General features: G+C 45.2%; 5 protein-coding genes across 5 annotated transcripts; 3 read left to right on the forward strand and 2 right to left on the reverse strand.

Annotated features, from left to right (window-relative positions):
• Nucleotides 1-673: 673 nt before the first annotated feature.
• Nucleotides 674-10527, forward strand: LOC125374383 (salivary glue protein Sgs-3-like). Its single transcript, XM_048385231.1, has 2 exons — nt 674-679; nt 9568-10527. The coding sequence occupies exons 1-2, from the start codon at nt 674-676 to the stop codon at nt 10525-10527; spliced, it is 966 nt and encodes a 321-aa protein (XP_048241188.1).
• A 3081-nt stretch (nt 10528-13608) lies between these two features.
• On the reverse strand, nt 13609-23197 carry LOC124124575 (glutathione hydrolase 1 proenzyme-like). Its single transcript, XM_046487775.2, has 4 exons — nt 22958-23197; nt 16257-16397; nt 14803-14905; nt 13609-13824 (listed from the first exon to the last, which is right to left on the reverse strand). Exons 1-4 carry the CDS (start codon nt 23131-23133, stop codon nt 13612-13614), a joined length of 633 nt encoding a protein of 210 aa, XP_046343731.2. The 5' UTR covers nt 23134-23197; the 3' UTR covers nt 13609-13611.
• Nucleotides 23198-34991: 11794 nt separating this feature from the next.
• On the forward strand, nt 34992-55253 carry LOC124124583 (glutathione hydrolase 1 proenzyme-like). The gene is made up of 12 exons (XM_048385268.1): nt 34992-35086; nt 40275-40502; nt 41922-42047; nt 42349-42449; nt 42843-43032; nt 43809-43969; nt 44954-45103; nt 45406-45542; nt 47755-47942; nt 51182-51425; nt 52784-52897; nt 54341-55253. Exons 1-12 carry the CDS (start codon nt 35052-35054, stop codon nt 54482-54484), a joined length of 1818 nt encoding a protein of 605 aa, XP_048241225.1. The 5' UTR covers nt 34992-35051; the 3' UTR covers nt 54485-55253.
• A 5350-nt stretch (nt 55254-60603) lies between these two features.
• Nucleotides 60604-61633, reverse strand: LOC125374400. The gene has a single exon (XM_048385267.1). The coding sequence runs from the start codon at nt 61551-61553 to the stop codon at nt 60690-60692; it is 864 nt and encodes a 287-aa protein (XP_048241224.1). The 5' UTR covers nt 61554-61633; the 3' UTR covers nt 60604-60689.
• A 29251-nt stretch (nt 61634-90884) lies between these two features.
• LOC124124580 (short-chain collagen C4-like) lies at nt 90885-103200 on the forward strand. The gene is made up of 3 exons (XM_048385254.1): nt 90885-91062; nt 95794-95859; nt 102709-103200. Exons 2-3 carry the CDS (start codon nt 95802-95804, stop codon nt 103179-103181), a joined length of 531 nt encoding a protein of 176 aa, XP_048241211.1. The 5' UTR covers nt 90885-91062; nt 95794-95801; the 3' UTR covers nt 103182-103200.
• The last annotated feature ends 4303 nt before the right edge of the window (nt 103201-107503 follow it).

Here is a 107503-nt window from a genome sequence, read left to right on the forward strand (position 1 = left end):
ACCCATGTCTTATGCCAATGTTGGATTTAAAGGATTGTGAAATGTCCTCGTAAATTTTCACTTTATAAGAGCTATTTCCTGACTTTTTATTTGAAATAGATGTTTTAGGGGTAGTGCTCTGTCAACTGAATCAAAGGCCTTTTGAAAGTCTACAAAGCAAGTGTATACTTTTTTCTTTTTACTTTTTGTTGAAACTATTAAATAAATATTTTATGAACAAATACATTACTTGATGTTCGGTAGCCCTTTCTTAATCCAGAATGAATATCTTCATTTTACATGATACTTTCTGTGGCAAGTTCCAGATCCTAGAGGAGTTTCCAGGGAGTTAGAGATGTCACAGCAATAACTGGATGACACATTAAGTGCTTCTGTGAGATCCTAAAAGATAAGCACATTTCTTGCATTTGACCTGGTACTATACTACCTGAAACCCGGAATGGGGCCAGCAGTTGACATTATGTAAGACTGAAGTTCCTGGAGTTGACAGGGCTAACTGATAAACAAGGAGCATCCTGCTGCATGATAAGAGTGCTAACACCAGCTAGCTACAGATGTTGGAAACTTAGACCATGGTCAGCCTTTAACAGAACAGAACATATATTTATTCATGAAAATGACTTGGATTTCAGCCCCTCGTCTAACAGATACAAAATATATATATATATTGATAATGGAGGTAGGACACGATTCATATTTACTGTAAGAAGGATTTAATATATTTAGAAATGTATAACAGTTGTGTTTTACAACTTGTTTGTAGCAGGCAAACTAGTTTTAATTCAGATGGCCTTTCCCAATAGTATTTATGTATATATTTAACTCTGATATCTTTATATTTGGGACATATTAATAGAAAATGATACTCATCTTCAAGTACATTAACACTTCTAGCTTGACAATAATCACAGAATCTAAGAGCTTTGATAATGTTGTGATATCGTCCAACTTCTACATACTCAGGGCATCTCACAACAGACTCTCAATAAGACTCTGGTATTTACAGAGCGCTGTGAACTCACAAACAGGGCTATGTAACTTTCAAGACTGGATTATGTCAAAAAAAATATTTCTTGCAAGGTACGTACTATTTTTTTTATTTTCGTGCAAAGTTGAAAGGAAGCAGGATTTGCTTTCAAAATGCCACTTTGGGAAACATGAACATTGTCACGTGTTAGTTTGTAGTTATTTATTGAAATAGAGGCGTTTCTTTTCGTTATGTTCGAGGGTATAATGTGTCCAGGGTTTTGTTTAAAATGGGTTTCAAATGGTTTTCGATTAGTATGTGCTCAGATGGGAAACGGAAAATATTAAAATATCATAAAGAAGAGTACTCCACGTGTCGGGGACAATACGTACTGAATGACGGTGGGGTGAAGGGCGTTTCGGTTTAGTCTTTATCATATGCGCAGTGGAAATGGGTATCTATTGTTCTTTGTATGTAAAATACATCATTGTAGGTTAAGATAAGTTATAAATAATAATTTGAATTTGAATATTACATTTTCTCATGTTGTGTTATGTTATGTTATCTGATGTCATTAAATTATCTTATGGAAGGAAGGAGATAATGATGTTCATACCCGTATTTTAAACTCTTTCCATGCTCCCAGATGTGCCACTAAGTTTTCAGGCTATTTCCATAGGGACGTTTGTATAGATAACCCCCCGTGTTAAAGGGAAGCTGTATAGTTCTCCAAACGGGGCATTGAGCGACTCATTTTACCTCATTTTATACCTAAATAGTTAGGAAGGTGAACATAGTATTTCAAACCCGTATTTTAAAGTATTTGGATGCGAAAAATGCGAGGCTCCAAGATGTGCCACAAAGTTTTCAGGCTATTTCAATAGGGACGTTTGCGTAGACAGCCCCCAGTCTTAAAGGGAACCTATATAGTGTTACAAAGGAGGTATAGAGCGACTGCTTTACGTTATGTTATATCTAATTAGTAAAGGATGAAGAAAACAGTATTTCAATTCCGTATTTTAAAGTATTTTGATGCAAAAAATGCGAGGCTCCCGGGTGTGCCACTAAGTTTTCAAGCTATTGCCAGAGGGACGCTTGTATAGATCCGCGTGTTAAAGGGAAGCTGTATAGTGTTCAAACGGGGGTATAGAGCGATTCCTTTTCCGTTATGTTACACATAAACAGTTAAGAAGGAGAAAATAATATTTCAAATCCGTATTTTAAAGTAATTTGATGCGAAAATGCGAGGCTCCCAGATGTGCAACTACGTTTTTCAGGCTATTTCAATAGGGACGTTTGCATAGACAGCCCCCAGTGTTAGAGGGAAGCTGTATAGTTCTCCAAAGGGGGTACTGAGCGATACCTCTTACCTCATTTTATACCCAAATAGTTTTGGAAGGAGAAAATAGTATTTCAAATCCGTATTTTAAAGTATTTTGATGCGAAAAATGCGAGGCTCCCAGATGTGCCACAATTTTTTTAGGCTATTTTAATAGGGACGTATGCATAGACAGCCACTGGTGTGTAAGGGAAGCTATATAGTTTTCTAAACGGGTTACAGAACGATTCCGTTTACGTTTCGATTTACCGAAATAGTCGCGGAAGGAGAAAATAGTATTTCAAACCCGTATTTTAAACTATTTCCATGCGAAAAGTGCCAGGCTCACAGATGTGCCACTAAGTTTTCAGGCTATTTCCATAGATACGTTTGCATAGACAGCTCCCCGTCTTAAAGGGAAGCTATATAGTTATCCAAACGGGGTACAGAGCGATTCCTTTTATGTTATTTTATGCCTAAATAGTTATGGAAGGTGAACATATTTTTTTCAAATCAGTTTATAAGTGCACTTAATACACGTGTATGGTGTTATACGCTTCAACGGCTATATCACGGCGTCGGGAATGGGCTTCATTCGAAACATTACCCTGATGAAAGGAATCGAGCTCGGCAGTTTCGGCGTGACGTGCCAAAACTTGATTGAGACACTGATCTACCTTATCGCTAATATGGACATATTTTCTTCACACATATTACATTTACAAATATTACCGCGCACACTGTCGAGACAGGACTTTAACTCATCAGCAACAAGGCGATATCGATTGTGCCGAATGTACTACGATGAATAATAACACTTCTTTGAACTTTGTTTCCATTTACATGTGTTATCATTTGTTATAATATTCCTAATACGGACCCGGCCCTCTGTCTAAATCAGACTAACCTTTGACCTCACAAAAAGTAAAACGTTCATTTCGCCTGGATGTCAAAACAATGACTTAATGAAGTCTAAAGCAGATATTCCACTGCACTACACAATACACATTGAACGCCAAGAGCCCCTTGCATTAATGCGCAATGCGGATGCGATAGGGTAATTCTCTCAAATGTTGGAGGCAAAATGAATTTCAAAGCTTTGTACTTATAGATTGCGGTGTTCTCAGCATTCCAGAGAATTCTGCGCTCGTCCTCACGGTAGACTACACCAAATGCATGGTGATAAATGATGATTGGAGATCTACATTTGTTTGTTTGTTGTTTAACGCCAGACTCACCAGTATTCTAGCTATATGACGGCGTCTGTAAATAATCGAACCTGCAACAGACAATCCAGTGATTGACATCATGAGAATCGATCTACACAATTGGGATACGATGACATACATCAACTAAGTCAGCGAGCCTGACCACCCGATCCCGTTAGTCGCCTTTTACGACATGCATGGGTTGCTGACGACCAATTCTAACACGGCGCTTCATGGGTTAATATTGTTAGTAGACAGACAGACAGACGATAGTTTATTAACGTCTCACTCCTGTACATACATAAAACAGCTTTATACAACTTGACATAGATAAAATGTACAGAACCATTAAATGGAATTATGAGAGACGAATTATCACAGAATTTATACATAAATGATATAAAGATGATATAGTAAAAAGTTATCCATATAAAAGATGTTTTCTACGATTAAGAATTAAAAAGCAGACTTTGGCAAGTATAAAACACACACTGGAGTCACTGAAAATAAAACAAAGTTTGTCGATATCAGGCATATCTAAAACATTATAAGATTTAGCAATACATTCATTAAAAAGATTTGCCCTGATATCATCATATAATGCGCAGTGAAACAAAACATGGACCTCGTCTTCTACGCTGTCATTACAGTGAAAACATTTTCTATTACTGACAGGTACACCTTCGTATCGACCGGTTTCCACTCGAATAGAAGCCACTCCACATCTAAACTTGGCTAGTGCCGATCTATAGTTTCTGGGCATCTTATTTGAAACATAGTATTCTGTCCCATATACTTGTTTGTAACATCGGTACATTCTCAATTTATTAAGCCCATTTCGCCCCTCTTCCTTTCTTAACATATCACTCCAACGGGTAACATATTCATTTTTACACCATTGTCCACCTGTGTACAAACAGAAAATTTATCAATAAAACCTGTAGCGTTTAATAGATGTCCTAAATCCATATTAGTAAACTTCTTTCTTACCCTACCATTCCAATTTTTACAACCATTTACAGCGTATCTATCAGCCCAGTTAAACACGTGTTTGTTTAACCTACTAGACATATTCTTAAGGCGACACCATTGTCTTGCTACACTTTTACACTGTCTGACAACAGCGGGTGACCACGCCTGTATGAACACCACCAAGCCAATAGTCCTTCATTTCCCAATGATCCTCCGTATGCCGGGTGATTGCGTTATCAATTCGAATTACGAATTCCCCGATGTCTAACAATAACATCAAAGAGGGTCGGAATTTGCTCAGTTGAGAAGGCACTGTCTTCATCTGACAGCCTACCTACCCATAAACCTACAAATGTAGGTTTAAAAAAAACATAGCTTAGAAATCATTTTTACGAAATAGGGTTGTTAAAAATACTTAAACAAAAACATCATTAAAATTTCCACTTAAAAAACGATTTTTGTAAATTCTGTTATTGTGATACTGTTGAAGATGACGTTCATTTTCAATCTTACTCTGGTCTTAGATTTTGGGAAAGATGTAGCTTCCCTAGATCTAAATTTGTATACGTAGTAGTTGAAAAGCTTGTACATTAATTTAATGTCAAGTTCTACTTTTCTTAACCCCCTCGCCGCACTTCGATCTGAACTGCATAATTGGCGTCTCAACGACTATAGGAGGTATTTACAGGTTGTTACAATTAGCAATCCCCGTCATTTGAATCGGCCAGATGTTGTATTTTTAGTAATGTATTGGGTATTGTTCGTCATACATGATGTGACACACTAATGCAATATTTTCGCCTTCGTTAACGGTACAAAAGAACTAGAGATGTAATGATGATTTCCACCGATATTGTGCAGTCTTGATCAATTAGAATTGAACTAAAGGGTTTGGCAATGACACTAAGGTCATGTAATTTCGTCTACCGTAAACAACCATTTAATCGACTCAGAATTGATTAAGTATGTAAGTAACTCTTCTGACAAACACTAAATGTATTTTGATATTAAAAAGTACAGAACATTGAAAACATCTCAAGAAGTCGGCGTGAGAGTTCTGGAGACAGATGGTGAGCTGGGGGCGTCCCGTATTTCCACAGCCCTGTAATACGGGATCTGGCGGGGGAGACTTGCCGACAGTCTATGTAACCCAACTCTCCCCTGGGTTCACGATTACTGGCACTTCTTTGTGGCTCCCGGCACACGGCACATTAGTCTGTCTTACAGACCCTGATACAAATATATATCAACTACAGCCCATGCAAGTCTGAAGAGAGTCACTGGGCTCCTTTTTATTATATTTTTATTAAGATAACTGAACAACTGTTTTTTTATGTACGATATGTTCATTTCAGAGACTAGATGTTAGTCTAACCAGAGACCATATAATCTATTATATGGTCTCTGGTCTAACGGCACATAGGAGCCTTCCCCGACTCCCAGCCGGGTCAAGGACACCCCTGTACTGATGTAATATAACGTCTGTCTGGAGTAGTCACGTGGGCAGCCGGGTCAAGGACACCCCTGTACTGATGTAATATAACGTCTGTCTGGAGTAGTCACGTGGGCAGCCGGGTCAAGGACACCCCTGTACTGATGTAATATAACGTCTGTCTGGAGTAGTCACGTGGGCAGCCGGGTCACAGTAATTCCCGAACCGCCTGGCGAGAGAAGAATGTGGTTACGTTAATGAAATAGCTCCTTACTGGATCTGGAGGTCGGGCTGATTGTAAGTCCGCGTGACCCGACAGCGTGCATCGTGGTTTATAATATTTGGATTTATTTCATGGGCGTTTTTTACAGATGAGTGAGTGAGTGAGTGAGTGAGTGAGTTGGGTTTAACGCCGCATTGATGCGCCTAGTTTCAGTACCAAGTTGAGGACAGGATCAATGTTTTCCTTTGTGGTGGTGGGTCGACCCGAGCCGGGCATGTCCCAAACTCTCACACCGGTAAATACGGCACTGTGTCATAACGATTGTGTTCATTCGCCATTGTTTGTTATGTGGTAGATCGTACGTGTACGGGTGACGGAATAAACTGTTAGACCTCAGCATGAGATTAGGTCGATGATTCGACTTGGTTTTTCTGCAATTCAAAACAAGACGCGAACTGCTTGTAGTATGTTCGTTCGGTACACTTTATATAGTAAACAATATGGCTCCTTGTTTCAATCTGTGTGATTTCAAAAGAAATCGCGATATCCTGTGTTTTATAAACGTGCACGAAACATTAAACGCATTTCTCGCACATCAAGCTGACACGCCGTAATATAACTAACATTGCTGTTTAAAGCGGCGTTAAATGTTGTATTTGTGTGTACATGTACACTATATTGTCCATGGCTCACTCACTCCAAGTAGCATGAATGTTTCAATAAATAAAGTATGTACGAGAGAGGAAGAGAGAGAGAGAGAGAGAGAGAGAGAAAGAGAGATAGAGAGGAGAGAGAGACATTGGGAGAGAGAGAGACACAGAGAGAGAGAGGGAGAGAGAGAGGGAGAGAGAGAGAGACAGAGAGAGAGAGAGGGAGAGAGAGAGAGGGAGAGAAACTAGTCATTAATCAGTCTTGCTTTGCTCTGCCAAGTCGCCCACAGCCTTTCATTGCCCCAATAAATCCATCACTCCACACTCAGCGTTCTGGACGTTTCAAGGACCCTTCGCTTTTCAATCGGGGTATATATGTATTCCACGTGATCAAATGACGATATTTCATTAGACCAAAGACGAAAAGACGTCTTTGATAGGAAAATAGACGTATCTTGTTCTTAAAATCGTATTACGGCTGTGGATGATTATCGGTTTAGCGACGCTTTTGTCAAATAGTTATTATTTAAAGCAGGTTTGTATAGTGACAGGTCAACGGCGATTGTGAACGCCTACAGGGATTAAGACTTATGACCTTCACCCACCTGTGGGGACAAGGCAGACCTCTTGGTCAATAACAACGGCATTCCCGATGAATTACCGTTGAATAGATCTTGTCCTGAAACATGTCGAGGCACTGCAGCACGTGGCTATTAGAATATATTTAATATACAGGCGTACTTCCAATTAAAACAAAATGGTACTAATTATGAACAATATTATTTATCATCTACTTCTATTATGATTTGTTATCATACATATAGCTTTCATTGTCATCATAGTAATAACGTAACTTCCCAGGGTAAACTCGAGGTGCAATGTATAGTGTCATAACTGCGTGACAGTGTGACAGATGTGTTACAAGAATGGAAGCAAGCGTGTGGATAGTATATGAAATATTGCAAGCAGTGAACTTTGTCGTGCACCTGTTGACATCACGAGTTGTAAAGCTTTGTTTTCTACTGTTTTCCTGCCTCAAGTCGTGTCCTGTTAATAGGTGACCTTTTCTCACACTTTCACGTAACGACGGGTTAATCCTTCCCTTAACGAACTGTCCGGATACAATATGTTTGTCAGGACAGAAAGGAAAGTTTTCAGATGTAACGATTCAATATAGAGAAACTATTTCTACGCTGAAGTGAATACTTTAGTTTTCAGTACATACCTTCCCCGTCAGCTGTCAAACTTACTGTCGCACCCTGAGGACTCCAAACACCGTCAACTGACACACAACGAGAGAGCACGTACTCGGAGTGTGCCTCGTATAATCTCGTCACAGAATGAGAGTAAACAAGGGTCGTAACCTTTCGAGGTCAGACCAGCAGGGCAAGACTTATGGGCGGGGCGGGTGTGTGTGTGTGTGTGTGTGTGTGTGTGTGTGTGTGTGTGTGTGTGTGTGTGTGTGTGTGTGTGTGTGTGTGTGTGTGTGTGTGTGTGTGTGTGTGTGTGTGTGTGTGTGTGTGTGTGTGTGAGAGAGAGAGAGAGAGAGTGAGTGTATGTGTATGTATGTGGGTGTGAATGTGTGTGTGAATGTATGTGTGAGTGGTTGTATGTGTATGTATGTGTGTGAGTGTATGTGTGACTGTGTGTGTGTGGGTGTGTATGTGTGGGTGTGAATGTGGGTGTGAATGTATGTGTGTGTGAGTGAGTGTATGTGTATGTATATGTGTGTGTGAATGTGTGTGTGAACGTATGTGTGAGTGGGTGTATGTGTATGTATGTGTGACTGTGTGTGTGTATGTGTGTGTATGTGAGTGTATGTGTGACTGTGTGTGTGGGTGTGTATGTGTGGGTGTGAATGTGGATGTGAATGTATGTGTGTGTTAGTGAGTGTATGTGTATGTATATGTGTGTGTGAATGTGTGTGTGAACGTATGTGTGAGTGGGTGTATGTGTATGTATGTGTGACTGTGTGTTTATGTGAGTGTATGTGTGACTGTGTGTGTAATATGTATGTGTGTGTATGTAAGTGTATGTGTATGTCTGTATGTAAGCATGTGTGCGTGTGTGTGTGCATGTATGTATGTATGTGTATGTATTTATGTGTATGTGTGCATGTGTATGTATGTGTGTTTTGTATGCATATGTGTGTATGCATATGTGTGTATGCATGTGTGGATGCATGTTTGTGTATGTATTTGTGTGTTTTGTATGCATGTGTGTGTATGCATGTGTGTATGACCTCTACCTTCTGTTACACATAACCTCAAACATCCGTCAAACGTCACCTCATTCTCTGTCACCCATGAACTCAAACCTCCGTCAAACGTCACCTCAATCCTCTATCACACATGACCGCAAACCTCCGTCAAACGTCACCTCAATCCACTGTCAAACATAACCTCAAACCTCCGTCAAACGTCACTTCAATTCTCTGTCACACATGACCTCAAACCTCCGTCAAACGTCACCTCAATCCTCTATCAAACATGACCTCAAACCTCCGTCAACCGTCACCTTAATCCTCTGTCACACATGACCTCAAACCTTCCCTATAACGTAACCTCCATCCCCTCTTACACCATGACCTCAAACCTCCGTCAAACGTCACACAAACTTCAACATTTTTATAAGGGAATGACAAGGATTCAAACAACTGTTCGGGAACCAAGACACTCTGAACCTCCAGAGTGTCAAGTGACTTTATAAAAATTAAACTTGAGGTGAAATTATATTTATTCAACAATTTCGGAACCGGGTTATATGTGCAAACAAATCTCACCCACATGTAACACAGTCCCACCTGCACGGACAGAGCACCAACTGCACGGACAGAGCGCCACCTACACGGACAGAGCACCAACTGTACGGACAGAGCACCAACCAAACGGACAGAGCACCAACCACACGGACAGAGCACCAACTATACGGACACGGCACCAACTACACGGACAGAGCACCAACTACACGGACAGAGCACCAACTACACGGACAGAGCACCAACTATACGGACAGAGCACCAACTGCACGGACAGAGCACCAACCAAACGGACAGAGCACCAACCACACGGACAGAGCACCAACTATACGGACACGGCACCAACTACACGGACAGAGCACCAACTACACGGACAGAGCACCAACTACACGGACAGAGCACCAACTACATGGACAGAGCACCAACTACGAGGGGCAGAGGGCCAACTACACGGACAGAGCACCAACTACACGGACAGAGCACCAACCACACGGACAGAGCACCAACTATACGCACAGAGCACCAACTACACTGACAGAGCACCAACTTCACGGACAGAGCACCAACTACGGGGACAGAGCACCAACTACGAGGGGCAGAGGGCCAACTACACGGACAGAGCCCCAACTACACGGACAGAGCCCCAACTACACGGACAGAGCGCCAACTATACGGACAGAGCCCCAACTATACGCACAGAGCACCAACTACACTGACAGAGCACCAACTTCACGGACAGAGCACCAACTACGAGGGGCAGAGCACCAACTACACGAACAGAGCACCAACTACACGGACAGAGCGCCAACTACACGGACAGAGCGCCAACTACACGGACAGGGCACCAACTACACGGACAGAGCGCCAACTACACGGACAGAGCGTCGAATGGCTGGGCAGTTGGCTGAAAGTGCCTCGAGCCACCTTCACCAGCCCAATGGCGGCCAATGTGGCCGATCGTGTAATGCCACTGTTGACAGGCCATATCCGGCAGTGTGACCGTGTAATGCCACTGTTGACAAGCCATGTCCGGCAGTGTGACCGTGTAATGCCACTGTTGTCAAGCCATGTCCGGCAGTGTGACCGTGTAATGCCACTGTTGACAGACCATGTCCGGCAGTGTGACCGTGTAATGCCACTGTTGACAGGCCATGTCCGCAGTGTGATCGTGTAATGCCACTGTTGACAGGCCATGTCCGGCAGTGTGACCGTGTAATGCCACTGTTGACAGGCCATGTCCGCAGTGTGACCGTGTAATGCCACTGTTGACAGGCCATGTCCGGCAGTGTGACCGTGTACTGCCACTGTTGACAGGCCATGTCCGGCAGTGTGACCGTGTAATGCCACTGTTAACAGGCCATGTCCGGCAGTGTGACCGTGTACTGCCAGTGTTGACAGGCCATGTCCGGCAGTGTGACCGTGTAATGCCACTGTTGACAGGCCATGTCCGGCAGTGTGACAGTGTAATGCCAGTGTTGACAGGCCATGTCCGGCAGTGTGACCGTGTAATGCCACTGTTGACAGGCCATGTCCGGCAGTGTGATCGTGTAATGCCACTGTTGACAGGCCATGTCCGGCAGTGTGACCGTGTAATGCCACTGTTGACAGGCCATGTCCGGCAGTGTGACCGTGTAATGCCACTGTTGTCAGGCCATGTCCGGCAGTGTGACCGTGTAATGCCACTGTTGACAGGCCATGTCCGGCAGTGTGACCGTGTAATGCCACTGTTGACAGGCCATGTCCGGCAGTGTGACCGTGTAATGCCACTGTTGACAGGCCATGTCCGGCAGTGTGACCGTGTAATGCCACTGTTGTCAGGCCATGTCCGGCAGTGTGACAGTGTAATGCCACTGTTGACAGGCCATGTCCGGCAGTGTGACCGTGTAATGCCACTGTTGACAGGTCATGTCCGGCAGTGTGACCGTGTAATGCCACTGTTGACAGGCCATGTCCGGCAGTGTGACCGTGTAATGCCACTGTTGACAGGCCATGTCCGGCAGTGTGACCGTGTAATGCCACTGTTGTCAGGCCATGTCCGGCAGTGTGACAGTGTAATGCCACTGTTGACAGGTCATGTCCGGCAGTGTGACCGTGTAATGCCACTGTTGACAGGTCATGTCCGGCAGTGTGACCGTGTAATGCCACTGTTGTCAGGCCATGTCCGGCAGTGTGACAGTGTAATGCCACTGTTGACAGGCCATGTCCGGCAGTGTGACAGTGTAATGCCCCTGTTGTCAGGTCATGTCCGGCAGTGTGACCGTGTAATAACACTGTTGACAGGCCATGTCCGGCAGTGTACCATCCTCGCTGCTGTGTTGACATAAACTTCTACCTGGTACTACCCCCGGTGCTGTGTTGACATAAACTCCTACCTGGTACCGCTTCGTCGCTGTGCTAACATAGGCACCTATCTTCTACCACCCTCGCTGCTGTGTTAACATAAACTCCTACCTTGTACCACCCCGCTGCTGCTCAGTTCAGTCTCATCTGAGAAGCATTGAGACACGATAACCCGCGAACAGCTGTATCACAGAATCACACAGCCTACCATCGGTTCAGTCTCATCTGAGAAGCATTGAGACACGATAACCCGCGAACAGCTGTATCACAGAATCACACAGCCTACCATCGGTTCAGTCTCATCTGAGAAGCATTGAGACACGATAACCCACAGACAGCTGTATCACAAAATCACACAGCCTACCATCGGTTCAGTCTTATCTGAGAAGCATTGAGACATGATAACCCGCAAACAGCTGTATCACAGAATCACACAGCCTGCCATCAGTACAGTCTTTTCTGAGAAGCATTGAGACACGATAACCCGCAAACAGCTGTATCACAGAATCACATAGCCTACCATCAGTACAGTCTTATCTGAGAATCATTGAGACACGATAACCCGCAAACAGCTGTATCACAGAATCACATAGCCTACCATCAGTACAGTCTTATCTGAGTAGCATTGAGACACGATAACCCGATTTATCGATTTAATAATTTACTCTGTGGTTTGTTGTTTTATAGTGAAGGATCGGCATTAATAGTCGCGTAGTAGAACTGTGGATGAATGTCACCAACATGCACGTCTCCAACAACGATGTCACCAACATGCACGTCTCAAACAACGATGTCACCAACATGCACGTCTCCAACAACGATGTCACCAACATGCACGTCTCCAACAACGATGTCACCAACATGCACGTCTCCAACAACGATGTCACCAACATGCACGTCTCCAACAACAATGTCACCAACATGCACGTCCAAATGACGATGTCACCAATATGAACGTCTCAATGGCGATGTCGCCAACATGAATGTCTCCAACAACGATGTCGCCAACATGCACGTTTCCAATGACGATGCCGTTAATACCCTGCTGGTTCTCCCCCTTTCCTGACGTCGGCGACGGCATGAAGCAGTCCCCCGGTCACGTGGATCGCCGACACTACTGACGCAGCCGTGTTCATGTCTATGTCTATTTCACGACCTTTGGCCTTTAACCCGTCTATGATATCCTGAAAGAAGGCAGGTATATAATGTATTAGTCAGATATATTTTCCTTACACAAAACAACAACACAAATAATTGGTAGCTAATTCATGAACGTTCACGGTTTAAACCTAACATGTTAAACCAAATGGCAGGACTGTGTTCTTTACTATAGAAGGGTTAGGAGCGTCTAGACAAGGTCAAATGTATTTATATAAGATAGCTACGCGATAAATCCCAAAGAACAATGAAGAACGAAGCATGGTCTATTTAAGAAATGCACGAGTTGGGAGTTGTCTATCGTACAATAAAACACTGCAGTGTTTTATCATGAAATGACGTCACATATTGGACGACGTTATTTTTGAGGGGGGAAGTGACCGGTAAGTTGTTCCCTACAGATGTATCTTGGCTACGCAGATAAACGCAATGGCCGAATAATCGCATCCAAAGGTGGGAGAGATATGACAATCGGTATTAGGTGAAAAAATACAGTTATAGACGGAGGATTGTGAGAAAATGCGGGAAATACCAAACCTAACCAACCTGTTGGTAAAATGGACTTGTCCGACATTTCTTCTAATCCTAGCCCTGGGAGGACAGCAAACTAAAACGGTCTGATATCTCAGAGACGTGACACTGACAAGCAAAGTTGCCCAACTTTGCGGCAATTGACCTATTTACATGAGAAAAACCTCTCTCAATACGTATTTGCTTCGGCAATGACTGGTGATGTAGACGCTTGTGATCAACTGCATCTGCTATCGGCACCCCCATCCTCAAGGCAAACATCGCCACCTGGCGGCGAGACAAGCAAACAGACTCTTTTAGTGATATCTGACAGGAACTGAGACAGAATGTTCGGCCATGTTTGACTTAAGCGTGGGGATGTCCGCCGGGCTGGATTAAGAGTATTGAACTTTGAACTCCGAGATAGGAATTTAGATAACCTGTCATGTGTTTTAACTGTCCAAGAGTTAGGGTTAAGTGTGCATTTTATTGCGCCAGGCACACTTATTACTCCGGCGCCAGATTCACACTTTGTATACCGGCATTGAGAAAAAATCTATAATTATATTATTCAAATAAATATATAATTCATAGTATTTACTTGTATATGAACATTTTACCACATATGGATGAGACGTCAAAACATCATTATGTTAGGCTTCCATTCGTCTTGGAAATACCTATCGTAGATAAATTTGAACATGTTTAATACCAGAGGACATCCTGAATACATACACACGGTCTCGCGAAATGTCCACCAAAAAAGGTTCAAAGTTGATTAGTGTCATCGTGAGAATGTCTAGACTATGAAGTGCGTCTAACAATAAAAATAATTATGTTTAACAACTGTCTGTGTTCACACCCATAATAATTCCTTAAAAATACCTTCAACATCTTGTGTGGATTTCGTTCAATTGTTTATGCAAACAGTTATAAAAATACTTTCAACATTTGGCGCGGATTTCGTTCAATTGTTTGTACATACAATTATAAAAATACCTTCAACGTTTTGTGTGGATTTCGTTCCATTGTTTATGCAAACAGTTGCAAAATTTGTTTGTATGTACAATTATAGAAATATTTTCAACATTTTGTATGGATTTAGTTCACCTGCCCGTGTAAACAATGATATAAATACCTTCAACATTTTGTGTGGATTTCGTGCAATTGTCTTTCTATACAATTTAAATATAGACATTCAACATTTGGAGTTGATTTAATGCTATTGTTTGTCTGCGTGGATTAAGTTCAATTGTTTATACTAACTAAAGCCACTGATGTGGTGATTCTGGTCCCACCGGAAGCACCTATCGTCATGACAACATCACCGGAAGTCTGGTTGACGATGATTGACGGGCACATAGAGGACATAAACTTAAATTTAAACTGGGCCATCAAATCGTTGAGGTAGTGGACTCCTACTCCTATCTTGGAGTAGTACTAATGAGGACTGGATCTTTTAAGGCCGCTGTCAATACACTGAGAGGAAAGGCCATGCGAGCATGGTATAAGATAAAAAGTTCACTGAAATCAACTTCTCATCTCCCAGCAGACATTCTCATTCGCTTGTATAATGTCTTAATTGTACCCATTGCGTCCTATGGAACCGACGTATGGGGCTGCAGTCTTCTAAGACCCTCACATGAAATGTATCAAAATTGGTCAAAACAACTATGTAATGAGATCACTATCAAAATAGCAAAACAGATTCTAGGAGTACCAAAAAAGTCGAGTAATATTGGATGCCTCAGTGAATTAGGAATGTACCCTCTTACTTTACAAATATATATGTCCATGTATAGATATTACCAGCGCCTGAGACGCTTGGAAGGTGACAGGCTCTTATTCGATGCGTACCAGGAGGATATTCTCTTGGCCTCACAAAAAATGTCCTGGACATCCTCGATCAAATATATGATGGCACACCTACTTCCCCAATCCAACAGTGAAAATGCCCCTTGCTCAAAATTCTATGAAGCTCTTCAAACAAAATTTAGAAATATATTTCTCATTGAAAGTGACCAAGTAAACACTGATAACTCCCACAAACTTAGGCATCTAGGACTTATTAAAGATAAATTTGAACTTAAGAAGTATGTTTCAGCTGTAAAATGTAAAGATCATAGATTAGCTTTAACCAAATTAAGACTCAGTTGCCATAATCTGGAGATTGAAAGAGGCCGATACACTAACACGCCTGTCGACCAGAGAATATGTAAATTATGTAACCTAAATAAGATAGAAGATGAGAAACACTTCCTTTTGTACTGTCCAAATTAACAGAACGAAAGGCAGATACTTCTTCGAACACTAGACCTCCAAATCTGCCAAAATGATAATAAAATCCTAGCAAATATCCTGAACCCCTGTCCAGAAAGAGCAAAATATGTTTCACAAACTATCTCCGACATGTTTATTAAAAGAACCTCTCTTATAGACAACATCAAGTCATGACCTTATGATTATTATTATGTCTTATCCGTACAGTATCAGCATCATTAAAGTACACGCTGCCAGCCACCTCATGATATATATATATAAATGTTTATACACTATGAATGAAATAATATGTAATATTTATATATATAATGTACATTATGTATATATACCTCTCATGTTGATAGTTATATTTATTCCATATGTAGATAGTTTGTACCCTGCCCTACGAGGGTGTTCCGTACAATAAAATTCTTGATTCTTGATTCTTGATTCTAGAGGACTGGGGGCGTTTCCTGGGTTTGATGAAGTTGGCTTCAGAGGCAGGGACGCCGAATTGATTGATGATGCCTGGTGTTGAGAAGTCGTCCATTTCATTATTGAAGGTAATCCCGGTTCTACGTCCGCGAATTTTGGAACCAAAACTGCGTGAAATTACAAAATACTGTTAAAATACAAAACCAAATGAATGCTGTCTGATTTCACACTTAAGGTCATCTGTTTGTTTGTTTGTTGTTTAACACCGCACTCAGCAACATTCCAGCTATATGATGGCGGTCTGTAAAATAATCGAGTCTGGACCAGACAATCTAGTGATTGACATCATGAGCATCGATCCACCCAATTGGGATCGACCAAGTCAGTGAGCCTGACCACCCTGTCCAGTTAGTCCCCTTTTACAGCAGGTATGGGTTGCTGAAGACCTATTCTAGCCCGGAATCTTCACGGGTCGTAAGGCGAGATTGTCGGTGTCGGTGTGAGGTTAGTTGATCTCAATGTGTTGCGTGTAACGTGTAGGGCTGACGTTGTTTACAGTTATGAGATAGTCGTCTTCAACCCATTTCTCTACGATTTTGTCGTATTTGCACGAATCGTTCCTGTCTTCCCATAAAGGACTGTGGGCATCAAAGTCACCAAGGATTATCCCATTTTTGACTACAACACTGAACAACAAAAGTTCCTGTGACATTGAATACGATTTAATGCAAAGTTATGTTTTTCACCAAATCTGAAACAAATTCGGTTTGCAAAAGATAAAAGACTCCTGTAAGTGTTCAAATGGTTTAATTTGGCATACTGACTTCAGAAAATACATGATTGCATTAAAAAACATGAACATGCCAAAATGTCAATTTACAAATCAATAGCGTATGTGTCCACCTCTGGTTACGATGCAAGAAACACATGGAATGGACCAGGCGTCGCACAAAGTCCTGTGGGATATCTGTCCATATCTGCTGGAGCATGTTTCGAAGTTCCTGGAGTGTCTGTGGAACACGTGGTTGACGTCGAAGGTGCCAATCCATCTCATCCCACGTGTGCTGGGTTGGTGAGAGATCACGGGAGCGAGCCGGCCAGGGAATGACATTCACGTTGTTTTGTTGAAGAGAATCCTGAATAGTGTAGGCCCTTGATTCATATCTGGAGATTATCCCACACCCACGCTTCAGACCATTTCTATGAATTTTGTGGGGGTATGGCACAGGTACAGATATGTCATTACGGGCAGGGTGATTAACAATCTCTACCATTTTTTCTAGATTCACTTCTTTATTAGCTCGTACGTTAAGCGTGAAGCCTCTTATTTTACAAATAGTGCGTACACCTTTTTTATCTGCATGGTGGAGCTTGTAAGCATAATTCTTCGGCCCACATGTGGTAAATTCGTCAATCCAGTTGCCCTCCTCTATCTCGTCTGTCCATTCTCCCACAGAATCGCCGATGGTTGGGCAGGGTTCACCCTCTTTGTGCACATATATTATGCTATCTGTATCAAAGTACAGGCACCGGTCTCCCAAAGGTTGTATACCACTGTACAGTTTTAATCGGGCCTGAGCTGTCACCCAGCTTGCTATGGCAACATTGCTGGCACCGTGGGGTTTGACAGACTGGCTTGTTGTAGCATAAGTGATGAGCAGCACATCCTCGTTTATTTAACTGATGTCTTTCACCTCTATGTCAGCATTCCGGAGAATATTGTAGAACTCCGGAAGGTCTGAAACAAACACGTTCGTGTCCATGTTATTGCGCTGAGATAACTTTCCCCACAAATTATTTAGAAGGGACTTGCTGATGGCTCTTTTTCCTGGATTGGGTGCAATTTGAGAGGCGTCAAGCATGACACCCTCCTTTCTGAATACTTCGTGTACATACTGCTGCTTTATTTTGCTCTGTATCGCAGTGCACGAGATAGCCTGACGATTCCTGCTCCATTTTAAAGAAAGCATCTACATACCCTGTAAACAACCCCCCTTGAGCTGTGTGCGGGTCATATTGCTCAAAACTATCAAAATGCCAGGCATCATATATTTTCAATACCCTGTAGCCACAGTCTCGAACAGCATGATGTAGTTCCACAGTAGCATATGTTGATGTCCAACTCCGCTGATCGTCGTCATGGGGACAGGGGCCAGCACTATAGCCTGTATCAGCACACGTTCGGCACAGGGGGAAGTACAGCTTATCATTTGTGCGGTATGGTAATACCGGGTGGTGCAAGTCACCTGGTGGAAGAACCCTGCACTGCATCATGCCATGGATGTCAAATAGCTGCTCTATGGGGGGTGCATACAGTACCGGGGGGTGGCCTGTTGGGAAACGCCCATACTTGCATATGTACGGGTATAGAGAACATACATCAACATATTTGACTTTTTCCCCTTCGGTACACTTTCTGTGTAAAGACACACCATTTGTCCAACCTCCATTAAACTCGTATCTAGGGTCGAGAGGAGGTGTGAAGGAACCTGGGGGGTGCATACAGTACCGGGGGGTGGCCTGTTGGGAAACGCCCATACTTGCATATGTACGGGTATAGAGAACATACATCAACATATTTGACTTTTTCCCCTTCGGCACACTTTCTGTGTAAAGACACACCATTTGTCCAACCTCCATTAAACTCGTATCTAGGGTCGAGAGGAGGTGTGAAGGAACCTGGGGGGTGCATACAGTACCGGGGGGTGGCCTGTTGGGAAACGCCCATACTTGCATATGTACGGGTATAGAGAACATACATCAACATATTTGACTTTTTCCCCTTCGGCACACTTTCTGTGTAAAGACACACCATTTGTCCAACCTCCATTAAACTCGTATCTAGGGTCGAGAGGAGGTGTGAAGGAACCTGGGGGGTGCATACAGTACCGGGGGGTGGCCTGTTGGGAAACGCCCATACTTGCATATGTACGGGTATAGAGAACATACATCAACATATTTGACTTTTTCCCCTTCGGCACACTTTCTGTGTAAAGACACACCATTTGTCCAACCTCCATTAAACTCGTATCTAGGGTCGAGAGGGGGTGTGAAGGAACCTGCATCATCAACTCCGCCGCTTTGCCGCCCCATGTTTTTGACAAACTCCCCTAACTTTGCATCAGTTTTCTGCATTTTCTTAAAATCGCACTCCCACAGAGCAACAACGTCTCGAACATGTGGATGTTGGCGTATGAAATTCAGCCGATACATTTTCCAGTCATGACGTTCCCTGGGCGTTGTACCTAATGAGAAATTAGAACGCCCTTACTGCCGGAAAAACATTTACGGCAACCGTGAAAATAGCAGCCCAAGAATGAATAAACAACATGATTGTGCATATCATACCCGTCAACAGCGAAATTGTGACTGCCGCAATTAAGCTTCAGTTCCCCTCCCAGAGCGTCTGTCGTAGGTGTGTTGTAGGAAACCAGGTATTACAAGAAAGGCAGTTCTTCCCAAACCCCTCCCACCCCCGACAGTAGCCACTATGTTGACATTTACCACATTTGAACTCGGCAAAGCAAGGGTGTGTTTCAGCACTAGTATTAAAACCCTTGTTACAGATTTCACAATAATCCTGTGTGTCATAAATCCCTTTTGGTGTAGAAACATAATGTTTGCCATGGTAAAGCAGACGTAGCACAGGCACATCGGCTGTAACTACGCCCTGGTACAGTATTGGAGGGTGCGCATTAACAAGCTTGTGAATGTTTAGTTGAGCTGTGTTTTGGAGATAGCTTTGAAATGCATCCCATGTCTCGCGCCCTTGACAAGGTGCCCTGGGTATTCCAGCCTTATATGTAAATCTATTGCATGCAGTCTTTGCAGACAGCACTTTTCTTTGCTGTAGTTCTTTCCCACTCTTTCCCACTCTAGGCGTAAGTGCTCCGGGTCGTCACCAGACGGTCTACCTATATCATGTAGACCGGTGACGATAGCTCGGGCAAAGCAGAGGTCGTCGTTCTTTCTTACTTGAACAATAGACCTTTTCTTGAGTAAGAAGTTGTCCAGTGTTACAGATTTTTTGGCGTCAGCCGACCACAGCCGAACCCGACCCCGTCCGGATTCGCCACGTGAAGAATGTTCATATCCATACCGCCATCAGGTTGAAAGTCCTTCTTGGACTGGCTCACTTTATCCATAGCAGCAATAATGGAATTACCATTTACTGCCTCTAGCCTGTTGAAGGGTACGTGTATTGGGGCATCCAGAGCAGGATGCTGTATGTGTAAGCCTAATCTGTCCCCGTCATGACCACCTGCAAAGAAACAAATGTCTGCAATAGGACAGTGTGCAATGGTATGAATGCATGGCGCATTACATATGTGAGCTGATTATACACGTGTTTGACATATGAAAGTTACTGTAATATTAATAGCATGTGCTTACAACACTGTGATAGGGCGGGAGGGAGAGACGGAGTTTTTTATGTAACTTACCAACATTTAAGACATCATCAAACACTGCTGCTAACGCCTGCTGTGGGTTTTGCAGAGGAATATTGTCCGTGTGCAGACATAGGGAGAAACGATGAGTAGCTGTTTTAATTTTTTTGCTAACCACGGAATCCTGTGGTTCGAGTGTGTAGGCTGCTGTACTATGTGCGCCCACACCATCGCCGGCCCTTCCATGCTGAACTGCCGAATTGCAGCTGCGGTTCATAAAACACATTAGCTATGTTCATCAACTCATCTCTCATTTGGCTGTCCGCCACTTCTTCCACAACATCCACATTACCCTGCAGAATATGCTGTAAAGTATCTGCCCACTGCGTTCTGATTTCACCATGTGCAGTTTCTCCTACCTGCATAGGTTTGGCTAATAATTCCTGCTCTATAGCGGGATCGTTGATGATATTCAAAAAACGCAGCTTGTAGTGTTGGTGGGAGAATGGTATTGTCATCATCATCATCATCATCATCATCATCATCATCATCATAATCAGCAGCAGCAGCAGCAGCAGCAGCAGCAACATCATGATCATGTTGGGCATACGAGGTTGAAGGCTGTGAGAGCAAGGTATATTTTACTGTTTTTTAGAATAATAATTATTACCTGTGTACAATGTAAGTGTACATGGGAAAGTAGGTTTGGCGACAAAGGTGTTTATTGGTAGGTATGCAGAGTAGGTATTTGGGTGGGCGGAGATTTGAGTAGCAATGGGTGTATTGGGTAGGTGTGGCACCAGGGTATATACACCCTGCACTCGATATATAATTGCACTTTTGACTGGAAAGCAGATTTCAGAAACACTGGTTGTTTGATGGGTGTATAACTGCAGCAGTTTGCGGCATGGTAGTGACCTATATAGGAATATTCACAGCACAGTGTCATGCGCAGTTGTGTATTGAGGCTGTGAACTGACTTGGGTGCTCCCATGCCCAGTCATTTCAAGAAACTTGCAGTTTGGAGTTTTGGCTATGCTCGTTTAATGGCTCGTCACCGCGTGCCCAATCCTTAAGTTTAACGTGGCACGCAAAGCAGATGACTTTGTCAGAGGTACCGCTATAGTAGAACCCAGCGCTTAAAAGACCTGAACCTTGTTTGGTAGGAGGACATAGAGCTATTGAAATCCGTACCTGCTGGCATGCTATCTGTGCACGTATACATGTTGATGCAAAACACGTTGCAGGAAGAAAAACAAAACGTGGAAGCAAAATCTTTTATACCTTCTGGAGGCGATGTGTTGCGTTTTTTTTATTTGCTTTTCTGACACGTTGCCGAAATGTGCACGTAATGTTGCTGGATTTACCATTTACTCAGTAACATGTTTTGCATAGTTAAATGACATGAATAGAGTCAGACAGGTGTGATTTGTTGATATGTCTGATGCGACACTGCTATTTCTCCAGTTAAATACCGTCTGACACTGAGCAGGTGAGAGGAAGTGAAAGGTGTCAGGTAATTATATTAGTCTTGTGCACCGTTAAACTGTGCGAGACTGGACATTATGGGACTATGTGTAAGTACATAATTACCGCATGTGTTTGGAGAATGACACTGACATGGTAAACCCTTCTGTTAACAGATGCTAAATCAAAAACCGCTGATGGGTTTATGTACATAGGTATATACCAATTTGTTAGCGGGTGGTAAACTATTGTAATAAGATATGTAGTGGCACTGTTTAAAACTACTGGGGTGGCATGTTTATGGATTAGTGGAGATTAAAAGATAATTGGGGTGGCATGTTTATGGATTAGTGAAGATTAAAAGATAACAAAATCAGCATGTGGTAGTTTGATAAATCACTTTTTAATGAGGCAGATGTACAGGGTGATGGGTTACGTAATAGTTCGACCAAGTGGTAATCTTACTGCTAACGGGATACTTTATACTGAAACAATAGAGTTTGTCAAGGTGTAAGAAGAATTCGGTGAAAAGCGTGCCAGAGAAAAGACAGGTGCAGCATGTATACAACCGAAGTCATGGCATGTAAGATTGAACACCCCTTTATCAACTGCCCCGGTGGCTCAGAGGGAAAATAGTTGCTTACAATGCTATGTTAGACGTTGCAGGTTCGATTCACGTGAAAATGATTTGTGACTCTTTCCCGGTCAAAAATTAGACACATATGAAAAGGCTGTCTGTAAAACCTGTGTCTTACAATTCAATTGGGTAATATTGCTGGCTAATGCAATTGACCGGGCAATCTAACAAAGTAACAGTTGCTGCTTCTTTTTAAGTTCTGAAACCCTTAGTATTCTAAAACTAAGGTACTCACAATGTATTTATCGCGGCCGTTATGGTAACAGCGTTGCCCTCGGCGTCGATGATGCAGGCGTTGGACGTCCCCGTCTTTGTCTGGTCGTAGAACGTCGCCCCGTAATAGTCGGTGTCGTGCGTGACGCTGTCCGTGATGCTGCCTCGGATGTAGTCGCCAAAGTCACGCGACGTCATATTTCTAACCAGCTGTGTGAGCGAATGAGTGAGTTCACATTTAACGTCGTTCGGAATAGTTCCTCCATTTAAGGAGTTCCGGGATAGTTCCTCCATTTAAGGAGTTCCGGAATAGTTCCTCCATTTAAGGTGTTCCGGGGTCGTTCCTCCAATGAAGGAGTTCCGGGATAGTTCCTCCATTTAAGGTGTTCCGGAGTCGTTCCTCCATTTAAGGAGCTCCGGAGTCGTTCCTCCATTTAAGGAGCTCCTGGGTCGTTCCTCCATTTAAGGAGTTCCGGAATAGTTCCTCAATTTAAGGCGCTCCGGAGTCGTTCCTCCATTCAAGGAGTTCCTGGGTCGTTTAGTGCCAAAATACTCTTAATTATTTACTTTCATGTCATTACTAATCTCACATAAGGTCAAAAGTTGTACAACGTTTAACAGATATGATTATGACATGTTGTATCCAAACATTTCCAAACAAATCCAACCAAATCCAAGCTTGGAAATATGACCTTGCCAAATATTGGAATGGTGGTATTTCCAAGTTTTGGATTTTTTGGACTGGATGATATTTTGTCCAGTGATGTATGTTTTCTGGTGGTCATAGTGAAACAATAACATACGGCGCCCGAGTTGCGAGTGATCGAAAATAGGTTTGTTGAATAGATTTGCTGCCCATGAAAACGTTTCAACAATTTTGATTACTTTTGGGTGGTATTACGTTAGTATAATCTTGTTAATTATTAAGAAATAATAATGATGCCCGATATTGAGCGATGTCAATTTGAGAATTGTTAGGGCTGTTTAGCGATCTTTCACATTTTGTCCTTTGAAAATGTACGATGTCAATTACCCCGAAGTTGTTTTTTATCACTAATAAAAGAGCCCGGTCATTGAAACATACATGGACGTAACCGGGATTTCTTCAAGATATACATTCCAAACTGTCATTCGTTTTGTGACATAATCTTTGAAACTGTCTGCGTATGAATTAATCACGACCACTTCCGTCAATTTTGTTTTGACGTCAAAAACACGCACAATTTCATCGGGATTTTTTATCGGTAAATATAACTCACGAAAAATTTGCAGTGAATGTGTACTTCAACATAAATATCATATGTCTATCACTGTTAGGACATGTACTTACCAATGATATGAATTATTGGTCATTTAGATTTCAAACAAGGGCGCTTACTTGACTTTGGTTGCCGTATTCGGGTGCGTCCATATTACGATTAATGTGGAAAAGTAGGAAACTTATAATAACAGCACTTTTATCGATGGCTAGGCAGTGCATAGATCTTTTGGATTTGGTGACTTTAGATACTGTAGGAAAGACAATCAACTCGAGTTGCATGTTATACAATTTGGTTACACTGTGTGAAGAAATAAAGACGTTGCAACACTTTTGATACAATGTATACGTTTTTGTAACCGCGACGTCAGCATAGTGCGGCACTGAGCGGTTTGCAGGCTGACTGACGTCCAGGCACCGTGTTTGTGTGACAGTGGTGTAACGATCACACTGACAAAAAGAATCATTCTTTAAGGTAATATATCTTAAAGCAGACCAAAAACTTTGTCATGATCAGTGATATTTTTTCGCGGCAATCGATGTGTCCGCCTGTAGGAGTTATTGCCCTTTATCGCCATGGCTGGCTCAACACAATGATACATGATACAGTACAAAACGAACACGCTTACAACGAACTGACTGACATAACTTATTTTCTTGGTCACAGCCATTTGCTGTATTCATGTTGTATATATACTTATAACGAACTACGGTTATAACGAACTATGTATGTACCATCCTAAAACAAACTCGCTTGCTAACCTCTATGTATATGCATATTAGCCTTTGATCACGACCATAAGCAAATGTGACATTGAAACCACAGATAGTGAAAGGATACATGGACTTAAAGAATGGAACATTTTCACTGCAAGTTAAGGTATTTTATTCTGCTATTTTTTCCGGGGCGGAACTAAATTTTGGAACAAAAACATGCTTCTTCCCAGCAACCTATGCTTGTCATACGTGGCGACTTAATGGATGGTGATGCTTGGCTGATTGGACGTCCTTTGCAGAATTGATATTCTGATTGGTCTGCGTGATCCAGATGGAATAGTGCTGACTGTGATGTTCACCACTCATACTACAAGACAATTGTTGCATTGTTTCTTTGTTTGTTGTTTAACGCCGCACTCAGCAATATACCTCGCAATTGGGATGTGATGACATTCATCAAACCAAGTCAGCGAGCCTGAACACCCGATCCCGTTAGTCTTCTCTCACGACAAGCGTTGTCGCCTTTTACGGCAAGCATTGCTGAAGACCTATTCTACCCCGGATCTCAACGGACATACTACAAGAGAAGGATATGATACGTGTCTTGTGTGTAATTGCGCGATGTACAACGTTGATGTGATGACGGGGTCAGAGAAGGCGTAAACGACGTTAGGATCTTGGCTCACCCAGAACACTATGAGGAACTTGCGGCGGAACACAACGTCTGTTTCGCCTCGCCCCCAGCCTCGTTGCCATGCAGTTTCTGTAGTTTGACGCAGATTTATGAACCTTCTTTCCTTTTCACAAACATTTCTCGTATGTTCCCATCAGTGTGTGGTCCAGCGCTTGAAGCAGAAGACTGGGTTCGATTCTCTTTATCGGAATGAAGCCACCCTGTGACATGGTGACTGCTCAACCCGTCATGCTCGTCATACATTGAAGACGTATTGTTGAAGATTGTCGACGTATTTGTATTTTCCCACTTCTCAAAATGAAGGTGATATTAAAACTGCCCCTAGCACATATAATCCAACTCGGAACTCGTTGAAGTTGCCGTTTCTGGCGTCACAGCTCGGTGGCAAAGCGGGCATTGAGAAACATGTGTATATTTTATGTCCGGTTCAGATACTTCTGTCTGCTGGGAACACAAAGACATCACACCCAGAACTTCCTCACCAGCAAATCCTGACGAAGGACAGTGAGGACTTTGCTGCATTGTCTGTCGACTTTACAAAACGAAACAAAAAAGCGACAAATCGACAACTCGACATTTTCGCCCAAAAGAATATACTGAATAATATGTTTGTGTGTTTGTTTGTTTGTTTGTTGTTTATCGCCACACTCAGCAATATTCCAGCTGTATGACGGCGGTCTGTAAATAATCGGGTCTGGACCAGACAATCCAGTGATTGACATCTTGAGCATCGATCCACCCAACTGGGATACGATGACATGCATCAACCACGTCAGCGAGCCTGACCACCCGATCCTGTTAGTCGCCTCTTCTGAGGTTATAGGGGGCGGTCGGGTAGCCTAGTGGTTAAAGCGTTCGCTCGTCACGCCGAAGACCCAGGTTCGATTCCCGACATGGGTACAATGTGTGAAGCCCATTTCTGGTGTCCCCCGCCGTGATATTGCTGGAATATTGCTAAAAGCGGCGTAAAACCATACACACTCACTCACTCACTCCACTGAGGTTATAGTCGCCTTTTACGGCAAGCATGGGTTGCTGAAGACCTATTCCAACCCGGATCTACACGGGTTTTGAATAATATGTAATTGTTTATGTTGTTATCCAAAATGCTTGAAGATCCGGGGTAGAATAGGTCTTCAGCAACCAATGCTTGCCGTAAGAAGGCGACTATGCTTGTTGAAAGAGGCGACTTACGGGATCGGGTGGTGAGTCTCGCTGACTTGGTTGATGCATGTCATCGCATTCCAAATGCGTTAAACAACAAACACACAAACACAAAACAAAAACAAAAGCAGGGACCATGCAGTTCAGTGGTTTGACCGGAACACCTCGAAAATGACTGGAAAACTATTACTGTGTTACACACGTCATTGTTACACAATCCTTTCAACCAAGGAATTCGCTCCGTCCGTCTGTCCGTTCGTCCTTCCGAGGACATTTTCTTGTGCGACCTATAAATTTAAATTTGGTGAACACATTTTAAACCTGAAGGAGAGATGCAGTGAGAAGTTTGATTTCAATATTTAGATTTTCTAAAAAAATACAGATTTTTTCACTTTTTCACTTAGAAACATTTGTGCCACCTATAACTTGAAAACTGCAGTATGGATTCTTTCCAAATTTAGGGAACTGTTTCCATGATAATAGAAGAGGTGCAGTGCAAAGTTTGATTTTGATATGTGTACCTTCTGGAGAAATGTGAAACGTTTTTAACGTTGTGAACTTTGAAATTGTTTTTACTTCAACTGTTGTGAGAGCTATGGCTTGAAAACTACTTCATGGGTTCTTTTCCAATAGGAGAGGTGCAGTTCACATTGTTTTACTCAAAATTACTTAGGGTAGTGTTTCGATACCATTTGGAGAGGTACAGTACAAAGTTTGATTTCGATAAGTGGATAATCTGCAAAATTATTGCTTTATTTCATGTTTTTGTAACTTTGAAATATGTTGGCGTCGAAGTCGGGGAAATTAGTGAGCTTGTGTCACGCTTGCATTGTATCACGCTTCCTTTGTGTCTCGCTTGCATTGTATCTCGCTTCCATTGTGTCTCGCTTCCATTGTGTCTCGCTTGCATTGTGTCTCGCTTCCATTGTGTCTCGCTTCCATTGTGTCTCGCTTGCATTGTGTCTCGCTTGCATTGTGTCTCGCTTGCATTGTGCCACGCTTGCAGTCACGCTTGCATTATTCTGCCATGCTTTCATTGTCTCTCTTGCATTGTGTCACGCTTGCATTGTATCACGCTTCCATTGTGTCACGCTTCCTTTGTGTCTCGCTTCCATTGTGTCTCGCTTCTATTGTGTCTTGCTTCCATTGTGTCTCGCTTCCATTGTGTCTCGCTTCCATTGTGTCTCGCTTCCACTGTGTCTCGCTTGCATTGTGTCTCGCGTGACATTGTGTCTCGCTTGCATTGTGTCTCGCTTGCATTGTGTCTCGCTTGCATTGTGCCACGCTTGCAGTCACGCTTGCATTATTCTGCCATGCTTTCATTGTCTCTCTTGCATTGTGTCACGCTTGCATTGTATCACGCTTCCATTGTGTCTCGCTTCAATTGTGTCTCGCTTCAATTGTGTCTCGCTTCAATTGTGTCTCGCTTCCATTGTGTCTCGCTTCCATTGTGTCTCTCTTGCTTTGTATCACGCTTCCATTGTGTCTCGCTTCCATTGTGTCTCGCTTCCATTGTGTCACGCTTCCATTGTGTCTCGCCTCCATTGTGTCTTGCTTCCATTGTGTCTCGCTTCCATTGTGTCCCGCTTCCATTGTGTCTCGCTTCAATTGTGTCTCGCTTCCATTTTGTCACGCTTCCATTGTGTCTCGCTTCCATTGTGTCACGCTTCAATTGTGTCTCGCTTCAATTGTGTCTCGCTTCCATTGTGTCACTCTTCCATTGTGTCTCGCTTCCATTGTGTCTCGCTTGCATTATTCTGCCATACTTTCATAGTCTCTCTTGCATTGTGTCTCGCTTCCATTGTGTTTCGCTTCCATTGTGTCTCGCTTCCATTGTGTCTCGTTTCAATTGTGTCCCGCTTCCATTGTGTCTCGCTTCAATTGTGTCTCGCTTCCATTTTGTCACGCTTCCATTGTGTCTCGCTTCCATTGTGTCACGCTTCCATTGTGACTCGCTTCAATTGTGTCTCGCTTCCATTGTGTCTCGCTTCCATTGTGTCTCGCTTCCATTGTGTCTCGCTTGCATTGTGTCTCGCTTCAATTGTGTCTCACTTCCATTGTGTCATGCTTCCATTGTGTCTCGCTTGCATAGTGTCTCGCTTCAATTGTGTCTCGCTTCAATTGTGTCTCGCTTCCATTGTGTCACGCTTCCATTGTGTCTCGCTTCCATTGTGTCTCGCTTGCATTATTCTGCCATACTTTCATTGTCTCGCTTCCATTGTGTCTCGCTTCAATTGTATCTTGCTTCCATTGTTTCTCGCTTCCATTGTGACTCGCTTCAATTGTGTCTCGCTTCAATTGTGTCTCGCTTCCATTGTGTCTCGCTTCCATTGTGCCTCGCTTCCACTGTGCCTCGCTTCCATTGTGTCTTGTTTGCATTCGATTCGGGGTTGATTCCCCACATGGGTACAATGTACAAAGTCCCTTTCTGGTGTCCCCCGCCGTGTTATTGCTGGGATATTGATAAAAGCAGATTGAAACCACTCTCTCCCTCTCTCAGTCACACATGTCTGCACTTTGTCACATTGTGGTCGAAAAAAGACGCCACAAATTGATGCGGGCTCCTTAAAGTCTTATGCACAGACAATGCACATCTTGACGACACTGGTTGATTCTCTTGGTGACAAACAGGGTCTATTTCCCCACAAATATGGGGACAGCGACCACTTGGTGAGCTTCTACAGAAAGGATATCACAGTAATACACTTTCACTTTATACGTTATCAGAGTTCACGGAACGGACATGGCCTTTACCTGGAAGTGTATTGACGTCATTCCCAGAGCAAATTGCCGATCTACAGCGTTCCTTCCAATGCCTCCGATCAATTCTCGCACAAGAGGCATCACATTGTCTTTGGGAATGATGCTTTGTTACTGATACACACATGACATATTTACTGCTCGGTGTTGCTATGGAAATGACGCTTTGTTACTGATACACACATGACATATTTACTGCTCGGCTTTGCTATGGGAATGACGCTTTGTTACTGATACACACATGACATATTTACTGCTCGGCTTTGCTATGGGAATGACGCTTTGTTACTGATACAAATATGACATATTTACTGCTCGGCGTTGCTATGGGAATGACGCTTTGTTACTGATACACACATGACATATTTACTGCTCGGCTTTGCTATGGGAATGACGCTTTGTTACTGATACAAACATGACATATTTACTGCTCGGCGTTGCTATGGGAATGACGCTTTGTTACTGATACACAGATGACATATTTACTGCTCGGCTTTGCTATGGGAATGACGCTTTGTTACTGATACAAACATGACATATTTACTGCTCGGCGTTGCTATGGGAATGACGCTTTGTTACTGATACACACATGACATATTTACTGCTCGGTGTTGCTATGGAAATGACGCTTTGTTACTGATACACACATGACATATTTACTGCTCGGCTTTGCTATGGGAATGACGCTTTGTTACTGATACACACATGACATATTTACTGCTCGTAGTTGCTATGGGAATGACGCTTTGTTACTGATACAAACATGACATATTTACTGCTCGGCGTTGCTATGGGAATGACGCTTTGTTACTGATACAAACATGACATATTTACTGCTCGGCGTTGCTATGGGAATGACGCTTTGTTACTGATACACAGATGACATATTTACTGCTCGGCTTTGCTATGGGAATGACGCTTTGTTACTGATACAAACATGACATATTTACTGCTCGGCGTTGCTATGGGAATGACGCTTTGTTACTGATACAAACATGACATATTTACTGCTCGGCGTTGCTATGGGAATGACGCTTTGTTACTGATACACACATGACATATTTACTGCTCGGCGTTGCTATGGGAATGACGCTTTGTTACTGATACAAACATGACATATTTACTGCTCGGCGTTGCTATGGGAATGATGCTTTGTTACTGATACAAACATGACATATTTACTGCTCGGCGTTGCTATGGGAATGACGCTTTGTTACTGATACAAACATGACATATTTACTGCTCGGCGTTGCTATGGGAATGACGCTTTGTTACTGATATAAACATGACATATTTACTGCTCGGCGTTGCTATGGGAATGACGCTTTGTTACTGATACACACATGCCATATTTACTGCTCGTAGTTGCTATGGGAATGACGCTTTGTTACTGATACAAACATGACATATTTACTGCTCGGCGTTGCTATGGGAATGACGCTTTGTTACTGATACACACATGACATATTTACTGCTCGGCGTTGCTATGGGAATGACGCTTTGTTACTGATACACACATGACATATTTACTGCTCGGCGTTGCTATGGGAATGACGCTTTGTTACTGATACACACATGACATATTTACTGCTCGGCGTTGCTATGGGAATGACGCTTTGTTACTGATACACACATGACATATTTACTGCTCGGCGTTGCTATGGGAATGACGCTTTGTTACTGATACACAGATGACATATTTACTGCTCGGCGTTGCTATGGGAATGACGCTTTGTTACTGATACACACATGACATATTTACTCCTCGGCGTTGCTATGGGAATGACGCTTTGTTACTGATACACAGATGACATATTTACTGCTCGGCGTTGCTATGGGAATGACGCTTTGTTACTGATACACACATGACATATTTACTGCTCGGCGTTGCTATGGGAATGACGCTTTGTTACTGATACAAACATGACATATTTACTGCTCGGCGTTGCTATGGGAATGACGCTTTGTTACTGATACACAGATGACATATTTACTGCTCGGCGTTGCTATGGGAATGACGCTTTGTTACTGATACACACATGACATATTTACTCCTCGGCGTTGCTACGGGAACGACGCTTTGTTACTGATACACACATGACATATTTACTGCTCGGCGTTGCTATGGGAATGACGCTTTGTTACTGATACAAACATGACATATTTACTGCTCGGCGTTGCTACGGGAATGCAACCAGCAGTGGTAGCGGGGGTCGGGTGAAACAACTTGTTGAATATGATCTCATGGTGGTTCAAAGGGATGGTTATAATGCCAAGCACTGAAATTGACCCAGGTGGATTTCTGAGTCGTGGTCTCCGTGACGACAGGGTTCTCACACAATGCATAATGGTTTTGGTACTCCAGGATCGACCATATCAGTCGCCATTGAGTTGTATGTAGGACATTTACCCACCCTATCTTCGACTTGAATGTGGCGATACTTTGAAGGGTTATATAATGTTGTAAGAAATACAACACTAAACTTGTTGCTGACAATGGATCGCGGTAATAAAGGAGTAATTTTGATTTAATGTACTGGGTGTTTTGTTACCATTAGACTCAAGTGTTTTGTCACTAATAGTGTTGAGTGTATTGTCACCATAAGACTCAAGTGTTTTGTCACCAATAGTGTTGGGTGTTTTGTCACCATAAGACTCAAGTGTATTGTCACCAATAGTGTTGAGTGTTTTGTCACCATTATACTGAAGTGTATTGTCACCAGTAGTGTTGGGTGTTTTGTCACCAGTAGTGTTGGGTGTTTTGTCATCAAAAGTGTTGGGTGTTTTGTCACCAGTAGTGTTGGGTGTTTCGTCACCAGTAGTGTTGGGTGTTTTGTCATCAAAAGTGTTGGGTGTTTTGTCACCAGTAGTGTTGGGTGTTTTGTCACCAGTAGTGTATGGTGTTTTGTCACCAGTAGTGTTGGGTGTTTTGTCACCAGTAGTGTTGGGTGTTTTGTCACCAGTAGTGTATGGTGTTTTGTCACCATAAGACTCAAGTGTATTGCCACTAATAGTGTTGAGTGTATTGTCACTATTAGACTCAAGTGTTTTGTCACCTGTAGTGTTGGGTGTTTTGTCACCAGTAGTGTTGGGTGTTTTGTCACCAGTAGTGTTGGGTGTTTTGTCACCAGTAGTGTTGGGTGTTTTGTCACCAATAGTGTTGGGTGTTTTGTCACCAGTAGTGTTGGGTGTTTCGTCAACTGTAGTGTTGGGTGTTTTGTCACCAGTAGAGTTGGGTGTTTTATCACGAGTAGTTTTGGGTGTTTTGTCACCTGTAGTGTTGGGTCTTTGTCACCAATAGTGTTGGGAGTTTTGTCACCAATAGTGTTGGGTGTTTTGTCACCAAAAGTGTTGGTTTTTTTCCCACTAAAAGTATTGGGTGTTTTGTCACCTGTAGTGTTGGGTGTTTTGTCACCTGTAGTGTTGGGTGTTTTGTCACCAAGGGTGTTGGGTGTTTTGTCACCATTAGTGTTGGATGTTTTGTCACCTGTAGTGTTGGGTGTTCCGTCACCATTGACATAAAGGGAATGAGAGTTGCCTCGTCCTTGTGGGATGCAGGGGCTATGTATATCAAGGGTACTGTATGTATCTACATTACCCAGTAGAGCTGTATATCGAAGGTACTGTATGTATCTACATTACCCAGTAAAGCTGTATATCAAGGGTACTGTATGCATCTACATTATCCAGCAAAGCTGTACATCAAGGGTACTGTATGCATCTACATACCCAGTAAAGCTGTATATCAAGGGTACTGTATGTATCTACATTACCCAGTAGAGCTGTATATCGAAGGTACTGTATGTATCTACATTACCCAGTAAAGCTGTATATCAAAGGTACTGTATGCATCTACATTATCCAGCAAAGCTGTATATCAAGGGTGCTCTATGTATCTACATTACCCAGTAGAGCTGTATATCAAGGGTACTGTATGTACCTACATTACCCAGTAGAGCTGTATATCAAGGGTACTGTATGTACCTACATTACCCAGTAGAGCTGTATATCAAGGGTACTGTATGTATCTACATTATCCAGTAGAGCTGTATATCAAGGGTGCTCTATGTATCTACATTACCCAGTAGAGCTGTATATCGAAGGTACTGTATGTATCTACATTACCCAGTAAAGCTGTATATCAAGGGTGCTCTATGTATCTACATTACCAAGTAAAGATGTATATCGAAGATACTGTATGTATCTACATTACCCAGTAGAGCTGTATATCAAGGGTACTGTATGTATCTACATTACCCAGTAGAGCTGTATATCGAAGGTACTGTATGTATCTACATTACCCAGTAAAGCTGTATATCAAGGGTACTGTATGTATCTACATTACCCGTTAAAGCTGTCTATCGAAGATACTGTATGTATCTACATTACCCAGTAGAGCTGTATATCAAGGGTACTGTATGTATCTACATTACCCAGTAGAGCTGTATATCAAGGGTACTGTATGTATCTACATTACCCAGTAAAGCTGTATATCAAGGGTACTGTATGTATCTATATTACCCAGTAGAGCTGTATATCAAGGGTACTGTATGCATCTACATTACCCAGTAGAGCTGTATATCAAGGGTACTGTATGTATCTACATTACCCAGTAGAGCTGTATATCGAAGGTACTGTATGTATCTACATTACCCAGTAAAGCTGTATATCAAGGGTACTGTATGTATCTACATTACCCAGTAGAGCTGTATATCAAGGGTACTGTATGTATCTACATTACCCAGTAGAGCTGTATATCAAGGGTACTGTATGCATCTACATTACCCAGTAGAGCTGTATATCAAGGGTACTGTATGTATCTACATTACCCAGTAGAGCTGTATATCAAGGGTACTGTATGCATCTACATTACCCAGTAGAGCTGTATATCAAGGCTACTGTATGTATCTACATTACCCAGTAAAGATGTAGATCAAGGCTACTAATGTATCTACATTACCCAGTAAAGATGTATATCAAGGGTACTGTATGTATCTACATTACCCAGTAAAGCTGTATATCAAGGCTACTGTATGTATCTATATTACCCAGTAAAGATGTATATCAAGGGTACTGTATGTATCTATATTACCCAGTAAAGATGTATTTCGATGGTACTGTGTGCACCTACATTACCCAGTAAAGATGTATTTCGATGGTACTGTGTGCATCTACATTACCCAGTAAAGATGTATTTCGATGGTACTGTGTGCACCTACATTACCCAGTAAAGATGTATTTCGATGGTACTGTGTGCTCCTACATTACCCAGTAAAGCTGTATATCAAGGGTACTGTGTGCACCTACATTACCCATTAAAGATGTATTTCGATGGTACTGTATGTATCTACATTACCCAGTAAAGATGTATTTCGATGGTACTGTAAGCATCTAACCCGTAGAGCTGTTTATCGAGGGTAATGTATGCATCTACACTTCCCAGTTTAACCGTATATCGAGGGCACTGTATCACCTCTCGTTCAGTCTGTCATCACCCCCTGTCGTCCAGCATCGTCTTCCAGAATGGCCGACTCAGATCTTGAAGGGAAAGATATAACGTGAGTTTTCTTTTTTTTAACTCGTGATGGGTAACAATAGATTGACTGGTATAGATATAAATGTTTGATGTCAGATATATGAGGAGCGATATTTTCCAGCTATATAATGTTAGTACGACCTATTTACCCTCGGCCAGGTGTCCCTCCACATGACGGAACATTCCACCTGTACTACCCATGTCTTGTCTAGCAATTGGGGCATCCCTCTGCTGTGAGAGTGTGGTCATTGGCGCCTTAAACTGGCATGATTCAGTAAAAGTTTTTACTTCACGCCCTAAGCATTTGTATTTCACATTTGCTGGTCCAAACTCGATGAAAGATGGTGTCCGAGGAACTCTTGGGACACGTTATAGAGAATTGATTTTAAGAAGCGACATCATTTACAAATGTATCGATTATGACAAGTTTATAATATACTGACTAGTGTCTTTTTTCTTAAATTGCTCGCTCGGCTTCCTGTCACATCGTGCACTGAATTTCACCAAATGCAAAGAATCTGATCCTTGTATCACTAATCAGCACATCAACAAACCGCATCCTACAGTATACTGCTGTATGTAGGACGTCTGACACGATCAATTAAAGCACAACCTACAGTATACTGCTGTATGTAGGACGTCTGCCACGATGAATTAAAGCACAACCTACAGTATACTGCAGTATGTAGGACGCCCTAACACGATCAGTTAAAACACAACCTACAGTATACTGCTGTATGTAGGACGTCTGACACGATGAATTAAAGCACAACCTACAGTATACTGCAGTATGTAGGACGCCCTGACACGATCAGTTAAAACACAACCTACAGTATACTGCTGTATGTAGGACGTCTGACACGATCAATTAAAACACAACCTACAGTATACTGCTGTATGTAGGACGCCCTGACACGATCAATTAAAGCACCACCTACAGTATACTGCTGTACGTAGGACGCCCTGACACTGCTGTATACTGCTGTATGTAAGACGCCCTGACACTGCTGTATACTGCTGTATATAGGACGCCCTGACACTGCTGTATACTGCTGTATGTAGGACGCCCTGACACTGCTGTATACTGCTGTATGTAGGACGCCCTGACACTGCTGTATACTGCTGACACTGCTGTATACTGCTGTATGTAGGACGTCCTGACACTGCTGTATACTGCTGTATGTAGGACGCCCTGACACTGCTGTATACTGCTGACACTGCTGTATACTGCTGTATGTTGGACGCCCTGACACTGCTGTATATTGCTGTATGTAGGACACCCTGACACTGCTGTATACTGCTGTATGTTGGACGCCCTGACACTGCTGTATACTGCTGTATGTAGGACGCCCTGACACTGCTGTATACTGCTGTATGTTGGACGCCCTGACACTGCTGTATACTGCTGTATGTTGGACGCCCTGACACTGCTGTATACTGCTGTATGTTGGACGCCCTGACACTGCTGTATACTGCTGTATATAGGACGCCCTGACACTGCTGTGTACTGCTGTATGTAGGACGCCCTGACACTGCTGTATACTGCTGTATGTTGGACGCCCTGACACTGCTGTATACTGCTGTATGTAGGACGCCCTGACACTGCTGTATACTGCTGTATGTAGGACGCCCTGACACTGCTGTATACTGCTGTATGTAGGACGCCCTGACACTGCTGTATACTGCTGTATGTAGGACGCCCTGACACTGCTGTATACTGCTGTATGTAGGACGCCCTGACACTGCTGTATACTGCTGTATGTAGGACGCCCTGACAGCCCTGTATACTGCTGTATGTAGGACGCTCTGACACTGCTGTATACTGCTGTTTGTAGGTCATGTCACCGTCGATGTAAGAGCGCTTGCCCGTCGAGACTTCTGCCGTGTTAGCGTTTTAAACTAGGTCATGCAACTGATTAACATAAAACAACCAGGACGCATATGTAAATAATTTAAAAAAAACTCTCCATGTCCAACAGAAACATCTGCATAAAGCAGAGTCGCTTGTACGAGTCAGACTGTATCAAGAGCATGCGTTTATGAATCACTATCACATAGTGATGGTACTAGATGTTCGCGACAAGGTAACCGTATCCTGCGCCACCTGTCGGTACATATTGACATCGGGTAATCTTACAAAGGCAATACCTCGTCAATCACCCAGCGGTGGGACAGGCACGGTGCCCTTCAACCTATGTTTGTCGTTGGATGAATACATTTGATCAATGGGTGTGGCTCTGGCACCTGACTGATTGCATGGTCATCGCAGACAGTTGGCGTAGATCATTGATCTTGTTCCTAGTCACTGGTTTGCCAGTTCCTGAATCGAATATTTCCAGACCGTCTTCTGTCGGACACCAGAAATGGGCTTTACACATTGTACCCATGTCTGGAATCAAACCAGCGTCTTCGGCGTGACGAGCGAACGCTTTAACCATTGGGCTACCCGACCGCCCCGCGTTATTAGTCCGTCTGCCTCACTCATTCTTTTCCTATTGACACGTCATCTGGAAGCACAAGACACACACATATGGAACTGAAACTTAGCAAGACTGTTCCCAGTTACGGCGTTCCTAAGAAATCCAAGTCGACTTAATCTTGAACATTTAGACAGCCATATTGAAATGTCCTTTGTGCCGATTACTGACCCATTTCTGAATGTAGTGTGAAATCACGTACACCTATCGTTCATTCTTTGAGGTATCATTTTGACTGCAATTAACTTACCTCAATTTGACCTAAAAACGACGAATTTTCATAGTGTTGTTTCGCTGACCTTATTCAAACATGGGAACAGGTAGGCAGGTGGGGGTGTGGGGGTGTGGGGGGATGGGGAGGGGTGGGGCTGTTCAACATTAGGTGTGTGCAAGAGCGTGTGCCTTCTTGTAGTCATACCTCGCGCATTAGAAGACAATGGAGTCGCTATTGACCTTGACCACGTGCGATACCGATTATGTAAACAACGATATCTCATTCCACAATAAGGTCATGTTGATCGTGTCCCTGAATGATGAACATCATGAACGTGATGATGATGAGTTGGCCGGTACCCTTCCCTCTGTTTGTGGAGGGGTGTGGGGTGACCTTTTGGTTAAAGCGCTCGCACGTCACGCCGAAAGCTCGGGTTCTATTCATTGATTGAATATTGCTGAACGCCGTTTCAGCTTTAATCATGTTGTACAATTATGTGAAGACCGTTATTGGTGTATCCCACTGCGAATTTGTATCAGCCCAGCTTGACAATTGTCCATTTTCGCCCCCAAACGGAAGCAGGTGTTGTTTACTGACTCCAGTCACCTCACTCACTTCACTTCACAGACCAAACGGAAGCAGGTGTTGTTTACTGACTCCAGTCACCTCACTCACTTCACTTCACAGACCAAACGGAAGCAGGTGTTGTTTACTGACTCCAGTCACCTCACTCACTTCACTTCACAGACCAAACGGAAGCAGGTGTTGTTTACTGACTCCAGTCACCTCACTCACTTCACTTCAAGGACCAAACGGAAGCAGGTGTTGTTTACTGACTCCAGTCACCTCACTCACTTCACTTCACAGACCAAACGGAAGCAGGTGTTGTTTACTGACTCCAGTCACCTCACTCACTTCACTTCAAGGACCAAACGGAAGCAGGTGTTGTTTACTGACTCCAGTCACCTCACTCACTTCACTTCACAGACCAAACGGAAGCAGGTGTTGTTTACTGACTCCAGTCACCTCACTCACTTCACTTCACAGACCAAACGGAAGCAGGTGTTGTTTACTGACTCCAGTCACCTCACTCACTTCACTTCAAGGACCAAACGGAAGCAGGTGTTGTTTACTGACACCAGTCACCTCACTCACTTCACTTCACAGACCAAACGGAAGCAGGTGTTGTTTACTGACTCCAGTCACCTCACTCACTTCACTTCACAGACCAAACGGAAGCAGGTGTTGTTTACTGACTCCAGTCACCTCACTCACTTCACTTCACAGACCAAACGGAAGCAGGTGTTGTTTAACTGACTCCAGTCACCTCACTCACTTCACTTCACAGACCAAACGGAAGCAGGTGTTGTTTACTGACACCAGTCACCTCACTCACTTCACTTCACAGACCAAACGGAAGCAGGTGTTGTTTACTGACTCCAGTCACCTCACTCACTTCACTTCACAGACCAAACGGAAGCAGGTGCTGTTTACTGACTCCAGTCACCTCACTCACTTCACTTCACAGACCAAACGGAAGCAGGTGTTGTTTACTGACTCCAGTCACCTCACTCACTTCACTTCACTTCACAGACCAAACGGAAGCAGGTGTTGTTTAACTGACTCCAGTCACCTCACTCACTTCACTTCACAGACCAATGGCATGTGCCAGTTATCTTTAGTTGCTACAAACTGAAGACATGAAACCTTTGGAGGATAACAACTTCTGTATAGTTAGTAACAACATTTCATCAGGTGAAGCTCGCAAAATAGACTTGAATCGTCGTTAGTCACCTGATGAAGGCGCTTGAAGTAGTCTTGAATTGTCGTTAGTCACCTGATGAAGGCGCTTGAAGTAGTCTTGAATCCTTGTTAGTCACCCGATGAAGGCGCTTGAAGTAGTCTTAAATCGTCGTTAGTCACCTGATGAAGGCGCTTGCAGAAGTCTTGAACTGTCGTTAGTCACCTGATGAAGGCGCTTGAAGTGGTCTTGAATCGTCGTTAGTCATCTGATGAAGGCGCTTGAAGTAGTCTTGAATCGTCGTTAGTCACCTGATGGAGGCGCTTGAAGTAGTCTTGAATCGTCGTTAGTCACCTGATGAAGGCGCTTGAAGTAGTCTTGAATCGTCGTTAGTCACCTGATGAAGGCGCTTGCAGAAGTCTTGAACTGTCGTTAGTCACCTGATGAAGGCGCTTGAAGTAGTCTTGAACTGTCGTTAGTCACCTGATGAAGGCGCTTGAAGTAGTCTTGAACTGTCGTTAGTCATCTGATGAAGGCGCTTGAAGTGGTCTTGAACTGTCGTTAGTGACCCGATGAAGGCGCTTGAAGTAGTCTTGAAATGTTGTTTCAAACAATAAAGAAAGTTTATCCCAAGTTATTATCATTTTCCACGTTTCCATGAAATTCCTATCAAATTGTTATGAATAAAATATTAACACAATTAAGGAAGGTTTAGTACCAGTGCTATAATTCTCACAGACCTACTTCTTGATTCTTGTAAGCATCGTCTGCTCCACAGGCGTCGTTCCCGCCCAATCGTCATTGCCCTGATAGCGGGAGCCCTTATCATTGGCCTCGGTCTGGCCTTCGGACTGGGATTTGGTCTGAGGTCCTTTCATCACGATGCGCCACAGCTAGTGGAGACGAGCACCAAATCTTCCGTACAACAACCGCCAAAGTCGAAGAGAGGCTACTACAGATTTGCCTCTGTCACTTCTGATGCTAAAATATGCTCGGATATCGGAACGTAAGCGATTCTCAAACGATACTGGTTTTCTTCAATATCACATAGTTATGCTATAGGGATAAACTGGATTACGAGTGTTTTGCTTTGTGTGTATCTTTGTTGTTTAACGCTGCTGTCAGGATATAGGATGGATATCGTTGATAAGGGAGGGTCTGTTGAGGTAGGGGGTAGGGGTGGCTGGGTCTGGGTAGGTAGGGGCAGTGGGTGCTGTGGTGTGGGGAGGTAGGGGAAGGGGGGCTGGGGTTGTGGTTTGGGGAGATGGGGGTGTGGGGTTGGTCCGAGGAGGTAGGGGGAGTTGATGGGTCCGAGAAGGTAGGGGGAGTGGGTGGGTCCGAGGAGGTAGGGGGAGTGGGTGGGTCCGAGGAGGTAGGGGGGGTGGGTGGCTGGGTCTTCTGGGGAGGTAGGGGGAGGTGAGGCTGTGGTCTGGGTATGTGAGAGGAGAGGCTTGGGTCTAGAGTTGTAGGGGAGTGGTTGGCTGGTTCTGTTGAGGTAGGGGGTAGATGGCTTGTTCTGGGAAGGTAGGGGAGGGGGTGCTGGGGTCTGGGGAGGTAGGGGAGGGGGTGCTGTGGTCTAGAGAGGTAGGGGAGTGGGTGTCTGGGTCTGGGGAGGTAGGGGGAGGGGGTGCTGTGGTCTAGAGAGGTAGGGGAGTGGGTGTCTGGGTCTGGGGAGGTAGGGGAGGGGGTGCTGTGGTCTAGAGAGGTAGGGGAGTGGGTGTCTGGGTCTGGGGAGGTAGGGGGAGGGGGTGCTGTGGTCTAGAGAGGTAGGGGAGTGGGTGTCTGGGTCTGGGGAGGTAGGGGGAGGGGGTGCTGTGGTCTAGAGAGGTAGGGGAGTGGGTGTCTGGGTCTGGGGAGGTAGGGGGAGGGGGTGCTGTGGTCTAGAGAGGTAGGGGAGTGGGTGTCTGGGTCTGGGGAGGTAGGGGGAGGGGGTGCTGTGGTCTAGAGAGGTAGGGGAGTGGGTGTCTGGGTCTGGGGAGGTAGGGGGAGGGGGTGCTGTGGTCTAGAGAGGTAGGGGAGTGGGTGTCTGGGTCTGGGGAGGTAGGGGGAGGGGGTGCTGTGGTCTAAAGAGGTTGGAGGGTGGGGTTGGCTGGGATCTTGTATCGAGATATTTCAGCTCCTTCTACAAAACCAGATATATTTGTTTAAACTATGAGCCTGTTTTTTTAAAGAAAAACACCTTGCAACAAGCCCCACCGTTTCCCCTCCACCCTCCCAAGATTATCAAATGGTTACTGGAGTCATCTCTCCCAAATAAATGGATGTTTGCTCATTTACAGTTCGCTCCCCCCTTTGAAAGAGATGGAATCACTTTCGTTGATTCGTTGATAAGTTGAGTTTTCCACAATCATGGGGAAAGTATTGTTGTAAGGTTGGATAGTTTCAGAGTGTTTCTGTCAACCTATTCCTCATCTGTTGTCTCCAGCAAGATCCTGGCAGTGCATCGAGGGTCGGCCGTGGACGCCGCTATCGCCACCATGGTGTGTATAGGCGTCGTTCAACGGCAGAGCTGCGGCATCGGCGGGGGCTTTTTTATGACCTTCTACAACAGGTACGTCCGTTTATCTGTCTGTTCTTTCACTTCTCCATCTTCTCCGTTTGTCTTATAGGTCAGTCCGTCTCTCTGATCGGCAACCTTGCGACATCACCGTCTTTGAGATTGCTCACAAACCGGGCTGTGTGCGGACCTGTATGACTGTCTGTATAACGGGACGTAACGGTAGCCTTGTGGTTAAAGTGTTTGCGCATCGCCCAATAGACCCGGGTTCGATTCCGACGTTGCTACTATGTGTGAAGTAGGTATAGATCGCTGACGATAATTTAACCTGTAAATCTAACGTGCTTGTCACCAGGTCCACGAGAGCGGTTGAAGTCCTGGATGCCCGCGAGAGGGCGCCACTTGTAGCCAACGAGAGTTTCTATATTGGGAAAGTCAAGGGAGCCTCTGTATTGGGTAAGACACACACTCTCTCTCTCTCTCTCTCTCTCTCTCTCTCTCTCTATCTCTCTCTCTCTCTCTCTCTCTCTCTGAATATGAAGAACAAATCATTCCCTGGCGGCCCAACATGGTGGTAGCAACCGCAGTGGTCGATGATGTAGAAGTGGCAGTTGCTGTAGCAGGCGACGGAGCCGTTATGGAAGCTGTGTCAGTAGACGTTCCAAGATTCGTGTCACATGTAGTCGACAGCAGCAGGTATCCAGGTTCGCAATCCAGAATTAGAGGGGAATGGTGGTGTCAGGTTGGATAGTCCCCATCAACATTCTGGCAGTGCATCGCGGGTCGGCCTTGGACGCCGCACAGCCTACGTAGGGTAATACACCGTTAACAACGATGTTTCTTTCCTAGGGGGGTTGGCGATCGGCGTTCCGGGGGACGTGATGGGACACTGGGAGGCTCACCAGAGGTTCGGCCGCGTGCCGTGGAGGGAGCTGTTCCAGCCAACCATTGACCTCTGCAGGAACGGCGTCCCCATCCTCGAGCCAATCCATCGCGCCATCACACTATATGCAGAGGTCCTGAAGAATATGTCTTACACGTGAGTGTGCTGGTTGGGAAAACATGTCTCACACATGAGTGTGCTGGTTGGGAAAACATGTCTTACACGTGAGTGTGCTGGTTGGGAAAACATGTTCTGCACGTGAGTGAGCTGGTTGGGAAAACATGTCTTACACATGAGTGTGCTGGTTGGGAAAACATGTCTTACACGTGAGTGGGCTGGTTGGGAAAACATGTCTTACACGTGAGTATGCTGGTTTGGAAAACATTTCTTACACGTGAGTGTGCTGGTTGGGAAAACATTTCTTACACGTGAGTGTGCTGGTTGGGAAAACATGTCTTACACATGAGTGTGCTGGTTGGGAAAACATGTCTTACACGTGAGTGGGCTGGTTGGGAAAACATGTCTTACACGTGAGTATGCTGGTTTGGAAAACATTTCTTACACGTGAGTGTGCTGGTTGGGAAAACATATCTTATACGTGAGTGTACAAGGTGGGAGAACATATCTTATACGTGAGTGTGCAAGTTCGGGGAACATATCTTACACGTGAGTGCTCAATGTAGGAGAACATATCTTACACGTGAGTATGCAAGGTAGGAGAACACGTCCTGCACGTGAGTGTGCAAGGTGGGAGAACATTTCTTAGATGTGAGTGTGCAAGAAGGGAGAACATATCTTACACGTGTGTGTGCAAGAACGTGTCTTTGAGCTGTTTAACCTTGCTTTGGCCGCTCTGGACCTGGTGGACCTGATGTTGAAGTAGAGTGTATAACGTAGCGCTGGGTTTGGGCAAAGTTCTGTGTGTCCCTCAGGATGTACTTCGACAACGTGACGGGCGAGGCTGTGAAGGTTGGGGACAGGGTGAAGTACCACGCTCTCGCGGACACCCTGGAGAGGATTGCGGAGAAAGGGGCACCTGTCTACTACAACGGCTCCCTGACTGACGACATCGTGGCAGACATCAGCGAGCACGGTAACATTCTCAGTGTCGAGTGAGTGAGTGGATGGGGGGGGGGGGGGGGGGGGGGAGGGGGTGAGTGAAGGTATAAGTGAGTACAAGGAGCGAGTGAGTGAGTGACGGAGTGAGTGCGTGACGGAGTGAGTGAGTGACTGAGCGACTGCGTGACGGAGTGAATTCTAACAAAGGAATAATTGTATACGAATTCAATCATGTATCATTTTACAAGATTTCTTTCCGAATGACCAGGTTACGTTGATAGATGTTTTGGGCTTACGATCTACCAGTAACATATAAGGGTCATTATCAAAATTCCAATTCCCTTGAAAAACATTTTATATTTCAATAAATAAAAAGAAAATCGTAAGACGCATCACATCAACCTTTCAACGCATCACATCAACCTTTCAACGTATCATATCAACCTTTCAACGCATCACATCAACCTGTCAACGCATCACATCAACCTGTCAACGCATCACATCAACCTGAATGTGCATCACATCAACCTGTCAACGCATCACATCAACCTGAATGTGCATCACATCAACCTGAATGCGCACCACATCAACCTGTCAACGCATCAAATCAACCTGTCAACGCATCACATCAACCTGTATGCGCATCACATCAACCTGTCAACGCATAACATCAACCTGTCAACGCAACACACCAACCTGTCAACGCATCACATCAACCTGCTAACGTATCACATCAACCTGTAAACGCATCACATCAACCTGAATGTTTTATTCGCAAGTCAGTAATGAAATACGACCATAAGATAACGTTAAGTAAACACAACCAATAAATGAAAGAAAGGAAGGCTGCGCGGATGGTTGGATGGGTTGACGGACGGACGGACGGACGGACGGACGGACGGACGGACGGATGCATGGATGGGTTGACGGACGGGCGGAAGGACGGATGCATGGATGAACGGACGGACGGATAGATGAACGGATGGAAGGCTGGTGTATATCTGTTTCGTTCCCTCAGGCGGGGTCATCACTCGGGAGGACCTGAACCTCTACACGGCCACGTGGAGGACGCCCGTCAACGTCACCCTCAGGGACAACCTCACCGTCCACTCCATGCCACCTCCCGGCAGCGGGGCGGTATTCGAGTACATGCTCAACATCCTGGATGGTAAGCGACCCCATATAAGTCGCCACCATGAAACATTACTTTGTGTTTTCCTGTTTCCTTAGGGGCGCTGGTGCTGCAACCCCGGCTACAGATAGTTACTCCCCTTAGTCGTGCCAGAATTTAATTTATTATCAGATTTCAGATTATCCTTTATTATTTTATTTTGGTTCATCTGTACCATACTCGACCGGCTAACCTGTATTGCTTCGGGCTTTCCTCCCACATGAATTAGAACGCAGTGATGTAACTGGCATAATGTTCAAAAACGGGGTGAAATCCAGTATACGATGTCTTGTTGCTAGGTTACGGCTTCACGCCCGACAGTCTGTCGACCAATGAGAAGAGCGTATTGACGTATCACCGGATCGTGGAAGCCATGAAATTTGCCTACGCCAAGAGGACGGATCTGGGGGACGAGGACTTTGTCGACGTGGCAGAGGTGGGAGGTCATGTGTGACAGAAGTGAAAGGTCATGAGTGGTTGTATGCCTTGGGTAGATATGTTATCTGTGTGACGACACAAACTCTGCTGGAGTTGCTTTGTATTATTAGAGGGGTTTGCATGTTATCGGAAAATAATATGTCCTCAAATTTCTTGAAAAATATAATCATGCTTTAGACAGTTAAAAAAACAAAAATTCTTGTCACAAAAATATTACATGTTTTTTTTCTAAAAAAATAATCAGGGTCATACTTTTAAAGAAGAAATATGTGGTACTAAATCCCAGCCCTCATCCACATCTCCCATCTCTCCACTCCACCCATCTTATTATTAATTATTTTTACAATTTGCGCTTACTGAATCTGTGAGTTTTTGTTTTGGCTTATGAATGTCTCCTTAAATGGAGGAACGACTCCGGTACTCCTTAAAAGGAGGAACGATTCCGGGTCTCCTTAAATGGAGGAACGACTCCGGGTCTCCTTAAATGGAGGAACGACTCCGGGGCTCCTTAAATGGAGGAACGACTCCGTACTCCTTAAATGGAGGAACGATTCCGGGTCTCCTTAAATGGAGGAACGACTCCGGGGCTCCTTAAATGGAGGAACGACTCCGGGGCTCCTTAAATGGAGGAACGACTCCGTACTCCTTAAATGGAGGAACGATTCCGGGTCTCCTTAAATGGAGGAACGACTCCGGGGCTCCTTAAATGGAGGAACGACTCGGGTACTCCTTAAATGGAGGAACGACTCCGGTACTCCTTAAATGGAGGAACGATTCCGGGTCTCCTTAAATGGAGGAACGATTCCGGGTCTCCTTAAATGGAGGAACGACTCCGGGTCTCCTTAAATGGAGGAACGACTCCGGGGCTCCTTAAATGGAGGAACGACTCCGTACTCCTTAAATGGAGGAACGATTCCGGGTCTCCTTAAATGGAGGAACGACTCCGGGGCTCCTTAAATGGAGGAACGACTCCGGGGCTCCTTAAATGGAGGAACGACTCCGTACTCCTTAAATGGAGGAACGATTCCGGGTCTCCTTAAATGGAGGAACGACTCGGGTACTCCTTAAATGGAGGAACCATTCCGGGTCTCCTTAAATGGAGGAACGATTCCGGTACTCCTTAAATGGAGGAACGACTCAGTACTCCTAAAATGGAGGAACGACTCCGGGGCTCCTTAAATGGAGGAACGACTCCGTACTCCTTAAATGGAGGAACGACTCCGGTACTCCTTAAATGGAGGAACGATTCCGGGTCTCCTTAAATGGAGGAACGATTCCGGGTCTCCTTAAATGGAGGAACGACTCCGGGTCTCCTTAAATGGAGGAACGACTCCGGGGCTCCTTAAATGGAGGAACGACTCCGTACTCCTTAAATGGAGGAACGATTCCGGGTCTCCTTAAATGGAGGAACGACTCCGGGACTCCTTAAATGGAGGAACGACTCCGGGGCTCCTTAAATGGAGGAACGACTCCGTACTCCTTAAATGGAGGAACGATTCCGGGTCTCCTTAAATGGAGGAACGACTCCGGGGCTCCTTAAATGGAGGAACGACTCCGGTACTCCTTAAATTGAGGAACGACTCCGGGGCTCCTTAAATGGAGGAACGACTCCGGTACTCCTTAAATGGAGGAACGATTCCGGGTCTCCTTAAATGGAGGAACGATTCCGGTACTCCTTAAATGGAGGAACGACTCAGTACTCCTAAAATGGAGGAACGACTCCGGGGCTCCTTAAATGGAGGAACGACTCCGTACTCCTAAAATGGAGGAACGACTCCGGGGCTCCTAAAATGGAGGAACGACCCCGGTACTCCTTAAATGGAGGAACGACTCCGGTACTCCTTAAATGGAGGAACGACTCCGGGGCTCCTTAAATGGAGGAACGATTCCGGGGCTCCTTTAATGGAGGAACGATTCCGGTATTCCTTAAATGGAGGAACGACTCCGGTACTCCTTAAATGGAGGAACGACTCCGGGGCTCCTTAAATGGAGGATCTATCCCGGAACTTTTTAAATGGAGGAACGACCCCGGAACACCTTAAATGGAGGAACTATTCCGGAACTCCTTAAATGGAGGAACTATCCCGGAACTCCTTCAATGGAGGAACTATTCCGAAACTCCTTAAATGGAGGAACTATTCCGGAACTCCTTAAATGGAGGAACTATTCCGAACGACGTTAAATGTGAACTCACTCATTCGCTTACACAGCTGGTTAGAAATATGACGTCGCTTGACTTTGGCGACTACATCCGAGGCAGTATCACAGACAGCGTCACGCATGACACCGACTATTACGGGGCGACGTTCTACGACCAGACAAAGACGGGGACGTCCAACGCCTGCATCATCGACGCCGAGGGCAACGCTGTTACCATAACGGCCACGATAAATACATTGTGAGTACCTTAGTTTTAGAATACCAAGGTTTTCAGAACTTAGAAAAAGCAAGAACTGTTACTTTGTTAGATTGCCCGGTCAACTGCATTATCCAGCAATATTACCCAGTTGAATTGTAAGACACAGGTTTTACAGACAGCCTTTTCATATGTGTCTAATCTTTGACCGGGAAAGAGTCACACATCATTTTCGCGTGAATCGAACCTGCAACGTCTAATATAGCATTGTAAGCAACTATTTTCCCACTGAGCCACCGGGGCAGTTGATAAAGGGGTGTTCAATCTTACATGTCATGACTTCGGTTGTATACATGCTGCACCTGTCTTTTCTCTCGCACGCTTTCATCGAATTCCTCTTACACCTTGACAAACTCTATTCTTTCAGTATAAACTATCCCGTTGTTTTCTTATTCTTTCTGGTATTTCTTGCATTTAGACTTCACAAGTTAGTTGAAACACACCTCCTCGGTTTTAGTGGAAAATGCAAAACCTCCGAGTCGTGTTTAACTATATCACCCACTTGCATTACCCAATTGCATTTACCAGTTATATAAACTATTTAACTTAACCTGTTTTTTTAACCGGTTATATTAACAAGTTATATAATTATATAACCCAGTTACATTACCCGGTTATATTGACACGTTGTATTATGATAGTTACGACAACTCACACATTATTATTATAATTATCCTGTAAAGTACACTTAGTTTTGCAAGTATTTGCAGCCTCTTTTCACGTACTTCAATGTGTTGCCAGTCACAATGGGACAGTCACAAAAATTTTCAGCGCTTCGTGATCATAGCATGCATCGTCTTCCATCAGCCGATGTCAATAATGTGCCTGTCACAACTTACTGGATCCGTGAAGATCCGGGGTAGATTAGGTCTTCAGCAAACCATGCTTGCCGTAAAAGGCGACTAACGGGATCAAGTGGTCAGGCTTGTTGAATTGGTTGATGTATGTCATCGTATCCCAATTGCGTACGCGTGGGTCGATGCTCATGATGTCAATCACTGGATTGTCTGATCCAGGCTCGATTATTTACAGACCATCGTCATATAGCTGAAATATTGCTGAGTGCGGCGTTAAACAGCAAACAAACAAACACTATTTAAGACCGTGTTTCTCACACATGTGCCTCCCCCCAGGTCTCCGGACGGATGGGTAGCCTGGTGGAAAAAGTGTTCTTTCGTCACGAAACAAAGTTCCAAAATAAATTATGCCCTAAAATTCAGTGAGCGCTCATCTAAACAATCATGGACTTGCTTTTATTGCAGTGGAACTCAAACGGCTTTAAGAGATACGGCAATTTAACAAAATGAATTCGTCAAAAACAACAGATAAAGCCGCATGTCATTCTCAGACAGGAGACCAAACCAAACTAAGCTAAAAAGCCAAATTCACTTTTTCTGGGTACACCCAATATAGAAAAGACCAAAAAAAAAGAAAAATGCCTGGCAACAAGGGAGGAGGACTGATCACACTTGTCCTCGACAGCTGTACCTCCAAAAATATCGAAACGAATGTAGGAAACCTTAAAACCCAAGTATTCTCCTTAAAACTGGCATGAAACAAACGTGGAAGAGTTAAGAAGATTAGCTCAAATATACTCAGCAACAAAAGTGACACCAATATGTTTGTGTATTTATCAAACAAGTAAAGTTTGGTTTTCAATATTGTAGTACATGTATGGAATCAAGTCACAAAAACGCAACTGCTACAGAAAAGCATGCATTCCATGCAAAAGTTGACTTTTATGCAAGCCCCATGCATTTCACTACCCAAGAATGGGTATAAAGACATGTGCGTTAACGGGATTCCATATGCATTGTTTAGCATCGTGCTGACAACAACCACTCAGAAAAACAACAAAATTACGCAATTATTCAACATTACGAAATGCCACACCTGTCCGAAAATGAGCGTCTGCGAGCCATTGGTATGCTTGAAGCAGGATCTAGTCAACGTGATGTTGCAAGACAATTTAACGCCCACAAAAACACCATTTGGTGTTTAAGACAACGTTGGCAATAGACAAATGCAGTCAGAGATCATCCTCGGAGTGGCAGGCCACGCGTAACCAATATTCGACAAGACACGTACGAAATCGATTCCAGCCAGCAACAGTGACTGCAAGAAGCATCCCTGGCCATTGACAAATATCTTCACAAACCGTACGTCGTCGCCTAAGATGTGCAGGGATTGTCGCCAGAAGACCCGCCAGACGTCCCATTTTGACAGGAAACCACCGCCAAGCACGTCTACAGTGGTGCAGACAGCGTCTACGCTGGACGGCCATGCAGTGGAGACAAGTTCTATTCACTGACGAGTCTCGTTTTCACCTCAGCCACAGCGATGGACGGATTCGAGTGTACCGACGTCGAGGTGAACGTTACGTCAATCATTGTGTCATGGAAGAAGATCGGTTCGGGGGCGGCAGCGTTATGAAATGGGGTAGGATTACAGCAAGACAGATGACCCGTTTGGTAGTGGTAGAGGGAAATCTCAATGGACAGCACTACCGCGCCGAGATCATCGGCCCTGTTGTTCTACCGTTTTTGCGTCGTCATGGCCCAGGCATTACCTTTCAACATGTCAACACCGGCCTCATATTGTTCGACTTGTTCAGGATTCTCTTCAACAAAACAACGTGAATGTCATCCCCTGACCAGCTCGCTCCCGTGATCTCTCACCAATCGAGCACACGTGGAATGAGATGGATCGGCACCTTCGACTTCAACCACGTGTTCCACAGACACTCCAGGAACTTCGAAACTTGCTCCAGCAGATATGGACAGATATCCCACAGGACTTTGTGCGACGCCTGGTCCATTCCATGTGTTTCTTGCATCGTAACCAGAGGTGGACACACACGCTATTGATTTGTAAATTGACATTTTGGCATGTTCATGTTGTTTTAATGCAATCATGCATTTTCTGAAGTCAGTATGACAAATTAAACCACGTGAACACTTATGGGAGCATTTTATCTGTTGCAAACCGAAATTGTTTGAGATTTCGTGAAAAACATAACTTTGCATTAAATCGTATTCAATGTCACAGGAATTTTGTTGTTCAGTATCGTAGTCAAAAATTGGATAATCCTTGGGGACTTCGATGCCCACAGCCCGGCGGCGGCGTTAAACAACAAACAAAGAAACAGATGACCTTAAGTGTGAAATCAGACAGCATTCATTTGGTTTTGTATTTTAACAGTATTTTGTAATTTCACGCAGTTTTGGTTCCAAAATTCGCGGACGTAGAACCGGGATTACCTTCAATAATGAAATGGACGACTTCTCAACACCAGGCATCATCAATCAATTCGGCGTCCCTGCCTCTGAAGCCAACTTCATCAAACCCAGGAAACGCCCCCAGTCCTCTATGTGCCCGTCAATCATCGTCAACCAGACTTCCGGTGATGTTGTCATGACGATAGGTGCTTCCGGTGGAACCAGAATCACCACATCAGTGGCTTTAGTTAGTATAAACAATTGAAATTAATCCACGCAGACAAACTATAGCATTAAATCAACGCCAAATGTTGAATGTCTATATTTATATTGTATAGAAAGACAATTGAACGAAATCCACGCCAAATGTTGAAGGTATTTATATAATTGTTTACATGGGCAGGTGAACTAAATCCATACAAAATGTTGAAAATATTTCTATAATTGTACATACAAACATTTGAACAGATCCACACACAATGTATACGTAGAAGGTATTTTTGTAATTGTATATACAAACACTGGAACGAAATCCACACAAAATGTTGAAGGTATGTTTATAACTGTTTGCGCAAACAATTTAACGAAATCCACCCAAATTTTTGAAGGTATTTTTTATAATTGTATATACAAACCATTGAACGAAATCCACGCCAAATGTTAAAGGTATTTCTATAATTGTATCGACAAATAATTGAACAAATCCTCACAAAACGTTGAAGGTATTTTTATAATTGTAAACTCAAATCATTGAACGAAATCCACGCCAAATGTTGAAGGTATTTCTATAATTGTATCGACAAATAATTAAACTAAATCCACACAAAACGTTAAAGGTATTTTTATAATTGTATATACAAACCATCGATCGAAATCCACGCAAAACGCAGAAGGTATTTTTTATAACTGTTTGCGCAAACACTTGAACGAAATCCACACAAAATGTTGAAGGTATTTTTTATAACTGTGTGCACGAACAATTGAACGAAATAAAAACCTAATGTTGAAGGTATTTTTAAGGTTTTATTATTGGTGTGAACACAGACAGTTGTTAAACATAATTATTTTTATTGTATGACGCACTTCATAGTCTAGACATTCTCACGATGACACTAATCAACTTTGAACCTTTTTTGGTGGACATTTCGCGAGACCGTGTGTATGTATTCAGGATGTCCTCTGGTATTAAACATGTTCATATTTATCTACGATAGGTATTTCCAAGACGAATGGCAGCCTAACATATTGATGTTTTGACGTTTCATCTATACGTGGTAAAATGTTCATATGCAAGTCCATACTATGAATTATATATATATTTGAATAACATGAAAATAGATTTTTCTAAATGCCTGTGTACAAAGTGTGAATCTGGCGCCGGAGTAATAAGTGTGCCTGGCGCAATAAAATGCACACTTAACCCTTACTTTTGGACAGTTAAAACACATGCCATGTTATCTAAATTCCTATCTCGGAGTTCAAAGTTCAATACTCTTAATCCAGCCCGGCGGACATCCCCACGCTTAAGTCAAACATGGCCGAACATTCTGTCTCAGTTCCTGTCAGATATCACTAAAAGAGTCTGTTTGCTTGTCTCGCCGCCAGGTGGCGATGTTTGCCTTGAGGATGGGGGTGCCGATAGCAGATGCAGTTGATCACAAGCGTCTACATCACCAGTTATTGCCGAAGCAAATACGTATTGAGAGAGGTTTTTCTCAGGTAAATAGGTCAATTGCCGCAAAGTTGGGCAATTTTGCTTGTCAGTGTCACGTCTCTGAGATATCAGACCGTTTTAGTTTACAGTCCTCCCTGGGCTAGGATTAGAAGAAATGTCGGACAAGTCCATTTTACCAACAGGTTGGTTAGGTTTGGTATTTCCCGCATATTCTCACAATCCTCACGTCGATAATCTGTATCTTTTCAACTAATACCGATTGTCATATCTCTCCCACCTTTGGATGCGATCATTCGGCCATTGCGTTTATCTGCGTAGCCTAGATACATCTTTGGGGAACAACTTACCGGTCACTTCCCCCTAAAAAATAACGTCGTCCAAAATATGACGTCATCAAGTTACGAGCGCTTATTCGAGTCTCCAGAAACGACGTCATGATAGAATATTGTTTTGTCCTAAATTCCATATCAACTCATTCATCTCTGAAATCACTCACTGGACGGACATTTGAGAATAACCTTGATTTGAAACAGTGTCTGCCGATTTAATTACAACAAGGGTGTATGTCCATCCATAGTATTCGAGACTGACGAGCTCTTTTTCTGAAGAAGATGTAAAGCATTTCAAAATATAATGAAGTATATTTCCCAAAGCAACAAAAATGAGTGTTTTTATGAAATAAACGACTCGTGCTTGTTGTTTATCGTACAAAAATCACTGCAGGGAGAATAAACCATTGGGGACGCAGCCACGTGTGTTTTATTCTCCCTGCAGTGTTTTATTGTACGATAAACCACGACCACGAGTCGTTTGTTTCTTATATGAGATATCAACATTATGTACAGCCTCTTTAAGGATGGTTATGAAAAGTACCAGCTTTAAATATATTTACAACAGAATAAATAACGATGACTCCCACAAGAGAATCCGACCTCCGAATTGTCGGACTAATCCATTTTAGCAACAGGTTGGTTAGGTTTGGTATTTCCCGCATATTCTCACAATCCTCCGTCCATAACTGTATTTTTTCACCTAATACCGATTGTCATATCTCTCCCACCTTTGGATGCGATCATTCGGCCATTGCGTTTATCTGCGTAGCCCAGATACATCTGTAGGGGACAACTTACCGGTCACTTCCCCCCTCAAAAATAACGTCGTTCAATATATGACGTCATTTCATGATAAAACACTGCAGTGTTTTATTGTACGATAGACAACTCCCAACTCGTGCATTTCTTAAATAGACCATGCTTCGTTCTTCATTGTTCTTTGCGATTTATAGCGAAGCTATCTTATATAAATACATTTGACCTTGTCTAGACGCTCCTAACCCTTCTATAGTAAAGAACACAGTCCTGCTATTTGGTTTAACATGTTAGGTTTAAACCGTGAACGTTTATGAATTAGCTACCCTTTATTTGTGTTGTTGTTTTATGTAAGGAAAATATATCGGACTAATACATTATATACTTGCCTTCTTTCAGGATATCATAGACGGGTTAAAGGCCAAAGGTCATGAAATAGACATGAACACGGCTGCGTCAGTAGTGTCGGCGATCCACGTGACGGGGGGACTGCTTCACGCCGTCGCCGATGTCAGGAAAGGGGGAGAACCAGCAGGGTATTAACGGCATCGTCATTGGAAACGTGCATGTTGGCGACATCGTTGTTGGAGACATTCATGTTGGCGACATCGCCATTGAGACGTTCATATTGGTGACATCGTCATTTGGACGTGCATGTTGATGACATTGTTGTTGGAGACGTGCATGTTGGTGACACCGTTGTTGGAGACGTGTATGTTGGTGACACCGTTGTTGGAGACGTGCATGTTGGTGACATCGTTGTTGGAGACGTGCATGTTGGTGACATCGTTGTTTGAGACGTGCATGTTGGTGACATTGTTGTTGGAGACGTGCATGTTGGTGACATTTATTCACAGTTCTACTCCGCGACTATTAATGCCGATCCTTCACTATAAAACAACAAACCACCGAGTAAATTAATAAATGGAAAATAATGTCTATCTCATAGTTTCAACATTCTTTTGACTTCTCTAAATCATTTACATCTTCGCGTTTAACAGTGAACATCGAATCTATAGTTTTGTATTTTGTCAATTCATCTATTCTAGACCAGTATAACAAAATCACGGGACACTAGTCCCGATTAATCAGCTACTTGATGGTATGAGGACAAGTATAACCTCTCAGTATGACTGCACCTTCAGATGTTCAGTTGCATCTGCGCCAAAACATTTGTTAATTAAAGGGTATACCCTTTAGTGCCAATTTATCTCACACGACAGTGAAAGTTGTGAACTGGAAATATGTCTGTGGTTAAATTCATATGCATATGTAAAGACGTGATAAAGTATTTCACATTTGTGTATCTGTTCCTTGTGTCTGTGTTGTATATTCTGGGTCAGGTTGTTGACTGCATGTATTAACATATTAATAATTATAAACGTTTGGAAAGGAAAGCATCGATTAAGCTCCTGGAACTTTTTTCGAATGCTTTTTACAAAGTAGCGTCCAGTTATACAGGCTAATGACACGCGTAATTTTCTTCCGCAGTGTCAGCAAAACATGCATGTAACAGTAATGAATCAAAGCAGTCATAAAATCCTCAGACATCCAATGATCCCCATTGGTGCACATAAGGCACACATACACTACTCAGACATGCAATTTGAGATTACAACTTGCCTTAACAGAGTAAAAATGCCATGTGATGATGGATATTAAGCAGGAAACAAAATGATTTCGTCCCGTGTCGAGGAGACTGTACCTCTTGGGCCGGGATTTCTTGTCGGATAAAGACGGAGCTTGATGTGTTGAGCGCTCACAGCACAACGTTACATCGGCTATGCCTGACCGGATCGGGTGGTCAGGCTCGCTGACTCGCTGACTGGTTCATGCATGTCATCGTGTCCCAATTACCAACAAACAAACAAAAATACAAAAAAGCAAAGGTAATGCGTCCACGTTTTGCCTTACTTTTTTTTATTTTTATTTTTTTAAACAAAACATATTTTGATACAGAGATGTAATTGGACACAGGAATAAGATACAATGAAGAAAACATGTCAGTGGAACATTTCCATACATGATCTTATATAACTTGCCAGTTTTAATAGAGTTGGCTTATAAGTAATGGACATCAAATGAGAGAATTTTACGGCAGAAGGATACATACAGTAGTATTGAGGCAAAAACTTGTTTCTAATTTCTGAGAGTTTTGGACATTCTAATAAAAAGTGCATTTCATCACATATAAAATTTTTACACAATGTACATTTTCTTTCCTCTCTCACAATATTATACCATCTTCCTGTTTCAATGGGTAATCTATGATTTGCTGTTCTAAAACGAGCAAGAGAGATGCGTAGGGTGATTGGTAGTTCTAGTAAATAAGGTTCTAGAGATGGTAACTCTTTAAACATGTTATAATAGTAACCTTTAGATGAATTTTCCTTTGATTCACGCCATCTTTGCAGAACATTATCAATGAGAACATGTTTCACATTTTGTTTCAACCATGCGGCACTAATAAAGGTTTGAGACAGCCAAATGTAATTAAAGCCTATATTTTGAAGAATGCATTTTACTTCTTTTAATAGTGGGAAATGGTAATCTGGATTTGCAATGGACATTTGAAACATAAGTTTATATACTATACTAGAAAGGCTAGTTTGTGATGATGTTAGCTTGCACCAATATGAAATCATTCTTATCTTAATGAAAATGCTGAGAGGATACCTCCCTAGTTCACCATATACCATGTAATCGGGTGTTGACTGTTTTAACTTGAGAATATATTTACAAAATTTAAGATGTACACGTTCAATGACAACAGCATTTTCAAAACCCCACACCTCAGATCCATATAACAATACTGGCTGAACAAGTTGATCAAATAATTTCAGTTGACAGTCAATAGGAATTTCTAATATTCTAATTTTACGAAATACAGCGTACATTGCTCTAGATGCCTGATCTGTCAGTCTCTTTAGTGCCTTACAGAATCTACCAGTGTTTGTAAATAAAATACCAAGGTAAACATATTCTTTAACAACATGAAGAAACGAGCCATTTAACATAAACTTGAAGACTCTATTTGTGGAGCGCTTGGCAAAAATAACAACTTTCGTTTTGTCAACATTGACTTTAAGTTTCCAGATAGTACAATATTCTTCAAATATAGTGAGACACTTTCTTAAATCTTCTGGGCTTTCGGCCATTAAAACAGTATCGTCGGCATACAAAATGAGAAAAAGTTTTATGTACAGTTCAAGTGAATCTATTAAAAGGTTATTTACATTATGCAGTCCTACAAAGTCATTTTCAGATAAAAATTGTTCAAGGTCATTAAGGTATAAAGCAAACAGGAAAGGTGACAAATTTTCACCTTGTCTTACACCAATTTGACATGGGAAGAAACCTGACACCTTGTTATTATGTGTAACACAAGATTTGATATTTTGATACATATTATATATGACATTAAAACATTTTCCTTTGATATTAGACTTTATCATTTTTGTCCACAGACCACAGCTCCATACTGTATCGAAAGCTTTGCTAAAATCGACGAAAACACAATACAACTTCTTATTAAGGTTTCTATAGATATCAATGAGAGCTTTAAGAATAAACATATTGTCAATTGTGGAGTATTTTTTTCTAAATCCTGCTTGCGCTTCGCTTATCAGATTAGTCTGAACTGAGTAAGCTTGTAAACGATTATTCAATAGTGTAGTGAACAATTTACCTAAACAGCTTAGGATAGAAATACCTCTGTAATTGTCTGGGTCAGCTTGGTTTCCTTTGTTTTTGTAGATTGGTTTTATTTTGCCAACAAGCCAAGCTTCAGGTAAAACTCCAGTGTCAAAAACGAGGTTAAAAAGCCTTACGTAAACCGGCATCATAACATGAATAGAGCTTTTAATGTACTCATTGTAAATACCATCCAACCCACAAGCCTTATTGTTCTTCAATGCACGGACAGCTGACATAATTTCTTCTTCTGTAATCCTACAATCTAAGATATCATCATGATTATCGTAATTTGTGTTATTGGCAAAAACATCGTCATTATCATCAGAACTTTGATTAAGATCTTTAAAAAATTCAAAAAAATTGTCAATACCGATTTTTTCTGCTGTTTTCTTTGGTTCAAATGATTTTAAAATTTCCCAAAAATTCTTAGGGTTACTATCCTTACATTCCCTCAGTTGTTGGACACATTTGTTTTGATATGTCTTAAATGCCTTCTTAAGGGTTTTACTATAAGCTCTACTAGCTGAAATGTACATAGCTTTGCTATTACTGTCCTCAGTCCTTCCATATATACGTTTACGCTTGTGGTAAAATCTACGTGATGATTTACATTTTTCATCAAACCAGGGTTTATGCTTGTGCTTATGTACAGAATGTCTAGAATTTCTTACAGTACCTAGAGTAGTTTCAGCCGCAGTAACCAGCGTCTGAGAGAGTTTATTTACAATTTGGTTAATGTCATTTCGCTCTATTTGGTCTTTACATGCATCTAATTCTGTACACTGATGGGTAATGGCAACCTTATCGATATTACATAAAAATGTTTCACTTTTATCAGGAACCCATCTTTTTACAACTTTATGTACATGTACATCCTTGTCATCATCTATAGCTGGAGATAGTTGTTGTGATGTACAATCTAACGTTAACGATAAGCCACAGTGTACATCCTTGTACATCTATAGCTGGAGACAGTTGTTGTGCTGTACAATCTAACGTTAACGATAAGCCACAGTGTACATCCTTGTACATCTATAGCTGGAGACAGTTGTTGTGCTGTACAATCTAACGTTAACGATAAGCCACAGTGTACATCCTTGTACATCTATAGCTGGAGATAGTTGTTGTGCTGTACAATCTAACGTTAACGATAAGCCACAGTGTACATCCTTGTACATCTATAGCTGGAGACAGTTGTTGTGCTGTACAATCTAACGTTAACGATAAGCCACAGTGTACATCCTTGTACATCTATAACTGGAGATAGTTGTTGTGCTGTACAATCTAACGTTAACGATAAGCCACAGTGTACATCCTTGTACATCTATAGCTGGAGACAGTTGTTGTGCTGTACAATCTAACGTTAACGATAAGCCACAGTGTACATCCTTGTACATCTATAGCTGGAGATAGTTGTTGTGCTGTACAATCTAACGTTAACGATAAGCCACAGTGTACATCCTTGTACATCTATAGCTGGAGACAGTTGTTGTGCTGTACAATCTAACGTTAACGATAAGCCACAGTGTACATCCTTGTACATCTATAACTGGAGATAGTTGTTGTGCTGTACAATCTAACGTTAACGATAAGCCACAGTGTACATCCTTGTACATCTATAGCTGGAGACAGTTGTTGTGCTGTACAATCTAACGTTAACGATAAGCCACAGTGTACATCCTTGTACATCTATAACTGGAGATAGTTGTTGTGCTGTACAATCTAACGTTAACGATAAGCCACAGTGTACATCCTTGTACATCTATAGCTGGAGACAGTTGTTGTGCTGTACAATCTAACGTTAACGATAAGCCACAGTGTACATCCTTGTACATCTATAGCTGGAGATAGTTGTTGTGCTGTACAATCTAACGTTAACGATAAGCCACAGTGTACATCCTTGTACATCTATAGCTGGAGACAGTTGTTGTGCTGTACAATCTAACGTTAACGATAAGCCACAGTGTACATCCTTGTACATCTATAACTGGAGATAGTTGTTGTGCTGTACAATCTAACGTTAACGATAAGCCACAGTGTACATCCTTGTACATCTATAGCTGGAGACAGTTGTTGTGCTGTACAATCTAACGTTAACGATAAGCCACAGTGTACATCCTTGTACATCTATAACTGGAGATAGTTGTTGTGCTGTACAATCTAACGTTAACGATAAGCCACAGTGTACATCGGACGAGATCGGGTCAAACTCCTGTACCTCAAAATCTATTAATAATGGGAATGTTTCTGCTGATGCAATACAATAATCGACAACACTGGCATTTCTGCATGTCAGTTTACCAATACCCTTGTCTTTGCCTAATCTTCCATTCACAATATACAGCCCGTTATTTTTACATAAATCCAGGAGTTTATACCCGTTACAGTTTGTTTCAGTATCCATTGATATTCTATCTAACTTTACACCGGTGTCAACTAGAAGTTGTACATTTGAAAACAATAATTCCTCGTCAATAATATCATTGTCACATAAATATTCGTCCAAAATGATAAAATCCGGAAGATTTTTAGTACGACAATTCATATCACCAACAATACACATGTACTGTGAGCAGTTTGACATACGAATGATATCATTTTCTAGTGTTGTAAATATTTCCGGTGAATGAAATCTACTTTGCTCTGGTGGTATATACACAGTTCCTAGGATAAGGTCATCGTTAACATGCAGGAAATCACCTGGTATCTTACACCATAAAACAATATCATGCATCTTTTCGATGACGCTGACCTTGTCAAATAGTGTCTCTTTGATGGCTACAATGATCCCGCCAGATACACGTGTGTTCAGTGCGTTAGTTCTGTTATTCATATGAACTGAGAATCCTGGGATTTTCACAGCATCTAAATCACACGTTTTAGTTTCAGTCAGACACAGTATATCGTATCTGGACACATCGTTCACAAAATCGGGGTTCAGCAGCTTTGTCCTAATCCCACACACATTAAGAGACAGTATCTTAAGTTTCTCGTGGGAAGTTACGTTTTCACTGTTAGGCGACTCACGGGTTTGCTGACCTCCGTTATTCTCCTACCGCGGCCTGTTTTCTCCCGTGTCCTCAGTCCTGGCCATCTTGTTGGGTTGTCTGTTGTCTGACCGACCGACGGCACTCGCGTATGATCTCCTGCTGGGGGGAGGGTCTCGTGGGGTGAGATCTATAAACGGGTCGTCTCCTGGGTATACACGTCTCCCGTCTATATACAGTCTGTCTACTGTGAGGTTAGACTTCAAACCACGCCTCCTTGCTTCCTTGAAAATGGGGAGTAGATCTCTTCGTCTCTGCACAATCTCTTGAGGAAATTGTTCACTAACACCGAATTGCGTTTCTCTCAGCTGTCTTGTGTTAGTCAGGATTTCCCACCGTTCGTCTGGATTTGCAAATTTTGCCACTATAGTACGTGGTCTGTTAGATAAGTGAGGGCCAATCCTATGTACACGTAAGAGGTGAATGTCTGTGTCACACTTCATTTCTTTCTTTAAGAAACCTTTAATTACCTCTTTAGGTTCTTCTCCAGGCATTTCCGGGATCCCGTGAAAGAGTAAATTATCTCTCATAGAGCGTGTTTTCAGGTCAATGACAGATTCTTTCAGGTCTCGCTGTTCCTGGTATATGGAGTCTATGTCATAAAACACGTCTTCTACATCTCTCGACAACCTGTCCCGATCATCGGTACTCTGTTCTGTAAGCTCCCGTACCTGTTGTTTCAGCTTTTTGTTTTCTGATGCAGTCTCTCTCACACAGGCTTCAAGCTTATCAACGCGAAGTGTTGTCTCTATCATTGTAATGTCGAGAGATGTCAGCTTATTGTCAATCATAGTTAATTTACTGTCAATGCTATCAACACACTGCATCCTCTGGTTTATGGAATGAACCATGGTAGTCAAGTGCCTCATTTGATCAAATAAGGTTTTAATCCACTCTGCGTTGTCAACACTGGCCTGTGGCTGGACAACATGGCCTGGCTGAAAATCCGTGTTGGCATTCTGATGTTGTGAATGATTTGGGGTGAAATGCGCCTCCATCACTGCACATCAATAATAAAATTTTCGCATATATTTCTACAATGTCTGAATGTAGACTTACAGTTTGTGCATGTCAATCTTGTTCGTGTCTCAATTTCTCGGTTAGCTATCAGGGCAATCAGAGCTCTCGAAAAACACGTCCTCACGCTACGAACCCAAGCTGACAACTCAACTCCCTCTCTTCTGAGGCCACCTTGATCGTCAGGTTAAATCACGACCTACACCGCCAGCAAACAGGCGTCACTGAACATCTGGATGCCGAATTAAGTTTTTTATAATTATATTTTGATAAATTCTGAACGTTGTGGTGAATTGCGGTTGCGCGGCAGTGGGTCTGCCCTTAATTATATAAATGGAATATTTCAGAAAAATGTCGAATATCAAAAGTCCTCCCAGAGGGTGTAATAGTAATTGCAAATATAAGATGGAGATATAAGACTTCTACCTCGTTGTGTACGTTTATTGGACTAGCAGTCCTCCTGTCATGTGACGCCACACAGCAGTACTCCTGTCATGTGACGTCACACAGCAGTACTCCTGTCATGTGACGCCACACAGCAGTACTCCTGTCATGTGACGTCACACGGCACTCCTCCTGTCATGTGACGCCACACAGTAGTACTCCTGTCATGTGACGCCACACAGCAGTACTCCTGTCATGTGACGCCACACAGCAGTACTCCTGTCATGTGACGCCACACAGCAGTACTCCTGTCATGTGACGGCATACAGCAGTACCCCTGTCATGTTACGGCATACAGCAGTACCCCTGTCATGTGACGCCACACAGCAGTACTCCTGTCATGTGACGCCACACAGTAGTACTCCTGTAATGTGACGCCACACAGCAGTACTCCTGTCATGTGACGCCACACAGAAGTACTCCTGTCATGTGACGCCACACAGTAGTACTCCTGTCATGTGACGCCACACAGCAGTACTCCTGTCATGTGACGTCACACAGCACTCCTCCCGTCATGTGACGCCACACAGTAGTACTCCTGTCATGTGACGCCACACAGCAGTACGCCTGTCATGTGACGTCACACAGCACTCCTCCTGTCATGTGACGCCACACAGCAGTACTCCTGTCGTGTGACGCCACACAGCAGTACTCCTGTCATGTGACGCCGCACAGTCATCCTGTCATGTGACGCCACACAGCAGTACTCCTGTCATGTGACGCCACACAGCAGTACTCCTGTCATGTGACGCCACACAGCAGTACTTCTGTCATGTGACGGCATACAGCAGTACCCCTGTCATGTGACGGCATACAGTAGTACTCCTGTCATGTGACGCCACACAGCAGTACTCCTGTCATGTGACGCCACACAGTAGTACTCCTGTCATGTGACGCCACACAGCAGTACCCCTGTCATGTGACGGCATACAGCAGTACCCCTGTGATGTGACGCCACACAGCAGTACTCCTGTCATGTGACGCCACACAGTAGTACTCCTGTCATGTGACGCCACACAGTAGTACTCCTCTCATGTAACGCCGCACAGTCATCCTGTCATGTGACGCCACACAGCAGTACTCCTGTCATGTAACGCAACACAGCAGTACTCCTGTCATGTGACGCCACACACCAGTACTCCTGTCATGTGACGGCATACAGCAGTACCCTTGTCATGTGACGGCATACAGCAGTACCCCTGTCATGTGACGCCACACAGCAGTACTCCTGTCATGTGACGCCGCACAGAAGTACTCCTGTCATGTGACGCCACACAGCAGTACTCCTGTCATGTGACGCCACACAGCAGTACTCCTGTAATGTGACGCCACACAGCAGTACTCCTGTCATGTGACGCCACACAGAAGTACTCCTGTCATGTGACGCCACACAGTAGTACTCCTGTCATGTGACGCCACACAGCAGTACTCCTGTCATGTGACGCCACACAGTAGTACTCCTGTCATGTGACGCCACACAGCAGTACTCCTGTCATGTGACGGCATACAGCAGTACCCCTGTCATGTGACGCCACACAGCAGTACTCCTGTCATGTGACGCCACACAGTAGTACTCCTGTCATGTGACGCCACACAGCAGTACTTCTGTCATGTGACGCCACACAGCAGTCTTCCAGTCATGTGACGCTAAACAGTAGTACTCCTGTCATGTGACGCCACACAGCAGTACTCCTGTCATGTGATGCCGCACAGCAGTACTCCTGTCATGTGACGCCACACAGCAGTACTCCTGTCATGTGACGTCACACAGCACTCCTCCTGTCATGTGACGCTACACAGCAGTACTCCTGTCATGTGACGCCACACAGCAGTACGCCTGTAATGTGACGTCACACAGCACTCCTCCTGTCATGTGACGCCACACAGCAGTACTCCTGTCATGTGACGCCACACAGCAGTACTCCTGTCATGTAACGCCACACAGCAGTACTCCTGTCATGTGACGCCACACACCAGCACTCCTGTCATGTGACGGCATACAGCAGTACCCCTGTCATGTGACGGCATACAGCAGTACCCCTGTCATGTGACGCCACACAGCAGTACTCCTGTCATGTGACGCCGCACAGCAGTACTCCTGTCATGTGACGCCACACAGCAGTACTCCTGTCATGTGACGCCACACAGCAGTACTCCTGTAATGTGACGCCACACAGCAGTACTCCTGTCATGTGACGCCACACAGCAGTACTCCTGTCATGTGACGCCGCACAGTCATCCTGTCATGTGACGCCACACAGCAGTATTCCTGTCATGTGACGCCACACAGCAGTACTCCTGTCATGTGACGCCACACACCAGTACTCCTGTCATGTGACGGCATACAGCAGTACCCCTGTCATGTGACGGCATACAGCAGTACCCCTGTCATGTGACGCCACACAGCAGTACTCCTGTCATGTGACGCCGCACAGCAGTACTCCTGTCATGTGACGCCACACAGCAGTACTCCTGTCATGTGACGCCGCACAGCAGTACTCCTGTAATGTGACGCCAAACAGCAGTACTCCTGTCATGTGACGCCACACAGTAGTACTCCTGTCATGTGACGCCACACAGCAGTACTGCTGTCATGTGACGCCACACAGAAGTACTCCTGTCATGTGACGTCACACAGTAGTACTCCTGTCATGTGACGCCACACAGTAGTACTCCTGTCATGTGACGCCACACAGCAGTCTTCCAGTCATGTGACGCTAAACAGTAGTACTCCTGTCGTGTGACGCCACACAGCAGTACTCCTGTCATGTGACGCCACACAGCAGTACTCCTGTCATATGACGCCATATAGCAGTACCCCTGTCATGTGACGGCATACAGCAGTACCCCTGTCATGTGACGGCATACAGCAGTACCCCTGTCATGTGACGCCCCACAGCAGTACTCCTGTCATGTGACGCCGCACAGCAGTACTCCTGTCATGTGACGCCACACAGCAGTACTCCTGTCATGTGACGCCGGCGCCACACAGAAGTACTCCTGTCATGTGACGCCACACAGTAGTACTCCTGTCATGTGACGCCACACAGCAGTACTCCTGTCGTGTGACGCCACACAGCAGTACTCCTGTCATGTGATGCCACACAGCAGTACCCCTGTCATGTGACGGCATACAGCAGTACCCCTGTCATGTGACGCCACACAGCAGTACGCCTGTCATGTGACGCCACACAGTAGTACTCCTGTCATGTGACGCCACACAGCAGTACGCCTGTCATGTGACGTCACACAGCAGTACGCCTGTCATGTGACGTCACACAGCAGTACTCCTGTCATGTGACGCCACACAGCAGTACTCCTGTCATGTGACGCCACACAGCACTACTCCTGTCGTGTGACGCCACACAGCAGTACTCCTGTCATGTGACGCCACACAGCAGTACCCCTGTCATGTGACGGCATACAGCAGTACCCCTGTCATATGACGGCATACAGCAGTACCCCTGTCATGTGACGCCACACAGCAGTACTCCTGTCATGTGACGCCACACAGCAGTACCCCTGTCATGTGACGGCATACAGCAGTACCCCTGTCATGTGACGCCGCACAGCAGTACTCCTGTCATGTGACGCCACACATTAGTACTCCTGTCATGTGACGCCACACAGTACTACTCCTGTCATGTCACGCCACACAGCAGTCTTCCAGTCATGTGACGCTAAACAGTAGTACTCCTGTCATGTGACGCCACACAGCAGTACTCCTGTCATGTGACGCCACACAGCAGTACTCCTGTGATGTGACGCCACACAGCAGTACCCCTGTCATGTGACGGCATACAGCAGTACCCCTGTCATGTGACGCCACACAGCAGTACTCCTGTCATGTAACGCCGCACAGCAGTACTCCTATCATGTGACGCCCTCAGCAGTACTCCTGTCGTGTGACGCCACACAGAAGTACCCCTGTCATGTGACGCCACACAGTAGTACTCCTGTCATGTGACGTCACACAGCAGTACTCCTGTCATGTGACGCCATACAGTAGTACTCCTGTCATGTGACGCCATACAGCAGTACCCCTGTCATGTGACGGCATACAGCAGTACCCCTGTCATGTGACGCCACACAGCAGTACTCCTGTCATGTAACGCCGCACAGCAGTACTCCTATCATGTGACGCCCTCAGCAGTACTCCTGTCGTGTGACGCCACACAGAAGTACCCCTGTCATGTGACGCCACACAGTAGTACTCCTGTCATGTGACGTCACACAGCAGTACTCCTGTCATGTGACGCCATACAGTAGTACTCCTGTCATGTGACGCCATACAGCAGTACCCCTGTCATGTGACGCCACACAGCAGTACTCCTGTCATGTGACGCCGCACAGCAGTACTCCTGTCATGTGACGCCACACAGCAGTACTCCTGTCGTGTGACGCCACACAGCAGTACTCCTGTCATGTGACGCCGCACAGTCATCCTGTCATGTGACGCCACACAGCAGTACTCCTGTCATGTAACGCCACACAGAAGTACTCCTGTCATGTGACGCCACACAGCAGTACCCCTGTCATGTGACGGCATACAGCAGTACCCCTGTCATGTGACGCCACACAGCAGTCTTCCAGTCATGTGACGCTAAACAGTAGTGCTCCTGTCATGTGACGCCACACAGCAGTACTCCTGTCATGTGACGCCACACAGCAGTACTCCTGTCATGTGACGCCATATAGCAGTACCCCTGTCATGTGACGGCATACAGCAGTACCCCTGTCATGTGACGGCATACAGCAGTACCCCTGTCATGTGACGCCACACAGCAGTACTCCTGTCATGTGACGCCGCACAGCAGTACTCCTGTCATGTGACGCCACACAGCAGTACTCCTGTCATGTGACGCCACACAGTAGTACTCCTGTCATGTGACGCCACACAGCAGTACTGCTGTCATGTGACGCCACACAGCAGTACTCCTGTCATGTGATGCCACACAGCAGTACCCCTGTCATGTGACGGCATACAGTAGTACCCCTGTCATGTGATGCCACACAGCAGTACCCCTGTCATGTGACGGCATACAGTAGTACCCCTGTCATGTGACGCCACACAGCAGTACTCCTGTCATGTGACGCCACACAGCAGTACTCCTGTCATGTGACGCCACACAGTAGTACTCCTGTCATGTGACGCCACACAGTAGTACTCCTGTCATGTGACGCCACACAGCAGTCTTCCAGTCATGTGACGCTAAACAGTAGTACTCCTGTCGTGTGACGCCACACAGCAGTACTCCTGTCATGTGACGCCACACAGCAGTACTCCTGTCATGTGACGCCATATAGCAGTACCCCTGTCATGTGACGCCACACAGCAGTACTCCTGTCATGTGACGCCACACAGCAGTACCCCTGTCATGTGACGGCATACAGCAGTACCCCTGTCATGTGACGCCACACAGCAGTACTCCTGTCATGTAACGCCGCACAGCAGTACTCCTATCATGTGACGCCCTCAGCAGTACTCCTGTCATGTGACGCCACACAGAAGTACTCCTGTCATGTGACGCCACACAGAAGTACCCCTGTCATGTGACGCCACACAGTAGTACTCCTGTCATGTGACGCCACACAGCAGTACTCCTGTCATGTGACGCCATACAGTAGTACTCCTGTCATGTGACGCCATACAGCAGTACCCCTGTCATGTGACGCCACACAGCAGTACTCCTGTCATGTGACGCCGCACAGCAGTACTCCTGTCATGTGACGCCACACAGCAGTACTCCTGTCGTGTGACACCACACAGCAGTACTCCTGTCATGTGACGCCGCACAGTCATCCTGTCATGTGACGCCACACAGCAGTACTCCTGTCATGTAACGCCACACAGTAGTACTCCTGTCATGTGACGCCGCACAGCAGTACTCCTGTCATGTGACGCCACACAGCAGTACTCCTGTCGTGTGACGCCACACAGCAGTACTCCTGTCATGTGACGCCGCACAGTCATCCTGTCATGTGACGCCACACAGCAGTACTCCTGTCATGTAACGCCACACAGTAGTACTCCTGTCATGTGACGCCACACAGCAGTACCCCTGTCATGTGACGGCATACAGCAGTACCCCTGTCATGTGACGCCACACAGCAGTACTCCTGTCATGTGACGCCACACAGTAGTACTCCTGTCCTGTGACGCCACACAGTAGTACTCCTGTCATGTGACGCCGCACAGCAGTCTTCAAGTCATGTGACGCTAAACAGTAGTGCTCCTGTCATGTGACGCCACACAGCAGTACTCCTGTCATGTGACGCCACACAGCAGTACTCCTGTCATGTGACGCCATATAGCAGTACTCCTGTCATGTGACGGCATACAGCAGTACCCCTGTCATGTGACGGCATACAGCAGTACCCCTGTCATGTGACGCCACACAGCAGTACTCCTGTCATGTGACGCCGCACAGCAGTACTCCTGTCATGTGACGCCACACAGCAGTACTCCTGTCATGTGACGCCACACAGTAGTACTCCTGTCATGTGACGCCACACAGCAGTACTGCTGTCATGTGACGCCACACAGCAGTACTCCTGTCATGTGATGCCACACAGCAGTACCCCTGTCATGTGACGGCATACAGTAGTACCCCTGTCATGTGACGCCACACAGCAGTACTCCTGTCATGTGACGCCACACAGCAGTACTCCTGTCATATGACGCCACACAGTAGTACTCCTGTCATGTGACGCCACACAGTTGTCTTCCAGTCATGTGACGCTAAACAGTAGTACTCCAGTCATGTGACGCTAAACAGTAGTACTCCTGTCGTGTGACGCCACACAGCAGTACTCCTGTCATGTGACGCCATATAGCAGTACCCCTGTCATGTGACGCCACACAGCAGTACTCCTGTCATGTGACGCCACACAGCAGTACCCCTGTCATGTGACGGCATACAGCAGTACCCCTGTCATGTGACGCCACACAGCAGTACTCCTGTCATGTAACGCCGCACAGCAGTACTCCTATCATGTGACGCCCTCAGCAGTACTCCTGTCATGTGACGCCACACAGAAGTACTCCTGTCATGTGACGCCACACAGAAGTACCCCTGTCATGTGACGCCACACAGTAGTACTCCTGTCATGTGACGCTACACAGCAGTACTCCTGTCATGTGACGCCATACAGTAGTACTCCTGTCATGTGACGCCATACAGCAGTACCCCTGTCATGTGACGCCACACAGCAGTACTCCTGTCATGTGACGCCGCACAGCAGTACTCCTGTCATGTGACGCCACACAGCAGTACTCCTGTCGTGTGACGCCACACAGCAGTACTCCTGTCATGTGACGCCGCACAGTCATCCTGTCATGTGACGCCACACAGCAGTACTCCTGTCATGTAACGCCACACAGTAGTACTCCTGTCATGTGACGCCACACAGCAGTACCCCTGTCATGTGACGGCATACAGCAGTACCCCTGTCATGTGACGCCACACAGCAGTACTCCTGTCATGTGACGCCACACAGTAGTACTCCTGTCATGTGACGCCACACAGTAGTACTCCTGTCATGTGACGCCACACAGCAGTCTTCCAGTCATGTGACGCTAAACAGTAGTGCTCCTGTCATGTGACGCCACACAGCAGTACTCCTGTCATGTGACGCCACACAGCAGTACTCCTGTCATGTGACGCCAAATAGCAGTACCCCTGTCATGTGACGGCATACAGCAGTACCCCTGTCATGTGACGGCATACAGCAGTACCCCTGTCATGTGACGCCACACAGCAGTACTCCTGTCATGTGACGCCGCACAGCAGTACTCCTGTCATGTGACGCCACACAGCAGTACTCCTGTCATGTGACGCTACACAGTAGTACTCCTGTCATGTGACGCCACACAGCAGTACTGCTGTCATGTGACGCCACACAGCAGTACTCCTGTCATGTGATGCCACACAGCAGTACCCCTGTCATGTGACGGCATACAGCAGTACCCCTGTCATGTGACGCCACACAGCAGTACTCCTGTCATGTGACGCCACACAGCAGTACTCCTGTCATGTGACGCCACACAGTAGTACTCCTGTCATGTGACGCCACACAGTAGTACTCCTGTCATGTGACGCCACACAGCAGTCTTCCAGTCATGTGACGCTAAACAGTAGTACTCCTGTCGTGTGACGCCACACAGCAGTACTCCTGTCATGTGACGCCACACAGCAGTACTCCTGTCATGTGACGCCATATAGCAGTACTCCTGTCATGTGACGGCATACAGCAGTACCCCTGTCATGTGACGGCATACAGCAGTACCCCTGTCATGTGACGGCACACAGCAGTACTCCTGTCATGCGACGCCGCACAGCAGTACTCCTGTCATGTGACGCCACACAGCAGTACTCCTGTAATGTGACGCCGGCGCCACACAGAAGTACTCCTGTCATGTGACGCCACACAGTAGTACTCCTGTCATGTGACGCCACACAGCAGTACTCCTGTCATGTGACGCCACACAGCAGTACTCCTGTCATGTGATGCCACACAGCAGTACCCCTGTCATGTGACGGCATACAGCAGTACCCCTGTCATGTGACGCCACACAGCAGTACGCCTGTCATGTGACGCCACACAGTAGTACTCCTGTCATGTGACGCCACACAGCAGTACTCCTGTCATGTGACGTCACACAGCAGTACGCCTGTCATGTGACGTCACACAGCAGTACTCCTGTCATGTGACGCCACACAGCAGTACTCCTGTCATGTGACGCCACACAGCACTACTCCTGTCGTGTGACGCCACACAGCAGTACTCCTGTCATGTGACGCCACACAGCAGTACCCCTGTCATGTGACGGCATACAGCAGTACCCCTGTCATATGACGGCATACAGCAGTACCCCTGTCATGTGACGCCACACAGCAGTACTCCTGTCATGTGACGCCACACAGCAGTACCCCTGTCATGTGACGGCATACAGCAGTACCCCTGTCATGTGACGCCGCACAGCAGTACTCCTGTCATGTGACGCCACACATTAGTACTCCTGTCATGTGACGCCACACAGTACTACTCCTGTCATGTGACGCCACACAGCAGTACTCCTGTCATGTGACGCCACACAGCAGTACTCCTGTCATGTGACGCCACACAGCAGTACTCCTGTCATGTGACGGCATACAGCAGTACCCCTGTCATGTGACGCCACACAGCAGTACTCCTGTCATGTAACGCCGCACAGCAGTACTCCTATCATGTGACGCCCTCAGCAGTACTCCTGTCATGTGACGCCACACAGAAGTACTCCTGTCATGTGACGCCACACAGAAGTACCCCTGTCATGTGACGCCACACAGTAGTACTCCTGTCATGTGACGCCACACAGCAGTACTCCTGTCATGTGACGCCATACAGCAGTACTCCTGTCATGTGACGCCATACAGCAGTACCCCTGTCATGTGACGCCACACAGCAGTACTCCTGTCATGTGACGCCGCACAGCAGTACTCCTGTCATGTTACGCCACACAGCAGTACTCCTGTAATGTGATGCCACACAGCAGTACTCCTGTCATGTGACGCCACACAGAAGTACTCCTGTCATGTGACGCCACACAGTAGTACCCCTGTCATGTGACGCCACACAGCAGTACTCCTGTCATGTGACACCACACAGCAGTACTCCTGTAATGTGACGCCACACAGCAGTACTCCTGTCATGTGACGCCACACAGAAGTACTCCTGTCATGTGACGCCACACAGCAGTACTCCTGTCATGTGACGCCACACAGCAGTACCCCTGTCATGTGACGGCATACAGCAGTACCCCTGTCAAGTGACGCCACACAGCAGTACTCCTGTCATGTGACGCCACACAGTAGTACTCCTGTCATGTGACGCCACACAGTAGTACTCCTGTCATGTGACGCCACACAGCAGTCTTCCAGTCATGTGACGCTAAACAGTAGTACTCCTGTCATGTGACGCCACACAGCAGTACTCCTGTCATGTGACGCCACACAGCAGTACTCCTGTCATGTGACGCCACACAGTAGTACTCCTGTCATGTGACGCCACACAGCAGTCCTCCAGTCATGTGACGCAACACAGCAGTCCTCCAGTCATGTGACGCCACACAGCAGTGCTCCCGTCATGTGACGCCACACAGCAGTCCTCCAGTCATGTGACGCCATACAGCAGTACTCCTGTCATGTGACGCCACACAGCAGTCCTGCAGTCATGTGACGCCACACAGCAGTCCTCTAGTCATGTGACGCCAAACAGCAGCGCTCCTGTCATGTGACGCCACACAGCAGTCCTCCAGTCATGTGACGCCACACAGCAGTACTCCTGTCATGTGACGCCATACAGTAGTACTCCTGTCATGTGACGCCATACAGCAGTACCCCTGTCATGTGACGCCACACAGCAGTACTCCTGTCATGTGACGCCATACAGTAGTACTCCTGTCATGTGACGCCACACAGCAGTACTCCTGTCATATGACGCCACACAGTAGTACTCCTGTCATGTGACGCCATACAGCAGTACCCCTGTCATGTGACGCCATACAGTAGTATTCCTGTCATGTGACGCCATACAGTAGTACTCCTGTCATGTGACGCCATACAGCAGTACCCCTGTCATGTGACGGCATACAGCAGTACCCCTGTCAAGTGACGCCACACAGCAGTACTCCTGTCATGTGACGCCACACAGTAGTACTCCTGTCATGTGACGCCACACAGTAGTACTCCTGTCATGTGACGCCACACAGCAGTCTTCCAGTCATGTGACGCTAAACAGTAGTACTCCTGTCATGTGACGCCACACAGCAGTACTCCTGTCATGTGACGCCACACAGCAGTACCCCTGTCATGTGACGCCACACAGTAGTACTCCTGTCATGTGACGCCACACAGCAGTCCTCCAGTCATGTGACGCAACACAGCAGTCCTCCAGTCATGTGACGCCACACAGCAGTGCTCCTGTCATGTGACGCCACACAGCAGTCCTCCATTCATGTGACGCCACACAGCAGTACTCCTGTCATGTGACGCCATACAGCAGTACTCCTGTCATGTGACGCCATACAGCAGTCCTGCAGTCATGTGACGCCACACAGCAGTCCTCTAGTCATGTGACGCCAAACAGCAGCGCTCCTGTCATGTGACGCCACACAGCAGTCCTCCAGTCATGTGACGCCACACAGCAGTACTCCTGTCATGTGACGCCATACAGTAGTACTCCTGTCATGTGACGCCATACAGCAGTACCCCTGTCATGTGACGCCACACAGCAGTACTCCTGTCATGTGACGCCATACAGTAGTACTCCTGTCATGTGACGCCACACAGCAGTACTCCTGTCATATGACGCCACACAGTAGTACTCCTGTCATGTGACGCCATACAGCAGTACCCCTGTCATGTGACGCCATACAGTAGTATTCCTGTCATGTGACGCCATACAGTAGTACTCCTGTCATGTGACGCCATACAGTAGTACTCCTGTCATGTGACGCCACACAGCAGTACTCCTGTGATATGACGCCACACAGTAGTACTCCTGTCATGTGACGCCACACAGCAGTCCTCCAGTCATGTGACGCCACACAGCAGTACTCCTGTCATGTGACGCCATACAGCAGTACTCCTGTCATGTGACGCCACACAGCAGTCCTGCAGTCATGTGACGCCACACAGCAGTCCTCTAGTCATGTGACGCCAAACAGCAGCGCTCCTGTCATGTGACGCCACACAGCAGTCCTCCAGTCATGTGACGCCATACAGCAGTACCCCTGTCATGTGACACCACACAGCAGTACTCCTGTCATGTGACGCCATACAGTAGTACTCCTGTCATGTGACGCCACACAGCAGTACTCCTGTCATATGACGCCACACAGTAGTACTCCTGTCATGTGACGCCATACAGCAGTACCCCTGTCATGTGACGCCATACAATAGTATTCCTGTCATGTGACGCCATACAGTAGTACTCCTGTCATGTGACGCCATACAGCAGTACCCCTGTCATGTGACGGCATACAGCAGTACCCCTGTCAAGTGACGCCACACAGCAGTACTCCTGTCATGTGACGCCACACAGTAGTACTCCTGTCATGTGACGCCACACAGTAGTACTCCTGTCATGTGACGCCACACAGCAGTCTTCCAGTCATGTGACGCTAAACAGTAGTACTCCTGTCATGTGACGCCACACAGCAGTACTCCTGTCATGTGACGCCACACAGCAGTACCCCTGTCATGTGACGCCACACAGTAGTACTCCTGTCATGTGACGCCACACAGCAGTCCTCCAGTCATGTGACGCAACACAGCAGTCCTCCAGTCATGTGACGCCACACAGCAGTGCTCCCGTCATGTGACGCCACACAGCAGTCCTCCATTCATGTGACGCCACACAGCAGTACTCCTGTCATGTGACGCCATACAGCAGTACTCCTGTCATGTGACGCCATACAGCAGTCCTGCAGTCATGTGACGCCACACAGCAGTCCTCTAGTCATGTGACGCCAAACAGCAGCGCTCCTGTCATGTGACGCCACACAGCAGTCCTCCAGTCATGTGACGCCACACAGCAGTACTCCTGTCATGTGACGCCATACAGTAGTACTCCTGTCATGTGACGCCATACAGCAGTACCCCTGTCATGTGACGCCACACAGCAGTACTCCTGTCATGTGACGCCATACAGTAGTACTCCTGTCATGTGACGCCACACAGCAGTACTCCTGTCATATGACGCCACACAGTAGTACTCCTGTCATGTGACGCCATACAGCAGTACCCCTGTCATGTGACGCCATACAGTAGTATTCCTGTCATGTGACGCCATACAGTAGTACTCCTGTCATGTGACGCCATACAGTAGTACTCCTGTCATGTGACGCCACACAGCAGTACTCCTGTGATATGACGCCACACAGTAGTACTCCTGTCATGTGACGCCACACAGCAGTCCTCCAGTCATGTGACGCCACACAGCAGTACTCCTGTGATATGACGCCACACAGTAGTACTCCTGTCATGTGATGCCGCACAGCAGTACTCCTGTCATGTGACGCAACACAGCAGTACTCCTGTGATATGACGCCACACAGTAGTACTCCTGTCATGTGATGCCGCACAGCAGTACTCCTGTCATGTGACGCAACACAGCAGTACTCCTGTCATGTGACGTCACACAGCACTCCTCCTGTCATGTGACGCCACACAGTAGTACTCCTGTCATGTGACGCCACACAGCAGTACGCCTGTCATGTGACGTCACACAGCACTCCTCCTGTCATGTGACCCTAACAGCAGTACTCCTGTCATGTGACGCCACACAGCAGTACTCCTGTCATGTGACGCCACACAGCAGTACTCCTGTCGTGTGACGCCACACAGCAGTACTCCTGTCATGTGACGCCGCACAGTCATCCTGTCATGTGACGCCACACAGCAGTACTCCTGTCATGTCACGCCACACAGTAGTACTCCTGTCATGTGACGCCACACAGCAGTACCCCTGTCATGTGACGCCACACAGCAGTACTCCTGTCATGTGACGCTAAACAGTAGTGCTCCTGTCATGTGACGCCACACAGCAGTACTCCTGTCATGTGACGCCACACAGCAGTACTCCTGTCATGTGACGCCATATAGCAGTACCCCTGTCATGTGACGGCATACAGCAGTACCCCTGTCATGTGACGGCATACAGCAGTACCCCTGTCATGTGACGCCACACAGCAGTACTCCTGTCATGTGACGCCGCACAGCAGTACTCCTGTCATGTGACGCCACACAGCAGTACTCCTGTCATGTGACGCCGGCGCCACACAGAAGTACTCCTGTCATGTGACGCCACACAGTAGTACTCCTGTCATGTGACGCCACACAGCAGTACTGCTGTCATGTGACGCCACACAGCAGTACTCCTGCCATGTGATGCCACACAGCAGTACCCCTGTCATGTGACGGCATACAGTAGTACCCCTGTCATGTGACGCCACACAGCAGTACTCCTGTCATGTGACGCCACACAGCAGTACTCCTGTCATGTGACGCCACACAGTAGTACTCCTGTCATGTGACGCCACACAGTAGTACTCCTGTCATGTGACGCCACACAGCAGTCTTCCAGTCATGTGACGCTAAACAGTAGTACTCCTGTCGTGTGACGCCACACAGTAGTACTCCTGTCATGTGACGCCACACAGCAGTACTCCTGTCATGTGACGCCACACAGCAGTACTCCTGTCATGTGACGCCACACAGCAGTACTCCTGTCGTGTGACGCCACACAGCAGTACTCCTGTCATGTGACGCCGCACAGTCATCCTGTCATGTGACGCCACACAGCAGTACTCCTGTCATGTAACGCCACACAGTAGTACTCCTGTCATGTGACGCCACACAGCAGTACCCCTGTCATGTGACGGCATACAGCAGTACCCCTGTCATGTGACGCCACACAGCAGTACTCCTGTCATGTGACGCCACACAGTAGTACTCCTGTCATGTGACGCCACACAGCAGTACTCCTGTCATATGACGCCACACAGTAGTACTCCTGTCATGTGACGCCATACAGCAGTACCCCTGTCATGTGACGCCATACAGTAGTATTCCTGTCATGTGACGCCATACAGTAGTACTCCTGTCATGTGACGCCATACAGCAGTACCCCTGTCATGTGACGGCATACAGCAGTACCCCTGTCAAGTGACGCCACACAGCAGTACTCCTGTCATGTGACGCCACACAGTAGTACTCCTGTCATGTGACGCCACACAGTAGTACTCCTGTCATGTGACGCCACACAGCAGTCTTCCAGTCATGTGACGCTAAACAGTAGTACTCCTGTCATGTGACGCCACACAGCAGTACTCCTGTCATGTGACGCCACACAGCAGTACTCCTGTCATGTGACGCCACACAGTAGTACTCCTGTCATGTGACGCCACACAGCAGTCCTCCAGTCATGTGACGCAACACAGCAGTCCTCCAGTCATGTGACGCCACACAGCAGTGCTCCCGTCATGTGACGCCACACAGCAGTCCTCCATTCATGTGACGCCACACAGCAGTACTCCTGTCATGTGACGCCATACAGCAGTACTCCTGTCATGTGACGCCATACAGCAGTCCTGCAGTCATGTGACGCCACACAGCAGTCCTCTAGTCATGTGACGCCAAACAGCAGCGCTCCTGTCATGTGACGCCACACAGCAGTCCTCCAGTCATGTGACGCCACACAGCAGTACTCCTGTCATGTGACGCCATACAGTAGTACTCCTGTCATGTGACGCCATACAGCAGTACCCCTGTCATGTGACGCCACACAGCAGTACTCCTGTCATGTGACGCCATACAGTAGTACTCCTGTCATGTGACGCCACACAGCAGTACTCCTGTCATATGACGCCACACAGTAGTACTCCTGTCATGTGACGCCATACAGCAGTACCCCTGTCATGTGACGCCATACAGTAGTATTCCTGTCATGTGACGCCATACAGTAGTACTCCTGTCATGTGACGCCATACAGTAGTACTCCTGTCATGTGACGCCACACAGCAGTACTCCTGTGATATGACGCCACACAGTAGTACTCCTGTCATGTGACGCCACACAGCAGTCCTCCAGTCATGTGACGCCACACAGCAGTACTCCTGTCATGTGACGCCATACAGCAGTACTCCTGTCATGTGACGCCACACAGCAGTCCTGCAGTCATGTGACGCCACACAGCAGTCCTCTAGTCATGTGACGCCAAACAGCAGCGCTCCTGTCATGTGACGCCACACAGCAGTCCTCCAGTCATGTGACGCCACACAGCAGTACTCCTGTCATGTGACGCCATACAGCAGTACTCCTGTCATGTGACGCCACACAGCAGTCCTGCAGTCATGTGACGCCACACAGCAGTCCTCCAGTCATGTGACGCCACACAGCAGTACTCCTGTCATGTGACGCCATACAGTAGTACTCCTGTCATGTGACGCCACACAGCAGTACTCCTGTCATGTGACGCCATACAGTAGTACTCCTGTCATGTGACGCCACACAGCAGTACTCCTGTCATATGACGCCACACAGTAGTACTCCTGTCATGTGACGCCATACAGCAGTACCCCTGTCATGTGACGCCATACAGTAGTATTCCTGTCATGTGACGCCATACAGTAGTACTCCTGTCATGTGACGCCATACAGTAGTACTCCTGTCATGTGACGCCACACAGCAGTACTCCTGTGATATGACGCCACACAGTAGTACTCCTGTCATGTGACGCCACACAGCAGTACTCCTGTCGTGTGATGCCGCACAGCAGTACTCCTGTCATGTGACGCCACACAGCAGTACTCCTGTCATGTGACGCCATACAGTAGTACTCCTGTCATGTGACGCCACACAGCAGTACTCCTGTGATATGACGCCACACAGTAGTACTCCTGTCATGTGACGCCACACAGCAGTACTCCTGTCATGTGATGCCGCACAGCAGTACTCCTGTCATGTGACGCCACACAGCAGTACTCCTTTCATGTGACGTCACACAGCACTCCTCCTGTCATGTGACGCCACACAGTAGTACTCCTGTCATGTGACGCCACACAGCAGTACGCCTGTCATGTGACGTCACACTGCACTCCTCCTGTCATGTGACCCTAACAGCAGTACTCCTGTCATGTGACGCCACACAGCAGTACTCCTGTCATGTGACGCCACACAGCAGTACTCCTGTCGTGTGACGCCACACAGCAGTACTCCTGTCATGTGACGCCGCACAGTCATCCTGTCATGTGACGCCACACAGCAGTACTCCTGTCATGTCACGCCACACAGTAGTACTCCTGTCATGTGACGCCACACAGCAGTACCCCTGTCATGTGACGCCACACAGCAGTACTCCTGTCATGTGACGCTAAACAGTAGTGCTCCTGTCATGTGACGCCACACAGCAGTACTCCTGTCATGTGACGCCACACAGCAGTACTCCTGTCATGTGACGCCATATAGCAGTACCCCTGTCATGTGACGGCATACAGCAGTACCCCTGTCATGTGACGGCATACAGCAGTACCCCTGTCATGTGACGCCACACAGCAGTACTCCTGTCATGTGACGCCGCACAGCAGTACTCCTGTCATGTGACGCCACACAGCAGTACTCCTGTCATGTGACGCCGGCGCCACACAGAAGTACTCCTGTCATGTGACGCCACACAGTAGTACTCCTGTCATGTGACGCCACACAGCAGTACTGCTGTCATGTGACGCCACACAGCAGTACTCCTGCCATGTGATGCCACACAGCAGTACCCCTGTCATGTGACGGCATACAGTAGTACCCCTGTCATGTGACGCCACACAGCAGTACTCCTGTCATGTGACGCCACACAGCAGTACTCCTGTCATGTGACGCCACACAGTAGTACTCCTGTCATGTGACGCCACACAGTAGTACTCCTGTCATGTGACGCCACACAGCAGTCTTCCAGTCATGTGACGCTAAACAGTAGTACTCCTGTCGTGTGACGCCACACAGCAGTACTCCTGTCATGTGACGCCACACAGCAGTACTCCTGTCATATGACGCCATATAGCAGTACCCCTGTCATGTGACGGCATACAGCAGTACCCCTGTCATGTGACGGCATACAGCAGTACCCCTGTGATATGACGCCACACTGTAGTACTCCTGTCATGTGACGCCACACAGCAGTACTCCTGTCATGTGACGCCACACAGCAGTACTCCTGTCATGTGACGCCACACAGCAGTACTCCTGTCGTGTGACGCCACACAGCAGTACTCCTGTCATGTGACGCCGCACAGTCATCCTGTCATGTGACGCCACACAGCAGTACTCCTGTCATGTAACGCCACACAGTAGTACTCCTGTCATGTGACGCCACACAGCAGTACCCCTGTCATGTGACGGCAAACAGCAGTACCCCTGTCATGTGACGCCACACAGCAGTACTCCTGTCATGTGACGCCACACAGTAGTACTCCTGTCATGTGACGCCACACAGTAGTACTCCTGTCATGTGACGCCACACAGCAGTCTTCCAGTCATGTGACGCTAAACAGTAGTGCTCCTGTCATGTGACGCCACACAGCAGTACTCCTGTCATGTGACGCCACACAGCAGTACTCCTGTCATGTGACGCCATATAGCAGTACCCCTGTCATGTGACGGCATACAGCAGTACCCCTGTCATGTGACGGCATACAGCAGTACCCCTGTCATGTGACGCCACACAGCAGTACTCCTGTCATGTGACGCCGCACAGCAGTACTCCTGTCATGTGACGCCACACAGCAGTACTCCTGTCATGTGACGCCGGCGCCACACAGAAGTACTCCTGTCATGTGACGCCACACAGTAGTACTCCTGTCATGTGACGCCACACAGCAGTACTGCTGTCATGTGACGCCACACAGCAGTACTCCTGTCATGTGATGCCACACAGCAGTACCCCTGTCATGTGACGGCATACAGTAGTACCCCTGTCATGTGACGCCACACAGCAGTACTCCTGTCATGTGACGCCACACAGCAGTACTCCTGTCATGTGACGCCACACAGTAGTACTCCTGTCATGTGACGCCACACAGTAGTACTCCTGTCATGTGACGCCACACAGCAGTCTTCCAGTCATGTGACGCTAAACAGTAGTACTCCTGTCGTGTGACGCCACACAGCAGTACTCCTGTCATGTGACGCCACACAGCAGTACTCCTGTCATGTGACGCCGCACAGTCATCCTGTCATGTGACGCCACACAGCAGTACTCCTGTCATATGACGCCATATAGCAGTATCCCTGTCATGTGACGGCATACAGCAGTACCCCTGTCATGTGACGGCATACAGCAGTACCCCTGTCATGTGACGCCACACAGTAGTACTCCTGTCATGTGACGCCACACAGTAGTACTCCTGTCATGTGACGCCACACAGCAGTCTTCCAGTCATGTGACGCTAAACAGTAGTACTCCTGTCGTGTGACGCCACACAGCAGTACTCCTGTCATGTGACGCCACACAGCAGTACTCCTGTCATGTGACGCCGCACAGTCATCCTGTCATGTGACGCCACACAGCAGTACTCCTGTCATATGACGCCATATAGCAGTATCCCTGTCATGTGACGGCATACAGCAGTACCCCTGTCATGTGACGGCATACAGCAGTACCCCTGTCATGTGACGCCACACAGCAGTACTCCTGTCATGTGACGCCGCATAGCAGTACTCCTGTCATGTGACGCCACACAGCAGTACTCCTGTCATGTGACGCCGGCGCCACACAGAAGTACTCCTGTCATGTGACGCCACACAGTAGTACTCCTGTCATGTGACGCCACACAGCAGTACTCCTGTCATGTGACACCACACAGCCGTACTCCTGTCATGTGATGCCACACAGCAGTACCCCTGTCATGTGACGGCATACAGCAGTACCCCTGTCATGTGACGCCACACAGCAGTACTCCTGTCATGTGACGCCACACAGTAGTAATCCTGTCATGTGACGCCACACAGTAGTACTCCTGTCATGTGACGCCACACAGCAGTCTTCCAGTCATGTGACGCCAAACAGTAGTACTCCTGTCATGTGACGCCACACAGCAGTACTCCTGTCATGTGACGCCACACAGCAGTACTCCTGTCATGTGACGCCATACAGTAGTACCCCTGTCATGTGACGCCACACAGCAGTACTCCTGTCATGTGACGCCACACAGCAGTACTCCTGTCATGTGACGCCACACAGCACTACTCCTGTCGTGTGACGCCACACAGCAGTACCCCTGTCATGTGACGCCACACAGCAGTGCCCCTGTCATGTGACGGCATACAGCAGTACCCCTGTCATGTGACGGCATACAGCAGTACCCCTGTCATGTGACGCCACACAGCAGTACTCCTGTCATGTGACGCCACACAGCAGTACCCCTGTCATGTGACGCCATACAGAAGTACCCCTGTCATGTGACGCCACATAGCAGTACTCCTGTCATGTGACGCCACACAGCAATACTCCTGTCATGTGACGCCACACAGTAGTAATCCTGTCATGTGACGCCACACAGTAGTACTCCTGTCATGTGACGCCACACAGCAGTCCTCCAGTCATGTGACGCCACACAGCAGTACTCCTGTCATGTGACGCCATACAGCAGTACTCCTGTCATGTGACGCCACACAGCAGTCCTGCAGTCATGTGACGCCACACAGCAGTCCTCTAGTCATGTGACGCCAAACAGCAGTGCTCCTGTCATGTGACGCCACACAGCAGTCCTCCAGTCATGTGACGCCACACAGCAGTACTCCTGTCATGTGACGCCATACAGTAGTACTCCTGTCATGTGACGCCATACAGCAGTACCCCTGTCATGTGACGCCACACAGCAGTACTCCTGTCATGTGACGCCATACAGTAGTACTCCTGTCATGTGACGCCACACAGCAGTACTCCTGTCATATGACGCCACACAGTAGTACTCCTGTCATGTGACGCCATACAGCAGTACCCCTGTCATGTGACGCCATACAGTAGTATTCCTGTCATGTGACGCCATACAGTAGTACTCCTGTCATGTGACGCCATACAGTAGTACTCCTGTCATGTGACGCCACACAGCAGTTTCTTGTGATATGACGCCACACAGTAGTACTCCTGTCATGTGACGCCACACAGCAGTACTCCTGTCATGTGACGCCACACTGCAGTACCCCTGTCATGTGACGCCACACAGCAGTGCTCCTGTCATGTGACGCCACACAGCAGTACTCCTGTCATGTGACGCCACACAGCAGTACCCCTGTCATGTGACGCCACACAGCAGTACTCCTGTCATGTGACGCCACACAGCACTCCTCCTGTCATGTGACGCCACACAGCAGTACTCCTGTCATGTGATGCCAAACAGCAGTACCCCTGTCATGTGACGCCACACAGCAGTCCTCCTGTCATGTGACGCCACACAGTAGTCCTCCAGTCATGTGACGCCATACAGCAGTACCCCTGTCACGTGACGGCGGCCTGTTAACAGACAACCTGCTGATTTTGTTAAAACTGAAAACGGTATGTACACTGTGAATTATACCTGCTGTGTACAAGTGAGGAGATTATTCTGCTTTAGGAAATATATTGGTTCCGCAACACATTTGGGCAAAAGTTGATGTCTCGGTCCTAATATTTCTTTTTTGTAGTTACCTCAGCATAATTGATAATGCTACTGAGCTCATTCTTTTTTTTCTTCTATTTTTTCACGCCACTCCCAGCAACATTTCCCTTATATAATGGGGTTCCGTGAATCATCGAGTCTGGACCAGAAAGTCCAGTGACTGACATCATAGGCATAGATCTACGCAATTGGGAAACGATGACATGCATCAACCAAGTCAACGAGCCGGACCACACGGTCCCGTTAGTCGCCTCTCACGATAAACATAGTCGCCTTTTACGGCAAACATGGGTTGTTGAAGACCTGCCTACCCAGGATCTTCACGGTGACAAGCATGGGTTGCCGACGACCTGTTCTACACCGGATCTTCATCGGTCGAAGTAATGGCATCATATGACGCAGAGGAGGATGAGGAACGTTGTATGCCTCATCGTCATCGTCATTGTCTTCATTCCACACCGACAGTGAAGGTAGAACACATCTATACTCATCTACCAGGACCTAACACCTACTCTTGCATGAAGTGTCAGAACAAATGTTACCAAACATTACAGTGGATTGAAAGATAAATATCCCACTCGAGTAGGGAGTGAACCAAATGTTAGTCATATGGTTCAACAGTGCTTGCTGACATATATCCTATATTGATGTTTCTGCTGGGGAATACAAGTGACATTTGTTCCATTACTTGGACGAACATGATAAAACGTACATATGATAAATATTTAAAATAGGTGCAAACAAAGTGGTGGTCTATATGTTTACAAATGTTCGCACTGTACATACCTATAGTTATTGTGCTCACGATGAAAAGCTGATCTCATACTCGTAGGGCAATGGGCAGCCCTTGGATCAGGCGTTAGTTAACTCGTAGCGCCGATGGCGGTCTGTAAATAATCGAGTCTACACCAGACAATCCAGTGATTGGGATCATGAGCATCGATCCACGCAATTGGGATACGATGATATGCATCAACTTAGTCAGCGAGCCTGACCACCCGATCCCATTAGTCGCCTCTTACGACAAGCATAGTCGCCTTTTACGGCAAGCATTGGTTGTTGAAGACCTATTTACCCCGGATCTTCACGGGTCTGGAATATTGGGGAAAAGAGTGATAAATCATTCCACCCTTAAAGATGTTATCATGAAACCTTCAAAAGAGTGGCTACGTATTCTATCATAAACAGCACATTGCAGTCATGCTTTCTTGGTGCATGCAATTAAGCTATTTACAAATGGTCCCAGTGCACACAACCGGCCGACATGTCATGTTGGCAGGGGTATGGCTATTTCATGTTTGTTCATTATATTTTAGCTGGTAGAGAAATGCCATCCTTATTTTGTGTGTATATTAAACATTGATGTTTATATCAGGAAGGGTTAACTGATGCATGGTGAAACGTTGATTTTATCTCGTTGAGTAGAGTTTCGTTAGTGATGAATGAGTGACAGAAGGCAAGGCGATACAATGATAGGCCGGCATCATGCTGTGGTGTACTTGCGACTGCGTGCTCCGTGCCACACTGCACTACATGATACACATGTTCACACCTGGCCCTGATTGCTGCACACACCAGGTATCGTTCAACACAGGCCTCACTGGCTGTGTTTTTAAAACCAGTAAGTGACATCTGTGGAAAATATAACGTAAATGTAGCGTTGCCCTGTCCCAGCATTTGATGTTTACACGACACAGGTGCCTCTCTACCTGACACAACTTTCTGTTGGACTACTTTCATGCACATGAACATTATGTTACACAACAATTGTCTCAAACATTGTCGATTTCGTAAAGTTGCTAATTGCATTTATCATCCAAAACTGGGTCCCACAGGAGATATCGCTTGTGTGAGATCAAGCGATATCTACATTGTAGATATAGGTGCTATGAAATTACAACACAATGGTTTGCAGACAATTGTGGCATCATTTGTTACCATGACATCACAATCAAATGACATCACTAATGGCTGCTACTGAAGCTGACGATATATTAAATCTCACCACCGTGTCTTTTGATATCAAATATATCAACACTCGGTGATAAAAGTGGACAACTCCTCGGCAAGCCTCTGAGTTTTACCACTTTTATCAACTCGTGTTGACATATCTAATATTAAAAGACACTCGGGTGAGATTCTCTTTGTCTTGCAAACTTTCGCAAAAATGGTAAGCATGTTCTTCCCTTCCGGTAGTACCCGCCACACACACAAAGTATGTCTGTTACCTGGCACAGCACAGCAGCACCCGCCACACACACAAAGTATGTGTTTGTTGCCTGGCACAGCACAGCAGCACCCTCCACACACACAAAGTATGTCTGTTACCTGGCACAGCACAGCAGCACCCGCCACACACACAAAGTATGTGTTTGTTGCCTGGCACAGCACAGCAGTACCACGCGCCTGTAACAGGAACTTATGAACATTAAATTTAAAACAACATCAATACCCAATATATATGTCTTTATAACATTTCTAGTTCACAGACCAACTCCGACCAATTAACTAGAAATGTTATAAAGACAACTATATCAGGTGTTGATGTTTGACATTTATTGTTAATAACTTCCATGAATGGTAGCGTCATAGGTGTTTCATCTTGAGGGACAGGCGTGATTGCAGGACAGTATGGTAACTGAGGTATCTAAGAATTCTGCCAAAACCAGTTCTATTCTAACTTTTGTCTCGACGTAAGACATGTCAATTCCTCTTTTGTACTGAATTACAAGTGTCCATAGTGAGTGAGTGAGTGAGTGAGTGAGTGAGTGAGTGAGTTAATATTTAAAGTCACATCGGCAGTATTTCAGCCATATCGTGACTTGAACAAGTTATGCATTTTTATCATATAATGGGTAGGTTTCTCGGCAGGATAAAGCCAACGGATAAAAACGATATCCGTTGGGGTCATATGCGGATAGAGATGCAAATATCAAAGGTCACGTAGGGACTACTTTCACTGTTTATAAACAAACACGGCGTCGCCCTCGTCATTCGGCGATCGAGTCAGAATTAACCATCGGGAATCTGGATAAACTACAGGGATAATTGCTATCATTATCAAAAGAACAGTCTAATATACTGAAAATATGTGTCTAACTGTGACGTAGCTAAGGCATTTTATAAGTTTTGGCAACTTTTGAGATATACATTTCGAAACAATTTGGCGAGGGCACGAGACCTAGCCAAGCGGGATCAGTAGCCATATCTGTGCTTGTAGACCTCTGCGGCTTGAAACACCCTCCACAAATTAAAATAGTTGGATTTGGCGGAAATATGTTTGAATTGTTACCTTGTTTCGTTTTGTCGCTGTGTGTACATCTGACAACACTTCTTATCGTTATGACAGGACAGACCGACTGTCAACAACATCTGACCGTGGCCGTGACGTCTCATAGACTAGGGTTAGAGTAGTTCCCCTTTGACAAAGGGCAGTTACTCTAGCGGACAGACCGATGGATTGCCGCGAAAGACAATTAAAAACAATTGTTGTTTTGCGTATATGTTGCTTGGCCACTGTATAAGAAACATATTTCAGTTGGAACTATATTGGCTACTGTCACTGTCCGACTGACACATCACTTACCCTGTGACGTAATAAATATTAATGCGCGCATTCCAGGAAAACTCGCAATGTTTCGGTAAAGTTTGTGAGTGAGGGAAAGCGATTTTGAAGCACAGAATTAAAGAATGGCATTATATGATAAAGAGGTTATCACGCTTGTGTGTTTGGGGATGGTAAATATCCTGTATTAGGAATAAACACTATGTATTTACTATGTATTTATGAATGAAAAAAGTAGTCCCGGTGTGACAGAGGTCACGGTTATCTAACCAAAACGAATAAAACAAGGTCAACCTTGTACGACACACGTGTGACGTACGGATTTAGTATCTTACCACCTGTATCTTCACCACATGGGTAATAAACATAATTGCAATGGGAGATACACTGCGTGGTCCAGCAAGTGTACCGCCAAATCCATGTCTCAAGGATTAATCACAGTTCCTTAACACAATCAAGGAAAACCTTTCTTCATATTCAAGTGAAATCTGTACCATGTGGGTTCTCAAAAATCACCATAAAGGAACCAACATCAAATATGTCAGACAAACGTTACGACCCTTGAGGCATTCTTACTAAACGTGATGACCACAGATTATATGACTATCTTGAGAGGGGTTCAGAACAATTTGGCAAAAAAATGAGAGCATTTGAAGGCTACCGAGAAAACAATATGTGAAATGCTGGACTACCTTAGTAACAATATCTATGTAAAATGTGGGGATAAGACATTTTGGCAAGGAGTAGGCATCCCGGTGGGAACCAGTAATGCTCGTCCTCTTGCAGATCTGTTTCTGTATGCATATGAATCAAAATTTCTGCTCGTACTAGCAAAGTCAAACCAAGGTAATTTGAACAGGAAGTTTAACTTAAGCTTGAGGTATACCGATGGCCTTGTATCGTTCAATAACTGTCCAATAGCCAATAGCCAGTTTGTTTTCACTGATTTACACACTGTGTGGATTAACATACAGTAAGTACACACATAAATAGAGGTTATCACGCGAGTGTGTTTGGGGATGGTAAATATCCTGCATTAGGAAATAACATTGTATTTAGCGAGCCTTGGTGTTAAACATCACGAGAATCATGTACGACAAAAGACATGTATGTTTAGATTAGGAGTATCATTGATATATCTCCTATTTAAAATGAAATGCATATCCATGTTTATATGAGAAAATCCACCTGCTTGTTATTTGACATACGTCTTTTACAAGATTAGTCACTCGTAAGCCGCCCGGTCAGAATAGGAACGTTATTAATAACAGGATCGATGCGTCCAAAACACGTCATATGTCCTAACAGCTGCCGTGCATACTGCCTAAGTTCCGAGTAGAGAGATAGGCATCTGATTATGCAATACTGTTACTGGGGAGTTATATTAAACCAACTGGAACATTAGCACGTCTTCAAACTAACTCAAACACTGCGGTTTAATATCGTATTTGAGAAATATACTGTCTCAAATTAAAAACTTCACATTTTAAAAAGTAATCCTATATATGATATACAACGGACAAATGTATCAGAGAAGGTAAATTTGATCATTAATGTCCAAAGAAGGATTTTAATTAACGGTGGTAACTATAATTTGTTCCAAGCACCTACGGTATTCGGTAATAACATCAACAGTTTAAATCATATGTCCCAAGCACGAGAATCTGATGGCACACTAGTTCAGTAGCGTGTATGGCCACTATGTGCGTTGACAACTGCCTAACAACGCCTCCGCATGGACCTTGTGATGCTTGTGAACACATGATCGGGAAGACGACGCCATTGTTGCTGCAAAATGATGCCAAATGGTTCTTGGACTTCAGCATCCCAGACGTGTTCGATGGGATTGAGGTCTGGAGACCTTGACGGCCAGTTCATGACGTTGACTCCCGCATTCTGAAGGAAATTCCTTGTCAAAATTGCTGTGTCGTGTTGGAAGATCAAACCGGGCCAATGTGCTGCCATAAAAGGCAGAAGTTCTGGTGCCAGTACCTGGTCGCGGTAAGCAGCAGCGTTGACGTTGCCACGGATGACAAAAAGCCTGGAACGTGCATTGCCACAGAAACACCCCACACCATGACATTTCCGCCTCGAAATCTGTCAACTTCCTGTACACAACACTGGGCATAACGTTCATGACGGCGCCTCCACACCCTTACCCTACCATCAGCAAATCGAAGATTAAATCGGGATTCATCACTGAAGACGACTTGATTCCAATTCATCTGAGTCCATCGTAAGTGTCACTGTGCCCACAATTGACGTTGACGTCTGCGCAATTGAGTTAGAATCGGCCCGCAGTATGGCCGTCGTGCTTGAAGGTGAGCAGTTCTCAGACGGTTTCAAACAGTTTGCGTACTCAGTCTACCCCTAAACAGTTCATTTCTGGTTGATGTAACCATCAAAAATCGGTTACGGAGGTGACGTAAGACAATCTGACGATCCTCTGCATGTGACGTCACACGCGGTCGACCTGGCCGAGGGCGATCAGCGGTTGTTCCCGTTTGCTGTAGACGCGTCTGTAAATCATAAACAGTCCGTCGACTACAACCCATCGTCCTTGCGACCTCAGCTACGGACGTTCCCGTCTGCACATTTGAAAAGTGTGGCATGACAAATGGCCGTAAAGACTTTTGTTTTCTTGTGTTTTTCTTTTTCTGTTAATGACTGCTAACAAGTATGTTTGAAAACAAGTGCGGTATTATGGCCACGTGACAAGTTGCACGTGAAAAAACACTTTTGCCACTATAGTGCTGTGCACATGATTTTGATCGATTCACCTGCACAAAAACGGGTGTTCTCTGCAGAAAATACGTGGCCATTTCTGTTTAAATACACAATAAGGGCCCACAATGATAACTGGTCAAAATGTTAAAATTTTAGGATCGTGAGTTTTTAATTTGGTTCAGTATATATCAGTTCAACGATTTGGTCACTATTTCAACGACCAGTCACCCCGACAAGTTGACTTCTTAGAAGTGATCCTTGCCGTGCAGGTTGCGATAAAATGAAATATATATATGTGGATGGTTATTTCAACAATTCTTAAAGAAAAACGTGTTCACCATTCATTTGAACTAGTCAGGAAAATAAGTAATGAATATTGAGCTTGAGTTATACTTTTTACGTATGTCATGTGCATGTGTTTAGGAATCAATATCAAATAGTGATGATACCAGGTGTTCGAGAAAAGGTAAGCGTATCCTGTCCCAACTGAGGCACCAGTCACAAACGCTTCCTTTGTTGGTTTGCTTGTTGTTTAACGCCGCACTCAGCAATATTCCAGCTATATGACGGCGGTCTGTAAATATTCGAGTCTGGACCAGACGATTCAGTGACTGATATCAAGAGCATTGATCCACGCAATTGGGATACGATGACATGCATTAACCAAGTCAGCGAGGCTGACCACCCGATCCCGTCAGTCGCCTCTTACGACAAGCATAGGATCATGAACTACAAGAAAGCACAGTCGGAATCGTAAGATAGACTATGCTTGAAACAGAGAGTTCTTATTATGATGGAAAGTGTTTTGTAGCTTTGTAGTTCTAAATTACAATTACATATCATAATCAAAATTCAGTATATCTTTGATTTCTAAAACATACGTTGCACAAATTCAATTACCTTTTTACCTAAACTGAAATGTTACAATTATTACAAAATAATTGTCGAATGAGCAAGAGAGCTTTAAACAACATTGCAGTAATATCGATTGAATACACACAGAAGAGCGTTTGTGAAATCAGTCCCCGGTCCCCATCCGAGTGAACGAAAGTTTCACCACTCTTCCATCCCTCAATGATAGTGACAACTGATTATATTTCAAAACAGGACATGCCACCTTCAGGCAGGTGCTGCATATACGTGGGGAGAGGTGTAAATCGCTTTTATATGTTTGATACCAAATAGGAAATAGTGTCGGCAACAGCTGGGTCATTACGCTATCATTTGCTCGCGTTCAGCAAATATGGAAAGCGTTACATGAGCCACAGGTTGCCTTGTCTGAACAGCAGACATACCACATCTAGTTGAGTTGTCATATCCGTGTTGAATGTGTATGACACTAAAGCCACACAGAGGGTATTCTGTCTACAGCCATGGAGGTAACGTTAACTGCTTCTGTCATCATGCTGGTCATCACGCTGAGTCATTCAAGGTACGTGTTTATATGGTTGGCTGGTTGGTTTGTTGTTTAACGCCGCACTCAGCAATATTCCAGCTATATGACGGCGGTCTGTAAATAATCGAGTCTGGACCAGATAATCCAGTGAATAATACCATGAGCATTGGGATACGATGACCACCCGATCCCTCATAGTCGCCTTTTACGGCAAGCATGGGTTCCTGAAGACCTATTCTACCCCGGGTCTTCACGGGTCGTGTTTATATGGAAACATATGGAAACATATGGAAACGATCGGATGAATGAAAATTATGTTAAGTTACAAAAACACATATATCTTCTTCCTTCTCTGATGATCATCAAAGTCACTACGGGAAAGAAACCAATGGCTGATCGCATTGGGCGAAACACATATTCTGTATAGTTCTCTGTCTCTTTCAAAGATGCTACTTGATGAATGAAAAGATGAATGGCAGAAAGCTGTTGGTACCACAACCCAGTTACTCCATGTTTACTTGAACATTGGCATGATTTGATTTATGAAAAATGTGTTCAATGCCAAGAATCTTATATCTGTTTTCTATACTGATAATCATCAAATTCCACAATGTGGCAAAACTTCCGACACGGCTACCACGAACCGGAATTTCTTGCATGAGTTGATTTCGCTGCTGACTCGCTACCTGGGGAAGCGGTTCTGTCGCCAGTGACATCCACTCCACACAGTAGCAGCTCGGGTATAGCACACATTGGTACATTAACTCCAGATGACACAACACCAAGTAAAACAATAACCTGTAAATATTTGTTGTTTCAGTTGCACTCGTCTGTAATTATGAAAATATAAGCTACAAGTGTTGTTTAAGATGATGGTTTTTAACGTTAATACCAGGAGATTTTTCAGTATTGACGAACTACACAAATACTCGAATCGATCAATAGCTTAAAAATAAAGATCAACATAGCGTTGCATTATTCTCAGACACAGAGGTTATGACGCTTGTGTGCTTTGCGGTGATAAATATCTTTATTTTCAATAAACATTGTATTTAGCGAGTCTTGGCCATGCGTTTGATAAAAACTTATCATTTAACGTCATTCTTAAAATCTGTAGCGGGAAAACCAGTTCTCGTTTTTCAAAAACGGTAACTTAAGCTTTTCTTGAATGCGCGCATTAATACATATTACGACAGAAAGTCGGTGATTTATAAGTCAGAGAATGACAACGGTCAATAAAGTTCCAAATGAAACCTGTTTTTAGACATAAAGGCAAAATGACAAATCAGTATTGCTTCTATTTGCCTTTTGCGGCAACCCATAAGTCTACCCGCTTGAGTACTTGCCCTTTTTCCAAGGAAGTCTATGAGACGTCACGTTTGTTTAAAGCCCCATCTGCGGTAGGAACTACCGCACTCTAGTGGGCGGAGCTTATACGAGTGATCTGACAGGTCAATATGACGTCATGATAACACACACATTTCATTGGTTATTACGTAAACGGGTGACGTCATGTAAACACCCACCCACGTGGGCCGTTTGACAACAAGGACGTAAGTTTTAATGGTAATAAATATCTATCAAACGATTCCAAGACTTTTCAACAAACGCGTAGGTCTTTGGTTTCAAAACCCACCTGCCATGTCGTCTTCACATCTTCATAAAATGATACCGCGGAATGTCCACGATATATCCAACGCAGTCCAACACAGAAATTATAGACGTTCTTGTTCTGAGCTATTCTAGATCTCCCGACGACAACGAATTAATACGTTTGTCGTGATGAATATGAACAGTGTAATTGAACAAAAAAACAACATAATATGTGTCACGGCACCAATCGTTATCCTGTGGTGTACGGTATATCTGCAGTTTATAAATAGAATTTCTCACATATACACGGTAATCGGTGATTTCAACAGTGTTTTTCTTCGTTGTGTTCGTCTTGCCTTCATCTGGAATCTGGATGACAACGATCGTGTAAAAAACCCTGGTAATGGTCAAAAATATTTTCACGTGATCAAAGTAGTTTTTTTTGTCGTTTCCGTGACATTTTTTCATTGCCCGTAGCAACGTATTTTGGCACACTTGTCACACTTGTCCGATGAAGCTCTTCGTGCCGAAGTAACTCGATCCGTGAAACTTGGCGGGTCCCAGTGACCCAGATCCCTCTTGATTGGCATGCCAAGGTTCATTTGCATAAGGCCATCCATATTTTTTGTATGTGTTTCTCCCCTCAAGCCTAAACTAACCAGAGAGCGACCGGACGAGATAAAATATATATTACTTATCAAAAAATGTCTTTCAATACTTGTGTAAGTTATTTTATGACATTTAAAAAAAGAGTTTAAACACTTGGTACTAGAATCTAGTCTATGAATTTGTTTATTATGTAGATCGATTCGATTTTTTAATAAACAACGGAACAAAGATAAAGTTGATCTGGTTCTTTTATAAAGTTGAACTAGTAGTATTTCTTTTAATAGATCGGTGCGCAATTTTCCACAGCGGCAGCAAAATTAAGACACGAAAACATTATATTATTTCACGTCGCAATGGAAATAAGAATATTAAAATACGGACAGCCTCACAGACTTCGAAATGATGTTCAAATAAACATTTGTTCACATTAATTTTGTCATGTGCGAGAAAATGGATTTCAACATTATTTTCATCAAGCTTATTCAGGTCGCTGGCTGCACAGATCATCCTCTCTTGTAAACTACTTCGGCATGAACACATGTTTTGTCGCGAAGCTCAAAGCAACAATGTTTCTCTCAGATACATTTTTTCTCCATCCATGACGAGCATATGTCATAATGTGCCTCAACAACCTTCCTGGTCAGTTGAATTCAACAATGTTATACACACGGCCTCATTCACAGCTTCATCACAAGATTCCTTCCAAATACCCACCACGTGATCAGGGTTACGACCTTGGGATGAATTAATAAATTAATTTGCACTTTTAGAAAAGATTTTTTTTAGTGAATATTATTATTCAAAAATATCCTGTACATGGTACTTTGGGATTGCACTGCGGATTTATTTTATTACTTTATAAAACTTTTTGTTTTCCCCTTTCTGACCTCGCGATCTCCTAGCAACCACGCCCCATGAGTGCATCGAGTTGCTGCTTACAACTGACGAGAACTTTGCAATTTCGCTTGTCTTCAATATGAGCAACAAAACATTTTCATGTAAATCCTAATTTGACGAAGAGTTGTTCGAGATAATCAGGGAGCCTTTGGTCATTTCGATTGTGACATTGGTGACTTTATCGTGGAGAAAGTTCCAATTCAAGATGACTTCATTCCGATTCACAACTCGAATCGACAAGATGGCGCCTCTCTTCCCGCCCTTGCAAGTGCAACAGAAACTTTGACAAATTCAGTGCCGATTCTTGGGAGTAGTGAATCAGTGTCACAGCGAGATTTCATTGTGGAACCAGATGAAGCCGAATATGTATGTTCACACTTCTTTTGTCAACCATGCGTGACACGGCACAGACAATCGCAGTTAGGGAATGGTGCGGCCACCTTGTTGCAGAAATTCGTCGATTCGAACACATTGTTTCTGGACTGAGCTAAATAAACGAAGTGTTTGGAGAGATCGTAGATACTTGGACTTGAAGAAACGGAATTATACGTTGCAGCAAATGAAGGATTGGTTTGGACAAAACGGGAAAGGGATCCCAGATTGTATTTTAAAATTTGTGCGCGAAGTGTATCCAAATACCGCGAACAAAAAATACATGGGACAAGTGTGGATCTAATGATCAAACTCAGTTTTGTGTGTGAAAATTCTGTGAAAGAAAAGGAAATTCATAATTAAAGTTGTCTTGGAATATGTGTATTGGAGTTTTCGTTTATCGTAAGTACAATATTATCCGGATACGCCTTCTGTAGGCCAAAACATCAAGTATATTCAGTTACTTATTTACCAGTTGCTTATGTGCATTGTTATGTTGATACACGTAACATATTCATCTATTGTAGTCAAGCTGAGAAATATTGGCGCAACTTCTGGTGCTTCAAATTAGGCCCCTTCCTAAACACTAGTTGAAAAATCTCTGTAAAAATTTACGTTTTATGGATATAAATTGATTATTGTGTGGCACAAATCTAACTGTTGAATGCAAATGACCAAAGCTAAACAAATATCTGTAATTTTCGGATTGAACTGAAAGAATCGCGTCAATTTCGTATTTAAGTATCGTTACTGTTACATTAACTGAAACTGATGTTCTGCTGCTGTTCTGCCGTAAAAATATACAACACAATACACTTTGACCACAAATGCATTAAATGTGCCACATGTACACATGACCATGTGCTTTGCGATTTATAGCGCAAACGTAAATAAGCTCCGCCCACTGTGATCGATGCAGACGCCAAACACGATCGATTCGATTTTTTAGGATAAAACTACAGAAAATTTATTGACTTATATCTTGATATGGAGCCATTTGTTGTATCCATGGTTTGTCACTCAAGTTGATACGAAGTTTGACGGTCAATGGTGATCTTGTTTCTGTATGGTTTTCAAAAAACGTCTCCCGACACTCGGTTGTGTTTACATTGTCAGTCATTGTTCGAAACTGAAACACCGCCACCTTGCGGGCTATTTATAGTCAGGGTGGGGCTTTAAAGTCTGCCTGGACTGGCATAACGTTACGAAATGCAGAATGAGATGCGCACGCACGCACGAACGCGCACACACACACGTTGAGCATGCATTGAGATGTTATATTCTGTGTATCTGTAGGAGGAGCGATGTTTACGCGGTGGGGAAAGACAACTTGTCCATCAGGAAATGACGTCATGTATAAAGGTAAGGCGTGTAGAGACACATGATCGTTTGCCTTTAATGCCCGGATAGCTTTTGTTCAAAGTTAAACTTAATGTGGTGGGAAAGCACACGTTTACCATAACAGTAAAAACAGCCACCATGGGGATGATGCCGAGAAAATGTTCAGGTTCCATTAATACTGGTGAAATGTGACTCCTGACAGACATATAGCGTTCGATGTTATTTTAGTGTAACAACTTTTATAAATTTAGGCAAAACAGACATCCAGAAGCTGTCAAAGCAAATTCCACTTTTGTCTTCTTAGTTGATTGTAAACATTTACAACTTCAAATGTTTCCTTTGCAACCATACTGTGTCAAATTAAAAACTTCACATTTAAAAAGTATTCCCATATATGATATACAACGGACAAATGTATCAGAGAAGGTAATTTATAATCATTAATGTCCAAAGAAGGATTTTAATTAACGGTGGTAACCACAGTTTGTTCCAAGCAACTACGGTATTCGGTAATAACATCAACAGTTTAAATCATAAGTCCCAAGCACGAGAATCTGATGGCACACTAGTTCAGTAGCGTGTATAGCCACCATGTGCGTTGACAACTGCCACACAACGCCTCCGCGTGGACCTTGTGAGGTTTGTGAACACATGAACGCCTCCACACCCTCACCCTACCATCAGCAAATCGAAGATTAAATCGGGATTCATCACAAAAACGGGTTAGCTTAAGACAATACGTGGCCATTACTGTTTAAATACACAATGAGGGTCCACATTGATAACTGGTCAAAATGTTAAAATTTTAGGATTGAGAAGTTTTTAATTTGGTTCAGTATATATTACGTACCTTTATCACAATTAATATCGCACTTGTTCCTTATTTCTGAGACCATCTCTCCATAAATGTAAATGTGGCAGTTAATTGAAGAGCCTATGTGTTCGTAGCCGTTCGTGTTGCCGAATTATGTATTTTTTCCTTAAAGACAGCATATGCTATTAGTTTACATGTAAACATGTATCGATTTCCGTTATATACTCAACACAAAAAAAACGCAAAATGAATGAAGTCACTATATATGTCAAATTTTTACACAAACGATACAGAATGTTTGAATATTATGGTGTTTGGTGTCTCAAAAATACGCAATTGTTAGAGTTGCCAAAACGCAGCAAGGGCGAAATGCAGAACACAAACGTGCAAATTCACCAAAACGCATCCGTGTACATACCAGGTGACCATAGTTTTCGTTTACCTGTTCTGAAAGATTGGGAGATCGCACAACACCAAACACATGCTTGAAGCAGAGTGAAACAATGCCACCGGTCGCCGGGAAACGAATACGTCCTGGTCGGCCGTTTCTTCAAGCTCCATCTTGATTCATTACTTACACCAAAGGACAACACGTGACTTTGCTAGATCCTGTAGACTAACTGTAAACATCATGGAACAGGGCCCACCTGCTGCCGGTCATCGAGCCAGATGGTAAGAGTCGCCTACCTGCTGCAGGTCATCGAGCCAAATGGTAAGAGTCGCCTACCTGCTGCAGGACATCGAGCCAGACGGTAAGAGTCGCCAACCTGCTGCCGGTCATCGAGCCAGACGTCAAGAGTCGCCTACCTGCTGCAGGACATCGAGCCAGACGGTAAGAGTCGCCTACCTGCTGCAGGACATCGAGCCAGACGGTAAGAGTCGCCTATCTGCTGCAGGTCATCGAGCCAGATGGTAAGAGTCGCCTACCTGCTGCAGGTCATCGGGCCAGACGGTAAGAGTCGCCTACCTGCTGCCGGTCATCGAGCCAGACGGTAAGAGTCGCCTACCTGCTGCCGGTCATCGAGCCAGACGGTAAGAGTCGCCTACCTGCTGCAGGTCATCGAGCCAGACGGTAAGACTCGCCTACCTGCTGCAGGACATCGAGCCAGACGGTAAGAGTTGCCTACCTGCTGCAGGTCATCGAGCCAGACGGTAAGATTCGCCTACCTGCTGCAGGTCATCGAGCCAGACGGTAAGATTCGCCTACCTGCTGCAGGACATCGAGCCAGACGGTAAGATTCGCCTACCTGCTGCAGGTCATCGAGCCAGACGGTAAGACTCGCCTACCTGCTGCAGGACATCGAGCCAGACGGTAAGAGTTGCCTACCTGCTGCAGGACATCGAGCCAGACGGTAAGACTCGCCTACCTGCTGCCGGTCATCGAGCCAGACGTCAAGAGTCGCCTACCTGCTGCAGGTCATCGAGCCAGATGGTAAGAGTCGCCTACCTGCTGCAGGACATCGAGCCAGATGGTAAGAGTCGCCTACCTGCTGCAGGTCATCGAGCCAGACGGTAAGAGTCGCCTACCTGCTGCAGGACATCGAGCCAGATGGTAAGAGTCGCCTACCTGCTGCAGGTCATCGAGCCAGACGGTAAGAGTTGCCTACCTGCTGCAGGTCATCGAGCCAGACGGTAATAGTCGCCCACCTGCTGCCGGTCATCGAGCCAGACGGTAAGAGTCGCCTACCTGCTGCAGGTCATCGAGCCAAATGGTAAGAGTCGCCTACCTGCTGCAGGTCATCGAGCCAGACGGTAAGAGTCGCCTACCTGCTGCCGGTCATCGAGCCAGACGTCAAGAGTCGCCTACCTGCTGCCGGTCATCGAGCCAGACGGTAAGAGTCGCCTACCTGCTGCAGGACATCGAGCCAGACGGTAAGAGTCGCCTACCTGCTGCCGGTCATCGGGCCAGACGGTAAGAGTCGCCCACCTGCTGCCGGTCATCGGGCCAGACGGTAAGAGTCGCCTACCTGCTGCAGGACATCGAGCCAGACGGTAAGAGTCGCCTACCTGCTGCCGGACATCGAGCCAGACGGTAAGAGTCGCCTACCTGCTGCAGGTCATCGAGCCAAATGGTAAGAGTCGCCTACCTGCTGCAGGTCATCGAGCCAGACGGTAAGAGTCGCCCACCTGCTGCAGGACATCGAGCCAGACGGTAATAGTCGCCTACCTGCTGCCGGTCATCGAGCCAGACGGTAAGAGTCGCCTACCTGCTGCAGGACATCGAGCCAGACGGTAAGAGTCGCCTACCTGCTGCCGGTCATCGGGCCAGACGGTAAGAGTCGCCTACCTGCTGCCGGTCATCGGGCCAGACGGTAAGAGTCGCCTACCTGCTGCAGGACATCGAGCCAGACGGTAAGAGTCGCCTACCTGCTGCCGGACATCGAGCCAGACGGTAAGAGTCGCCTACCTGCTGCCGGACATCGAGCCAGACGGTAAGAGTCGCCTACCTGCTGCCGGTCATCGAGCCAGACGGTAAGACTCGCCTACCTGCTGCAGGACATCGAGCCAGACGGTAAGAGTTGCCTACCTGCTGCAGGTCATCGAGCCAGACGGTAAGATTCGCCTACCTGCTGCAGGTCATCGAGCCAGACGGTAAGATTCGCCTACCTGCTGCAGGACATCGAGCCAGACGGTAAGAGTCGCCTACCTGCTGCAGGTCATCGAGCCAGACGGTAAGAGTCGCCTACCTGCTGCCGGTCATCGAGCCAGACGGTAAGACTCGCCTACCTGCTGCAGGACATCGAGCCAGACGGTAAGAGTTGCCTACCTGCTGCAGGTCATCGAGCCAGACGGTAAGAGTCGCCTACCTGCTGCAGGTCATCGAGCCAGACGGTAAGAGTCGCCTACCTGCTGCAGGACATCGAGCCTGACGGTAAGAGTCGCCTACCTGCTGCAGGTCATCGAGCCTGACGGTAAGAGTCGCCTACCTGCTGCAGGACATCGAGCCAGACGGTAAGAGTCGCCCACCTGCTGCAGGACATCGAGCCAGACGGTAAGAGTCGCCTACGTGCTGCAGGACATCGAGCCAGACGGTAAGAGTCGCCTACCTGCTGCAGGACATCGAGCCAGACGTCAAGAGTCGCCTACCTGCTGCAGGACATCGAGCCAGATGGTAAGAGTCGCCCACCTGCTGCAGGACATCGTGCCAGACGGTAAGAGTCGCCTCCTTGCTGCAGGACATCGAGCCAGAAGGTAAGAGTCGCCTACCTGCTGGACCAGCATCATCGACTACGTCAGTAGTGTCACGTCTATAGAGAAACCTGCCATGGAGGAACTGTGTGTTTAAGCTGTGAAACACGTTTTTGGTTCGTGGTGCAGATGGAAGATGTCGAGTGCTTAGACGTCAATGTGAACGTTTTGCGGCATATTTCAGACAGGAAGTGTACAGATTCAGCAGATTGAATGTGATGGCGTGGACAGCAATCTCGTGCGATGATAATTCCAACTTTACTGCATATCGGGACCTTGAAGAAATTCTGCAGGCACAGGTCACTCCCATTATACAAAACGCCAAAGCAGTATTCGAGCATGATAATTCTAAGATGCACAGCAGGACCAACCACTACACATGCCTACACAACAACGCCCAAGCCCAAAATTTCGTAAAATTCTGAATATGTCATGAGCAAGTGTTTTTGAATCACTACCAAATAGTGATACCAGGTGTTCACGATAAGGTGAGCATATCCTGCCCAACCAGTGGCAACCGTCACAAACACATGCAAAGGCAAGTCAATTTGTCACCTGGAACAAAACGGGAGCTTATGGTACAAGTCAAAATAGGGAATTGCATCGGACATCGTTCTTGTCACTGATGTATCAAATTTGGAAATGTCCTCCACATGTCTACCATAAAACTTTTTGAAAGCTTTACTGAGGCCTTAAATGTTGTAAGCTTGATTAAAAAACTTCTGCGGAACAGTTGTATGGCGCTCTATGAAATCTTGATAGAAAGAGCATGCTGGATTTACCTCAGATCAGATCATCAATATATACTCTCTCACTGTATATATATATATACACTGTCGCTCCCTGTGGCGGTTGATAATGGGAAGGAGGTGTGGACGAAGGACTTGATCGCAGTAGCGTTGCGATGTCAGGTTGCCTTGGATCAACACCAACTCATTTCTTCCAGTGTAGGATATGGCTCCCCACATCATCACCCTGCCCCTGCTGAATCTGTCCACCTGGGGGACACAGGCGTCGGCAAAACGTTCATGACGTCGTCCGTAAACCCGTATTCTTCCATCGCGTCGTTCCAACAGAAATATCGATTCATCCCTGAACAAGGTTCGACGCCAACTCACCAAATTCCAGGCCTGAACGTTTGTACACCATTGAACGCGATGACGTCGATGCTGCTGATGCATAACGGGTCCAAAGTAGGGTCTTCTTGCTCTTAAACCTGCCTCTCGTAGTCTGTTCCTGACAGTCTGTACAGATATCCTTCTCAATCAGGGTATATGCCTAGCGGTAGTGGTCGCTGTAGCGCTGTTCGCTGGTGATGTACCCGGATGTATCTATCTTGCGCCGCAGTGGTGACTCGAGGACGTCCACTAGGTCCATCTTCCACCGAGTTCTGCTGCCGATATCTCTCCCATAGACGAGAAATCGTGCTTTGATAAGTTGAGATTGTCCTGCTTCCAGGAGACCTATGGCGATGTGACGATTGGCGCGGCTCAGTCTTGGCATTTTGCGGTCTTCACAAACTTCCAAATTAAGTGAATGAAAAAAGACGGAGATCGATCTTTGATACCCATCCACGACACGATGTGATCCCCGAGTTTCCCGCGCATTGCACGTGCAATACGTGTTCTGTGACATTAAATGCGTCTATAGAAAATCATGCTTGAACAAACGGGGTTTTCATGCGGGATGCGTTTGGATATGACGTTTTAAGACACCAGAGAAATCATAAACAAACAAATATTTTTGAAAAACCCACCCTGTACCAATACATTGCTGCATCAAATTACCATTTTCGTTATGCGTTTCTTTTTTGAATACTTGAATCTTAAGTTAAACTTCTTGGCGAAAATACCTTGTTTTGACTTTTCAAATCGGAATTTCTCACTAAGATGCATAAAGAAACAGATCAGCAAGACGAGGAGCGCAATCGGTGCCCTTGGGGATGCTTACTTCTTGCCTAAATGTTGTACCCACACATTTACATAAATGTTATCACTGAGGAAGTCCAGCATTTCACATGTTGTTTTCTCAGTAAACTCAGATGGCATTTACTTTTTATTTTTTACGAATTGATCTGAGCCTCTGAAGACAGATATGTACAAATATCTATGGTCACCACGCTTTGTAACAAAATCCCCATACAACAAGGAATTAAGTTTTTCCTCATTTTGTCATGTGTGATAATGCTGTAGAAAGTTGAAACATCAAATGATTTGACAGAATTAAATCTGGTTCTCTGAAATTGTAAAAAGTCAATCAAATCTTTTGAGGTTTGATAATCTACATTGTATTAATTCCACTGTCTCAAATATTTTTTTGTGAATATAAAGAAAGTCCTCCCTTAATTGTAAACTAAGACAGGGATTTGGTGGTACATTTGGTGGACACTGCAATATATTTCCCTGTGTACTGATTTTTATTGAGCTTTAAAATTCAGCTCAAAAGAGGAATGTACTTGTCTTCAGGTGCTAGAGTCAAGTTATGTAGGTATTAACCCCTGGACAAATTATGTAGGTATTAACCCATGGACAGTATATGTAGGTATTAACCCGTGAACAATTTATGTAGGCATTAACCCTTGGACAATGTATGTAGGCATTAACCCGTGGACAATTATGTAGGTATTAATACCTGAAGAAAGTATGTAGTTTTTAACCCGTGGACAATTTATGTAGGTATTAATCCTTGGACAATACATGTAGGTATTAACCTGTGGGTTATTTATGTAGGTATAAACCCTAGGACAATTTCTGTAGGTATAACCCCGTGGACAACTCAGGTTTATCACATCATATATACCATGGGTATTCTTTGACATAACTCTCACATACACACAGATGGAAAGGCTGTTACTTCCTATCTTTCAGGATTTGCAGGAGGAAGTCACTTCGAGGCCAGAGGTGGACCAGGGACAACTCTGTGCCTCCCTGAGTCACCGATCTATGTCAGACACTCCACAGCAGGATCACAGAGTTATCTATATGGTACTGAGTATCGACCAAATGCAGCCACAGATCCCCTACAAAAAATGGTCTTACACGATGTCCCTTGTGTTGTGTGCCGCAGTCGTCACAGGAGGAGTGCTGTCATGGTCCCTGCCAGGAATGCCTGCTTCCCTGAGTGGCATCTGGAATACAAGGGGTACCTCTTTGGGGGAGCCACTACACACACAGGGTCAAGTGATTACGTGTGTGTAGATGAAGATCCAGAATCTGTCCAGGGAGGCCATGAGAACAAAGAAGGGCATCTCTTGTACCCGGTGGAGTCCAAGTGTGGTTCTCTACCATGTCCCAAATATGTTGATGGCTGGGAGATGACATGTGCAGTTTGTACGAAATAAATCACGCACTGTACACATCTTTCTGCGTTTATATATTGGCTATTAGATCAACTGTATTTTATGTGTACACTTGTACAAACATTCACATGTTGATAATAATCTGACATTACTAATCGATTTAACACTTTTGCAATACAGATCAGGCAAACTTTAAAGTCTTCAAACTAAATAGCACGATAATACGGAGGAGTGACCACCTTGACCAGTCCGGCTAGTGGTTGTGGCTGGAGGTGACCACAACTGAAGAGCTATATTTCCTCTTGGTGGGCAGTGAGGTAGCACAGTGGTTAAAGCGTTTACTCGTCACGCCGAAGGAAATAGAAAATATGTGTGAAGCCCATTTCTGGTGTCCCCAACCGTGATATTGCTGGAATATTACCGAAAGCGGCTCATTCATTCACTCACTCACCCCTTGGTTGCACCAGTTTTGTCGCTTTTATCTAGTAACACACACCAGTTACACATAGTACATTGGAAGTACCTGTTACCATCTTATATCCTCTTTTATGACCCCAAGGGGAAAACATATCAGTGAACATATTTCCCAGTGAGCACATGTAACTTTCAGTCACTCTATGGATTTGATTGGCTCAGACCCGGACTGTTATGGGACTACTGTCTCTACATTCCCTCGTTCACAGTTCGATTACAAGAGCACCGTTAGTTACCCAAGAAACATAATTAACCAAAGGAAAATATTGACAAACTTTAGCATGAAACAATTTATTCTATACTTGATTTTGACATGTGTCATATGAAAAGAATAAAAGTCTTATTATCATCAAAAGTCATATTTCACTGTCATAAAAGTAAAAAACCCAGTATTTTCATGGCCCTGGGATGACGGAACTAGTTTCCTCCAGAGTTATGCCCTTGAAAGTTGTCTCCCTTGGTTTGTCTGCTAGTGTACAACTGGAACAAAACAAGATGAGTAACATGTTTAAAAAAACCTAAGACCATGCTGTTTGTTGTGTTCTTGTTTGAGTTTAGTCCCACACACTTGCGAGGAAGCGGACCACTGATCTTTGCCCTAATGGTGGATCTGTTGTATCCATGCTCCTTCCCACTGGTTCGCCACAAAACAGCTTTTGTATATTTTTTTAAGCTTTTATATTTTAACTTTGGAGATTCAACAATAAATGTTGAAAAGTAGAAAAACATTAGTTTGCGTGTTTGTGTGTAAGTTTAAAATCGGAACTATTTTGTACACACACTGTCGATCACTGTAGTGACTGAGAATGCGACTTGACCAGCAGTTGACAAATCTTCGAAAAGAGAGCACTTTAGCATCAAAATTATATAATAAATTTACTCTTTCATGGTGTTTGTCAAAGACGATGTATATCTCATCTGGTGCAGTCTGAAATCCACATTTTAAAACTTCACTCGATGAGATATACATCGTATTTGACAAAAGCATGAAACAGTCTCTATGGCTTATATCAAGATACGTGTGAACCTGATTGTCAGAAACTGAATTCTTCCCAATGAAGAGCACCGTGCTGTTTGACGTTATCTCTTTTACACACTGACGTTCTTGGACAATCACCGCTAATCCCCAGTTTCAAGTTCACTGAACGCTTTAATATTTACGTTCATGTGCATGATCCATAACATACATTACACACCGAATGTAAGGCCGCACGTTATCTTCGCGATAAACTACATCGCATAGTCCTGGATAGAGGATCGTTTTCAGCTTGTATGATCAGTGGCCGTGGCTAGAACAACGGCTAGGTTGCCAGACTCAGATTTTTGAGGGCGATGTCGACTTGAATTAGGTTAATTATCACGAATAAGTGAGCTATGTGTATCCAGTGGAACATACGATGAATTGTCCAGGAAACATTTTCGACAGTACATTCTGTGATGCTGACAGGTTTCGCCTGGACTGTGCTGACATTCCAGCAGATGCAGTCGGTAAGCTTGCAGCTAAATGTTTGAAGCCAAACTGAAATTCGCTGACTGTTGCGTATTCCTAGTATTCTACCACGGACATGTGTTCAGGCAGGGTACGCGTGTTTGGAGCGAAAAGAGACATTACAAAACACACCAACACAGCCCATAATTGGCCATCGCTATATCATTTTGTTGTTTACATTTAATGGAGAATAATATACTTGAAACTATTGTTACAGCGCCATGACATCGCTGACCCCCGCTGTGCTTTGCTCAACTGACGTTGTAACCTTGACCTTTCTCCCTGCAGATGATACTGTAATTGTATGTGATTCTTGTTCAGATTACATAGTGGTAATATATGCATACAATATTTCACAAGTTTCAATATTACCGACTTAGTTTACGGACCTCGTGAACTATATTGTAGCTTGCCCTCACAAGAAGACACTGTCGTATTGGTCAGTGGCAACATTAGCTCAAGTGTCACCAACATGGCTGAGGAACCAACACAAGACGACACTGTCGTATTGGTCAGTAGCAACATCAGCTCGAGTGTCACCAACATGGCTGGGGAACCAACACAAGAAGACACTGTCGTATTGGTCAGTAGCAACATCAGCTCGAGTGTCACCAACATGGCTGGGGAACCAACACAAGAAGACACTGTCGTATTGGTCAGTAGCAACATCAGCTCGAGTGTCACCAACATGGTTTGGTAACCAACACCAGAAGACACTGTCGTATTGGTCAGTGGCAACATTAGCTCGAGTGCCAAAACATGGTTTGGTAACCAACACAAGAAGACACTGTCGTATTGGTCAGTAGCAACATTAGCTCGAGTGTCACCAACATGGTTTGGTAACCAACACAAGAAGACACTGTCGTATTGGTTGGTAGCAACATCAGCTCGAGTGTCACCAACATGGTTTGGTAACCAACACAAGAAGACACTGTCGTATTGGTTGGTAGCAACATCAGCTCGAGTGTCACCAACATGGTTTGGTAACCAACACAAGAAGACACTGTCGTATTGGTCAGTGGCAACATCAGCTCGAGTGTCACCAACATGGTTTGGTAACCAACACAAGAAGACACTGTCGTATGGGTTGGTAGCAACATCAGCTCGAGTGTCACCAACATGGCTGGGGAACCAACACAAGAAGACACTGTCGTATTGTTCAGTAGCAACATCAGCTCGAGTGTCACCAACTTGGTTTGGTAACCAACACGAGAAGACACTGTCGTATTGGTCAGTAGCAACATCAGCTCGAGTGTCACCAACATGGTTTGGTTACCAACACAAGAAGACACTGTCGTAGTGGTCAGTAGCAACATCAGCTCGAGTGTCACCAACATGGTTTGGTAACCAACACAAGAAGACACTGTCGTATTGGTCAGTAGCAACATTAGCTCGAGTGTCACCAACATGGTTTGGTAACCAACACAATAAGACACTGTCGTATTGGTCAGTAGCAACATCAGCTCGAGTGTCACCAACATGGTTTGGTAACCAACACAAGAAGACACTGTCGTATTGGCCAGTAGCAACATCAGCTCGAGTGTCACCAACATGGCTGGGAAACAACACAAGAAGACACTGTCGTATTGGTCAGTAGCAACATTAGCTCGAGTGTCATCAACATGGCTGGGAACAAACACAAAAAGCCACTGTCGTATTGGTTGGAAGCAGCCTGTTCATAACGTTCCAAAATATCCAACATGAGTGGAGGTCTTGACGAGACATTTTTGATTGTCTCAGGGTGTGATATGAGTAAAGATAATTAACTGTTCACATATATGTTGTTTAATATAAGCCAAATCTATTAAGGAAATTTATTGCTTGCGTAGGGTTCCAGGCAGAGTGACATGCTACTCGCTCCCCATTCCATGCCACACTTTGTCACCGTTAGATGGTGCAGCCAGTCAATCATTATATACACAGGGAGTCATAGGCAGAAGTCTTATGAAATGGTTCAAATGTTTTATGTTTGATATCTCTGTAGGGTGCTAACACCATGATTTGAAGCAATTCAGTGTTGTAACAAGTCTTGTCACGTGGCTAAATCAGGTAAATGTTGGCAAATGTTACCCATCTTCCCGATGCCAAAAAAAGTGGAAACTGCCTTGCCTCGGGAGATGTGTTAAGCCAGGATATAAGCTTTTCGTAGTTGGCTTTGCCCTTTTATACTGCATCTATAAATAAGCAGTTAAATGTGAGTGATTGAGTGAGTGAGTGAGTGAGTGAGTAATATCATGGCCGGGAACACAGAAAATAGGCTTCAGAAATCATACCCATGTGAATATGCACAATTGATAGAAAGTCAGTTGCTACCGTTCAGTTCTCGATTCATGTCTGGGTGATTGTATGTATGTAATTATTCCTGAACACACATCAATAATTACTGTAATGGTAGGCATCC

The sequence above is a fragment of the Haliotis rufescens genome, unplaced genomic scaffold (genome assembly GCF_023055435.1).
Source record: "Haliotis rufescens isolate VD_foot unplaced genomic scaffold, xgHalRufe1.0.p SCAF_56, whole genome shotgun sequence".
Lineage (NCBI taxonomy): Eukaryota > Metazoa > Mollusca > Gastropoda > Lepetellida > Haliotidae > Haliotis > Haliotis rufescens.

What these genes read in the sequence shown, in the direction of transcription:
- LOC124124575 (XM_046487775.2), bottom strand. Translation starts at nt 23,133, where the DNA reads ATGACGTCGCGTGACTTTGGCGACTACATCCGAGGCAGCATCACGGAC. An exon ending in ACGGCCGCGATAAATACATT is followed by an intron (nt 16,398 to 22,957) that starts GTGAGTACCTTA and finishes AATTTCACGCAG; the next exon opens with TTTTGGTTCCAAAATTCGCG. An exon ending in TCACCACATCAGTGGCTTTA is followed by an intron (nt 13,825 to 14,802) that starts GTTAGTATAAAC and finishes TCTCGCCGCCAG; the next exon opens with GTGGCGATGTTTGCCTTGAG.
- LOC124124583 (XM_048385268.1), top strand. Translation starts at nt 35,052, where the DNA reads ATGGCCGACTCAGATCTTGAAGGGAAAGATATAAC. An exon ending in TTTATGACCTTCTACAACAG is followed by an intron (nt 42,048 to 42,348) that starts GTACGTCCGTTT and finishes GCTTGTCACCAG; the next exon opens with GTCCACGAGAGCGGTTGAAG. An exon ending in CATGCTCAACATCCTGGATG is followed by an intron (nt 45,104 to 45,405) that starts GTAAGCGACCCC and finishes TCTTGTTGCTAG; the next exon opens with GTTACGGCTTCACGCCCGAC.
- LOC125374400 (XM_048385267.1), bottom strand. Translation starts at nt 61,553, where the DNA reads ATGAGGCACTTGACTACCATGGTTCATTCCATAAACCAGAGGATGCAG.
- LOC124124580 (XM_048385254.1), top strand. Translation starts at nt 95,802, where the DNA reads ATGTTTACGCGGTGGGGAAAGACAACTTGTCCATCAGGAAATGACGTC. An exon ending in AAATGACGTCATGTATAAAG is followed by an intron (nt 95,860 to 102,708) that starts GTAAGGCGTGTA and finishes CCTATCTTTCAG; the next exon opens with GATTTGCAGGAGGAAGTCAC.